Source organism: Pelodiscus sinensis, chromosome 1 (assembly GCF_049634645.1).
Source record: "Pelodiscus sinensis isolate JC-2024 chromosome 1, ASM4963464v1, whole genome shotgun sequence".
Lineage (NCBI taxonomy): Eukaryota > Metazoa > Chordata > Testudines > Trionychidae > Pelodiscus > Pelodiscus sinensis.
The window spans coordinates 271,736,600-271,880,778 of NC_134711.1; the positions used below are offsets into that span (position 1 = coordinate 271,736,600).

Sequence of the window (144,179 nt, forward strand, 5' to 3'; positions counted from 1 at the left end):
ATGCTTTAGGAAGTAAACTACATATGGAATCACATTTTAGAAAATGTATCTCAAATGTTAAAGAACAGTCTTCCCCCAAACAATCTCATTCATACAGTATACTCTATAATTGCCTTGTCTCCAAACATATCAATAGAAGAGAAAAGAGTGTGATTGTATATTAAAAGGTCTTTCTCAAGCTTGAAAATGTTTGGGTTCAATTGAGGAAAGGGAACAGATTCAGGTTTCTTTTCAGTTGGGTTTACAAATTTGTGCATGCTTCCTTGGCAAATGTTCCCTATGCAAGCGTGAACCAAATTCTCTTAGTTGCACGGGTTTAAATCTAGAGTTACTCTGTTTAGGGCAACTGATTTACTCTTTCTCTTCTGTGATGTATCTGAGAAAAGAGAGTCATATTCTGATAATATGTACATAGTAGTAAGGCAGGATTATAACTTGGCCCTCTGATGATAAAACAACAGTCTAAAACCATACAATTGCAAACTAAAGTCACAAGTCACTTAAGTAACAAGTCACAAATTGTATTACTTCCACTTGATCCTTTTTCTACACTATTTAGGTTATTGAAAGGCAGTAAACTATGTTTTACATCATAGATGATTGGTATGGATAAACTGGTTCAAATATAATAGGAAATACAGTAGCCAAAATCTGGACCCACAATATATTTTTTAAAATTTTTATAATAGAATGCAATGTATAATGAGGTCTGCCATCTTTTAAAATGTCTCTGCCCATTTTAAAAGATGACAGAGGCAGCTGTTCAATTTTTCACCGTGAAAAATCTCTTGCAAAATTCTGCCACATGGCTAGATTTTGGGACAAACTCCTACATTTCTGGAGAACTGATACACTCTCTCTGCTTCCTAGTGCTTCCCTAGGATCTCTGACATTCCTTGGCTACAGGTGGCCATAATATCCCTGAGGCTAGATAATCTTAGGATAAGAGGGAAGAATAAAAAGTGTGTGTCACTCCTGGTCTCTCCTCATCTAGAATAGTAATTAGTTACCATAGGGGTGGCTAAGACCCATTTTCTTATAGAAAGAGTAAAACATATAGTTGCACTCTTCAAATTGGATTTTCTTTGTCTGGTTCTTAGGGTATATCTACACTACTCCGCTAGTTCGAACTAAGAGGGTAATGTAGGCATACCTCACTTGCAAATGAAGCCCGGGATTTGAATTTCCCGGGCTTTATTTGCATAAACTGGGCGCCACCATTTTTAAATCCCTGTTCGTTCGAACCCCGTGCCGCACGGCTACACGCGGCACAAACTAGGTAGTTCGGACTAGGAAGCCTAGTTCCACGAGGAGTAACGGTAGTTCGGACTAGGAAGCCTAGTCCGAACTACGTAGTTCGTGCTGCGTGAAGCCGCGTGGCACGGGGTTCGAACGAACAGGGATTTAAAAATGGCGGCGCCCAGTTTATGCAAATGAAGCCCGGGAAATTCAGATCCCGGGATTCATTTGCAAGTGCAGTATGCCTACATTACCCCGCTAGTTCAAACTAGCGGGGTAGTGTAGACATACCCTCAGTTATTAATCAATCTTCACCCTCTTTACAGTTTCATTTGCACCCTGTTTTTATGAGCTCCTTTTGGTATTTTGACATTAAAATCCCAGGAATGTTCATCAATATAATATAAATTATATCTAAAACAACTGTTACAAAGATGTTACAGATGCAACATCAAACACCCAAAAATTAGTAAATGCCAGAATCTAGGTTGTCATTTGGAAAAATAGTATGTGAACCAGTAACTAAATGTTGCATCACAATTCACAGGCACAAAAAGGATGAGGGAGGGCAAATTTATATTGAAATGGCAATAAACTTCATTTCCTAACTTTTGAGTGCTTGATTTGCAAACTTAATGTTCATTCTTTTAGTGTGACTTCTTGGTTTATTTTATTTTATTTTATTTTACTTTATTTTATTTTATTTTAAAGCAACAAATTTAAAAAATCCCACCATGTATGAGGAGAGGGAGGGAGTTGAGTGGTTTTTTTTTAATAAATGCAATATATCCCTTGGATTACCTTTGTGATATTTTCTTGCCTTAATGAATAGAGTTAAATCAAAGGGCTTGTGAAAGAAAGCAATGAAGCAAGTCAAAATAATGATACAGATAAGAATAATTGAGGAAACAATTGAGAAGATGTTTAAGAATGTTTAAGAAGATGTTTAATCTAGAGATTAAACCTTGGTTCAAAGAAGGATGGAAAGCCATTATAAAGTCTGGGACTCATAAAAGAAGGTGGTGTGTGTGCTTTTAGGGGGATGCCTCAGGTTATCAGTGAAAATTGGCAAGCAAGTAAGGACTCAGAGAGAAATGATTCTGAGAGCAGGAGGCTGCTTCTCTTAGCCAGAGATGGGGACTAGCTATGCTGACGGAAAATTACAAATTATTACAATGAAGGGAAATATACATAAAAGCCTCTTCCATTTATTATTCACTTGAATTGAGTGCTGTGAACATTTGGGTGAAAGAATAAATAATGCTTTCTTTTGGAAAAAAAGTTTGAGTCACTTTAATCAGCCACTGTCACAGGACCCTGGAGAAAAGGGTTTAGAGGTATCAAACTCAGGTAGGCCTCCTCAGTTAACACTGTTGGGAATCAAGGGGGTTGCAGCCCAGAGACCAAGCCTGGGTGATTACTGTTTGGTTCCAACTTGAGTGAGGTGCAGGAAGCCAGATCTGCACCCAGTGTGGTACCATTGTAAGGGTGGGGGGAAGAAAGGGCTCTAAGGCATGGCTTGAACTGTGACAATGTACAGACATATTGACCCCAAACTTCAGTTGTCAGTAGGGTTAAGACCTTCTGACCCATACACAGACCTCTAGGTCCTGAGCTGACAGAGTAACTATTAGCAACAAAAGGTTGCTATGTGGACCAGGCACTAGAAGAGGAGAAAATATACTTTTTGCCAGTGGTGAATTTTATTTCTATAATAAACTTGCTGACTAAAGAGCAATGTACAGATTCAGAACTTTTGAGTTCAGTTCCAGAATTTGAAAGGGAGCATACTCTAGTGATTTGACCACTCTGACCTTGTGCCCCCAGGCTATCCTCATAACCTCTCCTCCTACTGACACCCAAACCTCCAGTTTCTGTTCCTATCCAGCCCCCACCCATCAGATACTCTTCCTCTCTGCTCTTATCCTTTCCCCCAGTTTGTGTCCCCTTCCACCTGTACCTATTCATCCATACCCCTCTATGCCTTGACTCTGCCCTCCTCCCCTTCCTCTACTGTTAGAGTGACAAGCATAGCCTTTTATTCTATTTATATTTAATCATACTTCCTTTAGTTCCACCCTGGCAGCTTCAGCTTCAAGTTCACCAGAGTTGTTTCTGTTATTTCTAGACCTACTGCCCTTAGGAACACAAGAACTTGTAGGCAAATAATACATACAATCTGAAGATCATCTATTCTTCGGTAGTTTTAATAAAACTGCCAAGAAAGTTATAAAACAGAGCAGCATATATAATTCCAAAAAAGCTGAACCCTAACTATAACTATAGACACACACACATCCTCATAGGCAGTTTTAAAGTGTCAACAATCTCAAAGTCTGCTGGTCCTCACATGCATTAATTGTCAATACGGGAAAGATTCCTGCTGGAGTCTCCCAAAAGTAGCTCAGTTTTCCCATTCTGGGCATTCCCTTTTTATACTATGATATTGTCTACACCTACATTTTCTGCATGTCCATAAAAGTGTTTACCCTTTTTTCTCTTATTTGGAAACTTAAGGGACCCCCAATTTTTTATGGGCTAGGTAAGTTTCTTTTATTATCATTAACATTGCTGCACAACCTGTAGGCTATGATTAAGACAATATCTGAGACAAGTGTGCCTTTATGGCATTTTATGACCTAATATTCATCTTGAGGGTAATTCTCTACAATATTACAACTGATACCTCTTTTCCCATAATCATAGGGCATGAGGCTATTTTCTGGTCATTTATGTCATCATTTCTTGTCTTCAAGGCCTAAATAGCTAAGTTAAAGTTTTCAAGAGATTAAGGGTATGTCTACACTACCACCCTAGTTCGAAATAGGGTGGTTAATGTAGGCAACCGAAGTTACAAATGAAGCTCGGGATTTAAATATCCTGGGCTTCATTTGCATCTTGCCAGGCGCCGCCATTTTTATAGCCCCGGTAGTTCGGACTCCGTGTCCGCAGCTACACATGGCATGGAGTAGGTAGTTCGAATTAGGCTTTCTAATTCGAACTACCGTTACTCCTCGTGGAACGAGGTAAACCGGTAGTTCGAATTAGAAAGCCTAATTCGAACTACCTACTCCGTGCGGCATGTAGCCGTGGTCTTGGAGTCCGAACTACTGGGACTTTAAAAATGGTGGTGCCCGGCAAGATGCAAATGAAGCCCAGGATATTTAAATCCCGAGCTTCATTTGCAACTTCGGTTGCCTACATTAACCACCCTAGTTTGAACTAGGGTGGTAGTGTAAACATACCCTAACTTTCAAATTCTTGTGTTTCAGTTTGTCTTACCCATTTCCAGTACATAGGTCAGTACTTATGAAACCCACAGACCATCTGGGTATGGTTCATTGTCCCATGTAGTGGTACTCAGATCATTTACAGAGAAAAAGTTTAAGGCTATGTCTACACTGCAGGCTTCATACACAAGAAATTTTGTTGATGAGATCTTCCGCAAAAAGTTCTTGCGCAAGAGTGCATCCACACTGCCATGTGCTTTTGCGCAAGAGAGTGTCCACACTGCCATGGACGCTCTTGCACAAGCAAGCTCTGATCAGAGCATCTGTGCTTTTTCTGATAAGGGTTCTTGGACAAGAAACCCCTGTTGTCCATCCACATATGCCTTTTTATGCAAGAGCTCTTGCACAAAGAGGCTTATTCCTTGTAGAAAGAGGAATAACTCTTGCACAAAGAGCCCTGTCTTCTGATGATCTACTGTACTTTTTCTTGTGCAAAAACATGCTTGTAGTGTGGATGCTCCGTGAGTTTTTGCACAAAAACTCTGCAGTGTAGACATAGTCCCAGTGTGCCCTAAATCCTTAGCTGAGAGCCAGCTGGCTTTTAGCTCAATCTGTAGAGGCTCATGCACTAAGTGCCAGAGCCCCTCAGATTCAGTTCCACCTGTCAGCATTATGCTTAGAAGAACTACCTTATATAATTTATATGTGTATAATCCTACAAAGTAACTCCAAATGGACATGCTATAACATAATCATAACACACACAATAAAAGAATAATGAATGAAAATAATTGGCTATTCCAGATAGCAAGCATGGATAACAAGGGGACTAAAGGTGTGGGGTAATAGTTAGGGACCTACCAAATTCATGGCTCATTTTGATCAATTTCACAGACATAGGTTTTTAAAGATTGTAAATTCCATGATTTCATTTATTTAAATCTAAAATTTCATGGTGTTATATTAGTAGAGGTCCGGATTGAAAAGGAGCTTTGTGTGTTTTGGGGGGATTGCTGGGTTACTTACTGTATGTGGGGGTATGGTACTGCTAGCATTTCTTTGGTGCTGCTGCTGGCTCCAGCTCTGCCTTCAGAGCTGGGCAGCTGGAGAGCAGCAGTTGCTGGCCAAGATCCCAGCTCTGAAGGCAGAACGATGGCCAGAAACACTCAAAAGCAGGGATGGCACAGTATGGTATTGTATTCTCACTTCTGTGCTGCTGCCTGCAGAGCTGGGCTCTTAGTCAGAAGCCACCACTCTCTGCCTGCATAGCTTTGAAGGTAGCTGTACCACTGCTGTTGGCAGGGAACTGCCTTCAGAGCTGAATGCCCATTCACCAGTCGCCTTTCTCCGGCCACCTAGCTCTGAAGTAATAGTAAGGGTGGCAATACCACAACCCCCATAAAATAACTTGCTGACCTGTCTCCTCCCTGCAACTCCCTTTTGGGTCAGGACCCTCAATTGAAGATACACTGATTTGTCCCATGGAATCTGTTTATTGTAAGATAACAATACACAAAATACCAGATTTCATGTGGGAGACCAGATTTCAGTCTGTGATGCATTTTTCATGGCCGAAAATTTGGTAGGACCCTAGTAATAAGTGTCCTTATAAGACAAAACTCTGAATATTAGAACTCTCTATAAAATTGGGGTATTTGGTCACTCTTATCTCCTGCCTACTTCCAACACTTTGATTCTTGTTCAATCTCCTGCTTTCTCCCTCATTTCTTCTATATTACACTTCACTTCCTCTATTTCACCATGACTTCTTGTCCCTGCATGTCCCTCTCTGTTATTTTCTACACGTCCACCCTTCTTTTCTCTCTGTATTTGGGCCACTGTGCTCCTTCCTCTTCTATGCTGCTGGGAAACAGCAGGATAACAGTGAGAATGGGAGAGATGGTCTGAATTCCAATGCCTAGTGCTGCAGCAACTCGAAGAAGGAATAGAAATAAAAGTCTTGTTCGGCCCCTAAATTCCTAGGTGGCAAAGGTGGCTAATTTTGCTCTGTGAAGATGGCACATACATTGTCCAGTGGGCAGTTATGAGGGAGAGGGGCATGCTCAGTGCAGAAGGAATCACTGGAATAGTTACATGACATGAACTAACAAATGTAAACTGAGATTTTCCAAAGGCCTAACTAATTTTGGATAGGGTTTTCCTGGGACAGCAAAAGGCAGCTCATAGGCACCAGAATGACTCCTTTGCCAAATGTCAAGATCTGCTCAAAAAGATAGGTGTGCTAGATCTTCAGTGAGACAGTTGTAAGACTTTTTTAAAATGGACAATAATCACATTTTCAAAAATGTCTGCATCATTTTTTATAATATTTACAGACAAATCCAGCCTGCGGATGAAATCTGGCATGATCATTTTCATCCTGAATGGTTTCAATCTGGCAACATTGGCAACTGAAAGGGTGTTTATAATAGGAAGTACATGGCAGTTTCATCCATAAAGGGACACTACCTGCTGCAGTGATTGACATTCCCTAAGTTAAAATCAAATATCTCTGCACAATAAGATAACAGCCTGAGTATCTTATTTTAGAACCACCAATAAACCACTTAATTGTAGTCAGTAAAAGCTATTTGCTACTAAATATAGCAAATATACAGTAGGTAGTGTTTTGCAATAAGATTAATAAGACGTGAGGAAAAGTTTCAGCTGGAACTATCATTTTAGATAATGTGTTCAAATACATTTTTAACTTGAAAAAAATTATGGTTCTGAAAATAAAATTAAGGAAGTTGACATTTACATTACTCTTGTTTTATTAAGATTCACAAAACCCTGTTTTTGTGATAAATCCATGGCAATTTAAAATACTCATTTGTAGTTTTCACTGTTTGTTGCTCATGGGAAATAAATATATATTGGAGGACCAACACTACACTGTCACTTTCTTTAATTATATCTCCTACAGTCCCCAAATGAATAAAGTTAGCAGCCATTATCACAGCAGTCCAAAGCTAACTCCAGAACTGAGTTTGTTAGTGGGTTTTTATATAGATTTCATGTTTGAAACCATTGATCACAAAATCTGATTATTGATGAGACTCTTTTGTTACCAGAAAAGGCAATGGATTGGTTGGGATTTATTTAGAGATTTGTAGTCTATACAATATTTCATTCTACTTTATTGTGAAGAAATACATTTTTAACTACACCTTATGCACAGGGCTAACTATTGAGAGTCTGCTGTCCTATTCAGAGCAGACAATGTTTGTTACTATTCTCCGGTTGTCACCTACATAAACAACTATGGAATATTACATTTGCCTCTTCTTAGCATCTAACTTGCAGACCTCTTCTGCTTGTGAACTAGTGTAAATGTGACAACAGAGATTGTTAATTCTGGTTATATGTAAGCAATTCTCAAAAGCACAATTGTGCATGTTAGATTAGAGATTCACCCTTTTGTCCCTCTTTACTGGTAGCTGTCGAGGAATTGAAGGCAGTGCAAAGCTACACTGAGGGTATGTCTACACTACAAAGTTAGTTCGAACTAACTTTCATAGGCGCTACACTAGCGCTCCGTTAGTTCGAATCTAATTCGAACTAACGGAGCGCTTAGTTCGAACTAGGTAATCCTCATTCCACGAGGATTAAGCCTAGTTCTAATTTACTAGCTCGAATTAAGGGCTGTGTAGACCCTTAATTCGAACTAGTGGGAGGCTAGCCCTCCCCAGGTTTCCCTGGTGGCCAATCTGGCCAACACTAGGGAAACTCTACTGCCCCCCTCCCGGCCCCGGGCCCCTTAAAGGGGCATGGGCTGGCTATGGTGCCCGTGCCAGGTGCAAGCCTGCCAGCACCCAGCCAGCAGACCTTGCACCTGGCACGGATCGAGCCACCCACCTGATGCCCCCCAGCCCTCCCCCTCTTACCGGGACCAGGCTGACAGCTCCCGGGAGCTTGCCTGGGACCACAAGAGGCGGGCACCCACCTGGGCTAGTGCGGACATCGTGGACCTCGTCCACGACCTCCGCACTAGGCACAGGAAAGTGGCCGGCTAGGGCAGGAGAGCTGCCAGCCTGGCCACCCAGGAGCAGGTGTGCATGAAAATCAAGGGGGTCCACTGAGACCCCCGACCCTGAGCCCTGAGCTTACAATGGCCGTACTGGGTCAGACTAAAGGTCCATTTAGCCCAGTAGCCTGTATGCCGACAGCGGCCAACCCTAGGGACCCTGGAGGGGATGGACCGAAGACAGTGACCAAGCCATTTGTCTCGTGCCATCCCTCTCCAGCCTTCCACAAACCTTGGGCAGGGACACCACTCCTACCCCCTGACTAATACCACTCCATGGACCCAACCTCCATGACTTGATCTCACTTCCCTTTAAACTCTGTTCTAGTTGTAGCCTTCACGGCCTCCTGCAGCAAGGAGTTCCACAGGTTGACTCTTTGCTTTGTGAAGAACAACTTTCTATTACTAGTTTGAAGCCTGCTACCCATTCCTTTCCTTCGGTGTCCTCTAGTCCTTCTTTATGGGAACTCATGAAGAACTTTTCTGTATGCACCCTCTCCACCCAACTCCTGCTTTTAGAGACCTCTATCCTGTCCCCCCTCCGTCTCCTCTTTTCTAAGCTGAAAAGTCCCAGTCTCTTTAGCCTCTCTTCATCTGGGACCTGTTCCCAACCCCTGATCATTTTAGTTGCCCTCCCCTCTCCCAGCCTTTCTCTTCCCCTCTCCCACCTCCTTTTCCCAGTCTCCCCCAGTTTTGTTCAATAAAGACAGAGTCAATGTTGGAAGAAACGTTATCTTTATTTTGTACATCAATAAGAAGGGGGGCTAGGGAAGGGTAAGTGGAAGGAGGTGAGGGAGGAATGGGGTACGAGCCCCCGATGGGGAGGACTGGGCTGGCTCTGTGGGCTTCTGGGGGTGGAAGCTCTCCTGCAGCCCCCCAATTACCCCCTCTCCCCAGATGGCAGCCTGCGGCAAGTGCAGCCGGGCTGATGGCCGAGTGGTGTGATGTGCCCAGTGTGGGCACTCCGGGCACTCCAAGCCAGGACTGGTTTTCAAGCGGGGCACCCCTGAGAACTGTCTGTCCGGGGTGGGGGTCGGGAACCTTTAAGCGCAGCCCTCGGCTAGCCTGAGACAGCATCTCCACGCTCTAAGTCTTCCTCTGATGCCCTGCCGACACTGCTTCCGGCCATCCTTAAGCCCTGTTCAGGGTCCACTCCATGTGGACTTGCTAGTTCGAATTAGCAAAACGCTAATTCGAACTAGTTTTTAGTTCTAGACGCGTTAGTTCAAATTAGCTTAGTTCGAATTAACTAATTCGAACTAACTCTGTAGTGTAGACATACCCATATATATTTATGAAGGCTTTAACCCCTCTTCCTTATTTGAATGTCCACACTCCACTACTTTTGGGGTTGTCAGTTTTTTATAGGCAAACTTGTTAATTTTCTCCATTAGCATTTATCACTTTATCAGTATAAGAACAGGCAGTTACTTCAGAAAATTCTCTCTGACATTTTACCTGCACTACCAATGATGTCTGTTGCTCTATTAGAGATATCATTCAAAATCAACAGTTATTTTCAAAACCCTCAGATATAATAAACATAGATGCAAATTCAGCCTGTTTGCTACTGCCTTACTTATCCAAAGCCTTAAATCCTAATTTTGCAAAACAAAATATTTTACGTGTCTCAGGCCTATTGGCCTTGTATTAAAATACTAATATCCTAAATATACCTAATATCTTGCATCTTTGGACACAATGTCATGCAATAAAGAACATTAACTATCGCATAAAAAATCAAAAGTTGAAAATAGATCATATTTTGGAATAGATTCTTAATTTCTGTTATATGTTACTGATCCTTAGCCTCATATCCCCATTAGTAACATAGCTCTACTTTATTCGATGTTCAATTGTAAGAACATATAGTATTTATGTACTTTTATTTTATGATTGAAAAAACAAAATCGAATAAGAATAGCAATTAGAAAATTCCTATAATTACAATACTGACTTTAGTGTAGCTGCTGCTCAGAGATATTTTTAGGCCCTGTCAACATAACAATGTTTGGTTGATATAAGTTGCACTTTTGAACAGACACATTTGTATATTGCATGGGAGCATGTAGACATGGCTTCTTGTGTTGGCATACTCCTTTGTCAGTATACAATGCATATATGTCAGTATACAATGTGGCAAACCATGGATAGATATCCTGGTGTGCACCATGCTGAGATTTGGCTCAATGCCTCTTGCAGGACCCTTTCTCAGGGCTTTGCAAGATACCATCAATTCAGCCGAGGATTTCTGGGAGATAGAATAAGGATTCAGGGGCCTGGAACCTAGTTCTGCTGGCTCCTGGGTGGCTGCTGTCAACATAAGTCCCTCCTACAGCTGTGGGGGAACAGCAGCCTCTGAACCCAAATTCTCTTCTTTGAACTAGAAGCCCCACCTATGGAAGTTCTGACTAACAGAGCTTAGTACATTCTTTGACTGGCCCAGACATTCTATTTTAGGCATAGGGGAAAGATGTAGGCTGTATGGCCATTAAGCAGTTCCTTTGCTTGTTGTTACAGGCTGGCTTTGCTGCCCATTCATAATACCTTCCCTTGTTCCTGTCCCAGCCTTAATTCTGCTACTTGACCTCACTTCTGGTTCCTGGCCCTCTGCTCTGCTCATGACTCCTCACCTTGCCTCTTTGCCACTAGCCCAACTCCAGCTGATTCACTTGATTTTAACCTGGGGTGCTTCTACACTACACCATCTCTTCTGGAATAATGGCCATTATTCTGGAAAAATTATACTAGCGTCCACACGGCAATTGCATTATTTCGACAGAAAGTTGGAATAACCGACGGCCTTTTCCAATGGTGATAAACCTCATTCCATGAGGAATAAGTCCCTTTTCAAAAAAAGCTTTTTCAGAAGAGGACGTGTGTAGACACTTCCTTGCTGCTATGTCGAAACAGCTCCTCACCAAGACCATTCTAAAGTTATTCTTCCCCAGTGCTTCCTGGGGCTCTGAGTCAAGATAGCATGTCCACATTAGGAGAACCTTCTTCTGACTAATTTTGAGGCTTTCCTGTAGTGTGCATGCTCTACTTCAAAATAAGCTTTTCCAGAAGATATCTTCTGGAAAAGCATATTCCAAAAGAAGCTTGCAGTGTAGATGTACCCATGGTGTGGCATATCAACCACAACTCTGAGCTGATCTTAAAGCATGAACATAGTATGCTCTACTACTTGACCCTCTAGCTTGAACGTGGACAATTTGCCTTCCAATCAAGGCCCTAACCTCAGCCCCCTGCAACTAGGGTCCTAACAGCAAGGAGTCAGGTTCTCACAATTCTATTTTCTTTATCCCATAATACTTTCCATATCCCATTATTATATGAATATCACTGTGGCTTGGTCAGGGAAGGTGCATGACACATTTTTAAGCACTCAGGACTTTTCAAAAAAGCTGCAAGCAGGAACTTTCATCCCTGCCTGGTGGATCTTCACCAGCAGTGCTGAAATGCTAATAATGATTCTGGGGAAACCAGTCAACCTCTTGATCCATTGACTCATTAAGCCATATACTGGCCACCTTTACAGATGCAGAATGATTGTTGAATGCGTTTTGGTTAAGTGAAAAGACACTAGCTCTGTTTACTCACAATATTGGATCTCTGCAATGCAAAGATTTCTATATAGCCTCCATGAGAGCACACAGACTCAAGATTACACCTTTCTCAGAGCCAAATCCTACTACTTTTTCCTTCTAGAGGGGGAAATTAGACTGCAATTCCTCCTGCAATTCACTGTAGTCACCTTAGCAGGTCTAAAGGTACATCCACATTTGATATGATAATTTTGATGAAGCTAGCATGCTAAAAATAGGAACATTGACACTGGCTACTTAAGCTCCCAGGCAGGATTGTACTTGGAGCAGCTAGCCCTGCCCATTACAGTGACACTGATATTTTTAGCATGCAAGTCCAATTAAAGCTAGCAGAAGTTAGTCTATCCGATATGTACATTATGCCTCCATCTCAAAGTGTCAATATATGTTCAGTTCAACTGAGAAGTTGACTTTATATCCTGTAGGAAACCCTGTAACTCTTTATTTGGGCCAGAATACATCTGCTAGCTATAAAATACATACAATTTATAAAACTGGTACAATATTATTAGTCTTCCAGGTGATCATATCCTATGTCACACCTTGAAACAAGAAATATATTGTCCATCTATCACATTTGTAGTGGCTTTTACCATTTAATTACTCTTGAAAGTCTAAACTATATTTAGACTGAATCATCCTGTTTTGCTGGTGAATGTTTCAGTATTTTATTGGTCTCAGTGGAATTTTAGGGCTCATCTGCATTGCAAAGTTAAGTGGACATAAGGCAGCTTAGGTCAATCTAACTTTGGAAATATTAATACTGCAATGTTCCTTCCACCAATTTAACTGTTCTGTTACACCTACATAATACAAGCACCTCAACAAGATGCATAGCACTTAGAGTGATGTATTTATAGAGCTTCTTATGTTACCCTAAGTGGCCTCCAGGATATGCCCTACAAAGCCCACCATAACTGCTCTGATCTCCTTTTTGAACTCTGGTGCCCTGGATCGAGGAACACACTATGTGCTCCTCTCCTTTTAAAGATCTAAGAAGTTTTGAATTTTCTCTTCCTGTTTCTTACCAGACTGAAGAGCTCACATAGAAGCTGAGTGAGCGGCTCCTTGCAACAAATAAGCTCTTTCCTGGAGTACATGGGAAGTGATGAATCTCTTGGGTCTGGGGAGAAGAGGCTATGCAGGCATAGCTCCATTCCAACTGCAGGAACTTGCTCCAGGCATGGAGGAAAAGGGATGTGAAAGGAACACACAGCAGTGCTAAGTTAAAAAAAATCAAAGAATTGCAACAGGCACAGCAGAAGGAAAGGGAGGCAGATAGTTACTCCAGTGCAAAGCCGCAGACATACTGCTTGTATAACATGGAGGTTGGGGTCAGGTTGTGATATATGGGTGTGAGTCTGGTGGGGAATAACAGTCTGAGGTGGGGTTAGGGCACTTATCCACAGGCTGTAAGAACAGAAATCAAGATTTCAAGGAAGAATTAAAAGAAACAGAATTAAAACTTTCCCTGGACAAGTGAAAAACAGATTCTTGATATTTACTTTTTCATATAAATGTAAACTTTGTGGGTTTATATTTCTGATGGAGGGTGGGAAATAGGTATAATTTCAATACACTTACTGCGTATTATTCATTTAAGAAAAGAGACATACTTCTCCTGGGGAAGGTCTTTGCATCAAAACAAAACAGAATTTTAAAAACACTTGTACTTTAATAAATGTGTTACATTAAAATAAATGTCAGCATTACATGTCTCTGTACAGCCTTATGAAAAATGAGTCAATGTCATATAGACAGATACTGTATTTCCATTACATTGCACATATTGAGAACCAGAAGGAGCTTTTGTTATCTGGACAATAAGACTGATCACCTACCGCCACAATGATCACACATGCAGTAGTATCCTGCAGACTCTCACCTCTGTCCAAGGAAAGAGGGAGGCTGTCTCAAAGGCTGTCAGGTTTTAGAAAAAAATTCTGTATCAGTGCCTGCAATTTGAAGACTCCCTTTTTTCCCACTGCACCTGTAGCTATTTTTGCTCTGGTGTGCTCTTTTGAAAGTATTGCTCAATTCTGGTTTGCAGTGGAAGAACTGAGATGTACTTACAATAGAATTCATAAGAGCTAGTAGCTGCAGAACAATCGTAAACAAAAGGGATCAAATCCTTTCCTCTTTTTCTATTGCACAAGTCCAGATAGAGAGAAGAATCACTATGGGGAGACGAGAGGAGAGAATCACGAGAGATTTCTCTGAGCACCTCATACTTCAGTGTGCTGCATGTGAGTTACAACACTCTATAATAAATCATTAAGTAAAATGTAAATAATCTTGATCTGAAACAAATTCATATGTTTGAAGTTTGTTTTAGTTCTGACTGAAACCTTACCCAATCATATGAAGCTTAATTAGAAAAGAAACAGCATCCAGCACCTCCCCACACTATCCCTCCCCGTTTTCCCCTATTTCAAGTATTTTCCAGGATCGCAGCAGGAACCAAAGGCATACACTTAGACTGAGCTGTCAGACTCTTGTTGGTATATGTGCTTGTGAATTCTTTGTTCCTCCCTCTTTAAAAATACTTTCTGTTGCATGTATGTGGTTTACCTCAGTATTACATAGGGTATGTCTGCATGGATGTGGAAAAATACTACTTATGAAAAACTGAATTTATCATTATTATTATTCATCACATGGTGGTTGCTGCCAATATATATCCACAATAGAACAAGTGCTTGCACACACACAGCAGACATTACCAGATTAATAGCACAGTGCAAACAAACAATGCCCAGGATCAACACACTGCAGCCACACACATCACTGTGGCTCAGTGTTAAAATGCTCTTTCAAAGCTTCCCTCAGCCGAATAGCCCTCTCTCTCCCATTGAGTTCCTCTTATAGCCTTGTGTTCATAATGCACAGCACAATTTGGAGAAGCCATGCAGGATCCATGCTTTCTGACAGAGATGGCTAGCTTTTAGGTTACCAAGGGCATTGAAAAGTGTCTGGAAACCTAGCAAGATGCCCATGAATGATGGGATTGAGAAATCTGCATCATGTGACACTGAACTGCCCTCATGAGGTATTGCAAACCTTTCCCAAATCACCATGCAGCCAGTTGCACAGTGGAATAAATACCTATGCTACTATTACTGCTAATCAAGCTGACATAAGAGCTGCTATTGCAGAGCTCTCCACAGACACAAGGAGAAGAGTGTCAACATGCAACAACAGTTTAATTACTGCAGAAGCTGTAAATCAATGTAACTTAAGTTGACTTTACTTTGTAGTGTAGAAATAACCTTGACAGAAAAGTAGAGCAAAGCAAATATTGTGACAGAGGACTCATTCACAGATAGTTAAGTTTATTGCTGTAGATACTTTTTCTATGTTTTTGTTTCAGAATTTTATAAGTAAGATTTGGCTCTTGGACATGGTTTTATTATCACTTAACTTTGATGCTGAAGCATGTATCCCTTAAATATCAGAATACAGTATTCCGTTAACTATTCACAGTTTTGTTTTAGCACATATAATTCTCATTGCGATGTATATTTTGTAAGCAAGACAAGTGTATAAGTAGGCGCAGAATTAATTGTGTCTGACATATTATACTAATGGGGCAGTTTTGTGTCTGAAATTCTAATCTAGGTTTCAGTATCACATCCATCAGCATGGTATGTGAGCACCCACATGCAAGTATTTATTAAAATTGTATGAGACATGAATGATGTTAGGATTGTCTATTTGTGATGATTAAATGCATACATAATTTAAGCGATTTCATCAAAACAATTTTTTCTGTATATCTTAGTAGATAGCACAAACCATAGAGAAAAACTATTAGATTGTGAAAACTTAAAAAGCAATGAATGGTCCTGCCACATCTGAGGCTATGTCTGGACTGCAAGCCTCTTTTGAAAAAGAGCGTCTAGACTACAGCCAGTACTTTCGAAAAAGCAAGCTACTTTTTTGAAAGAGAGCACTCAAGAGCTACGTCTACACTGGCCCCTTTTCCGAAAGGGGCATGCTAATTTCACAGGTCGTAATAGGGAAATCTGCGGGGGATTTAAATATCCCCCGCGGCATTTAAATAAAAATGTCCGCCGCTTTTTTCCGGCTTTTAGAAAAGCCGGAAAAGAGTGTCTACACTGGCCCCGATCCTCCGGAAAAAAGCCCTTTGAAGTAGGAATAAGAGATCCTCCGGAAAAGGGCTTTTTTCCGGAGGATTGGGGCCAGTGTAGACGCTCTTTTCCGGCTTTTCTAAAAGCCGGAAAAAAGCGGCGGACATTTTTATTTAAATGCCGCGGGGGATATTTAAATCCCCCGCGGATTTTCCTATTACGACCTGTGAAATTAGCATGCCCCTTTCGGAAAAGGGGCCAGTGTAGACGAGCCCCCCAGGCAGTCTGGATGCTCTCTTTCGAAAAAGTACAGGTTGCATTACATAGCGCCTTTTTTTGAAAGAGCGCTTTCGAAAAAAGGTGTTCATTCTCATAAAACAAGGTTTTCCACGGTCAAAAAAACTGCCATGTTCTTTCAATTTACTTTTTTCGAAAAAACCCTGTAGTCTAGACACGTGCTTTGGGTATGTCTACACTACACTACGGAGCCGTGTAGATGAGCTTTGTAGACATAGCAAAATGCAGCGGCGATTTAAATAATCACCACTACATTTACATCTAAATGGCTGCCGTGCTGTGCCGATTATTTGTTTGTCGGCTCAGCGCAGTAGTCTGGATGCTCCGTGGTTGACATCAAAAGCCTTTGTCGACCACCCCGGTAAACCTCAACCCATGAGGCATAACGGGGCGGTTGACAAAGACTTTTGATGTCAACTGCCGAGCGTCCAGACTACTGCGCTGAGCCGACAAACAGATGATCGGCACAGCACAGCAGCCATTTAAATGTAAATGAAGCTGTGATTATTTAAATCGCCACTTCATTTTGCTATGTCTACAAAGCTCATCTACATGGCTCTGTTGACGGAGCCATGTCGTATAGACATACCCTTACAGACTAACAAAAATGTAGATGGTATCATGAGCTTTCATGGGCACAACCCATTTCTTAGGCTACATCTAGACTGCAGGCTTCTTTTGGAAGAAGCTTTTTTCAGAAGATCTCTTCTAAAAAACTTTTTCTGAAAGAAAGCGTCCACACACAAAAGTGCATCGAAAAAGAAATCTAATTTTCGAAAGAGTGTGTCCAAACTGATTGGATGCTGTCTCACATAAAACGACACCAGAAACCACTTCAGTCAGGGCTTTAGGTCACCAGTTGCTTCCGAATGCTGGTGCCGGAATCTTGCAGAGACACATGCTTAAAGGGACCCCTGCTGGACAGCCGTTTCTCTGAGTGTGCTGCCTTCTTGCCTACATCTTCGAGGGACAGCAAAGCTCTCTCAGTGCCTGCTGTGGCTGCCTTGCTTTTGTGGATGAAACAACTTTTCTCTTGGTGCCATGGAGCCAGAGCTGCCCCATGGCATGCGATGGCTCCACACGACCATGCTGCAGTTTTTGCAGCACTTTGTGCCAGCTGCCTTCCTGGTCCCACTTGAGCTCGACCCTGAGCCTGGCAGCAGGATCCCACCTGTGCTCAGGGGCTGTGCTCCGTAGGTGGGTCCTGAGACCCTTGAAGCTGCTCCCTGTGAGGGCCAGGGAGGTCGTGGGGGGCTTGTGGCTCCACCATGCATCAGAAGGCCTGTGGCAGGAAGAGCCGTGTGATCAGGGTGCTGCTCTCTGGCCAACTTCCTGCCACAAGGCTTTTCCAGGGTCCCTGCAGCTTTAAGAGCTGGCAGGAGACAGGGACTATAGAGTTGTGATTAGTATGGATGGAGTGTCTACCAGGGCACCTATGTTATTTCTTAGGGTGTGTCTAGACTACATCCCTCTTTCACAGAGGGATGTAAATTAGACCCTTTGAAATTACAAATGAAGCCGGGATTTGTATTTCCCACACTTCATTTACATAATCGCGTCATGGTGATCTTTTGAAAAAACGCTCTTTCAAAAATGAAATTGCAGTCTAGACGTGGTTCTATCGAAAATAGAAGCCTTTTTTGAAAGATCCTATAAACTTCATTTTTGACATGATTATGCAAATAAAGTGCAGGAAACTCAAATCTCGGCTTCATTTGCAATTCTGAAGTGTCTAATTTACATGCCTCTGTCAAAAGAGGGATGTAGTATAAACACACCCTGGAGTCCCATTGTTCCAAAAGAAAACCCTCCTCCACGTCCACACACTCCTTTTTCCAAAAAGGCTTCTTCCTTCTAGAAAGAAGATTAGCAATGCCAGAAAATCCCCTCTGTTCTTTCAATTTATTTTCAAAAGAATGCGATTGCAGTGTGGATATAACTCAGGTTTTTTTCAGAAAAAAAGGATGTTTTTCTGGCAAAACTTTGTAGAGTAGACATACCCTTAGGCTGTGTCTAGACTGGCATGATTTTGCGGAAATACTTTTAATGGAAAAGTATTTCCGCAAAAGAGCATCTAGATTGGCAAGGATGCTTTTGCGCAAAAAGTGCTTTTGCGCAAAAGCATCCATGCCTAGTATAGACGTGCTTTTGCGCAAGAAAGCTCCAATGGCCATTTTAGCCACCCAGCTTTCTTGCGCGAAATTTAAGGTGCCTGTCTACACTGGCCCTCTTGCGCAAGTATTCTTGCACAAGAGGGCTTATTCCTGAGCGGGAGCGTCAAAATATTTGTACAAGAAGTACTGAATTCTTACATTAGAACATTAGTGCTCTTGCGCAAATTCAAGTGGTCAGTGTAGACAGCTGGCAAGTTCTTGCGCAAAAGCCCAGTCTACATGCACCCTTAGATTGTAGACACTTAAAACTGGTTAGTTTCCACTGTTTAGAAAAGTGGGATCAGGTTTGAGTGGAAAACTGTATAGGTGAACTATGCTGATGTGTAATAAGTGGAGCTGTGGCAGCTTAATTTTTTGTTATGGGTTGTGAAATACTTTTTAATTAGTTTGAATTCATATTGAGACAAATTCAGATCTGATGTAAGTGGAATTGATTTCATTGGCAAGAGATTACCTACACCAGGGGTTCCAAAACTTTTTGACATGGGGACCAGTAAATCCACTCACGAACTTTTGGAGGACCAGTAACGTTCATTTGCATATTTGCATATTCATTAATCAAATGATGAATATTCAAAGAAGTGGTTTCTGGTCCTCCCAAAACCCCCAGTGCCAGCTTTAGCAAAGCTTTTGATATGGTCACCTACAATATCCTTGCCAGCAAGTTAAGGAATATGGATTAGATAAATGGACTGTAAGACAGACAGAAAGCTGGTTAGATCATGGTTTCCCAAACATTTTACTTTAGTTGGAACCCTTTTTTTCAGTACTGTTTTTTGCAGCCCAAAAATATAAACACATAGAAAACAAACAGAAAATACCAGACATATATAACATGTCTGGTATTTTCTCATTAGGTAAGTTGTATTATTACTAGATGTATCAGTTTGTAGTTTCGAACTGCCTGGCTGGTAAATGTGCTCAGGATGAATGAATGTGTCTACCAGCCAGACAGTTCGCAGCTACTCAAGAGGTGTGTGTGGGGGGAAACAATAGAATCCCCGGGCTGGACTAACTCATGCTTTGCAGAGAGGGAAGGGGGACAGCGCCCCAAGATCAGCATATGGCCAGGTCAGTCTCGCTCCCCGCTGGCCAATTCACCACCCCCCGCTCCCCTTGCTGTGCCTCTGGCCAGACCCACTTTCCCCAACCCCCTCCCAGACAGCCAGTTCTCCCCTCCTCCCCCCGCTTCTCTTTCTAACCTCCCTTGGCCTGCCCCGCTGCCTGCGGCCAGCCCTGCTTCCGGCGGCTGCTTCTCCCTCCCTCCCCCATCTTCCCTGGCCAGCTCCCTACCCCTGACCTCATGCTCCCCGGCAGCTCTGCTTCCACCAGCCCCACAATCTCCCTAGCCCGCCCAGCCATGATTCTTCCATCCAGTGCTGCTTCCGGTGGTCATCTCTCCCTTCCTCCTCCCCCCACCGCCCTCCCCTAGCTAGGACTCTGACAGGAGCCAGAACATCCAGCTGCAGACTCCGCCAAGGCCGGCTGAGGGCTTGGGGGACGCGGCACCAGATGGGCACTCTGGGAGCGCAGAACATCCCGGCAACCACACTGAGGCCTGGTAGTTTTTTCCTGCGGCCCGATACCAGGCTGCGGCCCATAGTTTAGGAAACGTTGACCTACACTATGGAATTGACTGTTAGAACTATTCTTTATTTAGAGTTTATTTTAGACTCTAACTGGAGAAAATAAAATGAAACTATTGAGTTTTGTGAAACTGATCATTGCACAGGCATTTTTAAAGATTGCTTCATCCTAAAAAATTCTCCATGTGGACATGCCTGATGAGTTTAGTTATAAAACTAAAATAAAACCATGAAAATATATTTTTGAAAGACCATGCAGATACGTTGCTGTTTGTTGTTGTTTTTGCTTTGAATTTGGATTAAATTTAGGCACTACTGGAAGTGTGGGTTACACCAATTTTTCTTTCTTTCTTTCTTTCTTTCTTTCTTTCTTTCTTTCTTTCTTTCTTTCTTTCTTTCTTTCTTTCTTTCTTTCTTTCTTTCTTTCTTTCTTTCTTTCTTTCTTTCTTTCTTTCTTTCTACAAGCTTTGCACAGATTTGGGATTTATTGCAAACACTTTACAGCATTCCATTACACATAGAACCCATATAGTTTAACTTTCTCATTCTGCTGCTGTTTTTGAAATTGACTTCATATTATTGCCTCAGAAAAGATACATTCATCTGTTTTTGGCACCATATATAATTTTCTTGTGGTTTCTTCCTAATTTATGAGCTTTTTTTAAGATATGAAGAGTAGGTAGTGCCTGTTGCCGTGGAAGCAAATAAGAAACTGACTGAGTAGTCAGTTATATTTAAACTTGAGTTTGTTTCTTTCCCTTTCTTTAGCAGACAAGTAGTTATTTTGAAGAATATAATTACTTCCAGAAGAGCTCATGCTTAGGAACTGGTGTTCCCAGCAGAGTTTTTTTATAGCCTGCTGTTCTTTACCATATACAAATATTAATATCGTGTTTCCTATGGGTATGTCTACACTACACCACCAGTTCGAACTAACTTAATTCGAATTAGTTAATTCGAACTAAGCTAATTCAAATTAGTGCATCTAGACCTAAAAGCTAATTTGAATTAGCGTTTTGCTAATGCGAAATAGCATGTTCACATTGAGTGGACCCTGAACCGAAGTTAAGGCTGGCCGGAACCAGTGCCAGCAGGGCACCAGGTTAGGACTCAGAGTGTGGAGCTGCTGCCTCAAGCTAGCCGAGGGCTGTGCTTAAAGGGACCCAACCCCCACCCCAAACAGACAGTTCTCACGGTTCCCCGCTTGCTTGTCTACCTCGATGAGGGACAGCAAAGCAGTCTTGTCTTGGAGTGCCCTCACTCAGTACATCACAGCACTTGGTCATCAGCCCGGCTGCACTTGCCGCAGGGTGCCATCCGGGGGGGTCAATCGGGGGGCTGTCAGGATCCAGGAGGCCCTGCAGGAGAGCTTCCACCCCGAGGAGCCCGCAGAGCCACCCCAGTCCTCCCCATTGGGGGCTCATGCCCCATTCCTCCCTCACCTCCTTCCACTTACCCTTCCCTAGCCCCCCTTCCTGATGTAAAAAATAAAGGATATGTGTGTTCAAAAACAGAAACTCTCATTATTTAACAAAACTGGGGGGGGGGGAATTAACCTCTGGGGAGACTGGGAAAAGGAGGTGGGAGAGGGGAAGAGAGAGAGTGGGAGAGGGAAGGGGGAAACCTGGGAGGAGGGAGCTGGAAGGGGGAAACCAGGGGAAGAAGGAGGAGAGGAAGTATAAAACTATGGTACACCATATCTTCAGTCATGTGTACAGATGTGGTCTCCTCACCTCAAAAAAGATATTTTGGCCTTGGAAAGGGTTCAGAAAAGGGCAACTACAATGATTAGGGGTTTGGAACAGGTCCCATATGAAGAGAGGCTAAAGAGACTGGGACTTTTCAGCTTAGAAAAGAGGGGACTGAGGGGGGATATGGTAGAGGTCTATAATATCATGAGTGGTGTGGAGAGGGTGAGTAAAGAAAAGTTCTTCATTAGTTCCCATAATAGAAGGACTAGAGGACACCAAATGAAATGAATGGACAGCAGGTTTAAAACTAATAAGCGAAAGTTCTTCTTCACACAGCAAATAGTCAACCTGTGGAACTCCTTGCCACAGAAGGCTATGAATACTAGAACTATAACAGAGTTTAAAGAGAAGTTAGATAAATTCATGGAGGTTGGGTCCATGGAGTGTTATTAGGCAGGGGGTAGGAACGGTGTCCCTGGCCTCTGTTTGTGGAAGGCTGGAGATGGATGGCATAAGACAAATGGCTTGGTCATTGTCTTCGTTCCATCCCCTCCGGGGTATCTGGTGTTGGCCACTGGCGGCAGACAGGCTACTGGGCTAGATTGACCTTTGGTCTGACTCAGTACGGCCATTCTTATGTTCTTATGTTCTAAGCTCAGGGATCAGGGTCGGGGGTCTCACTGGACCAACTTGATTTTCATACAAACCTGCTCCTGGGTTCACATGTGGCCTCTGGTGGCCAGGCTGGCAGCTATCCTGCCCTAGACGGCCATTTTCCTGTTCCTAGTGCGAAGGTCGTGGATGTTGGAGTCCTCCCCCCAAACCTCAGTGAGGTCCACTCTCCGCACTAGACCAGGCAGGCGCCCACCTTTTGTGGCCCCGGGCAGGCTCCTGGGAGCCGCTAGCTTGGTCCTGGGAAGAGGCAGAGGGCTGAGTGGCAGTGGGTGGCTTGCTCATGCCGTGCCTGGTTCAGGGTCTGCTGGGTGGGTGCTGGCAGGCTTGCAACTGGCACAAACACTGTAGCCAGACCTTGCCCCTTTAAGGACTCCGGGGCCAGGATGGAGGCAGAAAAGTTTCCCTGGTTTGGCCCAGAGTGGCCTCCAGGGCAACCTGGGAAGGCAACCTTCAATTAGTTCGAATTAAGTGGCTACACAGCCCTTAATTCAAACTACTTAATTCAAACTAGGCGTTAGTCCTCGTAGAATGAGGTTTACCTAGTTCGAATTAAGTTCGAACTAGCGGTTTGTATGTATAGACGCTATGAAAGTTAATTCGAACTAATGGCTGTTAGTTCGAATTAACTTTGTAGTGTAGACATACCCTTCGATAAACAAATGCAGCCCATTCTCCAAATCAATCATACTCCTCTAGTGTGTTTTAAGCTCGGGGGCTGTGTCTACACTGGGCCACTTATTCCGGAAAAGCAATGACGATCTACTGTAAAATTGTCAGTATTTTTCCGGAAAAACTATGCTGCTCCCGTTTGGGCAAAAGTCCTTTTCTGGAAAAACTGTTCTGGAAAAGGGCCATTGTAGACAGCACAGTAGTCTTTTCCGCAAAAAAGCCCCGATCGCGAAAATGATGATCGGGGCTTTTTTCCGGAAAAGCGCGTCTACATTGGCCACGGACGCTTTTCCGGAAAAAGTGCTTTTCCGGAAAAGCATCCTGCCAATGAAGATGCGCTTTTTCCGGAAATACTTATAACAAAAAACTGTTCCGTTTTAAGCATTTCCAGAAAAGGGTGCCAGTGTAGACGTAGCCATAGTGTCTAGATCATCTTCCATATAAGAGCTCACCCTGTCATAAGGTTAGTTAACAAACTTGAATTTTATTCGACTGCTTATGGTGTGGCCTCATAAGTCTTAGAGCTTCTTAGATAGTTCCCCAGGAGGTATCCTTTCCAAATAGTTCGCTCTAGGAATCAGTATGCTGCCTGAAAGTGTCTGCTAACACTTCCATATTGTTGTACTTTCACATTGATATACTGTTTTAAAGAAACTATGCAATGACTCACTAGTAATTGATTAAATAACATATTTCTCAGATGCTGACCATGCTTGTGGTTACTGTATTCATCACCTTATGCATTTTTCTGGCTTTATACCTGTACCACTTGGAAGTCTATCACACAAAATTCCTCTGATGAGCAGGCCTTTTAACAATTGGTCCGCCTGTCCTACAGGTAGGTGCTTTCCTGGTGCTGATTTCCAACAATCCTGTCAACCAGTGTTTGAGGTCTCCGAAACACTCTTTTCCTCCCATCTTTCTACTTTCATGCCTCTGGCATTGTCATCTTCTTACAACTCTGGCTTGGGATTCTCTTTTGTAGAACCTTAACATGTGTGTTTCTACTACCTGTAAAAATGTCTTTCTGTTTTCCTGAAGTGCCTGTGATTTTGCCTCACTCTCTGTCTATTGTCTAGTGGAATCTGATGTGATCCTTGGTTTCGGGTTGCATCACTGTAGCTTTGGCCCAGAAATTTTCTTATTTTGTTAATGTTGTATAATCACTTTGTCTCTTGGCTTTAGACAGACGAATTTTTTTTTTCATTTCAAATAATATTGCTAGCAGGTCTTACAATTTGATCACAGCCCTTCACTTTCATGGACAATACTTCAGATTATGAACAAAATAGATTGGTCCTTTTTATTATGTCAATCCCTTGGCCCACCTTGGATGCATTATATTGCAACATAAGGAGAACCTTCCCATTCGTATAATTTAAATTCTATAATGCTTATTTGTGCATGGCTTTGGGGAAGGGGAGAAGAGGGGGATTGGTTGGGGGTATGTGCCTGGCTTTGGGGAAGGGAAGGAGAGGGGGATTGGTGTAGAGTGGGGGATCTGGCTCTGGGGAAGGGGAAGGGGACTGGGTTAGAGCAGGCTGCTCTTCTTCTCCCCTAAACAGCTGGCAAGCTTCCTGAAATGCTGGGTCTGTCACACCACCGGGGACTTTTCCCCGCTGCCTGCCTGAGCAGGGGGGAAGGGAGAGGAGGGAGGGAGTAGGAATCCTGAGACTGCATGCCAGCTCCAACTTCTCAGGAAGCATGTGCTGGGAGCAGAGGAAGAGCATGCGCTTCCTGAGAAGTTGGAACTGGCATGCAGTCCTGGGACTTCTACACACACACACCCTGAGAAGGCAGGCAGGCAGGCTGGAGGTCCCTGGTGGAGCGACAGACTGGGCATTTCAGGAAACGCACCAGGGCTCTGTCTACACTGGCCCCTTCTTCGGAATAGCCATGCTAATTTAGAACTTTGGAATAGGGAAATGTGCGGGGGATTTAAATATCCCCCGCGGGATTTAAATAAACATGGCCGCCGCTTTTTTTCCGGCTTGGGGAAAAGCCGGAAAAGAGCGTCCAGACTGGCGTGATCCTCCGGAATAAAGCCCTATTCCGGAGGATCGCGCCAGTCTGGATGCTCTTTACCGGCTTTTCCCCAAGCCGGAAAAAAAGCGGCGGCCATGTTTATTTAAATCCCGCGGGGGATATTTAAATCCTCCGCACATTTCCCTATTACAAAGTTCTAAATTAGCATGGCTATTCCGAAGAAGGGGCCAGTGCAGACACAGCCCAGCTGTTTAGAGGAGGGGAAGAGCAGTCCACATGCTTCCTGAGACCTGGGATCCCCAGATACTGGTCCCAGCTGTCTCTATCCTCTCTCCTTGGCAAAACCCACCCCCACGAGTACCCTGCCCCAGCACCCGCCAGCACCCTGCCTCAGCACCCTTTCTGCTGCCCTTACCAGCACAGTTGGCCCCCGTTATTGAGGCTTGCAGGGAGGGGAGGGTAGTTCTTTTGCATCTCACTTGTGTGGCCCTGATTGACTTTTCTGTGGGTCAGTGAGTCCTGACTCAAAACAGGTTCCCCGCCACTCTCATAAATAAAGACAACGCTGAAACATTTTGTGTTTGACATAATATTTTATTTAAAAATGAAGCCTAGCCAACAAGCCCCCAACTGGGGCCAAGCCCCCATCTGGCCGCAGCATTATAACATTTCTGCACTACTCAGGCCCCAAACCTGAGCCTATCATACACTGGAACCCCCTATCCTGAGCCTCTCACATCCCCAAACTCCTGTACCCCTAAATCCCCAATCTTCTGCCACAACACTCCTGCACCATCCACACACTGCAAATCTGTGTCCTGAGCCCATCATGCTCCCAGCCTCCCTGTCCTGAGCCCCTCATGCACCCCAGCCCAAACTCCTGCACCCTCATAACCACAAGCCTGCGGCTTGCTCAGCACCCCAACCTTCCTCCTGACCCCAACACTCTCCAGCCTGGAGCCCCCCTCCTTGAGCCAGCATCCTCTTCTCTACTTCCTTCTGCACCCAAATTCCCTCACAGTGCTTGCTCCTCTCACCCCTTCCCAGTGCTTTTTTTGTGAGCCACAATAGCAGTGGAGACAGCGTGAAGAGCCAGGGCAAAGTTGTTGAACCAAAAAAAGAAAAAAAAGAAAAAAAATGGTAGGGCTGCGAAGACCCAGGGAAAAGTTGTTACACACACACACACAAAAAAGCAGCCGTGGGACAGTGTACCCGCACCTATTCCCCCCCCCCCCCTTTTTGTTTTTTTTTGCTCACCAACTTTGCCCCGGCTCTTCACGCTGTCTCCACTGCGATTGTGGCTCTTTGTCTGGAATGGGTTGGCCACCCCTGGGTTAGTCCATAGCAAAGATGTATCCTTTACTTTGCTATGTAGTTGACCATTCCCAAATATCTGGACTCCTTTAATATTGCTGTGTCTCTGGATTTCTCTAATTGTCCCCATTTTCTCGGAACCTACTTTGAAGTCTTTGGATGTTAAAAATGTCCAGTATATGCTATCTTGGCTATTCTCAACCTAACTGTGTCTAAATTCAGTATAATATTTTTTTTAGAAAGTCTCTGTACAAAATTTAGTAATTTGTAATCGTAATATTCTGGATTGTTATCCTCTTCTGCTATCAGCCTGCTATTATCTGAATTTCTATCATGTCCTTTATTACTTCGGTCATTATACGTTGAAATATTTTTGATTCAGGATTAATTCCCATTGGCATTCTTAACAATCAGTATCATGCAAATGGCATTTCAGAGATTGTCAAGTAACTAGATTCTTCATCCAGTCTGATGTTCCTGAATCTGTTTTGCATCATATACTGTACTGCAAAAAAGTCTTGCTTTACACATATATGTGTAATAGATCCTCAATTTTAGGAAGAGAGAATGAATTCCTTTTGAACAAAGCTTTGGAAGGCTTTAGATGGATGCATATTTTCAGTTTTCCAGATAGCTATTTTACCAGTGCATGACTGATAAGCCAGTCAGTGCTGTTCTCTGAAGGTTATATAATTCCACAATTGTGTAGAATTTGCAGTTCATCTTTCAATGCCTAATGGAATTCAAACTTTTTTTTTCTTTTTGGCCATTTTCATTGGCTTCATACTAGTATTTAACCTTTAATTTACATATGCCATCTCACTGAAACACATTTCTGTACTCCTTACATATTTTATATTGGACCCAGTTAAAAGCATCCAAGGTATCTACAGTTATGCTTCTATTCACTAAGTTCAGGAACTGTACTTTTATCAGGTTCATGTCCTGAGCAGCTTTGGTGTGGTACTACTGTCTCATCTATGACCAGAAAGTCCAGTCTATATTTATTTTTCTTTTTATGTGTTTCCTTAGAGTTTTTAATTTCAATTTTATATTTCCTCATGGCCTTTAATATGATGAGATTGTTCATTGTTAACCGCTGAAGAGTGTCTTCTAACCATAGGTTCATCAAGCTGATCGGGATAATGTTACAACTTGTTCCACAATTTAATTGAAATGCATTACATTGTTCCCAAGTAACATGCCCATAAATAAGTCTTCCTAGTGCTTACTAGAGTCTTTTCACACTGCAATTACTAGATCTTTGGTTTCACACATGAGGCTGTCATACTGTTCCTCTTTTGTGTGGTTTACCTTGGTTTTGTTTTACAGCATTTTTCCCCCAAAGCCAAACACTTCTTTCTATCTTACATTATTTCTCCCAAAGTATTTCTGTACTTTTGTCATCTGCCAATGTTGTTTTAGGTTTTCATTTTTTTTCTTGTGTATTGCAGGGACATTAGGGTTACATCTACGCTGGCGCGTTCTCACGCAAAAACTCTTTTGCGGAAGAGTTCTTCTGCAAAAACTCTTCCAGAAGAGACTGTCTACACTGGCATGTGCTTTTGTGCAAGAGATGTGCTTTTGTGCAAGAGCATCCATGCCAGTGTAGATGCTCTCTAGTGCAAGAAAGCTCTGATGGCCATTTTAACCATAGGGCTTTCTTGCATGAGAAATTCATGATGCCTGTCTACACTGGCCTGTTCTGGAAGAGCTCTTGAGCAAGAGGGCTTATTCCTGAGTGGGAGTGTCAGAATTCTCACGCAAGAAGCCCTGATTTTATACATTAGAACATCAGTTTACTTGCACAAGAACATACGGCCAGTGTAGACAGGCAGCAAGTTTTTGTGCAAGAGTGGGCGCTTTTGCGCGAGATCGCACAAGTGTAGACACAGCCTAGTAGTATTATTATTATTATTAGTAGTAGTAGTATAATATTTTTGATGAATGTCCTTCCACCCCTATATATCTCAATGCTTTTCACAAGTTTTAAATCAGTTTCCCCCAGCAACTACCCTTCTACTTGCAGGTCTCATATCCCAAAAAATATCAGGTCTCTCATCAAGGAATAGCTAATATTTCCAAAGTTGCAACCAGCTGCTTTCACTTTTATATGAGTATTATTTTCTTCTTTTTCTTCACAAGCTGCATGATCAAAGTAAAGAAGTTATATCTCTCAACTATTTCTTTCTTCAAGGGGTTACTGGAAGTATGAAAACAACCCATTATTCCTTCTGAAGCTGCATTGAGCTTTGGGAATTTCTGCAACCAGAGATTTGCTTATCGTTCTCCCATTGTCTCCATTCATGTAACAAAACAGGTTTATTTTCAAGGCATTCTCTTTCTCTGCCATCGAGGTTAAATTCTTTTCAGCTCTTTCACGTCTGACCTAAATTCTTAGTTTGCAGGTTTAATGTCCCTGGGAGCTTCAAACCCTCTATTTTCTGTTATCAGCTTTGTCTTCTAAAATAAATAGTGCACTCAATGAAGTATACTGCTTTCTGTAGTACAGCTGTGGATGGTTTCTGCTGCTCCTTAGGATTTAATTACTGCTGCCACCATGTTTTATGTTTCCTTGTGCCTCACTCATCTGCCCTGTAAGATCTCTCTTGACATATGGTTAACTGACTCCAACTATATTGGGGCTGCTTAGAATACAACTTCTTTAGCCTTATGGCTTCCTAGGTATTTCTCCAGAAGGTGTCCCTTCCAAAGATTACCCCAGGAAACTCTATGTTCCCTGAAAGACTCTGCTAACACATTAATATTGTTACATGGCATTACACCATTCCTATACAAAGTACTTTAGCGGAATTCTCATGCAGTCTTTGCTAGCATAAGTACTGCAGGACAAAGCACATAGCTAGATGGCTAATTTCTATAAAATAATTACATTAATACTTATATATTAAAATGATATTCGTCTTAGGACATGTCTAGACTACATCCCTCTTTTGAGAGAGGGACGTAAATTAGACAGATTGAAATTGCAACTGAAGCCAGGATTTGAATTTTCCATGCATCATTTGCTTAATGGCAGCCACACTTTCTTCCAAAAAAAGGCTTTTCAAAAGTGAAACCACCATCTAGACACAGTTCTTTTGAAAAAAACCACCCTTTTTCGAAAGAACCGTAATGCCTGAAAAAATGAGGTTTACAAGTTCTTTTGAAAAGGGGGTTTGGGTTCGAAAGAACCACGTCTAGATGGCAGTTTTACTTTAAAAAAGCCCTTTTTCGAAAGAATGCGCGGCTGCCATTATGCAAATGAAGTATGGGAAACTCTAATCCTGGCTTCATTTGCAATTTCAATCAGTCTAATTTATATCCCTCTTTCAAAAGAGGGATGTAGTCGAGACATGGTCTTACAGACTAACTGTGCATTGCATAAAGAAATATAGATATTTTGCTAAAGCAACGAGGAGTCCTTTGTCACCTTCTAGACTCACAGATTTATTGGAATGTAAGCAGGGGCTGAACTGCTGCTTGATATCAACCAGCTAAAAGGAGGAGTGGGTGTACCCACTACAATTGTTTAGCTCTGCAAAGTAATTAACTGTTAACTGTTGATATGTAAATACAGCTCAGGAGAGAATCCGAGGTGTGGCTATGTAAATCCCATTCAGCCAGGGCTGATGGAGGGTCAGTGTTGGAATGGAATGTGGAGAATTGTATATAATTGGGGACCGTTGTGGGGGTCACTAATCATGCTATCCTTAATTTTGGGAACTGTAAAACATGCCACCAGAGCTTGCAGGAGAGACACCATGATCATGGTAAGAGGTCTCGGAGGAACAAGCCTCCCCCCTTCCAGAGTTGAGTGAACTGAGCTGGGGGGAAGAATTAAAGGGCTTGAGTCAGCCTGCTTCACACCTGCCAGGTGTGAGCTATAAGACTGGCTGAGCCTGCACCTTTCCCCCTGGCTGTGTCTCGACTGGCCAGTTTTTCTGGAAAATCAGCTGCTTTTCCGGAAAAACTTCCCAGCTCTCTACACTGGCTGCTTGAATTTCCGCAAAAGCACTGATTTCTTACTGTAAGAAATCAGTGCTTTTTGTGGAAATATTATGCTGCTCCTGTTCAGGCAAAAGTCCCTTTTGTGCAAAAGGACCAGTGTAGACAGAATAGTACTGTTTTCCGCAAAAAAGCCCCGATCGTGAAAATGGCGATTGGGGCTTTTTTCACAAAAGCGCGTCTAGATTGGCCATGGACGCTTTTCCACAAAAAGCGCTTTTGCGGAAAAGCATCCGTGCCAATCTAGATGCTCTTTTCCAAAAATGCTTTTAACGGAAAACTTTTCCGTTAAAAGCATTTCCGGAAAATCATGCCAGTCTAAACGTAGCCCCTTTGTTTTAAGGACAGACCTAAAGCAGACTCCCCAAGGAGTCTTTTCTTTTGCTAGTCCAGTGAAAGCTGGATTCATTTGCCAGTCCAGCTGGTGGCTAGAGAGTTGAAATCACTGAGAGCTGAAATCACTGGTTTGGCTGAGAGCCAGACCTATTGCAGCCAGTGAAGTGGCGGCGACCAGAGGCATGGCGTGGAACGGCAGCAGGCGAGGAGTGGCCACCAGCGGCGTGGCGTGGAGCGGAGCAGCGGCAGGCGAGGAGCAGTGACCAGCAGTGGCAGCAGACAAGGAACGGCGGCAGGCGATGAGGAGCGGCGGCAGGCACCCAGTGGAGCGTCCAGTGGCGTGGGATGAGATAGCTGGTGGAGCATGGCGGAGTTTCATATAAGGTGCTCCCTATCTATCCCCCCATCCCCATTTCTACCCAGGTTGGGAGGTGAAACCCTGCAGGTGAACTTTGGGACCCTAGGTGGCATGGACCAGGGACAGAGACTTTTGGGGTGTCAGACTCTTTGGACTTCAAGTGGTTCTTGGCTGCGGTTGGGGGCCTTGGCTCATGTTTGGGTTATGAACTCTGGGGAAAAGCCGGAAAAAAGTAGGAATAAGAGATCCTCCGGAATAGGGCTTGATTCCGGAGGATCGGGCCAGTCTAGACGCTTTTTTCTGGCTTTTCCCCAAGCCGGAGAAAAGCGGCGGACATCTTTATTTAAATCCCGCGGGGGATATTTAAATCCCCTGCGGATTTCCCTATTCTGAAGTTGAAAATTAGCATGCCCCTTTCAGAAAAGGGGCCAGTGTAGACGTAGCCTAAATGTTTCCTTCCTACACTCAGACTCAGTGCTTGCGAGTGGGGAAGCATTGCCTCTCAGAGGCGCCCAGGGGTCGTGAATTTCCTAGATTACTGGGTGGGGGCTTGAGCCGGTTCTACGTGAGATGGACCCCAAGATATTGAACCCAGCCCTGGTTACTGCCAGGCCTAGCCAGCAGTAGGGTTACAGGAGCATAAGCTTTCATGGGCAAAGACCCACTTCATCAGATGCATGTAATATTTTGAAAGCACTTGGGGTTTTAGGCTAAAGCTTTATTCTATACGTAAACTTTTTCTACTGTATCTGACACATAGCCCAGCTCGTGCCACTTTCCACAGCTCCCGTTGACTGAGAATAGTGAATGCCTATGGATGATCATCTGGATGATGACTACAAACCATCTGATGGCCCAGCAGTGGCTATCTCTGATGAACCACATGTGGATGACACACGGAATTTCCTCACCCCACAATTTCTCACTAAAAAGGTTTTAGCTATTGCTTTTGAAAAATCAAAGCTATAAATCTATGTAATTTCATTGTAAGAAGTGTGACAATATGCCTTTTTACCTTCTTTCCCCATCATATATTATCCTCTTGGTCACAGATTGGAAAACAGAGTGTAATCTGTTTAGGGAAAGGGAATCTTTTTATATCTTATTGTAAAGTGTCTAATCCAGTGTACTTCTGGGTTCTGTAAATAAATAATGGAGATCTAATAGTTCAGTTCCCTGCTTCTATTATCGTCCTTCTTTTGTGAACTTCATTCACTTTATTTCCTCTTCAGGGTATTTTCTTTGGTTATGTTTTTCCTAACATAGGCAAGAGTTGAATTGGGGCCAGGAGGGAAGACATTATGCACAACCTCCATTCAGAATTATCAGTAGGCCTTCCCAAGCCAGTGGAACCTCAGGGTATGTCTAGACTACAAGCCTCTTTTGAAAGAAAACTAGATTACAAGCAGATTTTTCAAAAAAGTGAGCTGCTTTTTCGAAAGACAGTCTAGATGCTCTCTTTTGAAAAAGCACAGTTTGCATTCAATAGCGCCTTTTTTTGAAAGAGTACTTTCGAAAAAAGGCGTTATTCCTCGTAAAATGAGGTTTACCGCGATCGAAAAAACTTTTGAAAGAATGCGGCTGCAGTCTAGATGCAGGTGAAGTTTCTTAGAAAAAAAGCTACTGTTTTTGAAAAAACCCTGTAGTCTAGACACACCCTGTCAGAGAGCCAAACAAGTTGTGTACTTTTTAACCAGATCTTTGTTCCCTTCTGAGCTCTTGGAGTTGTTCTGCCAGGGACTCACTAATTAAAACAGTTATTAGTGTCAGGCATGTGTCAGGATAAGATAAATGTTGTTAATGTTTCTCATTTGAATTCTAAATTGGGTCTTAATCTTGTGTGTTGCTTTGAAGGTATCCAACACCTAGCACAGGAGAAATTCTTCTTTCAGTCATGTAGCCCCCTACTGATATGCCCCTTATCTCTATTGTGGAAGAGCCCCCTAATCCTCCCTTCTCAAGTAGAGTCAATAAGCACCTGACACCAATGGGCCCTGGGTTCTTTGTGGTTTATGCCTCTCCCCAGTGGCCAGATTAATAAAGTAACCAATGGTATCAGTGTTCCTTCTTAAAAAGCAGATAGCTCTCCCTTTTGGGTGAAATAGGTCTCTGATGGCTACAAACTCTGGCCACCCCCTGATGTCTAATGTGGTGACCTACCAAGCACAACTGACAGTCAGCCCTCCCAAACAAAGTGGAATGGTGGAGGCTCAATCTCTCTTTGGTAGAACTGGGGTCCATAGATAAACGCCAATCCATCTGGCAGAGACACACAAAATGGGAGCAACTCTGGAGCTGCTTTTTCTCCAGTTCTTCTAACCCAGATACTTTCAGCCAGTTCTCTGTTGACCAAGAGGCTCAATGCACATGATGGAATAGTACTGTCACATGCAGACTCTCTGGGGTTGCAGATGATCACCTGCATAGGTCAAACATGCTCTTGCCCTATAATTCTTCCTTATCTTCCTCCGGCTCCCAGTTATGGGGTCTGACTATCATCCAAGGTCAGCTCACATGTCGGAATAGCTGAAAATTATATGAAACCTCTCTGGAAAAAGCAATCTGTTGCTCTGCTTATCAGTTTGGCTCCTGATCTTTTCTTCACAGGCAGTTTGTTTTTCTGAAACACAAAAGAAGCAGGCAGTCTCTGCATTCAAAGATCTCCCAAACTACATACGCATTTTTTTTAAACTTTTGCTCTCTTAGGTCCCCCTAAAAATGCTATAACTCAGCTGGGGAAGAGAGGGAGGGGCACTCAGGGCTCCAGGATGGCAGTAGGCCTTTGGGCATAGGCATAGATTGACTTCTATTTTGGGATTGTGCCTGGCAGGTCTTGGGCCATCTCCCCATGGCAGATTCTAAGGAGGCAGTGCCATCCCCACCCTCAACTCTCCTCAGCCTGCCTGGTTTATGTGTGATGGGGGTTAGACTAAAAAAGTCCAAACACCTCTCAGAATACAAAGGGAGATATCTAGGTGTTTTTGTGGGCTGGGGCTTGTGTGTGGGCAGGAGAGGAGTTCGGGGCATAGGGAGTGGATAGCTGGGGTCAGTGTGTAGTCAAGGGGTAGCTAATGCTGTGAGTGGGAAGAGGGGTATCTCAGAATGCAGAGAGGGGGTATCCTGATTGTGTAGACAGGAGGCAGCTCTGAGCAAAGGGAAGGGATAGCTAGGGACTGTGTGTATGTGGGGTGGGGGGAGGTAAGAGCTGTGTGGGGGCAGGAATAGCTCAGGATGCAGTGAGAGTAGCTAGGGGCTGTGTGCCAGGAGGACTTCCCTATGGTCACTGCTCCTCAAGGTCTCTTTTGGCAACAGCGTTGGGTCCCCTGCCTAGGTGGCTTTCATAGCATAGCTGTGTGGGTTGAAGAGCAGCCAAAACCCCAGGCACCAGCAGCAGAAGAGAGAATGCTGTAGTTCCAGAGCAAGAGACAGAGCAGAGCAGCACATGCCCAAACTGCCCAGCTCTTGTTTCCCTGCTCCAACCTACTCTTGGAGGTGGGGAGAAGAGAAAGTGGGTTTGTGGAGCTGCCCTTGAATAGATCTGCTCTGGCACTGTGGATACTGTGGGCAGGATGGGCAACCAGTGCTGTGGGCGTCAGCACCATGGCTCCCAGCTTTGACTCCTGGTTTCAGCTGTAGGGTGAGGAGTGGGAGGGTCTCAGGGGTCAGAGTTTCAGACCTGTGGTGGGGGAGCAACAAGGCTCAGGCTCTGAGTTCTAGTTATAGGATTCTGCAGCCCCAGGAAAGGACTCAGAAGGGCTGTGATTCTCCATTTGAGAACCATGGCTCTCTGCTACTGTCTGGGAGAACAGCTGGAAGCACTTTATTTAAACTTCCCAAATAGCAAAGGGGCCATGAAATATATTGATTTCAAAAGCAGTGCTTGGGTGCAAGGGAGAGCAATGTTTGGCTCTATAATTACAATTTCCATATAGCTCACTGTAGATAGTGTGACTACAAAAGGGATTTGAAAGTACAGCTATTGATTTTAAAATAAGCAGAAAAACGGAAAGATCCATAAATAATTTTAATTACTAATTACAATGGAAAATCATTCCAAACATTTTTTTCTGGTATATTATATAAGGCTATTTTGAAATTCTGCAAATATCACAAAATATTTGATTTTATTTAGTTTCATGTAATTTTATTATATTATGATTGTAATTAAGAGAACCAGTTCTATCTACAAAAGCTCTCGTCTTTCAGTTCTTGTTAATGCTTAATGCAAGGGGGATGGCTGACCACACATGGTTCACCAGGGTTAGCCACTGGCAGACCAGATGGTTTGTTTACTTGAGTGTCCACAAGCATAATAGTCATGGTCCATCATTCTGGGCCAATAGAAGCTGTGAGAAGCAGTGGCCCAGCCTGCACTGCTTCCTGTAATTCCCATTGGCCATGGACAGCAAACTGTGGCCATTGGGAGCTGCAAGTGGCCATGCCTGAGGACTCTCAGGAAACCAAAGTGTCTCACAGGCCGTAAGTGGCTAACCCTGATGAATCCTGTGTGGTCAGCATGCTGGAGGTTCCTCACCCTTGGTTTAATGGCTCAATTAAATCTGGTACTGAGGAAGGATTTCCTGTTGAAGGTCAGACAAAGATTTAGGATTTCTGTTTGGTAGAGATAACATAAGCCACTACCAGTAGTAAAGTGAGATTATTTTCTTATGTCATAGGAATTTGAGTAACAAATTATAATTATTATGGTGATGAACATCATGAAAATATCTCAATAGAGGTTTAGGATTAGAACATTATTACTAGAACAGGGCTGGAATTTTTTTTTTGATCCTGCAAACATTTCATTATATTAAGAAAAAAAGATATCCTGTCCAGAGTTGAGGTGAAAAAACAAACAATTATTCACAAACTGAAAATAAAACAAGTTGGCTTGGGTCAGTTGAAAAATTGTGTTCCACTTAAGTCATTTATTTTGAGAATAAAGTAATTTCAGACTAGAAATTATTTTGTTGTATGCAGCATGCAGTCATGGTGGCCCCATACTGTTAGAAACACAAGATTGGTGATGAAGTATCTGATCTTGAACCAACTTCTCTTGCTGAGAGACAAGTTTTTTGAGTTTACACTAAATTCTTTGTAAGGTCTGGGTTCCATTGCTGAAGCTATTTATAGTGTCTAGGAAGTTGGTGCTGGTGTGCATTTTAATGGGCCACTTCACCTTTAATGTTCCTTTAAAATATATGTTAACTACTAATGCTAAACAATCTTCTCCACCTTGTATTTAGCTGTGACATTCTGAGATAGACCTTGTGTACATTACACAGTTTTGCCAACAAATGAAGACAAAACAGTGGAGGTGTATGCACAAAAATATTCCTCCTGCTGATTTAACTCTTCTGTTTTATTGGCATAATAAAACTAATCAACACATGGCATAGATAATTTTGTGACAAAGTTAGAGCAATGTAGACACTTGCTTAAGTGGCTTCTAGGATATTTTCCATAATGACCATCATGGCCACAGTGATAGGGTGTTTCTATTCCATTACACTGCAACCAGGTACACTGGCATGCACACCTCCCCTTTTAAATCCCTGGAAACTTTTTAAATTCCACTTCCTGTTTGCTTGGTGTGGACAGCTTATATTGTATCTTCCCAGCTGAGCATACCAGCTTTCCACAGGAAAGGGGCTCCTGCGTGGAGTACACCATAGCTGCTGCATCTGCTGGGTTTGTGGAGAAAGGAGAACCACAATTCCAGTCCAACCATAGGAACTTTGACACCTATGAGAAGATTGCTCATGGCATGGACGAGAAGGTTCACAAAAGGGACACATGTCAGTGCCATGCTAAGATCAAGGAGCAGAGGGAGACACACCAGAAGTCAAGGGAGGCCAGCTGTTGCTCTGCTGTGAAGCAAAAAGCATGCCACTCTACAGCGAGGGGCATGCCATCGTCTGTTACAACTTCACCTCCATCACCAAGAACCTCACAGATATTTCAAGGGGATTGGAGGACACAGCCAGTGGAGTCAATCCCAAGGATAAAGAGGAGAACAAGGAGGGCAAGTTGGAGGAGGATATTGGACAGGTGACAGGCTTGTCCAGTGGAATGGAGCGTGAGGACTTCTTTTTGACTCCAGAGCAGTCTGGCCAGTCCCAGAAGTCGGGTACCATCATTCCTGAAGAGGCAAAGGGAACGCTGGTAAATAATCATTCTTCCTTAATAGTGCATAGTAAAGACCTGTCTTTTATTTTGTTACATGTTGCACATGGGAGAAAGGATTGAAATGAACAACCCTGAGATTCACTTCCATGCTTTCTCTGGCCAGCAATTGTTCTCATTTGCTTCCTCTCCTAATTATCCCATCCAAAGTCTTTTATTTTAAAGATCTCAAAAGGAAGTGCCAGGTGGATTAGTCTGTCCCTTGATTATTTTGTTATCCAATTAGATCTAATTTCTGGCTCACCAGTTTTGCTTCACTCATTTGGTCCCATACTTCTTTTGCTTACTAGGCATGATCTTAACACCGTTTTTGAATTATATCAGCAAGCCTTTTTATTTAAACTAATACAGTCTGTCTCCCTTTTGTACCTTATCCTAATCAGCATTTGTTGTTATAGATTACTTTAACATTTTATGAACTTTCACTCACTTTTTAAAGCTGAACACACAATTACGGTAAATCTGTAGAGCCAATTATTATATCAGCAGACCAGATGTAGGAAATAGTTGACAGATGTTGTATCTCTGCTCCATCTTTCCAATTATTCTCTCATTTGGATTTAGTGTGTTTCACAGCATCTGCACGACAATGGCTGATTTTCAGTAAAGATGACTATAATTTCATATCCTACAAGCTTGACAGAAACTCAGCTGTTTTGCTTCATGTTCCCTTCATGTTCTGAACCACACAATCCTTTCAATGTCACTGTCCTGGACAATGAGTTCAGCTGCTTTTACCGTGTTTTAAATTCAGTGACAAGGAGGTAAAATAAACCCTTTTTTGGATAAACGTGCAGAAAGAGGGAAAATGTTAATTCTTGATTCATCATATTATTACAAGGAGAGTTTTGACAGTTCTGTGGTTGGTTATGGTTTAACAAATGCCCAGATTACATGAAATCGAGGCTGAAATCTTGTAGATTTGGGATTGAGGAATTTTGGGCCCTTGCCCATTGTCAGCATAAGCACTGACTCCATGGGAGCTCTAGCACAAAATTAGTGAATGCTTAGCCAGCAACCGGATCCCCTTCTCCTTTCTCCATTGTCTCCTGTGTGCCTGTACTCCCACCAATCAACTCTTCTCTCTCTCTCCCAACTCCTCCCCTGCAATCAGCTGTTTCACACAGTGCAAGATGCACTGAGGGAGAAGGAGAGGAGCAGGGAAGTGCTGCACTCAAGGAAGGTGGTGGAACTGTTTGGGCAGAAGAGGGTGGGGCCTTGGGGATGAAGATGAGCGGGGGGGAGGGCAGAGCAATGCAGTGCCTGTGTTTGGCAGCACGTTTTTAAAAAGAACCCTGCTGCTACTGGCTCACTGCCTGTGCTTGCATGCATTCTCCAGTCCCTCAGACTGCAGAGTGGGAGCTGGTGTTGAAACTCTGCAGTTGCCATGGCTTTTAAAAAACCCACAAAGGCTGTGTGGACATCAGAAATATATTATTTCCTTAGTAAGAGAGAAAAAAGTGGAAGGACACATTCATCAAGTATCCTAGTCTCAAGTATTTATAATATTAATCTTTAGAAAACCAGCAAAGAGAAAGCTAATCTTTAGAAAGCCAGCAAAAATCAAGAATGCATGTACATTCTTAATTGCTTGTCTTACTTTCATTCTTCCCCATTGTACATCTCTTGTGCTCATTAAATGAAGCAGAGATCTTGTGCAAAAAATCTATATGATCTTGTAACAGTTATATACGATGGGGGAAGAATATGCCACCTTCATGTGTGGTTGGTGAAGTTAGGGCTGGGGGAGGCAAGCCCTCAGTCCCATCCCAGTCCTGCCCCTTCTGCTGAGCCCCACCCTCCATGGGAGCCAAGTTGCCTCACTGTCCCCTTCATCACAGAGAGGGGGGGCAGCACCTCCATGGGGAGGAGGATGGATAGGTATGTGGCCCAGCCGCCTCAGTCCAGAGCACTGGAGAAGGAGCACAGCCTGAGCCTCTCTAGCCCTGGATAATGGGGAAGGCAGTCACTGGAGCCAGCAACACTCTGCTCCAGAATGCCTATAACAGGTATTCTGGGGGTGGAATGTGGGCAAAGCCAGGCTGGCATTTTGGGAAGGCTGTGCTTTCCCCTGCCTAACATACCAGCTGCCCATGACAATCTCCCTCATAAATTTTGTACCAGATGTTCAGGCATTTAACTGGGCTGTAAGGATACTCAACTGGGATGTGGGTTCAATTATTCCCTCTGCCTGAGATCTCCCACTTTATAGGCAATGCCTTAACCATCTGATTATGGGATATTCTGATATGGGTCTCTCTCCTGTTGAAGCTGTACCAATTGGACAGTGAATTCTATACTCTGGAAAAAAGTGACCCAAGTTCATTTCCCTACACCAATTACTATTAATCTATACTCTGTAAAACATCTTGAGCAAGAGGTCTCTCAAATTCCAGCCCAATGCTTTAACCGCTGGAGTAAAATTTATAACTGCTAACTTCTCCCTAACTGGCTCTAGCTGTTTTGTTAATCTAACCCTTTAAAAACACCTAGAAACACTATTTGGTTAACCAAAACATTTTTGTTTAGTTCATAATGATTTTTTTTAAATCACTGAATATTTTTGGAATTTTTCACATTGGTTCAATCTGAACTGAATTTTTGTTTGGCTTTTTTTTTTTTTTGAATTGCCAGCAAACTGAAAAATCACCTAGTTCTAGTTCTAATGGCCCTTTTATTATCTTATCATATGCATATTAATTTTACACCAGTACAGCTTCAATATGTCAGAGCAGTGAAGTTATTCCTGCATTATATCAACATGAGAGGAAAATTGGATATCTATTTTTAAAAGTGTACAAGTCTATGGCATAATATGTTCCCTTTGATGAATCATTTATTTCAGATTCTCAACTTGAGAGGGCTTTTCTTTTATTTTCCAGCGAGAAGAAGCTGGGCAAGCAAACTCAATGTTGATTCTTTTCTTTAAAAGGGAATATACCATATGCCAATATTTAATCGTAAATATTTTCAAATTGTGTTTATTGGTGCCTTCAGAAGTAATATTTACTTAACTAGGACAGCTAATACAAAATGAACACTAAAAATATTGTAAAACTGAGAAGGTGAGAATTAGAAACTGCTCACTATACATAATTCCCTTTCCCCCAACCTTTGTGAGTTTAGCTCTTAAATTTACTGAGATGGATATCAGTGCATAAATGGCTTCTTATGTATTTATTCTAAAGTAATATTTCATCCCTATAAGGGAACCACATTTTGGATCACAATGTGTTGTTCTGCTTAATTGAATTGTCTGATGCAAAATTATGTTCAGTCTTTTAAAAATCAAGTACACAATTACAATTCAATTTTACTTCTACATAATGAAATAATTTCAAACTAGCTAACTGAGAAAGAAATACTTGTGAGGAAAGCTTCACCAATTCATATCAGTCATCTTCAACCCCAGGTAATGCTTTCTTGGATAAGTGTCTTGCCATATAAAGTTCCCCTTAGAGAAATCTAAGAGCTTGTGAATTCAGTAATAGTGACAGAGGTTACGGATGCAAATATTCTCAGGTGTTTATAATTTATTGCCTATCAGATACTATAACCTACTTTGGAAGAAATTTTGGAAGGGCAATCAATTATGGCAGACACCATCCTATGATCTGCATACAAAATGCAAAATGGTCAAAATACTATTACAAGACCTGAAGCTATTTCTGTGTTAGAAGCTGTAAACTCCCAGGGATTAGAAAAAGACATAATTACAAAATTGGTAGAAAAGTTACAAAGAAAAATACCATTCTGTAACAATGATTTTTCAGCATTATAATTAACTGATGAGCTATATCTTGCTTATTTGGCTTAAAATTACTGAGAAGGAGGAGGAAATGTATGAGTACTTGTAATTTACATATTATAGGCATTTCTGATGCTCCGTAACTGTAATTACTGGAATTGGTAAATGTCACTCATTGCCATTGTAAAAATGGCATTAACCTTTTTACTCTGGCATATATCAGGTTACTCAACCAGGAAATTGATTATATTTTTATCAGAAATCCCAAGCATCACTTGTTTATTTCATTATCATAGTATCTTAATAATTCATAAGAAGGTTCATCACATTACCTTCCTCTTCTCCTATTAATCTAATTCTGCATGGGGATAGACTAAAAGAAATGGATTCCATAAGTGTGATATCATTACTATATCATTGTTTTATGAAATCCTTTTAAAACAAATGTCTGAGAGGATATGCTGAAGGCCCAAACCAATTTTCTTGTTCACTGTGTTCAATATTTATGGGTCATTCACTGATATTTTTCTAACTATTAGTTCAAAGTAGAGGCTTAAAATGAGGCCAGGGTGCTGAGAGTCATTGAACCACACTATAAATCCTCTATATAATGAAAACCACTCCAAGCCAATAGGTGCTGCAGCCCTCCCTCCCTCCACGCCTTACTCCTGGTTGTAGCACCTATGAGCAGGACTCTGGTAGCTAAAGTCTCCTGGTTGAGCAGGGCCCAAGTATAGTGGAGAGAATAAAGAGGTCACTATGGCTACAGTCCATGTAGCAATTGATGCTATATTATTTGATGACTATCTGTTAGAAATGGGAAAACGGGAATATGTATGATGTCTGAAATTGGTCATAACAATATATCACTGAGTTTTACAAAATTTTCATCCAAATACATCCTGTTAACTCTACTCCACAAGAGTGACATGAATCCAGAAGACTACAATATCAGTTATTTCTGCTTGAAACAGATGAGTATATACTTGGCCTGGTTCAGCTGTGCCTCCTTTGCTGCTATCCTGGTATATATACAGGCAGTCCCCGGGTTACATGGATCCGATTTACATCGGATCCCTACTTACAAACGGGGTGAGGCAACCCCGCACTAGCTGCTTCCCCCCCAGCAGACCAGGAAGACACGAAGCTAGTGCCCCCCCCCCCAGCAGACCAGGGAGACGCGGAGCGGATTTTCTCAGCAGACACCTCAGATTGATAATAAAGGACTGAGGGAAGTGAGGTGTGGGAGAATAAAACTGAGGTCTGGAGAAATGTTTGGCTAGAGTTTCCCCTACAATATGTACCAGTTCTGACTTACATACAAATTCAACTTAAGAACAAACCTACAGTCCCTATCTTGTACGTAACCCGGGGACTGCCTGTACTAGCCCTAGCTCAATGAGTGATAGTGAAACACAAACAAGCCAAATCAAACCTGGAACTTCTGGAGCTTAGTGCATGAGCCTCTACATCTTGAGCTAAAAGCCAATTGGCTCTTAGCTAAAGCTGTAGAGTAAACTCATTCTCAGTCTATCTCTGTAAGTGGTCTGAATGCCACTACATGAGACAGTGAACCACACCCAATAGGTGTGTGGGTTACAATAGCACACATGTGTATGTACATCTGATCAGGAAGACACATCCTTATTTGTTAGAGTGGATATAACTAGAGCCAGCTGAAGTAGTTGAGAACAAAAATCAAACTTTGCTCACTTTTCTTCATCAAAATTGGCCAATTCTTGTTGATTGGTAAATCTGTCTCAAGTATGTTTTAGACATGGAGGTGAGAAAAAAAAGTTGTGTATCACTAACGAGGAGAAACTAATGCTTATGAAAATGAAGACACAAATTTCTGACAGTCCTCAGAGTTGCCAACTCTCATGAATTTATTGTCTCTTGATACTTTTTTTTTGTAAAGTAAGCTGATATTCTCATAGAATCGTGTAAGTACTGGGGCTTTAAGAAAAAAATAAAACAATACAAACACCAAAAATACAACTATGTTTTTAGTGCTTGGTTGCCAAGAAAGTATTTGACAGAATCAAAAATCAGACAAGTAAAAAGAACACCACATTTTTTTTTAAATCAGGATATTTAGCCAGACCCATATTTAGGAGAGCATGGCTCATGGAAGTTTTTATATGTCCATAAGATTAAACTCCCCATAGGTCTTATAGGAGGGATCCACTGAAAATAGAGTTTCAGTGAAATAAATAAATCTTTCCTGTGAGAGGAGAAGGATTTTAAGGCTTCAAGAGAGCACTTATTTCAGCTTGCAGAAGATCCTTAAGGCTGGACTATTTATTTCTGTTGCATACTGTTAACATTCAGGGTACTATCTACCTGAGCAAGAATAATGAAATGGATCATTCAGTGTGAGTCTAATGAATGCTGAAAAAAGCGTTTCATACGTGAAAATTGTTGTTTACTTTTCTATTACAGGAGTGAGTAAATCTATAAAATGTTTTCTAACTGCCAGCCATATAAATCCAGCCTCAGATCAGCATATTGATCTTTCTTTTTCACATATTCACAGATCACAGAATCATAGAATACTAGAACTGGAAGGGAAATTGAGAGGTCATTGAGTCCAGTTCCCTGCCCTCACAGCAGGACCAAACACCTTCTAGGCCATCCCTGATAGATGTCTATCTAACCTGCTCTTAAATGTCTCCAGAGCTGGCGATTCCACAACCTCTTAGGCAATTTATTCCAGTGTTTAACCACCCACAGTTAGAACATTTCTCCTAATGTCCAACCTAATGTCCAAAACATTAGGATGTTTTTCCTAATGCCCAACTTGCTGCAGTTTAAGCCCATTGCTTCTGGTCCTATCCTCAGAGGCCAAGGAGAACAATTTTTCATCCATCTCCCTTTTAGATACTTGAACCCTCTATCATGTTCCCTCTCAGTCTTCTCCTTTCCAAACTAAACAAGCCCAATTCTTTCAGTCTTCCCTCACATCCATGGGTTTGGATTTAATGCATCTGAGGGTACTGAAAGAGTTGGCAAATGCCATTGCAAAGTCTTTGGCCATTATCTTTGAAAACTTGTGGAGATCGGGAAAGATCCTGGATGATAGGAAAAAGGCAAATCTAGTGCCCATCAGGGAACTACAGACCAGTCAGCTTTACCTCAGTCCCCAGAAAAAACATGGAGGGGATCCTCAAGGAATCCATTCTGAGGCACTTGGAAGAAGGGAAAGTGATCAGGAATAGTCAACATGGATTCACCAAGGAAAATGTTGTGCCTGACCAATCTGATTAGTTTCTATGATGAGGTAACTGGCTCTGTGGATATGAGAAAATGAGTGGATGTGATATACCTTGACTTTAGCAAAGCTTTTGATATGGTCTCCCACAATATTCTTGCCACCAAATTAAGGGAGTATGGATTGGATAAATGGACTGTAAGATGGATAGAAAGCTGGCGAGACTGTCAGGCCCAACTGGTAGTGATCAATGGCTAGATGTCAGGTTGGCGGTCAGTTACTAGCAGAGTATCCCAAGGATCTGTTCTAGGACTGGTTTTTTTCAACGTTTTTATTAATGACCTGAATGAGGGGATGGATTGCACCCTCAGCAAATTTGCAGATGACACTAAGCTAGGGGGAGAGAGATATGCTGGAGGTCAGGGATAGGGTCTTAGTACACAGGCAATCCAGGAAGTTTTTGGAGAATGTTGGGGATAACTTCTTGGCACAAGTGCTGAAGAATCCGATCAGGGGCCGTGTGCAGCTTGACCTTCTGCTCACAAACAGGGAGGAACTAATAGGGGAAGTAGAGGTGGGTGGCAACCTGGGAAGCAGTGATCATGAGATGGTAGATTTCAGGATCCTGACCAAAGGAAGAAAAGAGAGTAGTAAAATACACACCTTGGACTTCAAAAAAGCAGATTTTGACTCCCTCAGAGACCTGATGGGCAGAATACCCTGGGATGCTAACATGAAGGGGAAAGGAGTCCAGGACAGCTGGCAGTATTTTAAAGAAGCCTTATTAAAGGCACAGAAAGAAACCATCCCGACGCGTAGCAAGAGAGGCAAACATGGTAGGAGACTGGATTGGCTTACAGGGGAAATATTTGGTGAACTTATGCACAAAAAGGAAACTTAAAAAAAGTGGAAACTTGGACAAATGACCAGGGAGGGGTTTAAATGTATAGCTCAAGAATGCCGGGGGATTATCAGGAAGGCGAAAGCACAAATGGAATTGCGACTGGCTAAGGATGTGAAGGATAACAAGAAAGGTTCTACAGGCATGTTAACAAGAAGAAGGTTGTCAGAGAGGGTGTGAGGCCCCTAATGGATGAAGGAGGTAACCTAGTGACAGATGATGTGGGGAAAGCTGAAGTACTCAATGCTTTCTTTGCCTCTGTATTCACAGACAAGGTCGGCTCCTGGACTTCTGCGCTAAATGACGCAAGATGGGATGAAGATGGACATCCCGTGGTGGGTAAAGAACAGGTTAGGAACTATTTAGAAAAGCTAAACGTACACAAATCCATGGGTCCGGACTTAATTCATCTGAGGGTACTGAGGGAGTTGGCAAATGTCATTGAGGAGCCTTTGGCCATTATCTTTGAAAAGTCATGGAGATCAGGAGAAATCCTGAATGATTGGAAAAAGGCAAATGTAGTGCCCATTTTCTAAAAAGGGAAAAAGGACGATCCAGGGAACAATAGGCCGGTCAGTCTTACCTCGGTTCCTGGAAAAATCATGGAAGGGATCCTTAAGGAATCCATTTTGAGGCACTTGGAAGAGAGGAAAGTGATTAGGAACAGTCAGCATGGATTCACAAAGGGAAAGTCGTGCCTGGCCAATCTGATTAGCTTCTATGATGAGGTAACTGGCTCTGTGGATGTGGGAAAGTCAGTGGATGTTATATACCTTAACTTTACCAAGGCTTTTGATACGGTCTCCCACAATATTCTTGCCAGGAAGTTAAGGGAATGTGGATTGGATAAATGGATGGTAAGATGGATGGAAAGATGGATAGAAGGCCAGGCCTACCAGGTAGTGATCAACGGCTCAATGTCAGGATGGCGGTCGGTTTCTAGTGGAGTGCCCCAAGGTTCGGATCTAGGACCGGTTTTGTTAAATGTCTTTATTAATGACCTGGATGAGGGGATGGATTGCACCCTCAGCAAGTTTGCAGATGACACTAAGCTAAGGGAAGAGGTAGATATGCTTGAGGGCAGAGATAGGGTCCAGAGTGACTTAGACCAATTGGAGGATTGGGCCACAAGAAATCTGATGAGGTTCAAGAAGGACAAGTGCAGAGTCCTGCACTTGGGATGGAAGAATCCCAAGCATAGTTACAAGCTGGGGACCAACCAGTTAAGTAGTAGTTCTGCAGAAAAGGACCTGGGGGTTACAGTGAATGAGAAGCTGGATATGAGTCAACAGTGTGCGTTAGTAGCCAAAAAGGCTAATGGCATATTAGGTTGCATTAAGAGGAGCATTGGCAGCAGATCCAGAGATGTCATTATTCCCCTTTATTCAGTTTTGGTGAGGCCACATCTGGAGTATTGTGTCCAGTTCTGGGCTCCTGTCAGGTTGCACACCTCTCACCGTGCCTCAGTGCCCTCTGACTGTCCTCATCTAGCCCCTCTCAGGGCAAGTTACAGTCTGTATGGGTTGCTCATCATTGGCATTGGGGTTATCTCTACTGCCCCGCTTACCTAGGCTGCATTGTAATCCGCCTCCGAACCGTGGGCCTTGCCTCCGGCACCTAGCCAGGGAGAGTCTTGGCTGGCCCTCTCCCAGCCCTAGCTGGCTGTCACCAGCTGTCCTCTCTCCTGGGAGCCCCTGCTTCCTCTGCAGGGAGCCCTTCACTCATCTCTCCCAAAGCAAACTGTGCTTCTCTATATATCTGCTGGCTGGGCCCTCCCCCACCCTAATGGCTTCAGCTGGCCTCTCTGTTCCCAGCCCTGGCTCAGGGCCTGAGTATTGGCCTTTAAGGGCCAGTGGAGGGCAGGCGCCCTGTCACAGCCCCTCACTACAAAAATGATGTGGACGCATTGGAGAGTCCAGCGGAGGGCAACCAAAATGATTAGGGGGCTGGAGTATATGACTTATGAGAAGAGGCTGAGGGAGTTAGGTCTGTTTAGTCTGCAGAAGCGAAGAGTGAGGGGGGATTTGATAGCAGCCTTAAACTTCCTGAAGGGAGGTTCCAAAGAGGATGGAGAGAGGCTGATCTCAGTAGTGACAGATGGCAGAGCAAGGAGCAATGGTCTTCAGTTGTGGTGGGAGAGATCCAGGTTGGATATTAGGAAAAACTATTTCACTAGGAGAGTGGTGAAGCACTGGAATGGGTTACCTAGGGAAGTAGTGGAGTCTCCATCCACAGAGATGTTTAAGTCTCGGCTTGACAAAGCCCTGGCCAGGTTGATTTAGTTGGGATTGGTCCTGCCTAGAGCAGGGGGCTGGACTTGATGACCTTCTGAGGTCTCTTCCAGCTCTATGGTTCTATGATTCTATGATAGGGTCCAAAGTGACCTAGAGATATTAGAGGATTGGGCCAAAAGAAATCTGATGAGGTTCAACAAGGACAAGTGTAGAGTCCTGCACTTGGGACGGAAGAATCCCAAGCATTGTTACAGGCTGGGGACCAAATGGCTAAGTAGCAGTTCTGCAGAAAATGACCTGGGGATTACAGTGGATGAGAAGCTGGACATGAGTCAACAGTCTGCCCTTGTAGCCAAGAACGCTAATGGCATATTAAGGTGCATTAGGAGGAGCATTGCCAGCAGATCTTGAGAAGTGATTCTTCTCCTTTATTCAGCTCTGGGGAGGCCACACCTGGAGTATTGTGTCCAGTTCTGGGACCCCCACACTGTAGAAAGTATGCGGATTAGAGACGGTCCAGTGGAGGGTAACCAAAATAATTAGGGGGCTGGATCACATGATCTATGAGGAGAGACTGAGGGATTTGGCTTTGTTTAGTCTGCAGAGAGAAAAGTGAGGGAGGATTTGATAGCAGCCTTCAATTTACAGAAGGGAGGTTCCAAAAAGGATGGAGAGAAGCTGTTCACTGTAATGACGGATGGCATAATAAGGAGCAATGGTCTCATATTACAGTGGGGGAGGTCTAGGTTGGACATTAGGAAAAACTATTTCACTAGGAGGGTGGTGAAGTACTGGAATGGGTTATCTAGGGAGGTGGTGGAATTTCTATCCCTAGAGTTTTTTAAGTCTTGGTTTGACAAAGGCCTGGCTGGGTTGATTTAGTTGGGATTGGTCCTGCCTTGTTTACGAGGCTGGACTTGATGACCTCCTGAGGCCTCTTCCAGCTCTATGATTCTATGATTCTGTCTCATGTTCTCTAGACCTTTAATCATTCTTCTTGCTCTTCTCTGGACCGTCTCAAACTTCTCCACATCTTTCTTGAAATGTGGTGATCAGAACTGGACACAATACTCCAATTGAGGCCTAATCAGTGCAGAATAGAGTAAAGGAATGACTGCTTTTAATGCATCCCAGAATCATGTTTGCTTCCCCCCCCCCCCCCAACAACATGACACTGTTGACTCATATTTAGCTTGTGGTCCACTATGACCCTTAGACTCCTTTCTGCAGTACCCCTTCCTAGACAGTCGCTTCCCATTCTGAATACCGTATTTTCCGGCGTATAAGACGACTTTTTATACTAAAAAATATCCCCCAAAAATCGGGGGCCGTCTTATACGCCGGGTATAAACATACTGTAGCTTCGGCTACATACAGAACGTCCCTGTGCTGATACTGTATGTACCGCGCTGAGCCAATCCCGGCAAGTGGTGTTTTCTATTAATGCATACAAAGCCTGCTCGGATTGGCAAAGGTTGTAATAGCCCGCCTCTCTGACTCAGCCAATCCGAGCAGGCTTTGTATGCATTAATAGAATACACCGCTTGCCGGGATTGGCTCAGCACGGTACATACAGTATCAGCACAGGGACGTTCTGTATGTAGCCGAAGCTACAGTATTTTGAAGGATTTTAAGTCCCGATAAGTCAAAACCATTTTAATTAAAATTATTTAAATCAAATCTGATGTTATTAAATGGTGTTGCCTCGGAAGGGGGGGTAGTCTTATATGGCGAGTATAGGCCAAAACCTATGTTTTAACTAGAAAATTAGGGGGTCGTCTTATACGCCCAGTCGCCTTATACACCGGAAAATACGGTATGTTAAACTGGTAGTTCCTTCCTAAGTTGAGTACTTTGCATTTGTACTTATTAAACTTCATCCTATTTACCTCAGACGATTTCTCTAGTTTGTCCAGATCATTTTGAATTATGACCCTATACTCCAAAGAAATTGCCACACCGCCCTGCTTGTTATCATCTTCAAACTGAATAAGTGTACTCTCTATGCCATTGTCTAAATAGTTGATAAAGACATTGAACAGAACCAGTCCCAAAACAGACCCCTGCAGAACTGCACTTGTTATGCCCTCCAAACATGTTTGTGAACTATTAATAACTACTCTCTGAGAATGGTTATCCAGCCAGTTTTGAATCCACCTTATAGTAGCATATGCACTGCATGCTTCTCTCCATTATGGGTAGTTTATATATTTTGTAGCTGCCCACAGGCATGCATATAAATAGCCGTGTAGATTTGAGGCATGTCGTAAGGAGAACAGAGAAAAGATGCACTAAAAAGTGTGGGCATGTGCCTGAGTTTACACCCTGCGCACACCTACCCAAGCAGTGCCTCCTGTCTACCCCTGTATTTTTAGCAAGGCAGTGTAGCTGCTGGAGCCTTTCTAGTGGGGAAGAGCTATATCAATAGAGAGCTGTAAGAGTCTTTCCCTTCTGCTCGAGTATTTTATTATCGTGGGGAAAAGCTCCATTACTGTAGCAGAGAGTCAATGGAACACACAAAGGAAATCATGGTTTGGGCTAGCAGAAAGCATGTAGTACAATAATAAACACCCAGTTTGTACTTATCTAAAGCATGCTTCACCTCTACACCAGGGGAAGCTACACAATTGTGTACTCTACACACAGCTGAAAGAAACTCCTATAAATGTATGAGAAAGGAAGAGCAAGATGCTTAGAGTAGGCTGAGTTTATAAGGATGATACCTGGAAAACATCATTTGGGGGGTTGGAATGTAATATAAACTGACTTACTCTTTTAGAGCTACAGTATGAGCAGAGCTGAATGAGGCTATTGATTTCACTGCAATCCCTTTGGCCTGTACTGCCTCTGGGATCCACTACCTCAAATTCTCATTAAAGTCAATGAGACCTGCACAGATGCTGGGGTGTGAACTAGTGGATTCCAGTGTGAAGCTTGGGCCAGTATTTGCAAAAACATTCCGATTAATATAAAAATGAAGATATGAAACACTCATTTGGTTGCAGAAATATTTGTTTTTAAAATGATCATTAATCAGTGCAATGTTAAGAAACTGAACACATTAAGAAAAAGCAGCCTTAACGTTGCATGTCTTGGGCTTATGCTTTAAACATGCTCCCTTTTTATAACATATATTATAAATAATGTGTAAAGTAATTAGCGGGTTGCTTTTACAATTACAAGTATTGCTTTACTCATAGGGTTACATATTCTGCCCAATTTCACACAAGGGATGACTTTAAAGTGTCACAAGGAACAGAACAAGCCACATTTGAAGAAATCCATGAAGTTCACCCTAAGGCTGTATCTAGACTACAGGGTTTTTTTTGTTTTTTTTTAAAGTGGCCTTTTTTCGAAAAAAGGTGTATGTGGATGCAGGGAGCCAGTTCTTTCAGAAAAAAAGGCCTCCAGGAAGAAGCCCTGGTGGACATCCTAGCCTTTACATGTAGAGCACCTCTGTGGTTCCTGTCTGCAGCCTCTTAAAGTCACAGGCACCCAAACAGGCATTGCTGTCAGGAAGCGAACCAGCACACCCATGCCAGCCGTGCTAGCCATGTCCCAGACTCAAGGCTTCCCTGGCTCTTCTCAGAACTGTGAGGAGAACCCACCCAGGGGCACCAAAAGGTGGGCACCAGTGAGGGCCAAGGTGAAAGAGCTGCGGCAGGTATATGCCAAGGCCTGGGACTAGAACTCCTGCTCCACAGAGCTGCTCTTACTACCAGGAGCTGGAGCAGATCCTGGGAGGTGGGGAAGCCCAGACTCCACTACGTATGGTGGAGTCTGGGTTATCCCACCACATCATGGACCGACCCCTGTGGGAGGATGACCAGACAGGAGAGACGGGAGAGCTGCACCAGGAAGAGGAGGATGAGCAGGAAGAGGAGGCAGCAGGAACCCTCTTCCACAAGCCGGTCATCCAGACCCCAAAGGCCTCCCAGGCATCCGTGGACATCGGGGAGGGATTATCAGGTGAGTGCCTTGAGGTGTCACCACACACAGGCGGGTTGGCAGTGTGGGGCACCATCTAGTCCAGTTGCTACTGTGGGGCCCCTGTGATGCTTTCAGGCCACTGCCCAACTCACGTGTAACATCCCTGAGTCTCCTGTCTAAAGTAGAGCCCCTGACAGCCACGGCATGCCCTCGGGGACAGCAGGGATGCACATAGACATTGATTGTCTCCTCTTCTTTTCCTCCACAGCTGGACCCTCTACCCAACAGGGGAGCACCACACCCGCCCCACCACCATCCCTGACCCGTGGCACCCGCAGGAACTGGTGTGTCTACACAGACCTGCTGAAGGAGCACGTAGTAGCCCTGCAGGACCTCAAAAGGACCCTTCAGCAGATGACGGAGGCAGAGGCCAAGTGGCGCACCAGGCTGCTGGATGAGCTGGTCCAGCAGTATACTTCCATTTGTGCCACTATGCAGGAGACCCTAGCCTTGCCTGCCTCTGTCACAGGCACTGCTCCTCCTGCACACCAGGCCTCTGCTCCCCCAGCCCCTCCAGCCCTCCCTTCTACCCCAACCCACCTTCTCACCTAGTCCCTCCTGCTCCCTCAGTCCCTCCAGCCCACCTTCTCCCCCAGCCCCTCCAGTCCTCCTTCTCCCCCAGCCCTTCCAGCCATCCAGCCCCTCCTACTCTTGAGCCCTCACAGGCCCAACAGCTGCCCCCCACTTCCTACCCAGGTCAGGACTGGCTTTTGCTTCACCCGAGCCCAAAGCCGTGGCGGTGCCAGGACTCAGGAAGGTGGCAGGAGCCTGCAATCAGTGAAGCAGAAGCCTACTTGAGCCCCCTTCCCCCTCTCCTCCCTCTCAGTGTTCAGCCCCCTACCACCCCAGTGAAAGGACATTTCAGTTATGGAACAAATTCTTTATTTTTGAGTGATAGATTTACTTTGTTTATAAACAGTTGAACGGTACCGAGAGAAAGGTGGTTTATACATAGTTAACACATTTTCTGTACGGCTACTGTTTCTAATAAAAAAAACCAATTTCTGTTTCCAAAGAAAACCAGGTGTGAATGTATTTATGGGAAGAGAATGAGGGTTGTCTTGGGAAAGGCAGGCCTGGGCCAAGCCAACCCCCACATGGAGGAGGCCCTGGGGAGAGTCAGTGGGCTCCTTCTGAGCATCTATTCCTCAGGGGCTGCTCAAATGGCCTGTCCTCGCCATCAGCACCTGTGCTCCACCCCAGCAGGAAGGCCTCCCCTTTCCTCTCCCATGTTGCATGGAATGCAACATGCGGCCATCACCTCCAGGATGTTGCGTACGCCCATCTCCAGGTGTGTGAGGAGGCAACGGAACCTCCCTTTCAGACGGCTGAAGGCGCATTCCACCTGGATGCGAGCCTGGCTAAGATACGTGTTGAAAAGCTCCTTGCTCGCATCCAGGTGGCCGGTGTAGGGCTTCATGAACTACGGCATCAGTGGGTAGGCCATGTTGGCCACTATGCATACTGGCATCTGCACGTCCTCAAGCTGGGGGAAAAATGTTTCTTCCTGCAACCTGCGATACAGATAGGAGTTGAGGAATATGCGGACATCATGTGCCTGCCCCGAACACCCAACACAAATGTCCATAAAATGTCTATGGTGGTTGACCAGGGCCTGCAGCACCATGGAATAGTAGCCCTTCCGGTTTATAAATTGGGCTTCTCGATGGGGCAGTGCACGTATTGGGATGTGTGTCCCAAGAGCTCCTCCACAGTTCGGGAAGCCAAGGGCAGCAAACCCAGCAAGGATGTTGTCCAGGTCCCTGAGATGGATGAAACTTTTCAGCGGCTCCACATTGATGGCCCTCACCACCTGCAGCATGAGACAAATAGACAGACAGAAACCAGGGAGTTAGACAGGTCACCTAAGCGCTTGGGAGGAGAACCCTTTCCCCCAGCAACCCACCCCTCCCCTTGTCAAGATGCCCCCCTCCCCCGCATCAGTGCAGGGGTGGCTGAGGAGCGGCCTCCAAGTGCCACTTCTTCCCCCACTCCCTCTTGACCTTGCCTGACAGTCCCCCTTTTTCAACCCACCCACTCAACCGGGCATGTCCCCCGAAAGTGACTTACCTCTATCAAAACGGCCCCTATGGTAGACCTCCCCACGTCAAACTGGTGTCCAATGGAGCGGTAGCTGTAGAGGTTGGCCAGCTTCCACAAGGCAAATGCGACCTGCTTCTGCAGGGGGATGGCGGGCTGCAGGTGGGTGTCCTGGTGTTCCAGAGTTGCGGAGTCAGTGGTCGTCGTCCCAGAGCTGCATGACGAGCTGGTCCCACCAGTCCAAACTCATCTCATGACTCCAAATCTGCCTGTCCCCAAAAAAGTTTGGAGGCAAGGACAGAGCTCCTGCATCCCAGAGGAGGGTCTCCTCAGTGCGGTCCAGGTCCATATGGGGCAAGAGATTCATGACAGAGTTATGAAGATGCAGCAGAAGCTGCAACATGGCAGTGTGGGGCCATCATCTGTCCATGGGGCAGCTCAGACTCCATGGCCAAAAACAGTGAAAAGAAGAAAAAAAAACCTGCAAATAAACTGCTGTGGTGTCCGAGGAAGCAGGGCAACCAGAGCAAGCACTGCAGAAGCTTTGCTTTCCCTCTAGGAGGTAGGGAAGCCAGAAGCAGGAACAGAGCAACGGCTGTCCAAGGGATCCCTTTAAGCAGGCATGTCTGCAAAGGGCATGCAGCAGCACCTGGAAATAAAGGCTGCCCACATGCCCTGCCAGAAGCACTTCTTGGTGCCTTTTTTTTTTCAAAAGAGCGTCCAGCAGTCTGGATGGTCTTTTTCAAAAAAGAGGATCGATTTCGATCCATGTAATGCAATCTAGATGCTTTTTTTTGACAGAGGCTTTTTCGAAAGATACTTTCCAAAAAGCCTCTGTCAAAAAAGGTGTGCAGTCTAGATGTAGCCTAAGTGAGCACTCTCATCTGAGTTAGAGCTAGCTTAGTCCATGATATCTTTCAAATATTTTGAAACAAAAAATCAATTTACAATTTTAAAAGAATCATATACTTTAAGTCACTGAGCAATTTATTTCAATATTGTGTGTGTGTTGCAATTGTCATCGAAAGCTAAAAAATCAAGCACTTTTGTGGATTTAACTTACTGCAATGATATGCTGAAGATTTTGAAATCTTTATTAACATTGTGATATTTTTCTTTTCACTTAATATGTGAAGCCAACTTTGAGCACTGTTTTTTATGATGAGGTAATTTTCTTAAATTTTGTGTTGTAATTTTGCATGTACATAACCAATAATAGCTAAGTCTATATAATTAACCCTTGCTTTTTTAAAAATAATCTCTCTCTATATACTCATATATATTCTACCAACTAATCTGGCACGTTATTCACAGAGAACTCACAGAGTCTATGTCTAAAATAAATCAGTTTAGTATTGTCAAGGCTTGTTGGTGAGAGGAGAGAGGACCGGGTCTGGTCATGCCGGCAGGGCAGGTGGCTTCACTCTGTGCCCAGCACACCCTGCTTCCTGGGAGACCGATCATTTCCTATTCCGCGGGAGCCTGGGGGTGGGAGGGCAGAAGGTGTGGTGGGGAGGGAGGGACTGCCAGGGACTGAAGCCATGCTAGCAGCAGAGGCAGTAGCTAATAGCTTCCTCTCCTACTTCATCCAGGTTGCAGTGCAAAATATCAGTCTCCTCTGATTCACAGAGCGATAGGGAGCTGATGCTGACTGTATATAGCCAGAAACCTGGGCCTTGTGCTGCAATACTTTGTGCTGCAATTATGCCAGACCACTTGCTGCTGGCTTGGCATGGGAAGATGTCCTACCTTGGAGGATGGAATAAGGCTGGCCTCCCCAGAAGGATCAACCTATATGAGAGTTTCATTGAAATATTCTGGAGGATTCCTGCTCCATCTCATGTTAGAAAGCTTTTCCAGGCCCCTCGCTTTGTGTAGACACAGAGCACACTGCACATCATACTCAAATGTCTTAATCCACTTGTAGTAAGAAAAAAAATGAACTCACTAGAAGTGACCTTCCCAGAATCAGTGCTCCACTGAGAGATGTCCTTGGAGGAGGGGACTGGCTCCAAAGTTATGAAAATTTCTTGGCTTTCGCCAACTACTGGCTGGCTATTCACGTCATCCTTCTCCTTCTCTCCCTCCACCACCACAAAGTCCTCCACACTGTTACTAGGAGCACCTTGGGTGGCACTTACAATCAGGCTTGGGAAGTTGGTCAGAGTTCCCCCTAGAAGTGCATTTAACTGGTCATAGAAATGACATGTTTGAGGCAATATACCATACCGTCCATTTACCTCCGTTGTTGTGTGATAGGACTGTCTCCGCGCCTTTATTTTAACTCAGCACTACTAGATGTCTCTGGTGCAACCTTTGGCCACCAGGAAGCTTGCCATTTTTGTATAGGAATTAGCATTTCTTTTGCTATTTTGGAAATCAGAGAGAATGGATTCCTCTCCCCATGCCTTGATCAGGTCCAAGATCTCCTGCACACTGCATGCTGGCACTCTTTTGCAGGACTTGAAATATTGGAAGTCATAGCCACGTGTGCTGCTCAAGTGTACTGCCTGCTCTGAGGTATGCTTGCAAGAATGGCCACATGGGAAATGAAAATCAAATTTTCCGAGGACTTTACCTGTTCACCTGGAAAGCAGTAAAGGCTCAAGCTCCGGCCAGAATGGTCACAGTGTTTCACTGTGGGATGCCTCCTGGAGGCCCCAAAATCTCAACTTTTGCCAGTGCTGTGTCTTCACTACAGTAAATTTGACCAGGCAATATCGGAAATTGCATAGCTCCTTGTAAAAGCAGGAAAATCCAAAATCAACTTCAGCGTCCCTTAAGGTCAATGGAACAGGCTTGGTAGTGTGGACACCTGATTTAGAAAATCAGTCTTATGCAGTTAAGGTCAGTCTAACCACCAAGCGTGGACAAGGCCTCACTGGCAGAAATTAACACCTACCTTCAGTGATTTATCTGTCATAGCTCTGAAGTTTTACTTTGTGTAATCTCTCTTTGTCTTTAAAGTCCAGGAATACTTGACCTTTCCTTCATCAGAAAGTTAAGTGGAGGTGCAGGAAAAATGGAACTTGTAATATTTACACATAACTCATCATGGTGCAACATTAGTGACTTTTCAGGGGCATATTCCATTTTTGTATTATTTTTATGCAGAAATTAATACATTGACTTTGTCTTTTCATGGCCTGATTTTACTCTACAATGCAAAGTTCAAAAAATAATCCAGTTCTGGAATCTGCTTCATGCTGAAACTGGATCCGGAGTGACTGCTGGAGTGACATTGGTACTTCACTACTTGAGAGAATGTATGTGTTTATAAGCATAAGAGTTCTGCATGTATATTCTTTGTGATGTTGGTCACAACGGCATGGATTTTGTGTAGCACTGAATGTAATGATACTTTGCCAAAATAATCACACAGAAAATAGTATTCATTGTTAAAATATTCTGAGTTAAATTGTTTTGTGATGTTTTCTTTTTTTTTTTTTAAGAAAAAAATGTACCTTTTTAATAAGGACTGTTGTAGTGATTTTTTTTTCAGACTATCAAAAGTAAACAAGAAAAGAAACGAAACAGCAGCCCAAAGAGTTCAAAATACCATTAATACAAACAGCAGAAATGTGAATCTGTTGATACCGAATACAGAAAAAAAATATTGTTCAGGTTTAATTTCATTCAGAAACATTTTGTTTGTTTCCCTGAATGACCTCATAAGAATACGGGAGAGTTGGTTTTCCAGTGAGTTGAGAAATCAAAGATTCTGTTTCACTTCTACAAGTGTTCTGACTAGTTTAATTTTCTGAAGTGAGATAAACAAACCAAGCATTCCTTTTTATTTTCTGTAGGCATAATTTAGATCTGTTGAAACTGATTGGATTTTTAACTACCTCTCACGGCATTTGCACACATACTACTTATATGCTTTTACTGGGCTTTATGTACTTGTGATTCAAATGTGCCTGCATTTTTATTAACAGAGGTTTTCCCCTTACCCAAAGTTTTATGTTCATGCCAAACAGAACTGAAAGGCAGTTAAAAAAAAAGATGGTCTTCTTTTTCATTTTTTTCTTTCAAGTACTGGTAAAATGTGCACTTAGGGGTTTTCCTACAGTTCAAATCTGGCAATTTTCAAGAGCATTCATAGTAATATGCTATACAACTCCATTACATATGTCAGTGCTACTCCCTAGACAACTGAACACTTTCCTTTCATATATGTATAACTGACTGTGTGTTTAGTGCTATTCTTATCTGTCTCTATTTGAAAAGCATTAGCAGGAAGCTTCTTTTGTCTTTTCTGTTTTATTTACTAAAACATAACTGAGCTAAGGTACTTTTCCAAGTCTCTCTTAATAGTAGGTGATTTATAATATATTTAAATGGATTTGGTAGACACGTTTACTGTTGCTGTGGGAGAAAATCATATCAATAAACACTCTGCATTTAACACCTATGTAACTGAAAACAGAATTTACGCTGTATCCCTGGCTGTATTGCAATATTAGAGTATAAGATCTAAGTGATTGCCTCACAGCTGGACAACTAAGACAATGGGAGAGATTTTCAGAAGCTGAGTACAATTATTCTAAAATTAAGGTATTCTCTGTTGTTTAAACGGTGGCACTGACATTTAGAACCATAGAATCATAGGATATGTCTAGACTGAGGGATGCAGATTAGGAAGGTCGACATTGCAAATGAAGCCCGGGATTTGAATTTCCTGGGCTTCATTTGCATCTTGCCGGATGCCACCATTTTTAAATGTCCGCTAGTTTGGACTCCGTGCCCATGGCTACACGTGGCATGGACTAGATAGTTTGGATTAGGCTTCCTATTCCGAACTACCGTTACTCCTCGTGGAATGAGGTGTACCGGTCGTTTGGAATAGGAAGCCTAATCTGAACTACCAAATCCGTGCCTCGTGTAGTCGGGGGCACGGAGTCTGAACTAGTGGACATTTAAAAATGGTGGCGCACGGCAAGATGCAAATGAAGCCCAGGAAATTCAAATCTCGGGCTTCATTTGCAACTTCGGTTGCCTACATTAACCACCCTAGTTCGAACTAGGGTGGTAGTATAGACATACCCTGAGAATGGTTATCCAGCCAGTTATGCACCCACCTTAAAGGACCTCCATCTAAATTGTATTTGGCTAGTTTATCAATAAGAAGATCATGCCAAACCAGGCCAAATGCCTTACTAAGCTCTAGGTATACCACATCCACCGCTTCTTCCTTATCCACAAGATTCGTTATCCTATTAAAGAAATCTATCAGATTGGTTTGACATGATTTGTTCTTTACAAATTCATGCTGGCTGTTACCTATCATCTTATTATCTTCCAGATGTTTGCAGATGAATTCCTTAATTATTTGTTCCATTATCTTTCCTGGCACAGAAGTTAAACTGACTGGTCTGTAGTTTCCTCGGTTGTTTTTATTTCCCTTTTTATAGATGGGCACTATATTTGCCCTTTTCCAGTCTTCTGGAATCTCTCCTGTCTTAAATGATTTTTCAAACATGATAGCTAATGGCTCAGATACCTCCTCTACCAGCTCCTTGAGTATTCTAGGATTCATTTTATCAGGCTCTGTGACTTGCAGACATCTAACTCTTCTAAGTCATTTTTAACTTGTTCTTTTTAAAAAATACATATTTTCTAAACCTACCCCATTTCCACTAGCATTCACTATGTTAGGCATTTCCTCATCATCAGACTTCTTGGTGAAGACCAAAACAAAGAAGTCATTAAGCACCTCTGCCATTTCGAAGTTTCCTGTTACTGTTTCTCCCTCCTCACTGAGCAATGGGCCTACCCTGTCCTTGGTCTTCCTCTTGCTTCTAATAATATTTATAGAAAGTCTTCTTGTTTCCCTTTATGTCTGTAGCTAGTTTGAATTCATGTGGTGCATTTGCCTTTCTAATCTTGCCCCTGCATACCTGTATTGTTTGCTTATATTCATCCTTTGTAATTTGTCCTAGTTTCCACTTTGTATATGACTCCTTTTTGATTTTTAGATCGTGCAATATCTCCTGGTTAAACCAAGGCGATCTTTTGCCATACTTTCTATCTTTCCTACACAGTGGATAACTTTGGATAACTGCCAACTCTCTTCAGTTGTTTTTCCCCTCAGTCTTGATTCCCATGGGACCTTACCTACCAACACTCTGAGCTTACCAAAATCTGCCTTCCTGAAATCCATTGTCTTTATTTTGCTGTTCTCCCTTCTAAAACAACAGGAAATGTCTCTTGCACTTTAATGTTAGTATCCCTTGGAATACTGCTTCAGCCCAGGTATATAAAATTACAATTAGCCCACTGGATTTCTTAAGTATCTCACCACTAGATTTCCTAACTATCTCTGTTTTGCAATCTGTATACAATTAGGACTTGTATACAGAGCTTCAGGCTACATCAGAGAAACATGAATTCTAAAGCATACTAGCATGTTGCATGCTAACTGCCCCATGTAGGCAAACCCTTATATTCCACAAAAAACTTTCTTTATGATTGTACATTGTATTCAGCAGCTTCTAATAACCAATGCCAAGTTGCTTTATTAGTCTCACATTCTTAAACAGTAGTTTGTCATCTGTAAGAAATATTGTAGATCAAGTATTGCTTCTCTGGGTATAGTCCTTCAGGATTGTAAAATGGTTTATTAAGCAATCTAGTGAACTTATTCATTATTCCTGGTGGCTATATTTATTACCTAGATGGCATTTGTATAATCAGAATCTTAAGCTTGGTGTTGTATGGCATAAAGAAGTGGTTTTCAACCTGTGGTTTGCAAATCCCTTGAGGTCTGCAGACTATATCTAAGCTCTCCAAAAGGACACTTCCATTGAAATTTTTAGGGGACAATAATGAAAAAAGGCTGAGAATCACTGGCTTAGAATACACTTGTTTCAGTGATGTCTAACATTCCCCTGTCCTGATATGGTGACTTAAAGTCAGATTTATAAAAGGTATTTTGGATGACCAGTGAGGCTTTTAAAATTGCTTTGGCACTACATTTCTATTTGGGAGTTAGGCACAAAGGTACAAGTTGGACCTTCCTGGGCTGGCACCATCGGGGCATATGTTGTCCTGGACCAGGGAATTTGCCAGACCAGGGAGGTCAATGTTCCACTGCTGGCTGCCCTGCTGTTGGCTTCTCTCCCTAGGGCTCTCAAGGATGTGTTTCCCTGCCTTGCAGCTGCCCCACTAATGCTGGCTCAACCAAGGGTCCCCACTCACTTCCACCAGGACTTTCCCACTGAGGGCTGCCCAGCCAGCCACTGCCAACCCCGTTCAGCCTGGTACCTCCATGGGTTCCTCAGGGTTTCTGGCTGCCACCAGCCCCACTGCTGTGGCCTGCTCCACTGCCCACTGGGGGGTTCCCAGTCAGGGTCGCCTGGTCACCACTGAACCTGCTGCTGCTGGAGGGTTCCTGAGGTTTCCAAGCCAGGGCCACCAGGCTGGCCCCTCTGCCACTGGGGATTCCTATGCTGGGGCTAAGATTACTGGCTGCTGCCTGGCCCTGCCACTGGGGTTCCCTGGACAGACATCCCAGGACACTGCATGACTCTGCTGCCACCGGGGAGTTCTCAGGGTGACCCCAGCTGCGTGACCCCACTTACCCTGGGAGTTCAGTGGCCAGGGCAGGGGCTCCCAGATGCTGTCTGGTGTGGTTGACACCAGGGTTCCTCTGCCTAGCTACTGCTGAGCCAGCTGTGACTCTGTAGACCCCACTGTTCTGGAGCTCTTTGGTCCAGCAACATTTAAGGTCTTGCCGAACCACAGATGTTGCTGGACCAGAGAGTCCCAGATTTGGGAGGTTTGAGCTGTACTTTTCAAAATACCAGTAGGCCCTCATCTACATTTTTAAGTACCTAAATATCTTTTAAAATCTGCTCTTAGGTATCCAATATCTTCTCTCTTGCTTTTGTTGTTTATAGTCATAGCCACAGAATGTCTTCACCATTCTTTATCTAGTTGAATTTCTATACCATTGTGACACTTTGGACAATTGTCCTACTCACCTTCTTACTTATTTAAAACATGTGTATACAGATTTTCCTCTCTATTGATGATCTAGTGATTTGGAGCATCAAACCAAATTTCTGTTGTTCTAGTTAGATCAAAATCTTTGCTATTGGTTTTTCTTGCATTATTCCCAAGTTTTTCTTGCTTTTGTATATATATGTTTTAACCTGACATTATCTTAGATTTCACTTTGAAGTTCCAGAATTCCCTGACTGCTTTAGTTTGTTGTAATTAGCATTAGATAGCTTGAGTAAAACAAAAGTTCCTCTTTTGTTCTCTTCCTCACCTAGGTTAATATGCACCTGAATGCTTCTGCTCATTCAAACAGGCTGTCACCAGAGAATGCACATGAGTGCTCTGAAAGTATCAAATGAAATCACATATGGAAATATTTCAAAGAAATTACAGTCCAATGGCACATTACAAATTCAAACTGAAAAGTGTTTTGCATGTCAATTTATCCCACTGAAGCTAATGTTACTATTTGTGGAGTTATTCTTGCTCCAGTTGAATAGTACTGGCTCTGAATTGGGTTTCAAAGATGCAAGACAAATTAGACACTGGTAACAATTCAAGTTAGATAAGTTTGATAAGAAAAGGGGCAAATATGATGTGTAATGAGGGGAGAGAGAGTGTTTGATAAAGTACAAGAATGTTTGTTCCAGGCATAATGGACATAATGATAGAGAGTAGCAAATAGAGACTAGGAGGCTTAGGGTAAAATAAAAGCAAAGAACTGGGAACAAGCACAAGGCCTAGGTAAATAGGAAAGAGTTGACAAACTTGTATATAAGGCAGAGCTATGTACCATCTTATAGGTGAGGGCAAGGAACTTGTATTAAGAGAAGTCAATGGAAGGATTTTTCAGCAATAAACGGATTCTGAGGCATGAGAAGACAGAGAAGAATATCATTACTTTATTGTTTGACATCTTAGTCCTTCTTTAAAATAAAGCTGTTTTGTATAATAACAATATGGCTTTCTGCAAATGGAATAGAACAGCAGTATTTACAATATAGGGACACATTCTTTCCAAACAACTGGAATTAGGAAACAATGCCAACTTTACCACTATGCATATTACCATGCACAATACTTCAGTGCAATCTTGTGTTCTTCTTATCAAGCCATGCTGGGAACTGCATATTTTGAAGGCTTACTGCTGTTAATGAATTGAAATTTGTTTATTTATGGTTCTGTGAATGGAATACAAAGTTTATGATGATATGAATACTCGTATTTCCATGTTGAATTAATTTTGTTCATGTATAATATGGAATTATAAGATGGGAGTGGGAGGAAGAGTCCATTTTTGTATGTGTAGATTTGTGTAATGTCATCCGCTGAATGTATCATAGCAATATTTAACCAAGATAAATTGTGCAGCAACATGGCCTAACAGACAGAGTATTATAGTGGCCTCATTAAGACTTGGATTTCATGCCCAGCTCTGTTATTGGGGGGGAGTCACTTCACCTATCTGTACCTCAGAATCACAGTAAAATTGGGATAAAGGTGCTCACTTCCTTTTAAAGTACTTAGAGACCTACAGATGAAATATGCCATACAACAGTGGATCCTAACCACCTATCCTTGTACTGGTGCTGGGCCACCCAGTGCTGGCTGCTGGGCTGTGACACGCTGCCAGGCTATACCCATCCCTCGATGGTTGGCTTGGTGGGACTCTGAAGTAAGGCCAATGTCTGCTCAGAAACCCCACTTTTCCTCTCCCTGGAATTGTCTCTTCTCCTTGTGCCCAGAGCTGCATAGATTTCTCTGCCCAAGGCTGCCTTGATGCAGGGGATGTTGCCTGAGCCCAGGGGCTGAAGCACAGCTGGTTGCTTTCTAGAACCTAGGAGCAGCAGCCAGGGCTGGGCTCAGCAGCTGCAGCAGGAAGCCACTCATAGCCAGTGCTTGCGGTGACTCTGTTGCCAGGCTCCAGGTTAGATACCTGAGTCCCAGAAGGGGCTGCTGCTGGGCCCCTAGAGCCCAGGGGGAATCTCCAGAAGGGCCAGTCCTGCTGCTTTCCAGGAGCCTCTCCCAGGGCAGTGCCCCCAGCCATGCCAGCCCCTGCCCAGCACAGCACAGCCCCACCCCAACCCCAGGGCAGGCAGCACTTGGGGTGGTGTGAAGGTAAGAGAGACCCACCTGCCCCCTCAGGAGTGGTACCCCCAGTGCCTCAGGGCTTCAGGGGGAAGGTTTGGCTCCAGGCAGCTCCCAGCGGAGATGGATGCTATTCCTGTGCAGGGTGGGAGGAGCCAGCCCTGGGAGAGATGGGTGGGGGCTGGGGGCAGAGAAGGTGGATGAGAGGGAACAGGGAAATGTGAGGCAGGTGCAGGAGGAGGATGCAGGAGGTGCTGAAGGGAGTTTGGGGGGATTCAGAAGAAACTTATGGGGCAGATGGGAGCAGGGGTGCAATGGAGGGAAACTCTGAGAGAGGGGTCACCATGAGGAAAAGGGGGAATGCAGGGAGGAGAGGCTGGGGGGGACTGTGGGAGCAAGAGCAGCCTGGCTGGGAAAGGGAGAGAACAGAGGGCAGGGGTTGTACAGAAGGAGATGAGGGAGATCCAATGGCAGCTCTCCCACCCTATGGGGCAGGAGGGAGGAGGGCAGAGGTGAAGGGTGGTAGCACTTTAGGGCACCAGATCTTATGCCCCTGACAAAATTTCAGTTCCTAAATAGGGTGCCCCACATGCCAACTGCCCCTGTAGGTGCCCCTTCCTGCGCCCTTTGCTCTGCAGGCACCAGTTGCCCCTGGGTAAGAGCTGCTCCACCCAGCAGCTTCCTGTGAATTTTTTTAGTGTTGTAGTCATCTGTAAACTCTGATCCATTACAACATGTATTGTGTGCATACAGATGCAATGTAAAATAACACCTGAGCTCTTAAAATTAATTACCATAATGAATATGCAAATATGAAAATAAAATGTTACTGGTCTGCGAAAAGTTTGTGAATGGGTTTGCTGGTGCACCGTATAAAAAAGGTTGGGAACCACTGCTACATAAGAGCTACGTATTGTTATTTCTTTCTTTTTCTCCCCCTTCCAATAATTTCTAACATACATAGTGGTAATTCAGTCTGGTGTTAGGTGAATAAGGTTTTGCCAATTCTGAATGACAGTCAATACCTATAATTTGGGAGTGTTCCGTATAAATTTATTGATTTTTGCAAAACCTTTTTTTTAAATATGTACTGCTTTCCCCTCCTTCCTGTTGCTCTAGGAGGGGTGAATAATATGGACAATTAGTATGATGGTCAGACAAAATCCAGTGCAAATGTAGGAATGTTTCAGATATAAATTGAGGCCCATTATCACTGAACTGGAAGGTACCTCAAGAAATCATCAATTCCAGTCCCCTGCCTTAACAAGTGAATTGAACACAGACCTCCCATCTGGTGAGCGAGAATTTGATCACTGAACCACCAACGTGTTCAAGGCTTCAGGAACTTCATGTCTTGCAAATATTGACTTTCATTTCTGCATGGCCTTGTATTGATGAGGTATGTGAAAATATAGCCAAGTCAATATATATGGAAAACTAATTTATTCCAGTAATGAATATGTGTACTTTCCAGAAAAAACAAAATAAAAAAGATGTTTCTATGTGATGCTAAAGTCATTGAGATACCTTTCTGGGGAATAATGGTTTTTTTCTCCTCTCATTTCTTACATACCTTCCTTCATACCTTGCAGTCCTCTAGTAAAGTCTAAATTTGTCTGATCACACCTGCCCGCCATAAGGATTATTGTACTTGTGCCCTGAAATTTGGATAGGATCTCTCTCTAATGTACTGTAAGCAGGCTTTCAGTCATGAACATTGTTTCAATCCCATCACCAAGGTAATAGTTTTGTTTTGTTTGAAATCGACCCCTCTATCCCAAGCTGCTAGCCCGAGTTAAAATTTCTGGAAAGTCTAATCCTTAATCTCTTTATTTCTAAACTGTTAAAGTTAGCTGTCAGCTGCTGGAATTGCTACAAAAAATGAATATAGTCTTTGAAATCTGTTGATTGCTGTTGATTGCTCTAGATGGTATCTGTTGCTCTGTATGCTTTCCCAGGTATATAAGTGACAAGGTAGGTGAGATAATACCCAGGGCTGGCCTTACCATGAGGAGAACTGAGGCAGCTGTCTCAGGTGCCAGACTGTGGGAGGGGGCGCTACTAGGAACCGGCTCAGCTGTTGGTCGGCTCAAAGTGGTAGTCAAGACGGGGATCGGTCAACAAGAAAAGCCATTGTCGACCGATCCTGTAAACCTCGTTTCATGAGGCATAAGGGATCGGTCGACAATGGCTTTCCTTGCCGACCGATCCCTGTCTTGACTGCCAGCTGAGCCGGCACAACACGGTGGCCATTTTTATTCTAATGAAGCAGGGGATATTTAAATCCCCGCTTCATTGACTATGTCAATATGTCTAATTTATATGCCTCTGTCGGCAGAGGCATGTAGTCTAGACATATCCAGAGTGTAGAAAATTATGTCTGTTGTTGGTGCATATGTATTCTCTCTGCTCCAGCACAGCACTCCACCATCTCTGTGCTTCTAGAGTAAGGAGGGCACAAGAGACATAAGAGGGAGGCAGGAGAAAAGGTGGCATGGGAGCATTCTGGACGCACTGCTGTCGACAAGGGAAACCTTTGTCGACCGCTCTGGTAAACCTCATTTCACGAGACATACTGAAGCAGTCAACAAAGGCTTCCCTTGTTGACCGTGGCACGTCCAGACTGCCCCGCTGTGCTGCCAAACAGCTGATTGGCACAGCACGGTGGCCATTTTGATGTAAATGAAGCGGTGACTATTTAAATTGCCGCTTCATTTTCCTATGTCTAGTAAACACATCTACATGGATACGTCAATGGAGCCATGTAGTCTAGACATACCCTAAGATTCTATGGAAACTGGAAAGCTTACCCTGCAAAGTCTGCTTCATTTTCTCATGTGTATTATCCTATGGATGTACATGGGGCAGGGAAAACAGACTTTAAATTCTGACCTTATATAGTTAAACTTTCATTCCCATTAAACTTATTTTGCTGACTTAGGCCTTGTCTACACACATTTTTGTACTGATATTATGGTTCTTTGTGTGTGGGTGTGAAGGACTTTTTTATTGTTAAACAAGCATAGTTAAACAAAAAAAACTCCTAAGTGGCCACAGTTACAATACAATTTTGTCCACACTGGAGATAGTTTGCCTCTTTTACTTTCTTAGCATAAATAGTGGCATAGCTATTTTTTTTTCAGAGAAGAACTAAAATTCCAGTCATACAAACAATGAAGCACATGCTTAGCTTTCTGACCTGTGAGTAGTACCATTAAAGTTAAACAATTCAGTGAGAATAAAAATGGGTATGACTAAGTGTCACATTTAGAAAAAAACACTTTCAGTCCATACACTAGATTTGTAGCATACTATCAGTCACTTCTCACATCTCATACCTCAGAGGTTTCTTTGTTAGAAGCATCCTAACAAGGTTAGATTCACTCAAAAAAGAAATGGATAGTTATAAGCAGAGATATTTTAAAATGTATACAACAAACTTACCTGGAAATTCATTCTGCAAATTCAGTAAGAGCTATATGTTTTGGGAGGATCCGTTAAATTATTGGAGAGTAAACATAGTTCAATGGATACGCCAATGGGTGGGAACTAAGAGGGCCATAGACTAGTCATTTCACGTCTCTACCAATGCTCCCATGCTACTACCCTTCATAAATCTCTGCTGGTGATTTAAAGGGCCCGGGGTTCTCAGCCTTTTTGGAATGCCAGGCCCTGTGGCAACTGCTTCATTTGCCCTCCTTCCCCATCAGTGGGCCTGCCTGTTGGCAAGAATTATATTAAAATAATACATGTTTTAGAAAAATCATTTACAAAACCTACATGTGAAGCCTCAACTTTCTGACAGCATTCCATTAGAAACAGAATTGTTCATAATCGTTACAAGATTCTTTCTATTATTACATAAATAAAGAAAATTGTTGCTTCTACGTGCTAGATGCTAATGCAAGGGGTGAAAGGGATACCTTAAATATACTTTGAAAATGAAAATAAAGTTTACTATGACAGCATGGATACAGAACCTTTGGGATAAAATTGTAAAGGAAAATCATATATAAGCATATATAATTTTATTTTAAGTTTTCTTTTTTTTTCAGAACAACCTTTTCTTTAACTGTTATTAGTATGAGTCTATATTACTGTTCATTTGACCTTATGTACAATAGCTTTTTTGATGCATGTACCCAAGACAGCTTCAGCAGGAAAACAGAAAGTTCATTTCAGGCACTAGTAGCATTAGAAGAATAACAACAATAATAAAATCATCAGGCTTTCTTTTTTATCTCATTCTTTTTATGAAATGAGCGGATCTATCTGGTGTTTTTGTTTTAATTTTGAGGTATTAGTACCAATATTATGTGGATTGTGAGTATTGCTACTAGGGAGAAAGCCCATTTAAATAATTCAGGCTTGTGACAAGTGAATATGAATGGGTTCAAATTAGCCTCTGAAGTGTGTGTTTGCTTTATACAAAATGTCATCCTTTAGAAAACCATCTAATTCTCTAAGTGGAAAGGCATGGCCGAGTACCTCCTTCTTCCTTTTCCCTCCATGATTTACAAACTTGACATGGCCAGTCTTTAACTTCTGTTCATTATGATTTCATTCTCATGCTGGGAATAGGGGAAACCAAGTTACTTTTAAAAAATAGGCTGGCCCTGAGAAAAATCAGCCATGAAACAGCAGCAGTGCAATGAGAGAGCTGCTGATCATCTGTGTGAAGACAGACAGTGAACCTAATGTTTCCATCTGCTCAGGGTGCTTTACTTGGAGTATATCCCAGCATCGTCCACTGAACACAATGATCCTGTCACAGATATTGCTGTTTATGATATATTCAGTGCCTGCTATTTTCTGACTCTGAGCATGTTATTGGTGAACCTGGAATTCCACCTCTTCTTTATATATCATTATGACAGGTAAGATTACTTATTACACTTGGATAAATACTCATGAGGTTCTAATGCTTAGGGCTAGAGACTGGACACTTTCAGTGGTGGGCACTCAGATCTGGAATTTTGTCACTCCCTAAATCATACATTGCTTGTGCTCTTTGACCTTCAGAGTTAACTTTAAAGCCTCTTACAAAAATTTGTGAAGTCCTGATTGTGTGATATATCTGTTCACTTAGGCTATGTCTACATTGGCCCCTATTACGGAATAGGGATGCAAATGTAGCACTTGGGAAGAGGCAAATCCGCGGGGGATTTAAATATCCCCTGCGGCATTTGCATTTTCATGGCCGCCGCTTTTTTCCGGCTTGGAGATAAGCTGGAGAAAAGCGTCCAGACTGGCGCGATCCTCCGGAATAAAGCCCTATTCCGGAGGATCTCTTATTCCTACTTGCAATAAGAGATCCTCCAGAATAAGGCTTTATTCCGGAGGATCGCGCCAGTCTGGACGCTTTTCTCCGGCTTATCTCCAAGCCGGGAAAAAGCGTCGGCCATGAAAATGCAAATGCCGCGGGGGATATTTAAATCCCCCGCGGATTTGCCTCTTCCCAAGTGCTACATTAGCATGCCTATTCCGTAATAGGTGGCCAGTGTAGACACAGCCTTACAGTTTAACACTGTAATTACTGACTGATTAGATTTTAGTTTGGCAACTGTATGTATAGATAGATCTAGACACAGAAATATTTATATGTGTGTGTGTTCATAAGTCCAAGCACACATTTAAAAAAATCAATCAGTCTGGTTATTGGTGTCTGTTACTGCTGCATTTGCTGGGAGGTCTAGCCATGTGTTTATACAGAATTGAAGAGATTTTGTGCTGATCTGCTGAGAGAAAAGTCCAGCCAAGCTTGTTCATAGCTGGCTATTGTCTGATCTTGGGTTTCACATGGGTAACAGAATTCAAGACAATTTTACAAATCTGCAGAAGGTAGAGAAAACTACAGAGAAAATGAAGGCTCAACACCTCGCCTTCTCTTTGATCATACAATTATGATAACTGCACATTAAATACATTAAATGCACATGCAAAAGGATTGCTGGATATCCAATTGCCTTTTGTGGATGGATTCACATAGTTTAAACTTTAATCTACCATGCCCATCATTTTTACAGTTTGGGCCCACTGTTTCTCCTTTAAAGTACTGGGAAATTGCCCTTTTTTTTAACCAGTTCTTTTATTTGCCTGTGACACTGGTTGAGCTATTTTGGAAATGCATCTAATGTTAGGAAATTACAGCTTGTAATGTAAAATGTATAATTTTATACTTAGGAGGTATAAATAACACTTGTAGTCTAGTCCCTGGATTTTACTCATATTTCAGTTCCTATCCTCTTATATCCAGGCTTAATCAAAAGAAAACTTACTCTGAATACCAATGAGTCAAAATACAAAATTTTAAAAGTTGTTTTGATATTATTTCTAAGACTTCCATGGCTATCCACAAAATAGAAAACTATCACATCATTCAGTTTCAGAGGGGAAAAAAAATCTTTCTAATTTTTACCTTCCTTAATCTTACTGATAGGAAAGGTCACCACACACTGTAGTTATACAAAGTTTAGATCATAAATAAATATTTCCTTACTAGATAACTTTTGTTCTCATGTGGCTATTGCCTATTTCCAGCAGTAGTCTGCTCTTTTAAAATGATCTGTGTGGGAGAGAACCTTGGGGAAATGACATCACGGATCACTGTGACTCATTCCAAGGCTCTAGCTTCCTTGACAAGTATTGAAAAAGCCGACTTGACAAAATTATCCCGAGCTGAAATTTGAAGTGGAAAGGTGATTTGTTTTAAACTTACACTAACAGAAGTTATTACACAGATTCTAAGCGAGAGTTTCTATGCAGTGCTTCTATGGCTAATACCTGTGACAACATTTTGATTCAGGAAGAAATACAGGGATTACATGATCATAAGGGAATTCAACATTCTCAGGACCTCCATTTTGTTAACACGTTAACAGTTTCTAGTAGTGATTTGTAATTGCAAACCATAAAACCGGTTGAAAAACTTGGATGAAACTTTTTTTGGAGGGGCTGGAATTTGTCAACTGGAATATTTTGTAAGGGTATATCTACACAGCAGTGTTATTTCAGAATAACTAACATTATTCCGAAATAACATAGTCCGCATCTACACCACAAGCAGTTATTTCGACATAATATCAAAATAATGATGAGCCTGGAGGACTTCTTACTCCAACTCCTGTAACCCTCATTGTATGAGGAGTAAGGGGAGTTGGAGAAAGAGGGCTCTTTCTTGGAGTTCCTGCTCTGTAGCCAGTGCCAAAAGCTGAAATAAGCTATTTCGACTTAAGCTACACAATTGATGTATCGCAAATTGTATAGCTTATTTTGGCTTTAGCCCTGTTGCGTAGCCATGCCGTAATGGTTATACACTGGCACCTATGTGTCCTCCTTCCTGCTCACATTTTTTACATTTTATTTTTCATGCCTAAATTGTAACAGAGGGTGCATCGATACAGCACTGTAACTCAAAATAAGATACACAAATTGCATATTTTATTTCGATGCTATTTCAAAATAGCTTGTTTTGTCATTTGGCACTGTTTACACAGCACCAAATTTTGAAATAAAGTACTATTCCAAAATGTCCCTTACTCCTCATAGAGTGAGGTTTACAGGGATGTCACAATAGCGAGCACCCTCCCCCCAAACACGGGCTTGCTGTGAAGACACAGGATAGCTATATCGGGATACTCTGGTATCTGGAAATTTCATTGCAGTGTAGATGTACCCTTAGTTGTGAGCTTATGTGTTTATGATGATGGCTAGCATAAAAATGCTGGTCGGAGCTTATCTTAACATTTATTGACTCTGTTTCTGACTCCTCCAAAATTTCCCAGCACCTGGGTGTCTCTGCTTTACTGTGTTGGTGCTTAGAACTCTTGTTAGGGACATTCCTGAGCTGGGGGTGATTTATCAGCAGAGGAACATTCTATTCTTTCAAATTTTGTGGTGAACTGTCTTAGTTTCACCTTCTATGAAACTTTAAAGGTTGGGGGGGAGGGGGTGAACAAGTCTCAGAGCATCTGCTCTAGATTTTCCATCTTTTTGAGTCTTCAGATCCATCATTCCTCATAGTAGTTTATTCCAATAGTTACTGTTCCATACAAAATGTGTGCCTTATTTCTTATTTCAACTTGTTTGGCTTTAACTTACACCTATTGATTCTTTTTATGGCTTTCTCCACTAGGTACCCCCTATGAACATAGTCTTTTCTCCACATGAAGGTACTTATACATATTATCAAATTGCCTTTTAATGTTTTTTTACAAAATTTTAGACCAGTTAGTTTCCAACAGTCTCACAGTAAAGTATTTTTTCGTGCCCTTGGATTATATTTATGGCTCTTCTCTGCACCCTGTCCAATTCCTTAGATGCATCTGACAGAAACTTTAAGTTAGTGAAGCATAGCACTGCATTAATAGAAATATTTATTTTGTACTGCAACACATTATTGGGTGGGTTGTCATTTTTCTTAAAATGAGGGAGGTTTGAAAGTCTCAGTTAGAAAAGAGAGCATGTGCATGAGGTGCACACACAGAAAGAGGTTGCTTGTGGCAATTTGAGTGATTATTCAAAGGTCAATTGTCTGTCAACTATAAATATAAAATTAGTTCTATTGAAGTAACGGTAATATGCCAGATTATCTTGTGATTATGTCAAAATGGACCTATATGATTCTCTGTGAAAAATTTGAAAAAAAGAAAGACATGGTTGTAGTATTCTAACTGAGAAATCGTGATGTGATAAAATAGCTTTTGGAAGTGAGAATAGAGAAGGATGGAAAAAAAGATCTGTATTATCATTGCAATTTGTAGAAAGACCATTGTTTGTTACTGATGACTGTAGATCAGAGGGCTTTTAGAAACGTGACTGTTCAAGTGAACTGAAATTCTGAATGTGCTCAGCTTGTTGGGGCATGTTCAAGTTGTGAATTTGCACATAATTATAAATAGTTAGGTTACCCAGGTTTATATGTGTGCCTCAGGCAAAGAATTGGTAATTAAAATATTGATAATTTGAGCCAATTAACTCATTGATAACAACCTAGCCATTTTATGCAACCTATAACAGGAGACCTGGATGGTTCAGATAAACAGCCCAATATCTGTGTTGTAAAAAGAAGCCCTGTGTGAAAAGCGACTTTTAACAGTTTAATTTTTAAAAAAAAAGAAATCATCACAATAAAATATTAAGAAATTCTCTGATCGGCATATTTCCCAGTTAGTGTCAATGCATTTTCAATTATGAAGCTGCCCCCAGCTGTTTCTGTCTTGAATGAATTGCTCACCTAACAATTTGCTAAAAGGAGAGAGAATGTTATGTGGATCTATTTACATATGCACTCAATAATCACTCTATTATTTTAGAGTATTACTGTATTTGTAGCTTACAAAGGAAATTCTACATGTTTCCTTGCTGTCTTCTTTATATATAGACCAGGATCTTGTCATAAAATGGCCTGTCAGGGTTCAGATTCAAATTTCCCAAGTCAGCTCCCCGTCACTCCCCCCCCACTTTTTTTTTTTTGCTACATGCAGATGACAAACTATTGTGTTTTTTCTTATTCTCGTGTGGGCAAAATGAAAGTGCTCAGTATTCCAACATCATTTAATCCATAGTTTAGCCCTAAAATAGTTTTTTAACCCTATTTTAAAATCCAAGATGGATTTTAGCATCTCTTCTTCATTCCATCTCTACTCATTTGGACTAATCGAATGGCTCATGTGACAAGCTGCTTATATGAACAGATAATACATTATTATTTATCATTGGCTAAACAACATTTTAAAAATGTTGGGTGTGCATGTTTGCATGAATAAGACTATAAAGAGGAAATTTTGAAGGGTGCTGTGTCTTTCAATCAATTTTTTTTCAGTCCTTAAAAACATAGTTTGCTTCCCCTGAGATGCAGAGAGTCATGTCGCTTCTTAAACTAAACTTTACCTACCCTTCATTATCAGGTAATAAACCATGAAATAGTTTTTAGAATATAATCAGTTAAGCAACTCTGATTTAAAATTTTGAGTTAAACCTATAGGAAATCAGATTCCATTCCTGTGAACTAATTTAGTTTGGTGTAGAAGTGAATCAGGTCAAACTGTAAATGTCAAATTCTTTAAAAAAAGCCTGTAACCTGACATCTGGACAGTAGGTTAGTTGAAGCTAATGGGCCTTACTTGTCCACTATAATTTTGTGGCTTACCTTTTAAATATACAGAATTGTTTAATCCAATTTAAGTCTCTTGTTTCTGTCACAAAAATGCTTAGGGGTGAGATTTTTGGCAGAATTCTATAACATGAAATAAATTTTAAATGTCATACAGACTGTTGTTCTTTTTTTTTAATCTAGCACCTGTGAAATATAGTGTGCCAATTAAAATGCATATGTTTAGCATGGGATTTTTATAATCAGTCAACACTGTTCTCCCTACTTTCACAGAAATTAATTGCAAAGTTTCCATTGACTTCAGTGGTAACAGCGACATTGCCAACTCTTCTCAATTTGATCATGAGTCTCAATATTTAGTGTTTTTTCTAAATCCACACTTCCTGGACTTATGCAGCTCTGTTTTCAGTTTAAAAAAACCTGACGCATGTAAAATGACTCAAACAATATACAGTCTTTTTAAAATGTCATGATTTTTGGAGTTTGGCTTATGATTTTGAATGTGTGGGCTAGAAAATATTGCAGATCGATGTTAAGTCTTTTCAAAAATCTTCTTAAATGATGACAATTAGCTTCACTGATCTAAAACAATCACATTTTCAAAATCTACACTTTATGGGTCAACCATAGTTTTGTAATAATATAAAGGATTTTCTTCCCTAGATCACACAATAATTACATCAGTATTTCTTTTAACATTAATGATATAAAAATGTTTGAAAATGAAAACAGAATAAAACCTTTGAAATTAAGCCGAAATAGGTGAATGGGTAGCAACTGGTTGGTTTTTGTTGGTTTAACTGATGTCTTCCTACACCTTCATCTATTTTCTAGCCTTCTCATATACTGTTTGTTAATCCCTTCTTAGTGCAACATATTTACTCTTAGTTTGTAAATTCTTGCAGGGACTAGATGGACTATGTGTCCCTCACTCTGTTGTGCCTAAAGCTGGGCAACATTTTTCTTCCATATTTTTCAGTGAAAACTGTAGATTCAGTTCCACAGATACATTTAACAAATTGCTACAGAATGCAGAGTGTTGTTTCAATAAAAACAAAAATAAATAAAAAAAGCAATCCTCTAAACTTTGAAAAAAAAATCTAAGGGTAAGTCTACACTGCCACCCTAGTTCGAACTAGGGTGGCTAATGTAGGCATTTGAACTTGAAAATGAAGCCCGGGATTTAAATATCCTGGGCTTTATTTGCATGTTCCCGAGCGCCGCCATTTTTAAATGCCCCGTAATTCGAACTCCCTGCCTGTGGCTACACGCGGCACAGACTAGGTAGTTCGAATTAAAGCTCCTAATTCAAACTACCATTAGTCCTCCTGCAATGAGGAGTAATGGTAGTTCGAATTAGGAGCTTTAATTCGAACTACCTAGTCCATGCCGTGTGTAGCCGCGGGCAGGGAGGTCGAACTACGGGGCATTTAAAAATGGCAGCGCCTGGGATATTTAAATACCGGACTTAATTTGCAAGTTTGAATGCCTACATTAGCCACCCTGGTTCGAACTAGGGAGGCAGTGTAGACATACCCTCAATGTTTTTCAAGTCACAATGACATTGCATTTTTCAACCTCATTTACATTTTATTTTTAAATGTTAAAAATGCCCCAAAACAAAATTTTCAGTCAGAATAACTTTTATTTTACTAAAGAAAGTACCACAGCAGGAAAGAGAAAAGCTCTCTGTGGGTATGCCTTCAATTCAGAATTAACCTTTGCTCATATATGCAAACTTCTCATTGAGTGTAAGGCTGCTTTCAACCCTGGCTACTTAGCTCCTTTGAGGCAGTAGGCTAAACCTGAGTGAATCTTTCATAAAGCTACTCTGCCCACTTTGCAGTGAGGACAGAGGCTATGAGGAGCAGAGAATGATGTGTTCTCGTCTTGTACAGTCTGAACTGAACTGATCTGAAAAGGTCTTTTTATTGAGTTGGTCAAAATTTCAAATTTCTATGTCACATCTTATCACTTCTATTTTATTAAAAACAGCTTTTGTACTTTGAACAAGTGAAAAAAAGTTAAGTTCTCAGTGCTAATTAGTTCAGGTTAGACCTCCCTGGTCCGGCACCCTCAGGACCTGACATGTCCTGGACAAGGGAGTTTGTCAGACTATAGGAGGTTGAGAGAAGGAGAGGTGTAGGTGCCAGCCTCCCTGTTGGGCTCCTTTCTCTGACCACCAGGCTCTGCTGCCTCTGGCCCCACCTTAGATACATAGCCCTATCTGGCTCCAGTGACCCCACTGGGCTCTGTGGCCCTACTGGCTTTGTGGTCTCACCAGCTCTGCAGCCCTGCAGGCTCCAGTGGCCCCTGCCAGCTTTACTGCCCCGCAGGCTCTGCTGCCCCAGTAGCCACACTGGCCAGTTCTGCTTCAAACCACTGGCAACCTCTGCTACAGGGGCTCTCTGGTCCAGCAATATCCATGGTCCTGCCAGACCAGAGAGTCCTGGACCACAGAGGTTCAAGATGTAGAGCATCTGTTTTAATATCCTAAGCAATTTTCAAGGCTTGTCTGTATTTTTGTAAAATGAAATAAAATAAAAAATAAAAAAGTGAAATATTTCAACACTGATGTCAAAGAATAACACACATGACATATCTGTAGCAGCAGTACATAACAAGTCAGGTGGTATAAGATTACACATCATAAAATAAAATAAATTAAATGTCAAAGCTAAAATTTCATATAAAAAAGAATTATCATTTCTAAGCACATTTTTTCTAATTCTTTTCTTAATAAGAGCTTTTTCTCAAATACATGTTCATCAAAATAGGAATGATTTCAGAAAATGCTATTGTTTTGATTAAACTGCATTTTCTGCTGGAAAACTGTTAATTTAAACATTTTCTGCAGAGCTTTATTGTATACATTTTCAAACAGCAGAGATCTTACCAATTTTAGCAGTACAGTACACAGGAGTGCTTAACAGTTCTACAAATAAATATAGCTAACTCAAACTAGAGTAAATTAGTGTTGAATGAGAAATGGACTTTTAGTTCTGGAAAAAATTGAGTTTTTTAGAAAACTTGTCCTGATCCTGAGCTAAGAAAGGGGACCATGAGGTGAAGGTTGGAGAAAGATTTTCAGAGACCTCTTGAATGAGGGATATTGAACCTGAAAGCAGAAAAGGAGACTCCGAGATCAAGGTGTTAGCTTGGTTGGTGGAAAACCATCTGAGTTCAGGGTGTCAGAAGAAAATTAAAAGCATTATAAGAGAAATTGGCCTTTAGTGAAGGGAGACTGGGGAAATGGGAAGAAAGAATATTTCATTTGGGTGGGAGAGGAGAACAGAAGAGGAGAGACTTTCTATAGGAAGAAAGAGTGAGGGGAGGGCTACAGTATTGCAAATAAGAGTAAACCCACAGGGAATAAAGGACAATATTTTCTTTTTTATTATTAATAAAACATTAATGAGAACAAAAGGAAGCAGTAGTGACTGAGCAAATCTATAAAATAAATATGTACAGAAAAATATCAACTAAAATACAAATTTCAATTTTGCTGGTGCAGATTTCTACTTTATTGCTTTTAACAAAATAAGGAGGGAGGATTGGCTGTTGTGAAATTCCATGGCCAAAGTTTCAGTTTTGCTACAACATCTGGAAAGTTCCATCCATGCAGAATGCTCTAACTCTGTTATTAAAGGGCTAGTGGATAATGTGCTATAATTAGAGTCTCTGATTTGGCTGTATTTGTAGACAGGACCTTAGATTTAATCACTGTTAAAACACACCACATGGCATTAAATTTACTTAAAAATTGAAAGGAGCCACCTAAGAATAATTTATTCCAGGCTTCCCTCTCATGCCAGGTGGAGAATGTCCAGCCAAGCTTAGATATCACCAGTTTCTAGTGGAGAGGGGGCTGCAAGCCCCATGGGAGAAACATACTTACTGATCATTGGTTGCAGTTGGTGACTGGCAGCAGTCAAAATCCTGTCAGAAAATGAGGCTTTAAGGAGGAAGAGCCAATCACAGTGTGTGGCAAAGGAAAGGCGAATTGGGCCCAATGTGGAACTGGAAGGACTGTTTTTCTAGCTTGAATGCAGGACATAGTCATAACAAAGATCAATATTGGGACTAAAGGGGATTATATGTATGCACTGAAGGCTGAATACCTCAGTGAGCAAAATATGCTTGTAAGATATATTTCACATTTTCCTGGTGGTAAAACAAAGTGGGTAAACTAGCCTAACCTAAACTCCTTATTCCCCAGATAAGAAATGGATTAATTTAATTTGCCTGAACTTATTGTCAGCAACACTATTAAATCTTTGAGAGTAGTCCAGAGAAGCAGTACTCATACACCAGTATTCTTTAGTAGAACATAAACAGTACAATGTTTGGTGCTCAATCTAAAGTTGTAGACAGTAATGAGCAGTAACAGACATGGCTGGATTTTCCACTGTGACAAGTCTTCTTGAGGTTAAGTGTTCTTAAAACCAGACAATGTTGATGCTTGTTTTATTAGAGTAGATTGCTTGTTCATACTGATTATAAATCAGAAATTCTGGATTTCAGAAGATGTTTTGAATTTTGAAGTCAAACTATCTAAAAGGTCTCAGAAGAAAAATTTACAATGAAGCAATTTGCATAGAGAATACTAACTTTAAAACCAAAACATATAAATGAAAAAGAAAACACAGGTCAAACAAACAAGTAAACATCATTAATCTTTAACTAACATTCTTTCTTGTGAGCCAAGAACTTCAGCAAAGGGAAAAGTGCAAAAAAATTGAAATCCAGTAGATGGCAGGCTGACACTGTGAATTGTCTGGATACAGTTTTTGTTATCATTGTCCACATACTCATCTTCCTATTTGTTCAATTATCTACATACAGCAAAAAATGCAGTAAAATGAAAAATCTAGTCAGTTTGATATAGCATTTATATGGAGAAATAATTTATAAGGGATTGTCAGGGAGTAGGTGTCCCAGGCCCGCTTAGGGTCAGGAGAAATGATTATATTCACAGTAGTCCTTGCATTGAGGGCTACGTAGCCCAATGGCCAGAGTCAGTATCATAGCTTGTAGATGCAGAAAGTGTGACCTACTGGCCAGAGTCTATTTAGCAGCCTTTAGGTTCAGGCCAATGTGGCCCAATGACCAGAGTCTATACGGCAGCCCCAAGATGCAAAGTACTATGGCCCAATGGCCAATAACCAGAGGGGAAGAAAGGACGACCACTGGGAAGATGGCAACCTGGATGGGTAGGCCCAGGCCCACCTAAAATTACTGGACCTCAATCCTAGGACCTGAAAAGAGGCAGGGTGGTCTGCATCTGGGTCAGTGGGCACCCTCACTGAAACACATTAACCTCACTTAAGTAGGAAATACCATTCACACACCTTCCCTGGGTCGCTTCCTACCACATTTCCAGACGTGTAGTCCATTGAGCATCAGGATTCCCAGACTTCTCAGCATGAGTGCTTCCCTCCCTGCCAGGCTGTCTTTCAGGTGTCTCCGGTTCCTGCAGAAAAAGACTGAGACGGCTCTGTAACTAGAGCCTCTGCCCAAGGTCCTTCCACTCTGGCAGTCAGCTTTGAATGACCTGAGCTGCTCCCTTTTATATTCTAATCTCCAGTTGGAGCATGCCCAGCAGGGCCATGGTGGTGTGTTCTACTCAGCCCAAAAAATGGTGTAAACTTTTGCAGGACCAATGTGGGTCCAGTGTGTCCTGTCACAGGGGTATATCACCAAAAGAGTTGTCATGACTGTCTTTAAACTGGTGCTTAGATATTACATCTGGGGCTCAGTATGTTGTGCTTTATAAATAAAAATTGAATATAACCTTGCACAACCTAGGTGTACATTTCCTCTGCTGGTGGTGTTCTGTGTTTCACCACAAAAATTAATGGTATGAATTATGTAGATGAATGGAGAATCATGTATTGTCTAGTACACCGTTAATAACTGATGGGGATACCTTGGTTATTAGACTTTTAAAACAGTTGGTGGGGAATTGAGGGGTTTTTTTTAAATCACAACACAACATATCCAATTGAAGTCAGGTTTCCCTTGTTCAAAATGTAACAAGGCAGTGAAAAGAAGAGATAACAGTAGTCCAGATTTTTAACCACTATTCAGGCAATTCTGTGATCACAGTTTGCATGAAAGGCAATAGAGTGAAATGCTGTATATTTTTGATCTATTAATAAAATTTACAATCAGTAGCTTAGAGAGAGACTTTTTCATAGCCAATTAGTGCATTAACAGATTGTGGCCAACGCAATTCCTACAGATCTCTACTGATGATGAGATGCAACTTTAGCACGTCTATTCCATCACCCTGTGAATCTTGTAATGCAGGAGTGGAGAAATGCAATGCCGATTATAATTATCCAACAATAATTTCCGCCTCTGAACATTTATGACTCAAGCAGCTAGGAGGAAAGAAGGTTCCCAACATGAAACAAATCTGATGACCCACAGATATCAAATACCAACCCATATTTGCTCCCACTCAGGACTTGAATCCAAATATGATTGTTAAGCCATAATATCTTCTGAAATGTTTAGCCATGTATCTTATTTATCATTATTTTAGTGCTATTATTATAACAGTGTATCAATACATAGGTTTACAATGTTTGTGTATACTTTCAAGTACCCACTATAACATCACCTTGGAATATGCCAGCAGAGGCTCCAGGGAGTCCTACTTTATGAAGTACAGCAGTAATGGGCAGCAGAGCACTCAGATCCTATTTCCCAGCATGTTTGGAGTCCAGGGTAGGGATAAAATGGACTAGAAACTTCTGCCAAGGGCAATAAAGAGGCATTTGCATGGTATTATTTAGACAGTTTGCTGGACTAATGTGGATCAAGGCTGTACCGGCCCCTCAGTGGGAGGGGCCAGACTGGCAGACAGAGACTAGTTTTAGTTTCAGAATTATTTTTAAGTGTAGGAGGTTAGGGAGATGCAGAACAGCTCAGGGAGTCTCCAATTAACTCCCCACTCCAAAAAGAGTTTTTGAACGGCTGAGGGAAAGTTGTATGGGTCAAATTATTCCAGCTCTGGAGAAACATTCATCCAGAGTGGCAAAGCCATTTGAGACTTCACAAGGCAATAGATGTGGGAGTCATGAGAAGATGTTACTACACTCGAGTGAAGACATCTTAAAGACATCCTTTTTGTTTTAGCTGGTCAACATTCACAGCCCTCATCTCAGGCCTCAACCTCAGCAAGCCATCTGCCCAGGATGATGCCAGGGAAGGATTTGAGGGCTGGGAAGGATTATGAGCACTGGGAGGTAGGCCATTTCTTTTTGTTAATGTTGGGTACTTGTTAGTTAACCACATTTCCCTTCCCCACATCCTATTTTCATCCTTCTTGGTACAGTAATGTCCTGTTTTTGTTATATAGTTAATTATTTGGGGGTAATTAATTTCTTTACTGAAGTTGTGTTAATATATTTCATTTTCTTGTGTTCTGGTTTCTGATAATCCTTGCTCATTAGCCACATTCTTGCTTTTCCTAAGAGCAGCATTCCTTGTGTCTTGGACAGAGTGAGGTGTCACCTTGGTTGGAGATACTAGGCATTAGAAATGAACCAGGATGAAACTGAAGAGCGGTTGCAAGCCACTTGATGTAGCAAGCCAGCATGAGAAAGTTTGAGCCACACTGTGGGGGAGTTGCTACACTAGCAAGCAGTAACATCCCCCCCCCCCTTTCCAGCAACAGAAGATACATATTCACCTTTTGGTCATTAGAAAATGAATAATTATAGATAATAGACCTGTAAGAAGCTAGTCAAGAGTAAGAAATCTAACAGTACGTATCAAGAGTCTAACACTGGATCCAGCAATCAGAATTGTGATGCAGTAACACTAAAATTCTTTATTCAGCTAAGTAAATAAGCATCAAGTTTGAATGGGAGCAATGTAGAATGCCTGTAAACAGAGGTTAATTAGCCAGGTGAATACCTAGCACTGTGCAAATTGACATGATTTATTTACAAACAAGTAACATATTAGATAATCAATGTGATTAGTTGTTCTTTTCCTCCTGAACTCCAGATCCTCCTCTGCTCATAGCCTGACCCCCCCATGGACTGTATCGGAAAACATACCCCATGTCAAAACAAAACATAGCTGTGTGTTATCACAGTGTTGTAAAATCAGTGACTAACTCCTACGCTGAATGCAAAAATGTATCAAATCCATTCCTGCCCCCCCTTTTAGCTATTACAGACAATGAGATTTTATACGTGGCTTGCAAGTTCATTAAATATAAATTATTCATGCATCATCCCTCCTGCTTTTTCATCTTGCCACTGAGGTTATATTTTTTTTAAAACACTCTAGTTTACCCAAAATTTTTATCTGGGAATCTTGCTGTGAAATCTAAACCTCGTCATTATTTCTGGGACTTTCTTGTTTCATGTGCAGAAAGATAGTGACCTGGTCTTTTGCAGTTTTGAAATACCTCGGTTTCCAAAAGAAATCTAAGTACAGAGGAGGCCAAATATTTTAAGTTAACCAAACTTTTTATGTGAAACAATTCCATTAAATGTAACAAAGGTGGGAGTAACAGCGTCTAGTGAATAGTGCACCAGATGGGGCAGTAGGAAAGTCCCTGATGTTTTATTCATATTTCTGCAATTGATGTGGCTCCTCCGAGTCTCATTTAGTTTCTCCACACAATGATTATAAAATATAGGAATAGTTAACTGACTCTTGTAAAGTGCTTTGATTTCTGCAGATAATAGTAATATAGGAATTGCCAGACTGGATCAGATCAAAAGTCCAGTTAGTTCAGTATCCTGCCTTTGACCATGGCTTCAGAGTAAGGTGTAAGATACACTCAGCAGGTAGACATGGCATATTCTGCCCTTCCCACTGTGCAGTCTTCCTGGTCTCTGATATCAGTTCATATCCTGAATTTTGAGGTTTAATATTCCTTCAATAATTTGTATTGTTTCTTAGAAGAACATCTGGTTATTGTTATCTGTATAAATATCTTTTGTATCTTGTGAAGTTCTTGGCCTCCATGAATTCCAGTGCTAGTGAACTTAGAGTCTAATGACAGACTGTATTCAAAAAGTATCTCCTTTTTCCAGTTTCCAAATTTACATCCTTTATTTTCATTGAATGTTCCCTTGTTCTTTTGTTCTGAGACTGGGAACTACTTTTCTTCCAGTTCACCATATCTATATTACTCGTGTTATGTATTTTTCTCATGTCCCTCTGATTTGTCTCTTTTCTACGGTAAACAATCCCAGTCTTTTCCTATGAGAGCTTTTCCATATCCTTATTCACTGTCAGCCTCTCTGACCCTCATCTAATTCATGGATTCTAAGGCCTAAAGTACTGTTGGGATCTGACCTATATAGCACAGGCCATAGAACTTCCCCAAGATGATTCTTAGAGAAGAGCTTTTAGAAAAACATGCAGCTTTGAGTTAGAAATTATCAGGGATGATGAATCCACCCTGACTCTTAGTAAATTGTTCCAGTGGTCAATACTGTCGAAAACATATGCCTCATTTCCAGGCAGAAGCTGTCTACCTTCTTCTTCCAGACAGATTGAAGATCCTCGCTATTAAATAGTGTTCCCCTCTTAGATTCTGGTAGACAGGAATCAATTCACCCCTTAACCTTCTTTTTGTCATTGTGGGTGTCCTTTACTGCTCATTTTTGTAATAATTAGCACTTTTCAAATACTGGGAGCAGGGTTAGTTGAAACATATCAAAATTTCTATTTTGAGAAAATATGTACTTGAAACTTAGATTTTCTACAAAAAAGTTCAGAATGTACACATTTCATTCCATTTTTCACATTAGCACTAGAATGGTATCAACACATTTTGCTGAAAATAAAATATTTGAATGAAAATTTCAACTTGTTTTTTAGCTTGCACTAATTGGGATTTATCCTGACAACCTTTTTGTATCTGAGTGGGCCTTATGTGTGTAGTCCTAATAAGATTAATGGAACTACTTGAGTAGTGTAACCCTGTCAATAACTCAAATTCTATTATTATGCTTTTTTATACTGGACACTGAGACAGAAGATAAATGACTGTGTATCAGACCCAAGATTGGAACTGAGAAGTTCCTAGCACCTACTAGAACATGCTTGTTGTTACAATGAAATGTAAACAACACTTAATCTGAGATAGCATGTATCTATCTCTAATATTGTTTATATTATTTACAGGGGAGCTGAACTCATTTTCTCCTTAGCAGCTCTGAAATTTAATTTGGTTTCATGATGTTCAGACTATATTATTCCAATACACTTCATTTGGAATCATCCTTGCAAATAAGAGGTTTTCTACAGGTATTGCAAAATGTGGCAGCAGGGCTGCTCCAAGGTTTTCTCTGTATTGGCTGAATGTTTTCCAGTGAATTTGCTCCCTCTTGCTGTTTATGAGAAGATATAATACATCATTGGATTTATGTAGATTCTATGTCTTTAAGTATTTATTGGTCCCCATTACCAAAATATCTGAGTGCCTTGCAATTTTATTCTGTTTGTTTGCAACACTCTTAAGAGATAAAGATTACAGGGAAGAGCTAGAGGCACAGAAACTAAGGCTTATGTCTAGACTGCAGTGCTTTTCCGGGATACTAGAGGTATCGGAAAAGCAATGCTGTGTCCAAGGAACGCATCTGCTTTTTCGGAATTTTTTTCAAAAAAGCGTACGTGCTCTTTCACCATATCTATAAACCTCATTTCACGAGGAAGAAAGGACTTGTTGAAACAGGACTTTTTCTGAAATTTGGTGCTGTGTAGACTTACCTCTGCAGTGTAGATGTCACCTGCTTCCTTCCAGAGGTGGCTTGTGCAGGGAGGGTGTCCCACTCCAGGGTCAGGAGCATGGGATGCCTCTCCAGACACCCTGTGGCCAATAGCCCAAGGGTTCTCTGTCACAGCCTGCTGGGGCCACATGCCCAGGAGTGGCATGGCACATGCTCCCACATGCATAGGTTGCTGTGTGAACCACGTCCAGCAAGGGCCAAGCGTGGAGTGCCCAGCTGCCCCCCACCTGGCCATCCCTTCCACCTGTGCATGAAGGGAAAGTGATGGCACTCATACACTGTTCCTTCCCTGGCCTCGGATGATGCCTGGGACACATCCACAGGGAGGCTTTGAGGCTCCTGGGTCAGCTGCATGCTGAGGCTGGCCTTGTCCAGGTCCTGGTCCTCCTCCTCCTCCTTACCACCATCTCTCCCCCCAGCAAGGACGACAATGGGCATCTCCAGCCCAGAGTCTATAACTGGGGGAAGGGGAATTGGAGGGAAGGAACTGCTCCATCCCCCAGGATGCAGTCGAGCTCCTTAAAATAAGGATCGGGAGCTGCCCTCCTTGGCCCTGGCATAAGCCTTGCAGAGCTCCTTGACCTTTATCCACACATATTCTTGGGTGCAGATGTGGCCTTTGGATTCCATGCTGTCTGCCATGCAGCCATAGATGTCCACATTCCTGCATCTGGTGCGGAGATCATGGAGGTTTGTCTCACTCCACAAAACCTCAATAAGGTCAAGGACTTCTGCACCAGACCTGTTGGGGCAGCTGCAGGGTGGCTCAGGGCTGTCAGGCCTGCTGCAAGCCACAAAAACTGTCTGCAGAGTCTGCAGCTTTAAGGGTTTCATGGGAGGAGAGTGGGATAGACTTTTCCTGTGAGTGGACAGAGAGGCCAGCAGGGCACCCTGGGAAGGTCTGGAGGCCCCCTATTTCAAAATAGACCCTATTCTCTGTCTACACAACCCCTATTCTGAAATAGCTATTTTGGAATAGACACTATTCATCATAGAATGAGGTTTACAGAACTCGAAATAAGGTGTCCATTATTTGGAAATTAGTTTTAAATAGCCGTTTTACTTTGTAGATGCTCACAAAGTAATTTCAGAATAGCATCCGAAATAACTTTTCTGTGGAGACACGCCCCTAGATACTTCATTATTTGGCTGTCAATAAATATTTAGAAAGAGAAAAATGAGGGGATGTCTGTCACCCTATCTTCTGTAGTAATATGAAAATGGAAAATGTGAGCATCTGTACAGAATGTACTTAAGGGTGGGAAGTAAAGACTTTTAATTTTAGCATTCTCTTCACGTACATGTGGCAATTTTTTTCTTTGAGTCTCAGCTGTGCTTGCTGTTTTTGCTGTTTTTTAGGATTGTATAATTTAAAGGCTACGTCTACACTGGCCCCTTCTCTGGAAGAGGCATGCTAATTTCAAACTTTGGAATAGGGAAATACCTGAAAGTAGGAATAAGAGATCCTCCAGAAAAGGGCTTTATTCCGGAGGACTGCGCCAGTCTAGATGCTTTTTTCCGGCTTTTCCCCAAGCCGGAAGAAAAGCGGCGGACATGTTTATTTAAATCCCCTGCGGATTTCCCTATTCCAAAGTTTGAAATTAGCATGCCTCTTCCAGAGAAGGGGCCAGTGTAGACGTAGCCAAAGTGTGTGTTATTGGGAGGAGTATTCTTAGGTTTGGGGTTTTTTTTTGTTTTTTTCAAATCTTCACTTGTTTTAAGCATTGTTTTCCTTGCACATCTTGTAGCTGCCTTAGGGTTGTGTTTTTTTTTTTTTTTTGGTAAGAGATATTTTTAATGTATCTTTATTGAATATATGAATATAATCTGCCATGGAACATTATATAAACATGAATATTAGTGAATATTAGGACAATATATTTAGGTTTTGATTAAAAGCATGCAGCAATTAGAATTAAAATTTGCTTTTTCATTTAAACTTGGTGAGCCTGCTGTGGTAAAACCTGGCCATGTGTTAACTTCCAAAACTCACCAGGCTTGCAGCACAGTCTAAATCTGAAAGGCAGCATATTCAGGGTATACTGAAAGACCTGAAGATCTGAAAGGCTCTTATTTAATAAATAAACCCATTTTCTAATTAAAATTATATTTTTGAAAAAATCATTTGGGGAAGAAATATAGGAATGGACTTTTTTTTAACCTGAATTATGTATATCTTCCCATTTAATAAACTGTTCAGTGATCTGCCTTTGAACCACCACAAAGTGTTGATCCTCTCACAACTTATCAAGTAAGTATGGCTGGGCAGAATCAGGGCTGTCCCTATCAGTGCTGGTGCCCTGTGCAGCCCAACACTGGTACCCTTTTCCCCCAAGGAGAGTGGCCATTCTGCACTGAGGAGTGGGGGGAGAGAGCTGAAGCTGAGAGGAAAGGGGTTGCCAACTGTCCTGGACCAGATGGACCAGAAGCCAATTACTGCAGTGACATCTTATGCATCTGTAATGAACATGAGGAGGGCTGATCAGCACCTGGTGACTAATGGATTACACTCAGGTAGCTAACCAAGTTGTTGGCCAGGGGGCCGGGAAAATCAATCAAAATAGAGAATCAATTGAGAGAAATTTGAATTGTATAAGATTCCTTGCCTTCCCTTCCCCTTTGCATGGGAGAGAAAAAGCAAGAGTTGAGAGAGACAGAATGATTTAAACCCAGGCAGGACTTCCAGGCATCCAAGGAATTTGGGGCATGGGAATGGACTGAACAAAAAAAAAAGATTGGAAGTAAGTAAAGGAAAAGTGGATCTAGTCATGATCAGGGTATTTTTCTTTATTTTGTGGTTTGGTTTGAACTTCTCTGTGTGAATCTACGCCTCCACTCCCCATTTACCATCTAGCACCGTGCCCAGAGACTTTTCTCTGTGTTTTAATTTGTTTTCCTTAGTTGTTTTGTAACATCTAACAACCAAATATGCTTTATGAGGTTTATCTTTTGTTTTGTAATTTTAAAAAAACCATTTTTTAAGGTGATGATTTAATTCTTGTGTCCTGGGAGGTCAGCTACCAGCGACTTCAGCTTATTTTTCACATTTCTTTTTTCAAGCTCTTTTGGGGGCAAAGGAATTTGGAGAACCTCTGGGGGTGGGTTCAAGTGTTAACCCCTGGTTTAGGGATAAAATCACTTGATGGTGACAACAATTCCCCCAAAGCTGTATATTGTTGTGACGGGCTCGTCGAGGCCCGCACTAAAACTGCTGAGACACCGGGCGCTCGGCTGGAAAGGGGGTGGGGTGACGCAACGCTGGTAAGTGGAGGCTGGCCCCCACGAAAGCAGGGATGCTGGCGGATGGCCACAGTACACAGGGGAGGGGCCCTGGCGCAACCCAGTGATAGGAAACATAGGGTAGTGGTTGTCGGAGAATCTCTTCTCAGGGGAACGGAGGTGCCCATATGTTGCCCTGACATTTCATCTCGGGAGGTATGCTGGCTGCCGGGGGCCCGTATCCAAGATGTTATGGAGGCATTGTCGAGGATTATCCAGCACTCTGACTACTACCCCATGCTACACATCCGAATTACCTAGTCCGTGCCGCGTGTAGCCGCGCGGCAAGGAGTCTGCACTAGCGGACATTTAAAAATGGCGGCGCCCGGCTTTATGCAAATGAAGCCCGGGAAATTCAAATCCCGGGATTCATTTGCAACTCTGGTTGCCTACATTACCACCCTAGTTCGAACTAGGGGGGTAGTGTAGACATACCCTTAGTGAGAGAGGTTTTGGTTGGACATTAGGAAAAAGTTCGTAACTGTTAGGGTAGTTAAACACTGGAATAAATTGCCCAGAGAGGTTGTGGAATTCTCATCTCTGGAGATATTTAAGAGTAGGTTAGATAAATGTCTATCAGGGATGGTCTAGACAGTATTTGATCCTGCCATGGGGGCAGGGGACTGGATTCGATGACCTCTTGAGGTCTCTTTCAGTCCTAGTATTCTATGATTCTATGATTAAACAGTTGTTGTGTCATAGTTACCTGGTTTTGATTGGCTCAGTTGGATATTGCTCATTTGTATGTAAAAGCCAAAGATTCATCTCTTAAAGTACAATTAAATGACTTCATTATATTTTTATATCAGGAGCTGAATAAGAGAAGTCATATTTCAACATCATCTCACAAGTAGTCCTCAGAGGAATTGTAACTCAGAGTTAATTAGCTTATCTTGTTGAAAGGTTCAATTTTTCTAGTGTAGACAGAACTGAAACAAGGGATTCTGCTAACTCTGAAAAATAATACTTCACTAGGAGAGGGAATTACGAAGTAGGTGTCACTGAAGAGACAGATAAGAAGCTCAAAATAGCTACTTGTGAAAACCAATACCCATTGGAACCAATAATAAATGAGATAACACTTGAACTGGAAGGATACAAAATGCAATTTTCAAAAGCACCTACATGATCTAGGACCTTAAATCCCGTTGACTTGCAATGAAACCCAGGCTCCAATATATTTTAGTCACTTTTGAAAGTGGTATTGAGCACTAATACATTTGAAAAATGTCCCTTCCATTTAATTCTTGTTAAAATCAATTACTTCATTGATGTTGGATCAGGTCCACATATAGAATGGAGCCTTTATTTAAAGTGAATTTGGTAATGTTATGGTAATAAACTGAATTAAAATAAACTACAATAATTGGCTACAAGATATATGTTTAAAAGTGTTGAAGATTTGATGTAAACAGATTTAAAAACTACGTCTGTGTCTAGACTGGTATGATTTTCTGGAAATGCTTTTAACTGAAAAGTTTTCCATTAAAAGCATTTTCTGAACAGAGCGTCTAGATTGGCACAGACGCTTTTCCACAAAAGCACTTTTTGCGGAAAAGCGTACATGCCAATCTAGACGCGCTGTTCCGTAAAAAAGCCCCAATCGCCATTTTTGCGATCGGAGCTTTTTTGCGGAAAACAAATCTGAGCTGTCTACACTGGCCCTTTTGCATAAAAGTTTTGTGCAAAAGGACTTTTGCCCGAACAGGAGCAGCATAGTATTTCCGCAAGAACACTGACAATCTTACATGAGATCGTCAGTGTTCTTGAGGAAATTCAGGCGGCCAGTGTAGACAGCTGGCAAGTTTTTCTGGAAAAGCGGCTGATTTTCCGGAAAAACTGGCCAGTCTAGATACAGCCCATATGTTCCTCAGGTATACTACAAACAACAAGAGAGAAATAACAGTAAATGTTCTGCTGGTCTGCAAGAAAGCACAATGTGTGGGACCACCAGGATGACTATGAGCTTTCCCAGTTATCTCCATGATGTAATTTGCTGTTTTGGCATAAGACAAGGCATATCAAAAGGCTTAAAGTCTGGCTTTATGGTTAAAGACTGGTACTTAGAAGTTCTAAATTTAGTTCAATTTTCCCTTAGCTGCACAGTTTTGGGCAAGACACTTGCCCAATTCTGTACCACAATTACCAATGAGAAAAATGGGAATATTTCCTTTATCCCATGGTTAGCGTGTTTTGCCTATTTAGAGAATAATGCATATGGCTAAAACTTTGGTTGGACATTTAGTGTGCTGTTATATTGACTGTGTCACAAATTATTCAGTCATCATGCCTCACGCCCACTGGTGTATAGGGCAGCTACAAAGGTTCCCCACTTCTGTCTGTCTCTGGCCAGCCTCTCAATAGTGCTCCAAGTGTAATTCATGCTCTTCATTTCCACTTCAATGTTTCGGCACCATGTTGCCTTTGGTCATCCTTGTTTCTGCTTCCCTTCAGGAGTTCAATGTATAGCAATCTTTGTGATGGAGCTTCCATTTTTCCTGAGTATGTGCTCAATTCATCTCCAACATCTTTTCTTAATGATGGTAGCCATTCCATCTTGTTTACACCGTGCAAGCAGGTCCTGATTTGAAATTATTCTTGTCCAAAAAATATGGAGGATCCTCCAAAGACTTCTGGTATGAAAAGTCGACAATTTATTGAGGTCGTTCTCATAGCAAATAATATGATAGTAAACATGAGATTTATGTGTGAATCAAAATAATTGAACTGACACATCAGTATCAACTTCTAGTCATGTCTCACATCTGGGCATCCCCTTTGATATGTCCCTCTCCCTAGATCTACATGTCTCAGCTATGTCCCAATCTTGCTGCTTCTCTCTTCTACCTTTTAAATATCCAGCTGTTTCTAGCTGCCCAGACTGTCTTGGCTCTTATTCAGGCCCTTGCCATCTTGTGTCTTGGTGTCTGTAATCTTGTCCCATTTGACCTTGATACTGTACCAGTCATGTTGCCACAACCATGTCCATTCAAAGCACTGTGTAATATCAAGCACATTAACCTCCTCCTTTTCAAATACACCAACCCAAAGCTCCATGTTTAGGGCCATTAAGTCTCCCCATAATTTATCCTTTCCCATTCTAAAATGTGCTAGATTACCAACCCACTAACTATCACACTTCCAATGATGCCAGCCTTGATCCCCATCTTGTTTTTCCTTGGGTATCTTCAAACTTTTCATATGTTTCCCGTATGTATATGGGAAGATAAAATCCCCAACAAAATCCTCAACAAAACTTGTAAAGCTGCTACTTTATTCTCTTTTTAGTCCCCCCTCCTTAATGACCACTTCTGTTATGATGCCTACAAATCAATGTCTTCCAGCATTAGTGGAACTAAGACTCCTGCTTTTGTAACTCTATTAATAGTATTACTTCATAACCCACAACCCATTTTCTGTTTCATTTACCTGTTGTATTCTTTCTGATTGCTAAAGTGTAAACTCTTTTAAAGCAGCGACTAGCTTCTATATTATTTTGCCTTTCTAGTGCCTTGCTCAATAGGTCCCTGATCCTTCCAAGGATAGCACATAAACAGAAAATCAAGGTTCCTGGGTAAACATCCCACAAAATCTACAAATGACCATTGAAATTAATGTGTCTTTGTAGAGCAAGTCCCTAAGGCTACGTCTAGACTGCAAGCTTCTTTCAGGATAAGCTTTTCCAGAAGAGTTTTTCCAGAAAATTTTCTAAATACAGCATCTACACACAAAAACGAAAAAGCAGTGTGCTATTTCAAAAGATAACATCCACATTGATTGGATACTGTCTCACATTTAAGGCCACCCGGGACCAGTTCAGGCAGGGTATTAGGTCAGTAGTTGCTTCCAGGTACTTTTGCCTAAGATTATCTGGGATGCCTGCTTAAAGGGACCCCCCAGACAGCCGTTTCTCAGCTTCTTCTGCTTGTTTGCCTACCTCTCCGAGAAACAGCAAAGAATTTACAGTGTGTGTGCTCTGGTTGCTCAACTTTCCCTACCATGGAGCCAGAGCTGCCTCTGAGCATGCAATGGCCCCGCACTGCCACGCTAAAGTGTCTGCAGGTTGCCTTCATATTCCTGCATGAGCTCAACTAAGAGCTCATATCTGAGATCCTCTGCCTGTGTGCAGGAGCAATGCCCTTGCAACCTCACCCACATAGTGGAGAGATGGTTATGGAGGCTGAACACCGGTTCCGACTGGTGAGACAGGCTGGTGATGTAGCGGTGGGATGACTAGCAGTGGCTCCATAACTTCTGCATAAGGAAGGAGACGTTCATGGAGCTGCACACCTGGTTTGCCCCTGCCCTTCATCAATGTGACACCCAGATGTGACCTGTTATCCCCCTAGAGAAGTGGGTCACCATCGCCATCTGGAAACTTGCCATACCAGACAGTTACTGGTTTGTGGGCAACCAATTTGGCATGGGAAAGTCCATTGGGGTCCTCCTCCTGGAGGTAAGGCATTCTCAAGCTGAAGTCCCTGGAGAGGGGGGGAGTACAGGAAAGGGAGACCCTAGGAAAAGGGGGGTTTGGGATGCAGGGGATGGGCTGGGGGTGGGGGTAAGCCTCATCCTTGGGGGGTTCTGTAGTCCCACCCTCACACAGCCCTGTGGGGGGGAGCTTTGTAGGGGGTGGCTGCTAGGGTGTTTGTGGGGGGAGGGAGTGCGGGGGCTTGTGTATGTGAAAAACTAAGAGCACTCACCTCATGATCCCTCCCCAGCCTGGGAGGATTCCTGGGAGACATCCGGGTATCTCTAGCCCCTAGTCCACCACCAGAGGAGGGGAAGGGGCTGCACTGCCCCCCAGGATGCAGTGCAGTTTGCTCTAGTAGGGGCAGGAGTGGGGTCCTGCACCAGAGAGAAAGCTGCTCTCCCTAGCCCTGGCATAGCCTTGCAGGAGCTCTTTAATCTTGCCCTGGACCTGCTCCAGAGTTTGGTGGTGGCCCCTAGTGGCCAAGCTGTCAGCCATCTGGCCATATATATTGGCTTTGCACCACTTGGAGCAGAGATCCTGGACGGTCTCCTTCTCACCCCACACCTTCAGGAGGGCCAGGATCTGTGCCCCAGACCAGGATGGTGCAAGCCTTTTCCTGTCCCTGGCAGACTTCTGGGAGCCCTGGGCATGCTCCCTGGGCACTTGGGGGCCTTGTGACTGGGACATAGTGCCCAGATGTGTGGCAGTGGCAGCTGCACGGTGAGTTGCAGCTCCCAGACCCAGCTTCCTGCCACAGGACCTGTTCCGGGTGTCTGTGGCTTTAAGAACTTCTGGGAAACAGGAACTATAGTAGTGGTCCCCAACGCGGTGCCTGCGGGTGCCATGGGGCCCACCTGGGCATTTATGTGCACCCGCCAAAGCATCTGGGCCAGCCCCGCTCCCACCACATGCACATTCGCGGTGACGGCCCCGGGCACACGTTGCGTGGGCGGCCCCTGCCCTGGGCGCGTGGCACATGTGCGGTGCCAGCCCCGGGTGCATGGCACATGTGCGGTGCTGGTCCTGGGCTCAGGGCATGTGCAGAGCCCCTGCCCCAGGTGCACAGCAGCTCCGAAAGGTTGAGGACCACTGAACTATAGAGTTGTGATGTGTGGACCAAGTGGCCAGCAGGGCACCTTTGTTATTTCTTGAAGGCCTCTTTTGTCAAAACAACTGCCTCTTCAGCATCCACAGATGCCTTTTTCCGAAAAAGCTTGTCAGAAAAAGCCTTATTCCTTATAGAATGAGGTTTATCACCATCGGAAAAAGCACTGCATTCTTTCGACTTTTTGTCAAAAGAACACAATTGTAGTGTGGATGCAAGTATTATTTTTCCAGAATAATGGCCATTATTCTGGAAAAATGCTGCAGTATAGATTTACCTTATATCTACAAGAAATGGCCGAATCTGTCCCTAATATATAGGTGAATTAATAGGCATCTATATACCACAAATAAATAAAATGAACTCTACATCAGGATGCCTATATCAGTGCACCATTCCATGTCCACCATATTTTGGAAGAAAAGAGCTAATTTAATTAAATGCTCCTTTGCAAGTAATTTTGCTCCAGCCCTCACCCATGAGTAACTTTGCATATCAGTTTATATACATTTGTTAATAGTTATTGCAAATGTATTGAACTATATATCATTGCATGCAGCACTTAGGTGGGGGGTTTTCAGTAGCTGGTCCTGAATTTCTGGGTTTAATATAATTTTCATTCTATAGTGACTTTGATCCAATGATCTGAAAATGCATTATAAACATTTATTTAATAATCCCCAAAACACTGCTGTGAAGCAGGAGAGTGTTAGTATAACCAATTTAAAGGTGGATAATCTGAACATGAGTGAAGTGTCTGTCCTAAATTCATACAGTAAGCAAGTGGCAGAATGAGAAATAAAACAAAGGAGTCTTGACTTCCACTCCTATGCATTAATCATGAAGCAACACTCCTTTCAAATCATATTGGGAAACTGACAGTTTGCTTGCAAACTCTTTTTCTAAACATTGACTTTTATCAATATTAAGCCACTCTTTAACTCTGTCATGACAAAAACATAGTGCACTCTAGATTTTTGATAGACTATGAACATAAATTCATAAATGGGACCTGGAAATATTAAGTAGATCATTCTTAAACAAAACTACAATTTATTAATTTTAAAAATAAAAAGTCTCTTGAAAACATAGTGGTTTTTAAGATAGCTTATCAATGCCTCTGCACAAAAGTCAACAACATTTGTGTGGTGTTACTATTTCACCATTTGCTCCTGTGGGATCTAAAAACAATCAAAAAAATCTCAAGAAGATGTCAATACAAGTCTACGACAGACCATATTATAATGTCAAAACTTTAGTAAATTAGACTGTAGAGATGCCAAGGCTATGGTTATGAAATCAAGACAAAATGCGATGATGCCAGTGGAAGTCTGTGGAGACCACATTATCAAATCAAAACAAAAGGAAAATATATATATACTGTTACTAATAAAGGAAATTGTTTAAAATGTAGAGATTGTAGCAATGGAAAATGACCCAACCTTTAAATGGTGAGGACCTGTGTGTAGATGCATGCACAAGGGCTATCTTATTGAATGTGTATTTCAGGTTATCTGTCTCAGAGGATTGAAGAGTCCTGCTTAGTGAGAGCTAACTTTGCTACCTTTACAAAGAGAGTAATCCCTTTAATTAATGGGTTTGTGTGTGGATTTAAGGTACTACTCAGTGTAAGAATGATAGAATCTGGTCCTTGATGACCAGCAGTCCAAGTTGTGTGATTCCCACTACACTAAAGAAATCTTTTTTGTTGGGAGAGGGCGACATTAAGAATAGCTGTAGGGTAGAGGGCAAGAGGCACCATGATAGCTGGTAATGAATTTCAGCTGGTTTAATCAGTTCATCTGTATCCCAGTTCTTTCATGTTATGAGGCATCTCTAAATGTCATCCAAGGTATCAGTGAAAAAGTCATGACTCTCTAATTAGTAATAGCATTGCCTAATGTAAGTAAAACAACTGAAGCAAATTTATGTATATAAACTGAATTTATAATTTTTATATTGTTTTTTCCAGCCTGGTAGAAGTTACTACACTGAGGTGAAAGGAGTGTGGTTTCCCCACATAGGAGTCACTTCCACAGTACTTTGGAAGACAATAAGAATGTATTTACATACTGCATATACCGATCCATCAAGTTAACAAGCATGGGGCAGCAAACTCATACTATCACTGCAGGCAGGGGGCAGGAGATAGACAATAAAATATCTAATGATCATTCAGTTGCACCAGAAGAATTAACTGGGATGTGAATGTTTAATTGGTTAACCAGTGGGGGCTGGAGCAGCCCTCCTGCCCAATGTGGGCAGGGGGTTGCTCCAGCCCACCAGGGCCCATTGTGGGTGAGGGTCTCTCCAGCCTGGACTCAGCAGTGTAGGGGTCAATTGCAGAAGAACTCTGTACGTGTGACGTATAGGGGTGGTGAGGCCTGCATTCCCCCCTCTTTTCCCATCCTCTCCCCCCCTTCCCTACTACTGATGAGCCAGAAGCAAGCCTCTAGGAACATATGCCATTGTAGCAAGAACGAATTGTAGATAAGGGCGGGAACATAACACTCTTGTTTACCTAAATGAACTGATCATGTAACTAAAGTCAAAGGACAAGCAGTACAGCTGAGCCCTACTGTAACAAGCAATGAGTAACCCCTGGAAATTTCCAAACTGCCACAAACAAGGTAGTGACACAGCAATTAAAGCTGCACCAGAGCACAGCAATTTCGACCTCACCAATGGGGTTTGGGTACCAGCGCCTCAGAAGCTGAGACAGCCTCCCACTTCATCTGCAGCTGAAACAGGGTTCCCTGGATAGCAGAAGGGATGTAAGAATGCTGCTTCTGCTGCTTCTCCTATCTTGTTATTCTTTTAGTTAAGGGGTGCAGCTGATAGCTGTCAGAAAATAAATTGCTTGTGTAGCATGTCTTTATACTTTGAGACCCCAGTGTCAGACCTGAGACTTATTCTTTCCCACAACAAGCAGCCCATGTCTGTGGTGGCCCCATCCCGTCCAGAGCAGTGAGTGGGAGTGCTCTAGCCCAGCCACAGGACCACTCCAGCCCAGCAGTGGTGGGTGGGGATAGCAAGCACTCCAGACCAGCTGGCCTGCCTCCATTTTAGCAGCTAACTGGTTAAGCAGGATTTTTTTTTTTTTTTTTAATAATGGAGATTGCCTATCTCCTAGAACTGGAAGGGACCTTGAAAGGTCATGGAGTCCAGTCCCCCTGCCTTCACAGCAGGACCAAGTACTATTTCTGATGAATTTTTGCCCCAAATCGCCTCTGCAAGGATTGAACTCCCAACCCTGGGTTTAGCAGACCAGTGCTCAAACCACTGAGCTATCCCTCCCCCCTTGAACAAACTCAATAATTTGTATTATAGCAGACAGCCCTAAAAGAAGCAGCCGAACTCTCCCATCAAGAAAGACTCCATGTTCCCTTCATCACAGCAGGAGGCTTTTATTTGGAGGCATCTTTCAGAAGTATCCATTTCAAAGATTCAATGGATTATACAAGAGAGGGGTACAGAAACACTAGTTAACTATTTTTTACCAAAAGGTACTGGTGCTTTAATTTTGAGGGGGATACATCTGGACCTAGGAATTCAGTCAGACATATTGATAGAAACGTGTCAAAAAGATTTTATCTTGAATGAAGTTTATCATGTTAAAACACATTCTGGTGAATAAAATGTATCTTTATTGCTCTTGTAACAATTTCTTACTTTAATCCTTATATTTGTACTAAACTAAAACACATCTCTTTGGAATTAAATAACCTTGTTGTTGTTGTTTAAATCTCAACCATTCCAGTGCTGTTTTGAACCTGAAGCATTCAGTAATATCAGTGAAAGTAACAAACTGTTGGCTATTGACTTTTAAATGGGGAATGGACTTTACCATTCTTCTGATTATTCTAGGACAGGGCTGTACATTTCAGCACACATGTTTTTGGCACTGTGAAGAGCAATAAGTCACCTCGGTAGTTAATCAAGACTGATGAAGATCAGTGGAAATCTGATATTGCAAGCAGGCTCCTGGATCCAAATTACTGGAGCCAGCCTACTCAGTACACAGATATAGAGTGCAGACTTATTGCTGACTGTGAATGTACAAGGCACAGAACTGCAGTAGCAAAGCTTTTAAGGCATTTAAGCTATAATTTTCCCCAAAAGACTATGAGAAAATTTTCTCTTTGCTTTTTTTCTTCTTCTACCTCTTCTCCCCCCACCCCCCACTTGCTTTTATTACCCTTGAATTTTATTGGCAATTCACATTTTCACAGGTCCTACATAGATGCCACGTGTGTGCGAGTGGGGTGAACCGCTTTAAAATCCTGGGCAGAAGGGAGCTAGATAACGGTGTCTACCCCTCCATTCCTAGAGGTGACGTCTGGGAGCATGAAGCCTTAAGGTGATGCCCTTGAGGAACCACACAATGAGAAATATTGGTATAGTAACCTCAACAGTGTTAACTTAACACATTCCAATACACCTAGGCTGTGTCTACACTGGGCCACTTTTTCCGGAAAAGTAGTCGCTTTTCCGGAATAACTTGCCAGCTATCTACACTGGCCGCTTGCTTTTCCGGAAAAGCACTGACGATCTACTGTAAAATTGTCAGTGTTTTTCCGGAAAAACTATGCTGCTCCCGTTCGGGCAAAAGTCCTTTTCCGGAAAAACTGTTCCAGAAAAGGGCCAGTGTAGACAGCACAGTAGTTTTTCCGCAAAAAAGCCCCGATCGCGAAAATGACGATCGGGGCTTTTTTCCGGAAAAGCGCATCTACATTGGCCACGGACGCTTTTCCGGAAAAAGTGCTTTTCCGGAAAAGCATCCTGCCAATGTAGACGTGCTTTTTCCAGAAATACTTATAACGGAAAAACTGTTCCATTTTAAGCATTTCCGGAAAAGAGTGCCAGTGTAGACGTAGCCCTAGTCTATACCACACTTCCATGGTTAATCAACAAATGTTAACTTGCATGCTTTCTAAAAACTCCTAATTTCTCTGTTTAAACCAAAAGCACATTCCACACATGGTCATAGGGTAATGTGGTACAAACATATGGACTCAGAGACTGCTAAATTATAATAATTAATCACAGACTATATATTTTAAATGAGAACTCAAACAATAGGTTTGGTGTTTAATTTTCCCAATAGAATAATATTGTAAAGCTGTTTTTCTCCCATTGATATTACCCCATTTGTAGGACTAATGATTTGGACGATTTTTACATTTTAGCATTCAAGACTGATAGATAAATTCTTTGCAGGGTTGATGCCTTAAAAGAGATTCCAGTGAGCAAATTAACTATACTGTGAGGCCAGGATCAGAGCCAACTAGAAGCTCTAGTCACAAATTTATTTTTCATCCATAATATTCATGCCCCATAATTTATTCATAATTGTTTTTTGGCAAATTATACTATATGACACATTAGACTGTTTACTTTATGAAGTTCTACAATTTGGAGCAAGAGTCTACAACTTTTCAAAGTTTATGAATCCCCTGGATTAAAAGACTTAATTTTTAATTGCCATATTTTGGCTAACATATAGACTTTTAAAAGGGCAGATGTACTGAACTGCCTGATCTGTTCCTGAAACCCTTATATTATGTGAGCTGTTTGCTTGAAATGAAGCTGGTACAAAATAAAGCTCCTTGAGTCAACCTTGGAAATATGTCACACAAAAAAGGCAATTGAAAGAGAAGGAGTTTTTAAATGGAATTGAATCTATTTTAACCTTACATAATCTTACCACTGTAATGCTTAGTGAGTACACCACATCATACTTGCTTGTCACCTTTTAGCCCCCTTGTTAACTTTCCCTTTTTTCAGGTCTTCTAGGGAGACTTTTTTTTAACTGCTCAAACATCAGTAAAACTGCTTCTCAGAGTACTGAGATGTACAACAAATGCATTTAAGTGCATTTTGGTCAGCTGTGTACAGAGCACAGAAATGTAGTGACAACTTAACCTTCATTATCACATTTCTTCTTGATTGTACTGTGTATGCTTGTGTCTTGTTGGAAAGGCACTTGTTTTTTATATTAGAGGGCCAGCCTTAAATCATGGCCACATGGATTATTTGAGACCTATGCCATCTCCAACACACACATATTGTTCGGCAGTGTTCTATTTATATACATACTTTACCATCATAATATTAATGACATTTCATTTGGGGATATTTAATAGGCTAAATTTAAAAACAGAAACAAATGTTTGCAGCTAGATTAAAAAGCGCACCTGTGCCTTGCAGGTGTAGTTATAAAATGTTTTCAAAGGGCATTGAATCAATGCCTCTATTTCAATATGCATCCATTAAACAGCCTCCACGCAGGTAAAACACCAAATAGCTTGAGGATTTTGAGCACTCCATTTTCACAGTAGGGCAGAACAAAGTGCTATGGCACAGGGCTTCTAAATTCACTAGTAAAATCCAGAATATTCCATATCTCTCAGTTTACCAACCAGATAGGTGAAAATATTTTAAAGCTAATCTTTCAGTCTATGTCGAGATTTCACCAGAAGACTCCTATTATGAATAATGTGAGTTGCTAACAGTGGGTGGAACTCTAGGGATTGATTAGGTAAAACACTGAATGTAGGCTCACTGGAACACTTTAACAAAATCTGCTCTGCCGTTAACAGACTAATCATTTTGTCACGGTGCTTCCTGCAGCATGGCCACTCTGCCATCCACCTGGACCTTGGCTTCCTGTTGTTGACTTTTTTCCAAGATACCTCTGATAGGCTTTCTGAAATTTATCTCCCCTCTGCACAGTGTAATCCTGGATTCCTGTCACCTTTCAGGACTGCTCAGATTATCCCTCTCCTCTACATGCTGCTCTACTGAAATGATATGAGAATGCTGGTGTCCTCTTTATGCTCTGAGCAGCTCCTTTGCAGGAAACGCTAGCCAATTCATTTAAATTTCCCACTGATATTATAGGTCTACTCCAGTAGTCAGCATAAGTAGAAATGGCAGAATTACATCCTTAAAGGCTATGTGTAAAAAATACTAAAAGAATATTCATAAGAAAGTTTTTGGAAATTTTATACATGGAATCTCAGAAGAATAACTGAAATGAAGTAAAATTATGCTAACAAAGGCCTGGATCCTGCCGAATCCTTTGCACATAGTTAACTCGAGGCACATAAATACACATGTCCAGATAAGGGGACTAATGAGTGAACCCTGTGCTGTCTCAAGGTCAAAGCCAAGGACTGTAACTCTATTTTCCCCTTATTATTTCCCTATTTTAGTTAGATTCCAATTACATCAATAATGTGCTTGGTAATTCCCAAACATATATGAAGATGCAATCTCTGCCTATATTCTCTCTAAGCTGCATGGCTCCATGGCCATGCAGCAGCCTATTAAGTCCAATGCAGGGGCTCAGGGCTGCAGTGGGAAAGATGTCTCGACTCCCAGTATGGACCTACCATTATCAGGTAAGGCACCTCTCCCTGCTGGCACCAGTATGGATCTGCAGTGGTAGGGACAGGCCTCTCCTGTGGCCACATACCCCAGCATGGCCCAGTCCTTGACTTGCTGCTGCTCGGAGAGAGGCACGCCACCTCTGGCCCAACTGAGCCCCGGCACGGACCTGTTATGGCTAGAGGGAAAGTACACCTCCTCTGATCCCAGCCCAGCCCTGACACAAACCTGCTGCAGCCTAGGGGAGAGGTGTGTTGTCCCCATCCCAGGTGCTGCCACAACCTAAACCTGTACCTTAAGCCTTTCATCTTTGGGCCCAGCCCAGAGCCTGTAACACAGCCAGAGCCTTCATTCCCCTGTATGCCAAACTTCAGCCCCATCCACCACCACTTGAAGACGATTAGTTATTTTTCAAGTTTTTCCTGTTACAGACTAACTCAGCTACCCCTCTGAAGTACTTGAATTTAGTTATGTGCACCTATATGGAGGTTGTGTGTGTCATCATAAAATTCATTCTTCACCTGGATACAAAAATAAATAAATGGAACAATGGTCCCTGCCCAGAAATATTCCCGTGATTGAGTCCATGCCAGGGCTCAGTTGGGCCAGAAGTGGGGTGCCTCTCTTTGAGCACTTGAAGATGGGATGCAGAGATCAAATTTCTTGACACTTTAAATGACTGATTCTTGGAATAGGTAGTCTTGGATCTAAAAAAAGAGAGGCAATTCTTGATTTAGTCCTAAGTGGAGTACAGGATCCTGTCCAAGAGATGACTATAGCTGAACAATTTAGTAATAGTGACTATAACATAATAAAATTAACATCTCATAAGAGGGAATGCTCCACAGCAGCCCAACACAATAGTATTTAATTTTAGAAAGGGGGACTACTCAAAAATAAGGATTCTAGTTTACAGAAATTAAAAGCTACAGTGCCAAAAATGATATCCCTGCAAGCTGAATGAAAACTTTTTAAGGACTTCCTAATAGAGGCTCAATTTAATTGTAGACCCAAAATTTAACAAAAAATTGGAAGAGAAGCAAAAAGTGTCATTGGGACAACAAAATAGAAGAATCAGCAAGAGGCAACAAAAAAAAAATCCTTTAAAAAGTGGAAGTTAAATCCTGGTCAGGAAAATAGAAAGGAACATAAACTCTGGCACATTAAGTATAAAATGTAATTAGAAAAAAATACTTTGAACAAAAGCTAGCCATTTTTAATATCATTTTTAAAGTATATCAGAAGCCGGAAGCCTTCTAAACAGGCAGTAGGTCCACTGGTTAAACAAGATGCTAAAGAAGCATTAAAGATGATAAGGGATTTGTGAAGAAATTAAATGAATTCTTTGTATTGGTTTTCACAAGTTGAAAATATTAGGGAGACTCCCAAACCTGAGCCATTCTTGTTAGGTGACAAATCTAAGGAATTGTCTGAGGTGTTGTTTGAGAAGTTTTTGGAACAAATTGATAAATTAAATAGCAATACCTTACAAAGAACTAGATGTTCTGAAGGAACTCAAATGTGAAATTGCAGAACTACTAACTGTGCTATGTAACTTATCATTTAAATCAGCTTCTGTACTGGAAGACAACTAACCTCGTACCAGATTTGCCTTATTTTTTTAAAGGCAAGATGATCCTGGCAATTGCAGGCTTGTAAGCCTGACTACAATACCAGGCAAGTTGGATTAAACTATAGTAAGGAAAAGAATGATCAGAGACATGGATGAACATGACAGAGTATTGAGAAAGAGTCAAACATGTTTTTATTCAACAAATATGAATACAACAAAATTTTCAGAAAGCCCTTGCCAAAGTCCCTCATCAAAGGCTCTTGAGCTAAGTAAGTTGTCATGAAAAGGTCTTCTAATGGATCAGTAACTGATTAAAAGATAAGGAAAAAAAGTAGGTATAAATGGTCAATTTTCAGAATGAAGAGAGGTATCCTGGAAAAACTGTGCCGCGTGCTGGGAATGCGTCTGCTCTTCCAAAAAAATTTTCAGAAGACCAGATGTGCTTTTTCGGCATCCCTGTAAACCTCATTTAATGAGGAAGAAGGGATGTTCTGAAAAAGATTTTTTTCCTGACATTTGGCCCATGTACACGGGCCAAATGTCAGAAAAGCCTCTTCTGAAAAAAGAAGCAGAAAAAGCAATGCAATTTGCGGTTCCCAATTTGTGTAGCTTTTTCCAGAAGAACAGCATAGTGTAGATATAGCTGAGGACATTTCATTTTTGCAGATGGAAATGTAGCATTTCTTGGTGTATTTTTTAAGAAAAGCAGTGTAATAGCAATCCACCATAATGTTTTGTGGCTGGCTGTTCCTTTTTTCAGAGCCTTCTATTACCTTCAAAACTAAAGAGAACCCTCATTTCTTTCCTTCTTACCCTTCAATTTATTATTTTTAAATGTTTCTGCTTTATTTTTGGTCCCATTTTTATTGCAAGGACCGCATCATACTTGTTCCTATTGCACAACATCCCATCTCTTCACTTTTACATTAACATCAGGTGGTAAAAGATGTTCCACAATATTGCTTTTGATGTATTTATGGTGAAATCCTGTCCTCCTTACTCAGTGAAAACTCCCTTTTACTTCAGTGGGAATTCTGACTGAGTGAGTAAGACAGAATTTTTGCCACAAAGAAGGAAGCAAAAATTAACTTCAGCTCTCAGAAATTTCTCAGAAGGATTTTTCTTTCCCTAGATCAGTTGTTGCTGTGTAACAATGACAAAAAAATCTCTGAGATTTCTTTAGCCGTTGCTAAATGTAACTCTTTGGCTGAATTTCTGAATAGAAACCACCTACTGAGCATACTGTATACAAAAGGCCTTGTTTTCTTCTCTCAGTTTATGCCAGTTTACTAATCTCAATGGGCTTACTCCTGACTTACATCAATGTGAGAGAAGAATCACTCTGTGATGTCAATTGAGCAAGGAAAAAAATTTTACACAAACCTGAAGACTGGTCTCTAAGGAAATATTGAGAATAATAAGAAAAGTGCATGGTGCTTTTCTTTCAAAAGACACCACTGAAGACCTCCAGGAATGTATATGTTGCACTTGAGGGTCTGTCCAATCAATGTTACTAAGTTAGTATATGGTCTCTACAGAGAACTGGCACATAGAAATAAAAGCCAAAAATATTTATGTACTAGGAATGTAAGAAAAAAAATCAAAACCTTCCTTACCCCAACTTTATAATTTGTCTCAGAACAATATATATTAATCTCTCATATTAACAGTAACTCAACATGAAAAACAAGTACATTGTGTTTTTTCAATCTCATTTTCTTAATAATCATTTTAAGCAACTTAGTGGGTTTTTTTTTAAAAAAAAGCTAGCTCTTTTAACAATTACCTACATTTATTCATATGAATTGGTTCACATGACACACCTATTCCTGAGCCAGATTCTGATTTTGCTTCATTCCGTATACACCAGAAAGAGCTTCACTGTAGACCAGGAACCTGTGCCATTCTGCATTTGATATGGAATTACAATCAAGTCACCTACTGCAGTTGTTCCCAGACACATCAAGTTCTGAATGTTTTAGAATATTTTCCCTTACTCACTAGGGGTATGTCTACACTACAGACTTAGTTCGAACTAACAGACGTTAGTTCGAACTAACTTTCATAGGCGCTACACTAGCGCTTCGCTAGTTCGAACTTAATTCGAACTAGTGGAGCGCTTAGTTCGAACTAGGTAATCCTCATTTTACGAGGATTAAGCCTAGTTCGAACTAGCTAGTTCGAATTAAGGGGTGTGTAGCCCCTTAATTCGAACTAGTGGGAGGCTAGCCCTCCCCAGCTTTCCCTGGTGGCCATTCTGGCCAACACCAGGGAAACTCTATTGCCCCCCTCCCGGCCCCAGGCCCCTTAAAGGGGCACGGGCTGGCTACGGTGCCCGTGCCAGGTGCAAGCCTGCCAGCACCCAGCCAGCAGACCCTGCACCTGGCACGGCTCGAGCCAGCCACCCGATGCCCCCCAGCCTTTCCCCTCTTCCCGGGACCAGGCTGGCGGCTCCCAGGAGCTTGCCCGGGACCGCAAGAGGCGGGCACCCGCCTGGGCTAGTGTGGACATCATGGACTTCGTCCACGATCTCCGCACTAGGCACAGGAAAGTGGCCGGCTAGGGCAGGAGAGCTCCCAGCCTGGCCACCCAGGAGCAGGTGTGCATGAAAATCAAGGGGGTCCACTGAGACCCCCGACCCTGAGCCCTGAGCTTGCAATGGCCGTCCTGGGTCAGACCAAAGGTCCATCTAGCCCAGTAGCCTGTCTGCCGACAGTGGCCAACCCTAGGGACCTTGGAGGGGATGGACCAAAGACAGTGACCAAGCCATTTGTCTCGTGCCATGCCTCTCCAGCCTTCCACAAACCTTGGGCAGGGATACCACTCCTACCCCCTGGCTAATAGCACTCCATGGACCCAACCTCCATGACTTTATCTCACTTCCCTTTAAACTCTGTTCCAGTTGTAGCCTTCACAGCCTCCTGCAGCAAGGAGTTCCACAGGTTGACTCTTTGCTTTGTGAAGAACAACTTTCTGTTACTAGTTTGAAGCCTGCTACCCATTCCTTTCCTTTGGTGTCCTCTAGTCCTTCTTTATGGGAACTAATGAAGAACTTTTCTGTATGCACCCTCTCCACCCAACTCCTGCTTTTAGAGACCTCTATCCTGTCCCCCCTCCGTCTCCTCTTTTCTAAGCTGAAAAGTCCCAGTATCTTTAGCCTCTCTTCATATGGGACCTGTTCCCAACCCCTGATCATTTTAGTTGCCCTCCCCTCTCCCCGCCTCTCTCTTCCCCTCTCCTACCTCCTTTTCCCAGTCTCCCCCAGTTTTGTTCAATAAAGACAGATTCCATTTTTTAACACAATAGTCCTTTATTTTGTACATCAGGAAGGGGGGCTAGGGAAGGGTAAGTGGAAGGAGGTGAGGGAGGAATGGGGTACGAGCCCCCGATGGGGAGGACTGGACTGGCTCTGCGGGCTTCTGGGGGTGGAAGCTCTCCTGCAGCCCCCCAATTACCCCATCTCCCCAGATGGCAGCCTGCGGCAAGTGCAGCCGGTCTGATGGCCGAGTGCTGTGATGTGCCCAGTGTGGGCACTCCAGGCACTCCAAGCCAGGACTGCTTTGCAAGTGGGGCACCCCTGAGAACTGTCTGTCCGGGATGGGGGTCGGGTCCCTTTAAGCGCAGCCCTCGGCTAGCCTGAGACAGCATCTCCACGCTCTAAGTCCTCCTCTGATGCTCTGCCGGCACTGCTTCTGGCCATCCTTAAGCCCGGTTCAGGGTCCACTTAATGTGGACATGCTAGTTTGAATTAGCAAAACTCTAATTCGAACTAGTTTTTAGTTCTAGACGCGTTAGTTCGAATTAGCTTAGTTCGAATTAACTAATTCGAACTAAGTTAGTTCGAATTAGCGCTGTAGTGTAGACGTACCCTAGGTTATGTTCTTGCTGTTTGTGGCCAGGCAACCGAAGCGAGAGTAAGAAAGAAACATTACCCCTTGCACTGCTACCTGCTTCCCTAGTGTGGGAGAAACCTATTGAAAGGGGTCAGGGTTTGTATGGAATAATGAGTCTATTCTCTAAATACAACAAGCTCTTAGTCTTCTAGTAAATATGATCACTGCTTCCTAAATTCTCAAATTTCAGGGAGCTAGTCCAAGTTGATGTGTTCAGCTTCACTTGTACTAGTGAGAAACATTTAGGCTTCATCTTCAAAGAGCAGACACGCAGAAAGTAGACTCATTAGCACATTTTCTGCTGGAAAAACTGGCAGTGAAGATGAAGCCATAGTAGATAGTTTGTGCCTGTCCCAAATAGCTAGCTACATTTTGTAAAAGAATTGGAGGGCTCTGACAAACACCTACCATCCACAAAATATTCTTGAGTTATAGCATATATTAGATCGTTCCATGATTAGCATATATTCTTTGGTGTGTGTGTGTGTGTGTGTGTGTGTGTGAAAGCACATATTTCCATTGATACCACCAGTGCCTTTTATACACAATGAGACTTTCACATATGAGCTATTCTGTGTACTGACTGGAATAACTTTACCACTTGAAAAAAACCAGTTGAGAGATGCTTTCTTTGGCCAATTGATTTGGGAGCCTGCTAGGCACATTACAAAAGAGGAACAGTTCCATCGTAATTAAAGTGGTATTTGGAGTACCTGGTAACACATGGATTCCCAGGGAAATCATCTAACACATTTTAGCTAAGCTACATGTGGTCCATGGTGCAGATCAGGCTGAAGAACATAGCCTTAGCCTTTAGGAGGTACAATAACACAGTTCAGGGAAAGAATGCTAGAAAGTGGATGGACTCAAAAGTAAACCCATAGGTTCTGTCGTTAAAGACCATCTGCAAACATGAGAAATGCACATTTCATACCAAGTCAACTCTCATAAATATAAAAAAATCAACTAAGTATTGCTTTCTAATGTAGGTACAACCCCACAGAGGTGAATGAAATCACTACTGTGCAACAGAGAAGAAACTGATGCTGGGAGTTTAAACATACAGAACTCCTTCCTGTTTATACACTCCTGTGCCACTGTCCCAACTTTCAAAGGACGTGAGGAAAATGTGAGACATACCACAGATTCATAACAAATTCAGAGGCTATCTATGTGAATTCCCAACCATACCTTCAGGGTGTTTGTCCCTTATATCTACTTGCATGGCTCTCCTGCCACACTTCGCAGCATGATTTCCTCACAACCCAAGCTGGCAATGGTTACCCTCCAATTTTCTTCTGTATGCCTGTACTACATATCATCTGAAAGGGAAAGAATGTGTAACCCACACACCTAGGCTATGTCTACACTCGCGGCTTCTTGCGCAAGAACATCCGTACTTGCGCAAGAATCTGCAGAGCATCTACACTGCCCATCTGCTCTTGTGCAAGTAAATGTACAGTATGGCGTGATAAGAGACAGCTCCTTGTGTACAAGAGCTCCACTGTTTTCTATCAGGCTTAAACTCTCTTGCACAGGCATTCTTGCGCAAGAGGGCAGTGTGGATGTTCGGAAGGGAAACGCCATGTGGGGCTGCTGGTAGGCCTGGCCCTCACCTACCATCCACCCCGGGAGAAAGGCCTCGCCCCTCCCCTCAATAATATTATGGAGCACGCAACATGCTGAGATCACCTCCGGGATGTTCTTCACCCCCATGTCCAGGCGGGTCAGGAGCACCTAAACTGTGCCTTCAGATGGCCAAAGGTGCACTTGATGGGATTGCGGGCCCGGTCCTGGTGGCTGTTGAAGATGGCCTGACTGTGGTCCAGGTGGCCGGTGTATGGCCGCAGCAGCCAGGCCATCAGGGATAGACCACAACCCCCAAGATGCAGCCTGGCATCCTGACATCCCTAATGGTGAATTCCCGCTGAGGGAAATTGGTGCCCTTCTCCAGCCTGTGGCACAGGCCTGAGTGCCTGAAGATGCGAGCGTCGTGGGCCCACCTGGACCACCCCACATAAATGTCCTGGAACCGACCCTGGTGGTCCACTAGCGTCTGGAGCACCACGGAGCAGTAGCCCTTCTGGTTTATGAACCGGGCCACCCCACAGTTCGGGTACCCGAGGCTGGCGAAGCCGGCAATGGTGGTATCCACGTAATGGGGATGGATCACCCTCTGGAGCAGCACGTCATTGATGGCATTGATGACCTGCAGGGGGCACATGGAAGGGTAGAGGCTCCTAGAGTCAGCTCCCAAGATCCCAGGTTCAAATCCGCCGTGGTGGTGGTTACAAATGCATGAAATATATAAACGGAATTACAACTACTTACAAAACTGTAACAACTGAGCAGAGGGTGGCATGGAATTCCTCTCTCCCATAAATAGCTGGAGCATGCTACAGAAAGTGGTTGTGACTTGGATTTACCCTTCAACTTGAAGAGTCCTTTCTCCACAAAGATGAAAAGCCTTAACCCCACAGATGGAACAATGAAGATTCCATGACTTCAAGAAACAGGAAAGTGCATGCTTTCTGCCTATCTGTGTTGTACCTGCCATATTTTACTCCATACATAGTATGCAATAGAAGGGAGCATTATTGCCAATAAGACTCACTAGTTTCCAACTATTTTAAAAGTTAAGTTATTGTAACTTAAATGGACATCACTTACACCAACAGTCACTCAAGTTGAAACTGACCTTGGTGGCATTAAACAGGGCAATTTTTCCATAAGAATAAACATTTTGTGAACAATTTCTGCAATCTATTAGGCACAAACAGACATTTTGTCAACATCAGACATCCATGTTTTTCTTCCTGTTTTTTCTTGCTTGCAGAAATATTTATTGAGAACAATGCCGATGAAATCCCACTCTATTTCTGTATGAATTCTCTTGTATCTCTCTCCCATAATATTTGAACTTGGTAAGGCAGTACAAGATCTTGTTCCAACTCCGTATCTCTGTCAATTCCTGCTCAAAGCCTCTAGTGCCATAGAGAAGCTATTAGCATTTATTGACCAACAGCACCAGTAATTTAATCTGTTGGGCACCAAAATTGATTATTCTCATCTTGGCATATAACGAACTAGAGAGAGTTCTTTCTCCAGGAGTGTGCACTAGGCAACAGCAGCTCTTAGGACATATAAAACATCAGAATCAGGTGAGTAGGATGTATTCAGGAAAGCCCCATATGGACTGTAGCTTCAGCTGTCGTGGGTGATGTCTGACCATGTTGCTGTGTAAAGTATTTCTTTACCCTTTAGGCCAAAACGTGTTCTCAAACCACATGTATCCCACTGAAGCATAACTGAGAGTAAAATTTAGTCTTCTGTGTTCAAGAGAAGACTATCAACATTTAAAATGGGTAAAAAGAACATGTACTTGGTAGGAACAGAGGATTAAAAACAGCAACAACAACAAAACCTCAAGACAGACTAGGAGAAGTTTTCAAGTTTAAGGGTTTTAATGCTTTCTTCCTATGTCCTCCAAAGGATTTCTTATGGCTAACCGCACACAGACAGCATCTTCAATATATATATATATATATATATATATATATATATATATATATATTCTGTGCTACCACATGTTTCTTGCAAAACTCCTGGTGTTCCATTGCTCTCAGTAGAATTTCTCTCTAAAGGTGAACTTCAAAGGCTAACTCAGAACTGAGTTAACCCAGATATAGGTGTTGAATACCTCCCACAGCTCACTGTGGGAGGTTTTCTGCTCAAAAATAAATTTTTAAAAGCAACTTTAAAAACAAATGTATCCCCCATGAAAGCCAATTGCTTCTTTGGATTCATCGGGCAAGTCTTCAGTGATGTTGATGACTTTCTGTTCACCTCTTCCCAGGGTGAATAACCGGTATTCATGCTCACTTTTTCCTGCATCCACAGGCCCCTGTTGGCATCCAGAACCTACTTCGGGTATAAGAATCATGGTCTGAAGAGCTTGCAATCAACGATTCAGTAACTATTTCTGTTGTCATTTTCACTAGCATGAGGAGCAGGCATGTGTATAAATGTCTGAAGAAACAGGAGATAAAGAAATGTAACAAACAATAAGAAGTATACTGAAATTATACTTCTCAACCGCATACAGCTATTGTGAGGATAAATAGAGTAAAGATTGTTCAGGATTCAGATATTATCCTAATGGGGACCATCTAAGTATAATAGACAGGAAATAAAAATAAAATTGCACTCTTAAGATAACTATTGCATGGTTCGATAGTTCAGCTAAGAGCCTATAACAGAGGGCAGGGATGGGACATAGAAATGTACAAGATGAGACTAGCTCTCTTCTCCCTCCACTTAGTTACAAGAGAAAACAACTATTTTTAGCCAAGCAGTACTTAAAAAGAAACTGGGGGAAATAATTTCAGCAGAAATCAGCACTTTTTTTAGCACTTTCTTTAGATTTCTTTAATGGGAGCCAGGTTAACCCTTTACTCAGCCACAATTTCAAACCAATGAACACTCCTCATGTGGCAAAACATTCAAATAAAAATCACAGTGCTCTCTCTTTATCTCTCCCCTTTGCCCCAAGCTTTTCTCCTTAATGTAATTGCGGCATCATTTCCCCTTTTACAAACAGCTGTTTTCACATAGGCAAAATCGGACACTATATCAGATAATCATATTTGTTTTGCCTTTTCTGTCATCTATTAAAACTGCAAAATTTTAAAAGCTAGTAATAAAAATATATCTCACCTAGGACTTTTTCATGAGCATTGTTAAAATTAAGCTTTCAAAAGTAATGAAATGTCAGAATTAAGGTTACCTGTGAAACCTTAATTTGCCTCCTTGAGTGCATGTGTTATGTATTACATGACTTCTTCATGAAATTGTTGTTTGATGTTGTTGGGATTTTGTGGTACCCAATGGCAATCATAATGTGGTTGTTTAGTCAAGTAACCACCATGCATTGGATACCCATGTTACCCTTCCCTGTCATACCGAGACAGGGCAGATTTTAAACCCAACAACCTTACATCTATACTAAAGACATTATCTTCCTCTGATAGATGTTGTGGCTTGTACACAGAGTCAGTGATGCCTACCTGCAGTAGGGGGTCATAATCTATCTTTATTTCAGGCACACGAGCCATTCTCACAACCTCAGACCGTTTATTACTGACATCCCCTTTATAGACTAGAGGACTGGTTTCTTTCCCCTTTGATCCTTAACCTAGAGATCTCAAGGGATGATCATGAGGCTTTACTGTTTCAACATTCACACTTCATTTGCCACATGGCTAGAATATTTCAGTAGGAAAACCAGCAAACTTACTACTATTACAGCAATTATAAGAGCAATAATTACACATTTTTGATACTGCAGATCACTATATAACTTCATCAATCACACATCATCATCACCAGTTTATTTACCCAGGCCTGCCTCCTTCCCCCCACCATGTGTCAAGTTCTGCATCAGCTCCAGAGTGTCCCAGGGGAGATCCAAGGCTGTAAGGAGCAACAGAGCCACCTTTTGATTAATCACCTCCCTCCCTGGATTTGACGTAAGTGACCTCAGACCTTGGCTCCCTGACTCCAGGTGTAGACAGGCTGGCTCTGACAGGTAGTAAGATCTGCAGCTGCATGGGCTGTGGGTTGGGAGTGTTCCCTAGGAAGGCAGAGTCAGAGCAGAGAAGGAGATAGACTCAAGTCCAGTTCATCTTCTCCTCGTTCAGTGGAGACTCTGGGTCTTTAAGGGGTAGGGTTGCCAGATGGCAAGGGGCAGTACTTGGTCCTGCTGTGAAGGCAGGGGACTGGACTCTATGACCTTTCAAGGTCCCTTCCAGTTCTAGGAGATAGGCAATCTCCATTATAAAAAAAAAATGGCTGAAACAAAAATACCAATCCCCTCCCCCCTCCGAAAAAAAACACCAGGAAAAATTTCTGTTGAAGGGGGGAAAAAGGGGTAGAGACCAAAGTTGTTGAGGAAAAATAAATAAAGGACTCCAAGGATTAGAGGAGGATTAGACGGGATCTTTTGGAAAATAAAGCCTTTTCCGGAAGGTCCCTTATTCCTCTTAAAATCAGGAATAAGGGACCTTTTGGAAAAGGCTTTATTTTCCGAAAGATCCCATCTAGACTGGCGCTTTTCTCCGGCAAAGCCCTGAGCTGGAAAAAAGCGGCACCCATGTTCATGCAAATGCAGCGGGGGATATTTAAATCCCTCGCTGCATTTGCAATTCCGACTTGTCTAATCTGCATCCCTTTTCCGGAAAAGGGGTGCAGTGTAGACACAGCCCTGAAGATCAATCGCAGCAGCATTGATCTTCCCTCTAGTGAAGACATAGCCTTAGATCAGGGGTCAGCAAAATTTTCAAATCAAAGAACCAATCAACATTCAGAATAAGTGGTCAACAAAGAGCCGTATAAAAATGCCCATTTGCATGACTGAAAATATACAACTTAATATAATTGATAATTAATATAATGATTAATAAAAGCATAAATGAAACATTTGTGCTCAAGGACTTTAGTTAATGAGTCTTCTGCTTCTGTATCTTTTCACACATTTCTTTGAAGTTTACTTCATAACTGGTCAAATGCAGCTACATGCATACATTCAGGCTGTCTTCTGTCAATCTTATGGCAGGAGCTGGGGAGGTGGATGCAGGAATTTTGGTTGAGGGGCTCAGGAAGGGGGTTGGGTGTATGATGGGCTCAGGACATAGATTTGAAGTGTGTGTGGGGTGCAGGAGTGTTATGATGCTGTGGCCAGATGGGGGCTGGGCTCCAAATGAGGACTTGTTGGCCAGGCTTCATTTTTAAATAATGTAAAATATAATGTCCAACGCAAAATGTTTCAATATTGGTGTTATTTATGACGGGGTGAGGAACATTTTTTTGCGTTGGGGGCCACTGACCCACAGAAAAATCAGTCGGGGGCCACACAAGTGAGAAGCAAAAAAAACCAACCCCTCCAAAAACCTCTAGCCCTCACTGATGTGGCCCCCAACTGAGACATCTTACTCCCCTGGTACTCAAATGGAAGGGGGAGGGCAAGGAGGACTGAGGTTCAAGGCTTCAGGCCAGATTAACTCTTCTGGGGTTTCAGGGTTACTGGATTTTGTCACACCCCCCCCCCCCCAGGCTCTGGGGTGGGACCAAAAATGAGGGGTTCAGTGTGTAGGACAGAGCTGCCTGTGAGTAGGGTAGGGATGGGTGTGCAGAATCTGGGTGGGAGGTAGGGTGCAGGAGCAAGCTGGGGATGGGTGTCTGACTAGGGGAGAGGGGGCAGGGGCAGGGTGCTGGTGGGTGTCTGGACAGGGGGAAGGGGGCAGGAGCAGCTTGGCTGTTACCTGCTGGTCTCCACAACTGAGTATTTCTTGGACAGGATCTACAGGCAGTACTGGAAGTAGCGCATGTGCTGATCCTTTAGGAAATCCAGCTGCTCATCATTCCCAAAGTCTAGATCCTCTGCCACCATCTTAGCTGCCCCCACCTCCATCCCCAGCACCTTCAATCTCAGTGTGCATCACGACTACATCTGGCACAGCTGGATGTGCTCTCTCTGGTGATCACCAGGCAGGGGGAGGCCGCACAGCTCCTGTGTCCTGGTTCTGTCTCTCTGGAGCACTGGGGAAGATCAGGTGATGTGCATTGCTCTTGGAAGGGGAGGAGCAGCTCATGCACTTCCCTGTAAGCCAGATCTGGCACAGAGCCTGGGGGCTCCCCCCACCCCCACATAGGAGGCAGGTGCTGGCTCTAATCTTGGAGGCCGTAGAATGCTGGATTGCCAGCATGGGCTTCCCGTTGTGGAGGGGGGCAGGAAGAGAAGCTGAGCCGGAGCTATGAGCCATATTTGGCTCCTAAGTGAGCCACCTTTGGCTCGTGAGCCATAGATTGCCAACCCTTGCCTTAGATTGTAAATTCTTTGAGCAGGGATTATCTCTTTGGTCTGTGTTTGTACAGCGTCAAGCACAGCAGGGTCTTTCTCCATGACTGGTGTCCCCTTATCGTCATGAGTACTCAGAAAATTGCCACATTTAGGCTATGTCTACACTGCCCCCTCTTGTGCAAAAAATATGCAAATGAGGTGAAGCATGAAATATTGCCATGCCTCATTTGAATAATTATGAGGCTCTATTTTCATGCAAAAGGTTTTTGTGCAAAAAGGAGCTGTGTAGACGGCTCCTTTTTGCGCAGAAACCTAGTCTTGCACAAGAGCTTTTCTCCTCTTTTTTCAGGAAGAATGGCTCTTGCGCAAGAGAGGGGTTTTGCACAAAAAAGGAGCCATGTATTCCATGCTTTGCCTCATTTGCATGTTTTTTTTCTCAAGAGGGGGCAGTGCAAACATAGCCCTAGTCACTGGGGCCCTATCCTGCAGCCCTTACTCACATGAGTCATCTCATTAGACAATGGGAAGGAGCCAGTCACATAAGGACAGAAGGACTGCACTCAGGGAGCTGGGTAAAGAATTGCCTTGTGGGCAAAGGAGAGAATTAAAGCCAGGAGATCTGGGCTCAGTGCCCCAGTGCTCCCAATGAGAGCTTAGCCAAGTCATTTGCTCTCTCAGTTCCTCATCTACAAAATGGGACTCTCCTTGATAGGTCTGCCAATTCTGGGCTGTTAAGGGCAGTGATTGTTTGCACCATATCTAACATGATGAGGTTCTAATCTCTTTTCATGACTCCAGGTGGAACCGGTGTACAGCTAGTTTGGATTAGGAAGCCTAATCCGAACTAGCTACTCCGTGCCGCGTGTAGCCGCGCGGCACGAGGTTCGAACTATCCAGCATTTAAAAATGGCGCTGGCCGGCTTCATGCAAATAAAGCCCGGGAAATTCAAATCCCGGGCTTCATTTGCAACTGCGGATGACTACATTACCCCCGCTAGTTCAAACTAGCGGGGTAGTGTAGACATACCCCGAGAGAGAATGAGTCTACTCTACAGCCTTAGCTGAGAGCCAGCTGGCTTTTAGCTCTTGCCATAGAGACTCATACTCTAAGCTTCAGATGCCCTAGGTTCCAGATGCCCTAGGTGCTGCAGACAACTGAGGTCTGACTCAACAGAGGGTATGTCTACACTACAAAGTTAATTCGAACTAACAGGCCTGGACCCTACTCTGCCCCCACCCCACCCACTGGGCTGGCTTCTCATATGCACCACAGGAGAGCCACATGGCATGCTGGGAGTTTAGTCCTTTTTTGCCTCCCTCTCTTCCCTCCCTTTGTCAGGCAGTGTGGAGGGATGGAGGTGGAACTACAGTTCCCAGAGGGCTGAGACCTTCCCTTCAGTGCTGGTTGGGCATTGGCAGTGGCTGCCTTTCTCTGTCATCTCTGATTGGCCCCTGCGGCTGGCAGCCAGCAGAGGGGGTGGCTGCTGTTTGGGCCTGGCTGCTGACACTGTGGGCTGCCTGGCATTGGTGTCAGGGAGTGCACTGGGGCTGTAGATGGAGCTGATGGGAGAAGACGGGGGGTGCGCAGGGCCCTGCCCCACCTCTAGCCTCACTCCTGGAAGGGGTGGGGAATCAGCTCCAACATTCCTCTGGCAAGCTGGAGTACAGGGGAGGGAGGCTAGGGCAACACACTGCCTCAGCCTTCCCCAGCCCAGATGGAATCGGCCCCATTGGGGATGATCGGGGAGTACAATCCTACTCTTTGCACCCCCGCACTCCCAAGGACAGGCCAGCATATGTTATATGAACAGAAAAGCCAGAATTTGTGGACACAAGGTATGCAATGCAGTTTTGCAAGTGTTTAAAAAAGTCTGATGTGGTATCAATTAATCTGTCCTATGGGATAGATACATTGGATGCTTTTAGCACTAACAGCAAAAATGCAAGCAGCCTGCTTGGATATACTTAACACATGGCTTGTTCTTGTCCTAATCTTGACAAGGAGGAAGAGGAATGTGATTAACATGGGTTAAATTTAAATTATCAGCAATTGGTATATATAGTATTACATTTTCTCACCTATTTAATTAGCATAAGTACATTTTAATGTCTAATGAAGAGCTTGTGTATGTTAGTAGCAAGGAATATTTCTAGTTATATAAAAGGCAATGCATGCATGTAAAGTGTAAAATTGTCATCCTAATAACTTGCAAAATTCAAATAGAAAGTGAGACAGTCTGGGAGAACCAGAAAATAGAGACTATGGGCTGGTGTGACTTGGTCTCCTTTTCAGTAAGAGGTTTGAAAACAGCCACCAGGATAGGAAAGACTGACAAACTTAGTTCATACTGGGTGTGTCTAGACTATAGAGCTTTTTTGAGAAAAATAGCCTTTTTTTGAAAAAAACTTCACCTGCATCTAGACTGCTGCCGTATTCTTTTGAAATTAAATTGAAAGAACATGTTTTTTTCAACAGCAGTAAACCTCATTTTATAAGGAATAACACCTTTTCCGAAAGAGATCTTTAAAAAAAAAAAAAGGTGTGTGTGGATGTGAGGGAGCCAGTATTTTCGAAAAAAAAAAGGCCTCCAGGAAAAAGCCCCGGTGGACACTCCATCTACATTCTTTGCACCTCTATTGTTCATGTCTTCAGCCATGTTTTAAAGGCACAGGAACCCCGCCAGCCATTTGTCAGGAAGCCAGCCAGACCACACGGCTCTTCCTGTCACAATGTGACTCAGCCATGTCTCAGCTCCAAGACCCCCCTGGCCCTTCCAGGGAGACAGTTGAGGACCCACCCAGGGACACCAAATGGCAGGCACCAGCATGGTCAGGGCTAGAGATCAAGACTCTACTTGAGCTCTGATCTGAGGAGGAATCCCTGCAGGCCCTCCAATCACATTGCAGGAATGTGGAAATTTATGGGTGCATGGCCCAGGGACTGGCTAGCAGAGGGCACCACCCCCGCACCCTGGACCAAGTGCAAGCCAAAGTCAAAGAACTGTGGCAGGCATATGCCAAGGCCCAAGACCCAGAGCTCCCACTGTGGGGAAGCCCCACATTATTGTCTATACTATGCAGACCTGAATCACAGTCTGGGCGGTGGGGATGCCCAGACTTCATTGCGTCTGGTGGAGTCTGGGTTACACAACACGTAGTCGAGCAACCCAAGAAGGAGCACCAGCAGTTTGGAGAATCAGGAGAGTGAAATCTGGCACTGGAGGAAGAGGACAAGCCTGTGACCTTATCCCTGGAGCCAGTCCCCCAGACTCCTGAGGCCTCCCAGGCAACTTTGGACATTGGGAAGAGAACATCCGGTGAATGCTGTGAGGTTGCACCACACAAAGGGTGGGGGAGGCAGGTGCACAATGGCTGATGCACGAGCAACATGTGTAATGCTCAGCCTGGACAGAGTGCAGCTGGCCATGCATGTGTAACCACGTGCACTGGCAGTGTGTGACACGTGGGTGTGCAACACATGGTCCCAGGAACCATTCCCAGAACACACATGAGTGGGTTGGCAGTGCAGGGGGGCATATGGTCCCATTAGCACTTTGGGGACCCTGTGATGCTGAGGCTGCTGCCCAGCTCACACATGGTGTTACTTTCAGAACCTCTGAGTCCCCTGTCTTAAGGAGAGTCCCTTATAGTGAGAGCATGCCCTCGTGGACAGTGGGTGCACGCGTGAATGATTGTCTCTTCCTCTTTTCCTCCACAGTCAGACCACCCATGAAAAAGAGTCACAGCACACCAGCCACACCTCCATCCTGGACAGGTGGCACCCACAGGTACTGGCGTCTGTACATGGACATTTTAAAACAGCATGTAGCAGCCCTGCAGGAACTGAACAAGACTCTGAAAGAGAGTACATAGGCAGAGGCCATGTGACATGAAAGGCTGCTGGATGAGCTTGTCCAGCAGTGGCCTTCCATCTGTGCCGCTATGAGGGAGGTCCTTGCCTTGCCTGCTCCTGTCCTTGGTACCTCTCCTCCTTCATGCCATGCCCCACCAAACCCCCTTTTCCCACCTCCCCTTCGCCCTTTGCACGCCCCTCTCCCCCAGCCCCTCCTCTTCTCCCAGCCTCTCCTCTCCTCCAGCCCTCACAGACCCAATTGTGGCCTCGCCCTCCTATCCAGCACACTATCTGTCACTCCACCCAACCCCAAGGCCATGGTGGTCCCTTCATGTGAGGCAGCAGGAGCTTGTGGTCAAGGAAGCACCACCTGACCTGAACGCTCTTCCCCCTCCAGGTTTACAGTCCCCCTCCTCCACAGTTCAAGAAATGTTTTTATATTTAAAACAAAGTTTATTTTTTAAAACAACACTGTCATTTTGTTATTGATTGTTATTCAATGCTCACTTTGTTTGTTATTTAATACACAGTCTATTTTTCAAAGAAAACCTGGTGTCTGTGTTTACTGCCCAGAGAGTGGGGCAGGGATGGGTTGTGGAGTGAAAGGTACTGGGGAGGCCAGGCCCAAGCCCCCATTGGGGAAGCCCTGGGGAGAGTCAGTGGGATCCTTCAGAGAATCTCTCCCTCAGGCCCTCCCGGATATGAGCGCTGGACTGGTGAGTCTGGCGGATGGCAGCTGTCCGGGGCTGCTCGAATTGCCTCCGCTCGCCATCAGCACCTGTCCCCCTCCCAGGGAAGACTTCCCCTTTTCTCTGCACGAAGTTATGGAAAACACAACATGTGGCCACCACCTCGGGGATGTTGCCTTCCCCCATCTCCAGCCGTGTGAGCAGGCAACAGAACCTCCCTTTTAGACATCTGAATGCACATTCCACCTGCATGTGAGCCTGGCTCAGATGCACATTAAATTGCTCCTTGCTCGCATCCAGATGGCCAATGTAGGGCTTCATAAGCCATGGCATTAGGGGGTAGGCTGGGTCAGCCACGATGCACATCGGCATCTGCATGTCCCCAAACGCAAAGTCCCCCTGCGGGAAAAATGTTCCTGCCTGCAGCCTGTAGTAGACTTAGGAGTTCCTGAAGATGTGGGCATCATGTGCCCGCCCTGACCACCCAATACAAATGTCCGTAAACTGTCCCTGGTGGTTGACCAGGGCCTGGAGCACCATTGAAAAGTAGCCCTTCCTGATAATGAATTGGGCTGCTCGATGGGGTGGTGCACAGATTCGGAAGTGTGTCCCATCGAGTGCTCCTCCACAGTGTCCAAGTCCTCCAGACGGATGAGCCTGTGCAGCAGCTCCAAATTGATGGCCTCATCACCTGCAGAAAGAGACAAATAGACACACAAAAAACAGGGAGTTAGATGGAGTGCCTGAGCCTTGGGAGAAGAATCCCTCATCCCACCCCCCCAAACATCCCAGGATTCCCCTCCTCAGAATGCCCCCCCCCAGAAGCAGCGCTGGGTGAGTCGAGGCACTCCCTCCCACTCCCACTCCACCCCCCACTCCCTCTTGCCCTTTCCTGACAGTCCCCCTTCTTCAGTCCCCCAACTCATCAATGACTGTTCCCCTAGGCCATGTCCAGACTCAGGGGTTTTTTCGGGAAAAGTAGTCTTTTCCCGAAAAAATTTCCCCTGCGTCCAGACTCAAGCCGCATTCTTTCGAAATTATTTTGAAAGAACGCGGCTTATCTTTCGATGGCGGTAAACCTCATTTCACGAGGAAGAACGCCTTCTTTCGAAAGCTCCTCTTTCGAAAGAAGGCGTTCTTCAATGTAAAGAGGCCATCTTCGAAAGAGAGCATCCAGACTCGCTGGGTGCTCTCTTTCGAAAAAGCGGATTTCTCTTTCGAAAGATCCGCCTGCAGTCTAGACGCGATCTTTCGAAAGAGGCTCTTTCGAACGATGCTTTCGAAAGAGCCTCTTTCAAAAGAAGCCTGCAGTCTAGACATAGCCCTAGAGTGACTTGCCTCCATCAAGACGGCCCTGATGGTAGACCTCCTTATGCCGAACTGGTGTCTCACCGAGAAGTACTGTCGGGTGTTGCGAGCTTCCACAGGGCAATAGCGACCCACTTCTGCAGGGGGTGGTGGGCTGCAGGTGGGTGTCCTGTTGTTGGAGCACAGGAGGGAGCTAGGCACACAGCTCCTGGAATGTGGCCTTACGCATACAGGAGTTGCGTAGCCACTGCTGGCTGTCTCACAGCTCCATGACGAGACAGTCCGAAAAATACCTCTCCACTAAAAGGTTTGGAGGAAAGGGCATTGGTTCTGAATCCCAGGCAAAGGTTTCACATCTCTGGTCTAGGTCCAGATGGGGCAAGTGCATCATGATGGTGTCATGGAGATGCAGAAGAATTTGCAGTATGACAGTGTGGGGCTATCACCTGCCCAGGGGCAGTTCCGTCTCCAAGGAAAAAACAAACAAGCACCAGAAATAAAAAAAAAATAAAGCAAATGCTGTGGTGTCCATGCAAGTTGGGCAACCAGAGAAAGCACTGCAGCAGCTTTGCTGTACCTCTGAGAGGTAGGCAAGCCAGCAGCAGCAGAGCAGCAGCAGCAAAACGGCTGTCTAGGGGGTCCCTTTAAGCACAGATCTTTGCAAGGCTGATGCAGAAGCAGCTGGAAGTCAATGATGCCCCCATGCCATACCAGAAATGGTTCTGGGTGCCATTTTTTTCGAAATAGAGTCCAGGCAGTCTCGATGTACTCTTTCAAAAAAACAGATTGCTTTTTTGATCCACTTAGTGCAGTCTAGATGCCCTTTCTCAAAAGAAGCTTTTTCAAAAGAATCTTTTGAAAAAGCTTCTATCGAAAGAAGTGTGTAGTCTAGACATAGCCTCAGTGGATTAATTGGGATATTGGCAGAGGTATAGGGAGCTTGTGATGACTAAAGAAACAACCTACCTGATGGAGGCATATATCTATGTTCTAAACCAGTGTTTCTTAATCTGTGTTCCGCGGCACACCGGTGTGCCGCGAGGCAGTCGGAGGCGTGCCACAGAGAACAACAGAATTCAAAATGGCCTCCCTTAAAGGGACAGGTGACCTTGGTGTTCCTCTCTCAAAAAAATTATTGTTTGGTGTTCCTTGGTCTTAAAAAGTTTAAGAAACACTGTTCTAAATCTTTTAAAAATGAGATTCATTGACTATTTCTTTGGATCGTACTTTCTCTAAACCATTTTGCTCATCCCCATTACTTTAAGATTCAGGAATTACCCCTCTCCTAAAAAAAGGTTTCAGATGGTATAGATTGGCTATGTGAGAAGCAGTCTCAGTTCAGGCACATCCCATTTTCCTGGCACAACTAACCCCTTATGTTGTTTTAAGTTATGATAAGAGGAAGCTGTATATGTAATTTGGTGATCTTAGCACCCACTGTTTAGGAGTTCTTGATCAAACAGACAAACAGACAAACTCTCTAAAATGTATAGTAGATTAGACTACTACTACGTATAGTAGTGCTTGGTAAATGCACTAATTTTGTTTTTTAAGGAGAAAATCCTATGAAATGACTATGACTTCATAGACACACTTTCCCTTGGGTGCACAATACTATTTAACTTTATTCTTCATGATGTCAATCCCATCAAGCTCTAGGTTTGTGTAGAGAGATGACAACCAAGGTCATCTTTTCTCTCTTTCCTCCTGATTTGTACAAGGAAACTTTTTTTGTAATTAAATCTCTGTGATTCTCAGTACATTGCTGTTCTTTAAAAAAAAAAAAAAACAACCAACCAACTAAACAAAACCCTTGCATCATGGAGGAAAAAAACTTAACTAATGGGAAGTGAAGTACCTAAAGAAATAACCATTTTCGTTAGTTTTAAGTTTTTCTAAGTTATCTCCTTTGAGAGGTACCTATGGGCTTGGCCTATGGACATGATAATTAGCAAGGCTTCTGGAACAATAGGTCTCTTAAGTACCAGAGACTCACCTGTGAAGGAATCTAGGTGCCTGGTCAGAGACCATGTGACTGTCTCCAGCTTGGAAGAAGCCAAGAAAGAGGTATATTTAGGCCATGTGGCCGATTCCATCTTGGTCTCCAAAACTGCTCCTGACCCTAGATGCGGCCTCACAGGGAATCACGAGCCGGGAAGAACTGTGGACCCATCCTGACATAGGATGTGCACCAAGGACTTTTAAGCCAGCAGTTATAACATCTCTGCTGCGAGCCTGCATCGAGAACTGGGAGATTCGATGCATGTAATGTATGATACTTTGACAAACTTACTCTTATGCTTTTCTTTCTTGTAGTAATAAACCTTTAGATGTTAGATTCTAAAGGATTGGCTCATTGTGGTTTGTGGGTAAGGTCCAGAGGGTAAACTGACCTGAGATCTATGGCTGGTTTCTTGGAACTGGACAGAACTTGTTCAGGAAAGGTGAGATTGGGTTCTAAAACCCCTCATATGTGTATGAGGCCTGGGGCCATCTGGGGCACGGATATTGCTGGGGTTTAGGAGGGGGTTTTGCTCGTGAGGCTTCAGGCAGGCAGCTGAAGTGCTCTGTGGGACTGGTTTGTGGCCTATTTGGGAAGGTCTCCAGTCTGGGGGGCTGTAAGAAGCTCCGAATTCGAGCAATTCGCCTTGAGCAGATGCCCTCAGCTGTGCCCAGAGCCAGCTCAGTCCGTCACACCTAGTTTCTATAAACTATAGGTTGAAATTCCCTTAACTGGGACTCTCTAGTCCGGCAACATCCGTGGTCTGGCAAGGGCAGCAGATGTTCCAGTACCAGAGAGTCACAGTGGAGAGCTAGTGCCTGGGAGCCCTGCAGGCTGGCAGAACAGCAGGAACCTGACGCACACCAACAGGGCTTCCTGGTGGGGCAGTGGGAATCCTATGTGTGATAGTGGGGCTGCCCAGTAGGTGTGCGTACAGAGGCTGTGGAGTTGTCTGGCATGACAGCAGGAGCCAGGTGCCAGCGTGGCAGCAAGAGCTCAGTGCACAAAGAGATGGTGGGGCTGCAGAGGGCTGCAGTGAGAGCCCAGTGTGCATGGAGGCAGCAGGGCTACCGGGCACTGCATCAAGAGCCTAGTGAGCAGAGGCAGCAGGAGTCCCTGGCATGGCAGCAAGGGCTGTGAGGGAAGCGGGGACCAGCTGGGAGGCCAGTAGTGGGGCCAGAGCAGGAGGGAGCTGGTGGTGGGGTGGGTCCAGCAAAATTTCTCATTCGGCACCAGTCAGGTCCCAAGGGTGCTGGACCAGGGAGTTCCAACTTGTATGCTGGCAAGGCACATCCTTCACCTTGCCAGATTCAGAATTTCAGCCGTAGGTGGTGGGGAAGAGCTTGGAGTAAATTAGTCCCAGTCCAGACAGTTTTTATTCCTCCTATGGGTTTTAATTTTCAATATTTAAAACATGGACTCCCGGGTAGGCCTCAAAAGTACCTTCAGCCAAGGCAAAGAAACCAATTCAGAATACAGAAAGGGAATATCTTTGCCAGTATTTTTTTTGGTGGTGGGGGGTGGGGATCTTGACTTCTTATACTGGCTGCAGAGTGCAGTCATTCCCAAACTGTCTGCTAGCCCGAGAGCAGGAATGGAGAACCTACCGCACAACAACCACATGCAGTATGTAAAGGTCACCAGCAGGGGCGGCCCGTGAGCCTAGGCAAACAAGGCAGTTGCCTAGAGCGCTGTTGGCCCGGGTGCCCAATGATGATGTCACAGCCATTGACGGCCGTGCAGGCGGGGGCACCGATCACACCTTCCGCCTGGGGACCAGCTGCCGCAGCTGGTCTCAGGCCGCTCCTGATCACCAGACACTTTGTTTACCTGAACAACAACTGACATGGAGTCCTGAAGCTCCCAGGGGCCATGTTACACTGTTCCTGACCAATAGGAGCTGGAGAAAGTGACATAGGTCGGGCCCACACTTCCCACTGCTCCCATTGGTTGGGAATAGGGAACTGCAGTCACTGGGTGCTGCAGGGCTCCATTCTGGGAGGCCGGAGCTGGGCAAAATACAGCTCTCGGGCTGCATCCAGATGGCCAAGCTGCTGGATCCAGCCCACAGAAGCCTCAATTGGCTCCTCCTCCCACCCCCACTTGGCACTCAGAAAAGTGCTGCAGGGCTCTGTGACTGCTGAGAGCTGGGAGGAGGAGGAAGACACTTCTCAGACTGCTCCCCCTAGCACAATCTTGCAGCTCCCACTGGTTGGTTTCCAGCTAATAGAATCTACCTGTTTCCAGGACAGAAAGCATGTGAAGTATTCTTTATCCTCTTCCATGGACTGACAGGCTACGTCTAGACTACGTCCCTTTTTCGTAAAAGGGATGTAAATTAGACGTATCACAATTGCTAATGAAGCGGGGATTTAAACCTCCCCGGCTTCATTAGCATAAAAATGGCTGCCGCTTTTTTTTGGCACGGAGCTTTGCTGGAAAAAAGCGCCAGTCTAGACGCAGGTCTTGTGGAAAATAAAGCCTTTTCCGAAAGATCCCTTTTCCCTTATTTCTTATGAATTTTGAGTTTAATAGACTATCTTGGTACCTCCAATGGGAAGTAGGGATCTCCTGCATCCAGTGCTACAAGCTCCTGTTAGTAGCCCTCAAGAGCTGCAGATTTCTGTCCATAAATCTATCATTAGAAAAGTACTTTATATTGTCATGCCCGCCACTTAGGCTAGTGCAAATCAGGAATGAAATTCCATATATAAAAAAAGAGGGAAACATTTTTGTGGGAAATTGATTTAGGAGAAAAAAGTATCATTTTAGAAGTTTGGATGTAGGGTTACTCAGTAGAGTTCAGGAAAAGTGGTGAAAATGTATGATTAATGGCATGTATTATAAGATTCTGAGCATTTATCTCACAAATATCACATGACATATTTCTGCTTTCTACTGCCACGCTTTTGGTGTGAGAACTGTCAAATGAAAAGATTGTAAAGTACCAAGCTCAAACATTTTTAGAAAACTGAGTTCTGGGAAAGAGAATAAAATGAAAGCATCCATAACAGTTGGGATTAATATATTTTTCCTACTATCCTCAAAAAGGGTGTATGCCTTTTTATATAGGTTAAATAGTGATTAATGGGTAGAATAACACTCCTCAGTACTACATACAGTCAGAAAACAAACAGGAAAAATTGGCATTACCTTGAACTGTGAAATGAATTCTGAACCTTACTTCTTTTAATAATGCAGAGCTAGTCATAAATGTTCCATCAACTGTGAGCACACATAGGCATGTCTTGAAAATCTCATGAGACAGTCTCATGATCCCATGTTACCCTATTTTGAAAAAGGGGCCTAAGTAGAGAAATTATATAAATATTGTATTAAGACATGACATAATGCTTCTAAAAGACTAGAAAATGAATAAATTAGCATCAGATACAAAATTGTAATGGAAGTAAATTGGCCACAAAGTGTTCAATAGCTTATATTAGGATCAGCATTGGAGGGCTGGGTAGAATCAAAGGGCCTGATTCTCAGCTGGTATAAATTGTCATAATTTTATTAACTTTCAAGGGAGCAACTTAAATGTACAGCAGCTAGGATCTGGCCTTATGCTTGAATTTATATGCAGAAATTACCCAACAGTTGTTTTCAGGAGTGTTCTTCAAAGACCTAAAGCTAAGATGTGGCCTAGTGAGACTCAGAGACACAGAGAATATGAGAGCAGAGCCAAAACTCCTTATTAGATCTGACTTTGAATGCTTCTGTAGCCTGTGGCAAGTCATTTAACCTTTTTTTCCCTCTATTTTCCCCATCTGGAAAAAAAAAGGAACATGGGAATTAATTAGCTGTTGTTTGTTAAAAAGGCAAAAAATCTACTCAAAATGTTTAAATTGAAAATCACTCTTTTTAATGGGTACTAATGTATGACAAAATATTGATTAATGACTAATTTTAAAGACTCCCTTTTTGTGCACATATAATAGCAATTGATGAAAGATGAATTAAGCCCCGTAATGTGTTAAATTTACCAGATGTCATCATTCCAGACACAACGTAGCATCTGTACAAAATTGACACAACTAACAAATAACACTTTGGATCCAAACCATTCCATGCAAAGCTAGCAACAATTACACAGTTCTAAACTTTGCCCTTTGGGTAGGTTCTTTTATAGAGAAGAATCAAGCTCTACTGAATTCCTAAGGATGGTAATGTTAAGTTGATCTACAAGAGAGAAATTGCTTTCCCTATTGGGATGTATGAAGTGGATGCCCAGGCAACAGGATCAGAGAGAGGAAAAGGAAAGAAAGCTTCATTACTTCGTCACATCCTGTCTCAGAGCCTGCTCCATGTGGTGGAGAGAAAACACCAGGCAACATATTTCCTTTCCAACCTGGAGAGTAAGAAATGTATTTTGGAGGGAAGAGGATAAGAAAGATGAGGGGAAATTTGTGAACCATGCTGTGCAGGAGGGGAAAATGGTGTGTGTGTGTGTCCGTCCCATTATATAAGGGTACGTCTAGACTACATGCCTCTGGCGACAGAGGCATGTAGATTAGGCTACCGGACATAGTAAAATGAAGCGGCGATTTAAATAATCGCCGCTTCATTTAAATTTACATGGCTGCCACACTGAGCCGACAAACGGCTGATCAGCTGTTTGTCGGCTCAGCGCGATAGTCTGGACGCTCCCCTGCCGACATCAAAGGTATTTGTCGACCACCCAGGTATGCCTCCTGGGATGAGGTTTACCTGGGTGGTCGACAAATACCTTTGATGTCGGCAGGGGAGCATCCAGACTATCACGCTGAGCCGACAAACAGCTGATCAGCCGTTTGTCGGCTCAGCGCGGCAGCCATGTAAATTTAAATGAAGCGGCGATTATTTAAATCGCCGCTTCATTTTACTATGTCCGGTAGCCTAATCTACATGCCTCTGTCACCAGAGGCATGTAGTCTAGATGTACCCAAAATGTATAAATCTATAAAAAGGGAAATAAGGATAACCCAGGGAATTATAGACTAATCAGATTAAGTTTTGTATCAGGAAAGATAAAGGAATAAATAATTAAGGAATCCATTTGCAAATGTAACCCTTCTGCCAGGCTGAGTTAATAGCAGAAAGGCTGGGTTCAGTATCTACATAACACAACACCAGCCCCCACCCAGTGACCTGGGAAATCTTTCATACACCCCTGGGTGCCTCAAAGAGGCAATTCTTCCCCTCTCGCAAGCACAGAGCCTCAGTATAGCAGCAGATCTTTAATAACATGAGGTAACCGACATCAGCATTAAATTGGGAAAACATTACAACTCGGATTCATAGACCAAACATGAGCAAAGACCCACCCCCAGCCAAGAGTCACCCAAAGTCCCCAAAAGTCCAACACTTCAAGAGTCTCTTGAGACCAGCAACCCAAAAAAATCACCCAAAGTCCCAAAGTCCGTCACCCCAAAAGTCTCTGCCACGGGTCAGTGGTTCGGTAACTGGCAAAGGGCGGGGAGGAAGAGTCGGCTTTCCCAGGAGAGGTCAATCCCCAGGGACCGCACTGTCCGTGCTCATGACCAACACGGGAAAAGTGCACAGTGAGCCCAGGGTTCAAAAGTTCACCAGCAGGGTTTTATCATCCCAACCTAGATGGAATGGAGGGGGCGGGGGTTGATACACCTTACGTGGTCTGACGATGGGATGGCTCTACCTCTCCATAAGGTTCTGCTGCCGTCATTAACACGAATCACTCCGCCACACTCCACCTGCTGTCCCGTGAGCTGCTCTAGCCGTCCAACAAACTGCCCTGTTCCGCCAGCCGTCTCGGTCCACGCCCCTGGCCGCCAGCTGGTTGTTCCTGCAGCTGCTCCACTGGCTGCCTGCTGATGCTCCTACCGGCCGCCCATCTCCGCCAGCAACTCTGCTGGCCGCCTGCGCCCGCCGGTCATTCCCACAAACTGCTGTGCTAGTAGCTCAGCAGTATAGCATCAGGCTCCCCACAGCACAGAGTGATTTCAGCTCTTCAGCAATCAGACTCCCCTCAGCACACAGTGTCTATGTCTATGCCAGAGATATGCAAATGAGGCTAAGAGTATACTATCACCAAGCCTCATTTGCATATCTAATGAGCCGCCATTTTTGCAGAAAAGGCTCTTGAGCCAGAAGGAGCGTCTACACTGCCCCTTCTTGCACAAGAAAAACCCTCTTGCACAATGCTGTTATTCCTGAAAATAGTCAGCATAGCGGCATTGCGCAACAGGGTTTTTCTTGCACAAGAAGGGGCAGTGTAGATGCTCCTTCTGGTGCAAGAGCCTCTTCCACAAAAATGGCAGCTCATTAGATATGCAAATGAGGCTCAGCAATATTCCACACTTAGCCTCATTTGCATATCTTTGGCACAAGATCGCACCAGTGTAGACATAGCCAGTGATTTCAGCTCTTCAATAAATAGTAAAGAAGCCTCAGTGCTCATGTACCATTGGCCTACAATGAAGTCAGCCCAGCAGATTGCAACTAGACTTCTAATGGAATCCAAATTAGCTCTGATATTTCACAGGGGCAAGAGGAGAAGGTGCAATTAGTGTGTTTTAGGCCCTCAGACAAGGCCCTACCACCCAGTACAAATACCTGTCCCCAACTTCTCGCAGCTTGACTAGGTTTGGAACCCATGCACCTTGTCTAGCACATGCTACTTAGTTTATGGCAAATCCCTCTGTCATAAAACAGTTCCACTATTGCACTGTCCTTGACTCACATAATCAGGGTAACAACACTTTATCCTCCCTGCCTCAATAACACAGGGTATGTCTACACTACAGCGCTAATTCGAACTAACTTAGTTTGAATTAGTTAATTCGAACTAAGCTAATTCAAACTAACGCATCTAGAACTAAAAACTAGTTCGAATTAGCGTTTTGCTAATTCGAACTAGCGCATCCACACTGATTGGATGCAGGGGCGCATTAAAGGCGGCCTAAACCGGTTCTCGCAGGACATCAGGTCAGTAGTTGCTTTGTGTGGCTGCTGTCTGAGGCTATCTGAGGCTCGTGCTTAAAGGGACCCCCACCGGACAGCCGGTTCTCAGCTTTTCCTGCTTGCTTGTCAACCTCGCCGAGGGACAGCAAAGCGTTGGTCTCTGCACCCGTGTGTGTCGGTGCTTCCCTTTGGGGACGCCGCCGCAGGTGGCAACATGGACACAGAGCTCGCCTTGCACCTTCTGGTGCACTTTCTGGACTTGCTGCTGCAAGCCTGCCAGCAATGGCTCGAGGCTGCCTGGCACCTCCTGGTGCACGTCAGCCCCCTGCCTCTCCACCTGGCCGCCCTGGGGGCCATGGAGGAGCCGCGGCGGGGCCCTGGCACCGGCGTGTCCCGCCGCATCTGGCATCTGGACACCAGCAGCGACTGGTGGGACCGCATCGTCCTTGAGTGCTGGGAAGACCGACAGTGGACTCAGAACTTCAGGATAAGGAGGGACACCTTCCTGGAGCTCTGCGAGTGGCTTGCACCTGCTCTGCGCAGAAGGGACACTCACATGAGGCCCGCCATCCCTCTCCAGAAGAGGGTGGCTATCGCCCTCTGGAAGCTCTCCATGCCAGACAGCTACCGATCCGTCGGGAACCAGTTCGGCGTGGGGAGATCCACCGTCGGAGCGGTGCTCATGCAGATATGGCACTCGTCGGCCACTGCGCCGGGAGGGGAGGGGGGCTGCAAGGAGGGGATTGGCAGTCCCAGGGACAAAGTGGGGGAGGGAGGAGGTGAAAGCGCCCCACACCAGAGGGGTCGGTCTGTCCCGGCCGTACTACACGCCGCCAGGGGGGTTGCTTCCGGGAGTGGGGCGCGGGGCACTGCCAGGGCACGAATGCTCCCAGCCACCCGGGCGCCCCACTGATTGGCGCTTTGCTGTGTCTCTCTCCGCAGGTGGTCAAGGCCATCAACCGGGTGCTGCTCCGCAGGGTGGTCCGCCTCGCCGACCCAGACGCCGTCATCCGGGGATTCGGCGCCCTTGGCTTCCCCAACTGCGGGGGGGCCATCGACGGGACGCACATCCCCATCCATGCCCCGGAACTCCAGGCGTCCCGTTACGTGAACCGCAAGGGGTACTTCTGCATCCTCCTGCAGGCCGTGTGTGACCACCGGGGACAGTTCACGGACATTAATGCGGGCTGGTCCGGCAAAGCACACGACGTCCGAGTGTACCGCAACTCCTCCGTGTGCCAGCGGCTGCAGGACGGGACCTTCTTCCCCGACCGCCACATCAGGGTCGGGGACGTGGACATACCCGTGTGCCTGGTGGGGGATGCCGCCTACCCACTGCAGCCGTGACTGATGATGCCCTACACAGGGCACCTCAATCCCTCCTGCCAGACCTTCAATGCCAGGCTGACCAGGGCCCGCATCATGGTGGAGGGGGCCTTCGGGCGACTGAAAGCCTGCTTTCGATGCCTCCTCACCGATTTGGACCTGGCCGAGCACAACATCCCTCTCGTGGTGGAAGCATGTTCTGTGCGCCACAATTTATGTGAGAGAAAGGGGGAGGCTTTCCTGCCAGCCTGGATGGCTGAGGCTGACCACATGGCTGGCCACTACGGTCAACCCCGCACCGCCGCAGTCCGGGAAGCCCAGCGGGCAGCCGTCCGGATCCGGGAACCCTGCAGGAGAGCTTCCTGGTGGAGGAGGAGGACTGACCTCTCCCTGCATGCCCCACTGGGGCCTTCTTCCACCCTACACCCTTCCGCTTTCCCCTCCCTACCTACTGTCAAATAAAGACACCTGTTTTTCAAACAAATAGTCTTTTTATTTAACATAACTGGGGTGGGGGGAGGGAGGAAGGAGGGTAGGAGAAGGGAGGGGGAAACCTGGGACGAGGGAGCTGGAAGTGGAGGGAAGGGAGGAAGGGAAAGGAAAGCTCAGGGGTGGGGGTCCGGCTGCCTCTCCTCTCTCGCAACACTGTGGGTCCAGGGGCGTCGGTGGGGAATGGTTGTGGAGGGTGGGGCAGGAGGGACGGGAGGTGTGGAGGAAGCAGGAGCGGGAGCAGGAGCGGGGAGCAGGAGGGGGAGCAGGGGGAGCAGGGGGAGCAGGAGCAGGGGGAGCAAAAGGAATTGGGAAGCGGTCGAGCAGGCTCTGGAGGTGGCCTTGCAAGGCACGGCCCTGCTCCTCCAGTGCCTCCAAGCTCCTCCGGTGCAGCCTCAGGTCCTCCTGGACCCAGTGCTCCTGGATGCAGAGCCGTTGCTCCAGGAACCGGAGGTGCCGCCTATGGTACTCCTCCTGGTTCCTGGCTCTCCTGCTGGCCCGGGCGCGGGTGGCTGCTTCAGGCGGGGTGGTGCGCCCTGCAGTCCCAGGTGCTGCGGCTGTGGTGAAACAAGAACAGCGGTCAATTACCCCAGGGGCCCAGGTGTGTGAAATCCAGCTCCCCGCTGCAAGGCCAAGGCCCCTGCAGGATCCCCAGCTGCTGCTCCCTGGTGTGCAAGGCCCAGGCGCTCGGTCCCTGGGCTCCCTCTCGCCCCAGCCCCCCGTACACATAAGGGGAGCCCGATGGTACTCACATGTGGATGCCTCCCCGGCCTCGGATGACACAGGCGAGCAGCTCTGTGGGGTGCCTCGGTGGTCCCGGGTCCTGGGCAGGCTGCCGGCAGGCTCCTGGCTCTCAGAGCCCTCCTCCTCCTCCTCCTTCTTCTCCTCCTCCTCCGTCTCTGGGAGCGGTCCCTCTGCCCTGGGGTCTATCACGTCCTGGGGGGAAGGGACGGCATGAGCCCCCAGGAAGCAGTCCAGAGCGTGGAAGTGGGGGCATGCCTCCGGGTTGGCCCCTGGCAGGCAGGCCCGGGAGTAGGACTGCCGCAGGTCCTTGATTTTCCAGCGCACCTGCTCCCGGCTGCGCTGGTGGCCCCTGGCAGCCAGGCTGGCAGCCATGCGGCCATAGACTGCCGTGTTCCTGTGGCTAGTGCGGAGATCGTGGACATTGGAGGCTTCCCCCCAAACTTCGATGAGTTCCACGCTCTCCACACTAGACCATGCAGGCGCACGCCTCTTGCGGCCCCGCGCAGGGTCCTGGGTGGTCCCGGGAAGAGGGAGAGGGCTGGGTGTCATCGGGTGGCTGGCTCATGGGGTGTCAGCTGCTTGGTGTGCTGGCACGGGTGCTGGCAGCCTTGCAACTGGCACAAACTGTGTAGCCAGCCCGTGGCCCTTTAAGGGGTCCAGGGCCAGGAGGGGGGCAGTAGAGTTTGCCTGGTGTTGGCCAGAGTGGCCACCAGGGCAAGCTGGGAAGGGCTAGCCTCCCACTAGTTCGAATTAAGGGTCTACACAGCCCTTAATTCGAACTAGTAAGTTTGAACTAGGCTTAATCCTCGTGGAATGAGGATTACCTAGTTCGAACTAAGCGCTCCGTTAGTTCGAATTAAATTCGAACTAACGGAGCGCTAGTGTAGCGCCTATGAAAGTTAGTTCAAACTAACGTCCGTTAGTTCGAATTAACTTTGTAGTGTAGACATACCCACAGAGACTGGGGATCCCACAGTGGTCAAAGTGACCATTAGGGCTGCTGTGAGCACATACTAGGTGAGGTGGGTGTGCCTATGCAAACAAGATCAGCCCCTGAAGTCTTTTTGCACCACTCGCCACAATTCACCACCAGATGTCAGGGTACATCTTATCCTTTCCCTGCTTACACAAACATCTAGAAGATAACAAGGTGATAAATAACAGTTAACATGGAACGGTAAAAAAACAAATAATGTTAAACCAATCTGATACCTTTCTTTGATAGGATAACAATCCTTGTGGATAAGGGTGAAGACTGGAATATTTAAGTAGATGTCCTTTAGGTGAGTAGTAGAAAGAGCAATTAACCTTTAAACTGTGACCTATATGGTTGCAGTGAGTATGAGTTATGATAGTGGAGAATTGCTAGTAAAGTGCCAAAAACTTTGAAAGCAAATATTATAGACAAGAAAGCAAAGCACAGGCACTGACGATGACACAGACAGGCTTGCTAAGTATATCACTGTGTTGGTGGGGAGAAGACTATGCACCCTTAAAGTTCACCTGTCAGAAAGCAATGTGAAAGGGGTTTCTATCCAGAGACAGGGGACAGATGGAGTCCTGAGGTTTGACTGAGCACTCAAGGAGTGGACCATGGAGGGAGAAATACAGGTGCAGTTCCTTTAAAACTATGTAACAGAAGCACACAGAGCCTCTGGTAAGGGGAAAGGTAGAAATGGAGGTCATTGATGGAAATAGAAATGAGGGTCCAGAGAGAGCTGCTGGCATGGGGAAAAGTATGGGGACTTTACAAGAGGGTAAATGGGGCACAAACTGCTTTCCAGGATCTTTCCCCCTCCGTTCCCACTTGACCTTCAAGTCAGTAAGGGTCCCTGGTCATATTTTTCATTGGCTCTGGAGACTGGACCCATGTATTTTCAGGGACCTCTTAACATTTATACCCTTTTTTGTTTTTCTCCATACCACACAGTTAAAGGCCTATGATTCTGAAATGTGGTTGTTTTAGAGATCTTCAAAGCATACTTGGTGTTTTTTAGATATCTTATAAACTCAATAATAAAAAAACGTGTTTAAACAATCTGTTTTCTATCCTGGAGTTGTTTTGTGGGGGTTTTTTTAATGATGTGTTAACTCGGATCACCATTTAATCTTGAATACTGCTTGAAGATATTTTTTAAAAAGAGTTTTCCTCTCTCTCATTCAGAAAAGACAAGACCATTTTATAAGATGTGGTGGCAATAAATACAATACTTGTGTAATGGGGGAAAAAGGAAGCCATGCATATGACCAGCATCAGATAGAAGCAACTTGTATGGCATATTACCAGTATGGTTTTAGAGCACTTAAATCTAATGAAAACATAGATGCATTTAACTATGTGCTAGAGGGATAACTTGTGCTTGTAATGTAGTTTAATTTGAATCTGTAAAAATCACAGAACCAGAGTGAAGGTGGAGAACATTAACAGAATAGGAATGTTTAAATTAAAGCCTGTGACTTGCACCAGGAATTACAATATTTTCTCAGTGGAGCAGCCTGCCATTCTGGTTTTGGTTCTAGTACTGTTGTTGGCTGAAAAGTTTTTACTCTATATTTCTCAATTAGCACAAACTATCTGTTGAACTGATTTTTTTAAACTATAAAAGACCTTTGCATCAAACAAAGCTTCCCTGTAAACTTCAATTAGTAACTTGTCTATAGTTCTAGAAGATAGGGGAGAGGGATAGAAAGAGGTTGGTCAGGAAAAATAACTCAGTTTAAAGAAAAACACTTTTTAATTATCCAGATCCTGTTATTCCTCCTTTTAAAGTCAATGAAAATTTTGCTTAGAAATATCCAATGTGTTCTACACTAAGGGTATGTCTACACTGTGGTGCTATTTTGTGATACTTCCCATATCCCCCAAAAAGCTGTTCTGCGTCTTTTAAACAAGCCTGTTATTTGAAGAAATGTAAGCATGTGTTCTATTATGAGAAGTTCTTCAAATCCTCATACAAAGGGTATCCTTGTAGTTAGATGTACATCACAGTTGCATCTCAGAAAACATACTGAGTTTTATGGGGCTTCAGTAGGCTCAGTACTTGTAAACCTTCCAAAAAGTTTTTTAAAAAACCACATTTTGATTTATTCAAAAGACTTTTTAAATTATTTTTTCTACAAATTTCAAAATTCATCATTTTCACTCTGTTTTGGAACAACCACAACAACAAAAACAGAGAATTTCCTTTGAAATGGAGAATCTATTTTCTGCCCAGCTCTAGTGGAAATTATTCTAGTTAGAGTACACAGGGATAACAGTGGATGAGAAGCTGTGTCTGAATCAACAGTATGCCCATGTTGCTAAGAAGGCTACTGGTATATTCCACTGTATAAGTAGGAACATTCCCAGCAGATCAAGGGAAGTGATTATTCCCTTCTTTTAGACACTGGTGAGGCAACATCAGGAATATTGTGTCCAGTTTTGGCCCCCCACTACAGAAAGAATGTGGACAAATTGGAGAGAGTCCAGTGCAGGAAAACAAAAATGATTAGGGGGGGCTGAAGTGTATGGCTTATAAGAAGATGAGGGAACCTGGCTTATTTATGCTGAAAAAGAGAAGAGTGAAGAGAGATTTTACAGGAGCCTTCAACTACCTGGTGTACTTCCAAAGAGGATGAACCAAGTCTGTTCCCAGTGGTGGCAGATGAGAGAACAAGGAGCAATGGTTTTAAGTTGCAGTGGGGAAGATCTAGGGTAGATATTAGGAAAAACTATTTCCCTTGGAATGTGGCGAAACACTGGAATGGGTTACCTCGGGAAGTGGTGGAATCTCCATCTTTAGAAGTGCTGAAGGACACATTTGACAAAGTCTTGTCTGAGATGATTTAGTTGGAGATGGTCCTGTTTTAGCAGGTTAGTAGACTAGGGGTATGTCTAGACTACATGCCTCTGGAGAAAGAGGCATGTAAATTAGACTACCTGACATAGTCAATGAAGCCGGGATTTAAATATCCCTGGCTTCATTAAAATAAAAATGGCCGCCATGCTGTGCCAGCTCAGCGGATAGTCGGCACAGCGTGCGAGACAAAACACAGATCAGTTGACAGAGAACACCTTTGTCGTCTGCTCCTGTAAACCTCGTTTCACGAGGTATAAGGCGTTCCCTGTCGACCGATCCACATCTTGACTCACGCGCTGTGCCGACGATCAGCTGAGCCGGCACAGCGTGGTGGCCATTTTTATTTTAATGAAGCCGGGGATATTTAAATCCCAGCTTCATTGAATATGTCGGATAGTCTAATTTACATGCCTCTGGCGACAGTGGCAAGTAGTCTAGACATACCCTAGATGACCTCCTCAGGTCTCTTCCAACTCTAAAATTCTATGATTCTAGTGGGGTACCAAGTCTAGATCAGGCAAAGCTCCTCTTAGGCATGGACACAGACAAGTCTGAGAGTCAATCTAAGACTTATTCTACTCTGTCCACTGACACCCAACTGTGACTGGGTGTGAGAGAAATGACTTAGTAACATGATATTTTTCTATTGAACATGTACACAGGTAGAAGAGTTAATGTCCTACTGCCAAAGATCCTATGGAGGTGGCTATTTTTATCATTCATCTATATATACATAGTTGCTGTGTGACCTTCACCTTCCCTCGGATATACAGATTTCCTTGCTTTTTACACAGACTCAGTGCTTGTTAATGGAGAAGTTTTGCCTTTTGGGGCATTTAGTGATTCCAAAAATTCTGGGTGGAGGCTTGAGTCACTAGTTTGTGTTAGTTTTTAGAGGCACCCCAACTTATCTGAAACCTGACCTTGTTGCTGCCAATGCTGCTCTGCAGAAGGGTTAATATATGTGAGAAGCGGCTTTTGCCTCACACCTTCAGGCTGAGAAGTGCATAGTGCTATTGGCATGCTCCACTGGAATAAGTTACAGTAATGCAAGAGCTACCCTACTTTCTTGCTGGCAGCAAGAAGGGTGTGCCGTTACAAATGTTGTTCCTCTATGCCACCAAAATTGCCCTTGTGGTAAGATGAGCCTCTCCCGGCTGATGAACAGAGCTTTCAAGGTTGCACTCTCAGTTTTATAATATGCAGCTAAACTGCACTTGATGATTTGAGCCATTGTTCCCTGGTGTGTATACGCTGACCAAATGACAATCTTTTCTACTATGGCCATTCCTGATGAAACACAGTAAAGCAAAAGCAAATGGGAGTGGTAATAGATTTTTTTTTTAAAATCACACATCAGTTTCTTAGAAAAATCTGCAGTTTTTGTGGTCCTTTTAAACCACTTGTTACCTATCTAATATAAAATAACCTTCTTTAACCATTTCTCCTGTCCCTGCCTAGTCCACATTTAAGCAAACTAAATTGCTTTAGAAAAAGTAACAGCCTGATATAAAGTAAATGTTAAAATATGAATTGTCTTACCCTTCCTAACATCCCTTCAGCCAGTAATTTAAGATTTGTTGTTCTTTTTCCCCTTTCAGCTACATTGCTAATTTGTCAAAGATATCAGTTTGATACAGTGCAAGGGAAAGCATAATTCAAAAGCAAACTTGGGGATATGTCCCTCTCATTTTAAGAATCAAAATGGATTTTCCCCAGGGTGTCTGACATCTGGAAATGAATTCTGAGACTCGGTGGCTAGATTCTTTTTAAATGCTATTTCCATGATCTAGTTCAAATCAAGGTCCCACTATAAAATAATGTTTCGGGGCACTATGCCTGCAATAAAAGCAGTCTTGCATAGTTCTTTTTTTTTCACATGAAACTATGCTTGATAGGTAGAGTATCGCCCAGCATTAGATGTAGCATTCTGTATAATGTGCACATTAATGGCACTGAACAAAAACATTTAACACGAGTGACTCTGCCAATCAGAAAAAGACAGGGTTCAGAGATGAGTTATGACAATACTTAGGATCACGGCAAAACTGTCATATGAAAAAAGATTGAAAACACTTAGATTGTTTACCACAGAAAAGAGATGAGTATGTACATAAGAAACATACAAAATGATGAATAGTAGAGAGAGGTTAGATCAAGAGTTTCTTTTTCCTTGTCCCACAATGCAAGAAAAAGAAAACAATAATATCTGGAGGTCAAGTAGTTCATACTAAAATCATGCTTTAGAAGGAATATACAACATCATGTTTCTGGGCTTAGGCCAATTTTTAACAGTTAGTGGTCAGAATATGAGATGTATTTTAGCAGATCTGATGATTTGAGCATTCCATAGTTTTCTTTAAGAGAATAGACAGGATATTGGACTTAACTATTGTTGGGAACCAGTAAAAAGGGATCCCAATGGGAAGGGAGACTAGCAAGTCAGTCCTCTACAGTTAGCTGAAATATTGAAATAGGCTCACCATTTTAGGGTAGCTCCAGATATTCTCGAAGCATTCTCTTAATCTTATATCAGCTCTATATGGAAAACTTCAATGTATATGGGTTTATAACCCTTCTATGGATAGGGACCACATACTGACTCAAGTGGCCTCCTTATTACCTCAGAGTATGTCTACACTGCAAAGTTAATTCAAAATATCAGCCGTTATTTCAAATTAACTTCAATAGCGTCTATACATGCAAACCACTATTTCAAATTTAATTCAAAATAGAGGAGCACTTAATTCAAATTTGGTAAACCTCATTCTATGAGGAGTAACGCCAAATTCAAAATAGCTATTTCGAATTAAGTGTTGTGTAGACACTTAATTTGTAATAGGGCGTCTCCAGCCCTTCCCTGTTTCCCCTGGTGGCCCTTAAGGGGGTAGACTCTGTCCAGATTGCATGTGCCAGACCCAGGCCTGCCAGCAGTCTCTGCCCCTGGCACAGTGGCCCCACCATGAGCCAGGCAGCCAGTGGCAGCCAGCTGTCCCCTGCCCAGTCCCCCAGCACCCAGGAGCCAGCCAGGGGTCATAGACTCCACGCTCCCTCCTGGACTAATGAGAAGATCATGGAAGATCATTGAGGTTTGAAGGCAGGCCCCCAATGTCCATGATCTCCGCACTAGATGGAGAAACGTGGCTGTCTATGGCCACATAGCTGCCACCATGGCCCAGAAAAGCCACAGGAGCACCCAGAGCAGGAGCACCTGAAAATTAAAGAGCTGAGGTAGGGGTACGCCAGGCCCACTTGGGCCAGCTCCTCAGCAGGGGCAGGCACCTGCCCCTATTTTGATGCCCTGGACCACATCCTGGGGGGCAGTGCAGCCCATGCCACCCTGGGGGCAGCGAGCCGGGACCAGAAGGCCCTGACCAGGGCACAGAGGCAGAGCCACCACACCAGCAGGACCCCTGAGCAGTCCCAGAAAAGGAGTCATCAGGGTCGTCAGGGGAGGCCACACCATGTAAGTGCCATCACTGTCCCCTTCTGGGGGGGGGGGAGACCAGGGACAGTGGACGTGGCCCTTGCTTACCACCCATCACGCAGCAATATGCATGTGTGAGCATGTACCGTGCCACCCCTGGACAGGTGGCTCCAGCTGCCTCCCCCTCAGGGACCATGGCCTAATAGCCACATGTGTGTGTGAAGAGACCTGACATTCTTCTGATCCCTGGGCGGGACACAGCAGGATGTCCTACCTTCACAAACCCCCTCTAACATCTACCCCCCAGCTCACCCACACTATATACAGCACAGTGGCATGGGTGTGGTCTTGGGACAGCTCCCACTCCCAGGGATAGCTGGACATTCTGACCATTGCCTCTGTGCAAGCACAGCAGCTCTGATAGTGCAGGGCATGGTCATCCTCACCTCGCAGAGGGGGGCTGGGCTTCACCCACTGTGTGACCACTTCTCTTCTTTCTCCACAGCTGAACCAGCTGCATGTGCAGGGTGCCTGGGACATGCTTCCGCACCCAAGGGCTCCACAGGATGACTGCAACACAATAGGGGTACTGAGAGCAGCACGTGGGGGCCCTGCGAGCCCTGACCCGCATCATGGAGCAGCGGGCACAGGAAGAATGGGAGTTCTGGAGGGAGCTGCTTGCCCAGGGTCATGCCATCTGTACCCATCTTTAGACCCTGGTGCAAAGCGAGCTGCCTTGTGCCGCTTCAGCACCTGCCCCCCCAGCTATCGTTCCTCCTCCCACTTCTTCTCCCCCTCCTGCCTCTCCCTCCTCAACCTCCTCACCCTCCTCCTCAATCTCCATACCCCCACCTCAACCTCCACACCCTCCTCCCCATCCCCTCAGGGATGCCGAGGCCCCCGCACCCACCATGCTGGGAGACATTTGGCCCGACGAGACCCCTCCCCCTTCCTCCCCTTGCTTCCCCCTTCCAGCTCCCTCCTCCCAGTTTTCTCCCTCCCCTCTTCCACCCTCTCTCCTCCCATCTCCCGCCTCCTTTCCGCTGTCTCCCCAGAGGTTCTTCCCCCCCCCCAGCCATTTTGTTAAATAAACAGAGTTTCTATTTATGAAAAAAGTGTATTTTATTTGACATCAAGAAGGGGGGGCTAGGGAGGGTAAGTGGAGGACATGAGGGAGGAATGGGGCACAAGCCCCCAGTGGGGCAGACCAGGGAGACTGTTAGTGCTCCTCGTGGTGGAAGCTTTTCCGCAGGGCCCCCTGGATACTGACAGACCCCCGATAGACCTCCTGAATGGTAGCCTGTTGCAAGTGCAGCCAGGCTGATGGCAATGCGTCCACAAGATGCACCAGAGTGCCGAAGGGCAGCTTTGGCTCCCTATGGCAGAGTGCTGTGGTATCCCGAGTGAGGGCAAGCAGAGCACGCAGAGACACAAATGCTTTGCTGTCCCTCATCGAAGTAGACAAGCAAGCAGGGAAACTTGAGAACTGTCTGTCCAGAGTAGGGGTAGGGTCCCTTTAAGCACAGACCTCAGATAGCCTCAGGCAGTAGCCCCACACATTAAGTCCAGACCTGATGCCCTGCCGGTGCTGGTTCTGGCCAGCCTTAACTTCAGTTCAGGGTCCACTCAGTCTGGATGCTCTATTTCGAAATAGCAAAATGCTATTTTGAAATAATTTTTGGTTATAGATGTGTTATTTCGAATTAGCTTAATTCAAATTAACTGTTTCAAATTAAGTTAACTCGAATTAATGCTGTAGTGTAGACATACCCCCACGTACTTATAGACCTCTTCATCTCATTTTTATTCACTTCCTCAAGTATAAATATTTTGAAGTTTTCCAGGAAGGTCAGTCACTGCCTGTTCCTCCAAATGTTGTCAAACCTGTTAGTTTAATTTAAACATACTATTACTTAGGAGGTAGAAGACATATTAAAATAGTTTTGTTTCTGTGAGAAATGAAAAAAAGCTTTGCTTATATCAGTTATAACTCCTCATTTTAAAAGCTATATATTAGTAATGTTTTACACTTACATGTTAGAAACAGTCTATAGCTCTTTTCTGTCCACAGTTTTCTCAAAAAGGGAATATTTTGGGTTCCTTTTGTTCATTCGCTTATGTCTCAGGTTTTACAACAATAACCTTTTGTTAATAATATGAAAGGTAAGACAAAAAAATAAAGGTAGAATGTGATCTAAGCCTCTCTATTAAAATAGAGTGTGTATCATGTACATTATACTTTAGAGATGCAAGTCCCTGACTACATTTTTTGCTTTGATTTGCAGTAGCCAGTGAAACACGGTTTTACTATATGCTAGAAGAATACTACAATTGTACATATATTTCAAACAACTTTTTAAAGAATAATGAAAATTAAATAAGTTTGTTTGGTTGCCTGTGATCTTTATTTGAATACACTTCTGTCTTTATTTCAGATTTTGAATATCAATAAGTCAAAAGATTTTTACTTGAAGTTTCATAAAGAACTTATGAATCAACAATGCTGCCTGAAAAAACCAAAAAATGCATTACACAGTATAATTGACTTAAAATAAATGAAATTATATTGGATTTATCTTATTAAATTTACGTAAAGTAGTTAAATTTAACTAAGTCTTGGTAGTTACAGTATGGCACATGTTGCACACCAGAAATTTAATCTGCTCCCCAGATGCCATTTATTTCAGATTTTGCATGTTTCTGTATCTCCTAATCTTCCCTTTTTAAGTACTGTGTTTCTCAAAGTTGATTACATGCAGTTAGGAGCCAGTTCATGCAAAATAAATTCCCATACAAGTGAAGTGATTTTTTTTTCTTCTGGATTTTCAGAGAGTCATGTTGTATAGTTGTGCTCTTGACACTGAAATTAAATAAAACAAGTGAATATCTCAACTCAGTGAGAGAGCAGAATGATCATACTTTTTGGTTGAGAGTCCATATTGTACATAAAAGCCAGATTACTTACACTGATTATGAATGTTGAAATTTAAAAAAATGCCTTTAGAGAACCCAGATTTGTTAAAGCTCAAAAGGATACAAAGTTAAAGTTTCTGTATTATAACTTATTGTAAAAAATACACTGGCCTTGGCAATTGTTGGATATATAATACTAGCGTAGATGAAAAGTGTTGAACCTATGATTCACTGAAAAGAAACTTGACTCATAGGCATGTCCCAAAATGAATGTTCCGTGGGCCAAAAGACTGTATACAATTTAATGTAATGATTTCGAATTTTGATTTGCCTTGGAATGCACAGTTAATTGTTCTGTTTGAATGTTTCTTAATGGACCAACTGCAATGATACTTACAAGTATTTGTTGATAAATCTGTTTTGTGTAACAAGCTTACTGCTATGTAAATGAAAACATAAATTCTGTGCAAGACTGGCATAGTTCAAGGATTTAGTTAATGCTGGCTGTTTAGAAAGAACATTTTCTAATCTTCTAAAATAAAAAGTGATCCACACCTTTCTACATGGCTGGCAGGATTTCTTGGATCATATTAAAAGTGACTTGAGTATGGAACAAAATTCTGAAGATCTTATTCAGAGCCTAATGTGTTACCTTTTCTCATTGTGAACAGTACTTTGCTATGTGAGTTACTCTAATGATTTCAGTGGTCTAGAATTTTGTTGACCCTTACATAGGGCTAAAGCATTCATGGAATAGAACCAAGGAAAATATTTTAGACAAATAGTTTTATTCACCAAAAATTGCAGTTTTGGAAACTCGAAACTATTCACAGTTTTGGTTATTGACTGTTCAATGTAATTTCTAATGGGAAATACAGTGAAAGTGAAAATAACTTCATGGTTTGGTGGATTGGACATCTAGGTTGTAAATGACCTGAGTTCAAATCACTGTTCTACTGGCTAGTTAATTATTTATACAAAGTGGTTCCCTTTCAACAGAAGCAACTGAGAAAAAACATAGCCCAGAATATCCCATAACAAATGGCTAGGTCACTGTCCTTCTATATGGGAGACCCAAATTCAAATTCCTTCTTCACATCATGTAGAATAGGAAACTAAAAAGGTTGAGATAATAGGGCCTGCAGATCTGCTTTCATTGTGAGCTCAGTAGTTAAAAGTGAGTGAAAATTTATGAAGTGGCACAATAATTTGTAAAAATAAATATTGATGGTCAAAATGCAAAAGGGAATACAAAAATTAGAATAGTGTAAACCAAAAGCCCTACTGATGGGACTACATTAAGATAATACCTGGTAAACAACAAATATATAGAACTGGTAACTAATAAGACAAAATTGATTTGTTGAATATCAGGCCTAATTGGTGGACAAAAGAAAGGAATGAGTTATTTTGCTCATCACCCTCTTTTGGGGTCCTCAGAAAGAGACTTATCAGGAAAAAGCTGCCTACCACAACATTGTCTATCTCAAAGACTAGAGAAGGTGAAGGAGTGAGTTTTGCCATTATGGCTGCCACCCTCATTATTTTCTTTCTAATCCTAAAAGATATCTTGACCAGACCAACCACAGAAAGGAAGTCAGGTGAGATTACCACCTCAATTGACTATAGCTAAATCCCAAATTTCACCTAGTATGTAAGTCTCTCTTGCACACTCAGAATCACACACATTCATCTTTTGTGTGTTCTTTTCCTTCCCCCCATATTGTATCTTCTTTCCTACCTCTTTCCTTTGTTCATAAGACTATGACTTAGCTGGTCAATGTGTGTATTTTGCAACACAACTATAAGCTTGTAACCAAAAAGAGGTAAATAAAGTAGGGTATGTCTAAACTACAAAGTTAATTCGAACTAACAGACGTTAGTTCGAATTAACTTTGATAGGAGCTACAAAGGCAAACCGCTAGTTCGAACTTAATTCGAACTAGCGGGGCGCTTAATTCGAACTAGGTAAACCTCATTCTACGAGGACTAACGCCCAGTTCGAATTAACTAGTTCGAGTTAAGGGCTGTGTAGCCACTTAATTCGAACTAGTGGGAGGCTAGCCCTCCCCAGCTTGTCCTGGTGGCCACTCTGGGCACCACCAGGGAAACTCATCTGCCCCCCTCCCGGCCCTGGAGCCCTTAAAGGGGCACGGTCTGGCTACGGTGCCCGTGCCAGGTGCAAGCCTGCCAGCACCCAGCCAGCAGACCCTGCACCTGGCATGGCTCGAGCCAGCCACCCGCTGCCACGCAGACCTCCACCTCTTCCCGGGACCAGGCTGGCGGCTCCTGGGAGCCTGCACAGGTCCGCAAGAGGCGGGCGCCTGCCTGGTCTAGTGCAGACATCGTGGACCTCATCCATGACCTCCGCACTAGGCACAGGAAAGTGGCTGTCTAGGGCAGGATAGCTGCCAGCCTGGCCACCCAGGAGCAGATGTGCATGAAAATCAGGGTGGTCCAGTGAGACCCCCGACCCTGAGCGCTGAGCTTAGAATGACCGTACTGGGTCAGACCAAAGGT

General features: G+C 43.5%; 2 long non-coding RNA genes across 3 annotated transcripts; one reads left to right on the forward strand and one right to left on the reverse strand.

Annotated features, from left to right (window-relative positions):
• Positions 1 to 36,239: 36,239 nt before the first annotated feature.
• LOC112546809 (uncharacterized) lies at positions 36,240 to 70,252 on the reverse strand. Its single transcript, XR_003090526.2, has 3 exons — positions 70,191 to 70,252; positions 37,906 to 38,054; positions 36,240 to 37,431 (listed from the first exon to the last, which is right to left on the reverse strand). It is a non-coding gene; the product is annotated as an uncharacterized LOC112546809 (long non-coding RNA).
• A 78-nt stretch (positions 70,253 to 70,330) lies between these two features.
• LOC112546806 (uncharacterized) lies at positions 70,331 to 95,580 on the forward strand. 2 transcript variants are annotated; one of them, XR_012901518.1, is made up of 4 exons: positions 70,332 to 70,389; positions 71,826 to 71,862; positions 80,952 to 81,061; positions 95,405 to 95,580. It is a non-coding gene; the product is annotated as an uncharacterized LOC112546806 (long non-coding RNA). The 2 variants fall into 2 exon arrangements; XR_003090521.2 differs by lacking the exon at positions 80,952 to 81,061 and having other exon boundaries at positions 70,331 to 70,389.
• The last annotated feature ends 48,599 nt before the right edge of the window (positions 95,581 to 144,179 follow it).